Genomic DNA, 142500 nt, shown 5'->3' on the forward strand with positions numbered 1-142500 from the left:
TACTTTTCAATTGACCAAGTGGAGGGGATCTACCTCATTCATATATATAATTTACATTTATGAAATAGAGGATTTTGTTAACAAGTTAAAGGTGTTTAACGATGATACAAGCATGTTTAACACATATAGATTCCTTTCTTTCATGAAGACAAGAATATAAGTTGGCGTATTACCTGATTCTGATGACTTGTATGGATTGCAACCAGACAGTAGTGATGATAACGTCCGCATTTTTGAATGAAGGAGAAAAAAAAGTCCTCCTTTCTGTAAGTGGTTGGTATTTGGCATCTTATTTGTCCAGCTTCCATACTCCTTATTACACACTTTACAATAAAATACATTGGCGGCAACTCCGTAGCTTGCTATCTTGAGCACTCCAGCTTTCTGGGACTCTTATTTTGTTAGCGCAGGCAGGATGAAGCAGCGCTTTTATTGCAAAGACAGGAACTGTGCAGTCGGTCTTTAGAATTTTGATGGCAGTCTGTTGAAATAAAGTGTTTCTTGCCTTACTGTCGGTCATTTTTTCTCAATAATAAGCTCGCGGTTGCCAGCGTCATCTCAAAAGACCCTCGGGTGCCGTGAATGTCAATAAAGTGACGTCTTGGTTTTGAGGTCTATTTTTTTTTATGCCTGGCTGGCGATCGACTGACACCCTCCGCGGTCGTCCAGTAGCTCTCGATCGACATAATGGGCACCCCTGGTGTCGACTGTACAACATGTGACCATATTTTTTCCTTTTTGCCCTTTTTAGATATTCCACTGAGCTGCCACCCTTTGCCCCAAAGTTGGAACTGTCTTGTATAGACTTATACAGTAAAGCTGTCTACATCTGCTTCAGGTATTTGCTTTGGACTTGGATATTCACTCCACACATATTTCTTTTCCACATGTAACATTGTGAATAAATACCTACTCAGTGACCTAGTGGTTAGAGTGTCCGCCCTGAGATCGGTAGGTTGTGAGTTCAAACCCCGGCCGAGTCATACCAAAGACTATAAAAATGGCACCCATTACCTCCCTGCTTGGCACTCATCATCAAGGGTTGGAAATTGGGGGTTAAATCACCAAAAATGATTCCCGGGCGCGGCCACTGCTGCTGCCCACTGCTCCCCTCACCTCCCAGGGGGTGAACAAGGGATGGGTCAGATGCAGAGGACAAATTTCACCACACCTAGTGTGTGTGTGTCAATCATTGGTACTTTAACTTTAACTTTAAACTGTCCTTTGTCAGGTATCGCTTGTGTCAATATGCAGAATTTCGCCACACCTAGCGTGTGTGTGTGTGTGTGTGTGTGTGTGACAATCATCGGTACTTTAACTTTAACTACACCATCCTGCTTGCGCCACTGACCTACTTTTCCAACAGTGCATATAAAGCTAATTTCACACTGTATAATGCATGTAACTCCTTCATTCAAACAATAGTGACACATCGATGGCTATAACTATCACTAATATGGACGTCTTTCAGTAGGGTTTTGTATTCAATCTCGTGATAGCTGCAGGAACAAAAACGCAGCATGACATAAGGACAGAAATTGTTTTCCTACTAAAACGCGCAAAAATGTGAGAAAGAACTCACCAAAGCTTCAGTGCAGATTAAAAAAAAAAACAATAAAATGATGTTCCTTTAACTAAAAGCATGGCTGAAATGTCCCGAGCTCTTCCAAGCAAGCACATCGGTCAAGCGAAATGGCCTCCGGCCTTCAGCTCGTCGTTTTCCGTCCTGTGGTCCAGTTGGTTCTGCAGCCGGATGACCTGCTCCAGTTCTCGGATTTGCCGGTCTGTTTTGTGACTGACGAGCGTGCGGTAAAAGTGAACGGCGAAGACGATAAAAACCAATCCGAAAGGCACCATGATGCAAGTGGACGCGATGGCCGCGGCTTCGCCGGAACTAATGGTGCCGTTGTTCTCCGTGTTGCTCTTAAGGGGCAAGAACTTGACCCAGCAGAGCAGCATCACCTCGGTGAGGAACAGGAGGGTGCCGATGACGGTGGAAAAGGCCCAGGCCAGCTCGATGTGGCGATGCATGCGCTCATGTGGCGACTCGTTCACCGAGTTGAGGTTGTGAACGTTGCTGACGGCCTCGAGATTAGGGAGGATGCAGGTGCTGACCATGAGTGCAAACAGGTGCACTGCCACTAGCACTGTGGTGCAGGCACTGAACGCTATCAGCAGCCCTGGAGGGTAAGTAAAATCCCTTTCCAGTTGTACCTCCACCATGGCAACCTGGGGGGGAAGATGCACCACATGAGACAATTTCAATCACAGCGTAGTCTTCAATCACTTGTGTCTTCAGTAAGTGAAAAGTGTGCTCTATAGGATGGAGGAGACTGACATCGCCATCAAAAAAATTACATTTATTAGCCCTAGGGATGATGTTGGAAACCGGTTCTCCCGATTGTTCGATAAGAAAAGAACCGATTCCATAGACTCAAATCCCTTTTTGAGAACCGGTTCCCGTTATCGAGGCCACTATAGTAAAGAAAAAGAGTTGGTTCTTTATTCGAATCCCTGGGAACGAATCCCGTCCCATAGGAAATGCTCTGTGGGACGGCAATGTTATGCCCATTTGATTGTAGACTCTTACTGACACCTTGTGGCGATATGAAAATACTACGCGTCATTAGTTTGGGCACTTCCGGATTGGCGACGTCAGTTCCGTACATGACACAATTGAGAAGTAGACAAGTTGTGTTAGCTCTTACAAGCCTTGGAAAAGATAAGTCTGTAAGTAAACTGTTTAACTTGTTTATGTACCTCAATATTAAGGTGGAAAGTGGTTAAATTCGATACTAAGATGTTTATTGAAACACGATTTTTGTGCACTGTTTCAATGGATGTTTTGAGGACTTAAAATGGCTTCCAGTCGTGTATTTCCACCATCGAAATTGTTTCAAGTATTTGTTTGATGATAGTACTGTACATTTGTGTGAAGCTAATATTTACATATTGTGTATTACATTTCAGTATGTTAATTGAATCACATAGCTTATACATTTGTCATTGTGTGTATTTCAATTTTAAAAACATAATAACAGTCCAGTGCAAGACAAAAGTAAAGATAGGAAAAGACAAAGCAGGATCAACAACAATAAAGAGCCTAAATGGATTAATCTGCTTTGGAACTTTATTAGACGTCTTGGATTGTTTGTTAGCTGTCTGCCAAGCTGTATAACCTCAACACGTATAGTGAGGGCAGAACAGGCGATATGCAATTATTGCCAGGCTTCGCTCTCATGTAAGGGGGGAAGAATTGTTGATTGATGACTGTGGTGTTCTTAGTGTCATAGCGTGTGTAGTTAGTATGTTCCAATAGCAGCAGAAGTGCACTTTTTGGAGAGCTGTATTATTTTCAGTTTTGTGCCAAAGGGACTGATTTTATTTAACACTATATTATTTATACACCTATAGTGATCACAGAGACAGGTTGTTTTTGTATTACTGTATATATTTGTTTTTCTGAAAAATCCCACTTAATATACTTTGGGTAACAACAGTCAATATTTATTTTTTTTATTTTTTTAGGGGGGTAACAGTCAATATTTATTTTTATTTTATTTTTTTTCTTATAAAATAAAAGTGAGCTTTTGTTAAACCAAATATTGTGTTTTTTCCCATATACAACAACCTATCTGGATTTGATAAGAGAATCGATAAGGAATTGGTTCGATAAGAGGATTCGATAATGGGCTCGAACTCGATCATTTCTTATCAAACATCATCCCTAATTAGCCCTAAAGTCCTCGCTTTCTCTGCACAGAAAACTATTGATGTGGAAAATGGCAGAATATTTTACTTGACGGAGGAAAAAAAGGTCAGGAATAGCGCAACATTGTCACAAGCTACAATCAAGACTGACAACTTCATTTTTTTCAGAGGGGTCACAACTAAAAATGTTCCGATCAGGGTTTTAAGCTGCCGATTCTGATACTGATCATCCATGAGTGAGATCGGCCGATTAAAATACTGATACAATCACATGTATTAACTGTAAAATGTTTCTATTTATTTATGGTGAGTGCTATTGACAGTGTAGCAATATCAACACAATGTTACTTCATTATTTTATTTTATTACATACAATTAGTGTTGTCTCGATACCAATATTGTGGTACCGGTACAGGTACCAAAATTATTCCGATACTTTTCGGTACTTTTCTAAATAAAGGGCACCACAAAAAATTGCATTATTGTCTTTATTTTAATAAAAATTCTTACGGTACATTAGGGTTGTACGGTATACCGGTATTAGTATAGTACCGTGATACTATCCATCCCATCCATCCATTTTCTACCGCTTATTCCCTTTGGGGTCGCTGGAGCCTATCTCAGCTACAATTGGGCGGAAGGCGGGGTACACCCTGGACAAGTCGCCACCTCATCGCAGGGCTACCGTGATACTAATGAATCATATTCGATACTATACCGCCTCTGAAAGGAACTGGTCCACCCCCCCCTGCGCCCCCGTCGTTGTCATGTCGTGTCATTGCTGGTTTACAAGCAGAGGAGCATGTTCGGCAGCGCACAATCACGGAATACTTACAAGCAGACCCAGTGTGTAGACAGAAAAGGGAGAACGGACGCATTTTTGCTTAAAAACTAACGATAAAGGTGAAGTTTAGGGCTGCAACAACTAATCGATTAAAATCGATTAAAAAATAGTTGGCGATTAATTTAGTCATCGATTCGTTGGATCTATGCTATGCGCATGCGCAGAAGCTACTTTTTTTTTTTAATTGTATTTCTTTATAAACCTTTATTTATAAACTGCAACATTTACACACAGCTGAGAAACAATAATCAAAATAAGTATGGTTTTTTTTCCAATAAAATACTGGAAAGGATAGAAATGTAGTTTGTCTCTTTTATCCGATTATTAATCGAATAAATAATCAACAGATTAATCGAGTATCAAATTAGTTGTTAGTTGCAGCCCTTGTGAAGTTATAACACTGAAACACCCTCGGTAAGAGGTGCTTTAAAACATGGCTAGCTAGCTAGCGGCTAAAGTCCATCAGTAGTGTTTTAGCTACTTCTAAATCACTAATCCTCGCCTCCATGGCGACAAATAAAGTAAGATTCTTACAAGTATCATCCCTGCAGGACGAGGAATAGCTAAACATGTTTCACTACAAACCGTACCTCACCGGCGTCAAAATGTAAACAAACGCCATGAGTGGATCTACACCTAACATCCACTGTAATGATATCAAGCACAGGAGCGTATCTAGTCGATAATACAATGATTACGTAGATATTTTTGGTATCACAACATCATCTTTCGTTTTTTTTTATTCATATTATGTTTATAAACTCAGGAAATATGTCCCTGGACACATGAGGACTTTGAATATGACCAATATATGATCCTGTAACGACTTGGTATCGGATTGATACCCAAATTTGTGGTATCATCCAAAACTAATGAAAGTATCAAACAACAGAAGAATAAGTGATTATTATATTTCAACAGAAGTGTCGATATAACATGTTAAAAGAGAAAGTAAGCAGATATTAACAGAAAATGAACAAGTAGATCATAATGTTGACAAAATAATAGAATGGAAAATGACACAATGTTACTGCATATGTCAGCAGCTAAATTAGGAGCCTTTGTTTGCTTACTTGCTACTAAAAGACAAGTTGTCTTGTATGTTCACTATTTTATTTAAGTACAAACTTGCAATAAGAAACATATGTTTAATGTACCCGAAGATTTTTTGTTACAATAAAGCCTATAATGCAATTTTTTTGTGGTCCCCTTTATTTAGAAAAGTATCAAAATAATTTTGGTACCGGTACCAAAATATTGGTATCGGGACAACACTAGTACACAATAGATAAACAAAGGCTTCCCAAATGCTGTAATAAATTAAGCATGATGAGTTGACTTGAAACTGTTTAATGTTGCACTTTTTATCTGTGGAAGAAAAGTGTTGTCATTTTATTTAAAGGGGAACATTATCACCAGACCTATGTAAGCGTCAATATATACCTTGATGTTGCAGAAAAAAGACCATATATTTTTTTTAACCGATTTCCGAACTTTAAATGGGTGAATTTTGGCGAATTAAACGCCTTTCTAATATTCGCTCTCGGAGCGATGACGTCACAATGTGGCGTCACATCGGGAAGCAATCCGCCATTTTCTCAAACACCGAGTCAAATCAGCTCTGTTATTTTCCGTTTTTTCGACTGTTTTCCGTACCTTGGAGACATCATGCCTCGTCGGTGTGTTGTCGGAGGGTGTAACAACACGAACAGGGACGGATTCAAGTTGCACCAGTGGCCCAAAGATGCGAAAGTGGCAAGAAATTGGACGTTTGTTCCGCACACTTTACCGACGAAAGCTATGCTACGACAGAGATGGCAAGAATGTGTGGATATCCTGCGACACTCAAAGCAGATGCATTTCCAACGATAAAGTCAAAGAAATCTGCCGCCAGACCCCCATTGAATCTGCCGGAGTGTGTGAGCAATTCAGGGACAAAGGACCTCGGTAGCACGGCAAGCAATGGCGGCAGTTTGTTCCCGCAGACGAGCGAGCTAAACCCCCTGGATGTCTTGGCTCACACCGTCCCTTATGCCACCGAAGATGGTCAAGAGAAGAATATCGACCCTAGCTTCCCTGGCCTGCTGACATCTACTCCAAAACTGGACAGATCAGCTTTCAGGAAAAGAAAGCGGATGAGGGTATGTCTACAGAATATATTAATTGATGAAAATTGGGCTGTCTACACTCTCAAAGTGCATGTTGTTGCCAAATGTATTTCATATGCTGTAAACCTAGTTCATAGTTGTTAGTTTCCTTTAATGCCAAATAAACACATACCAATCGTTGGTTAGAAGGCGATCGCCGAATTCGTCCTCGCTTTCTCCCGTGTCGCTGGCTGTCGTGTCGTTTTCGTCGGTTTCGCTTGCATACGGTTCAAACTGATATGGCTCAATAGCTTCAGTTTCTTCTTCAATTTCATTTTCGCTACCTGCCTCCACACTACAACCATCCGTTTCAATACATGCGTAATCTGTTGAATCGCTTAAGCCGCTGAAATCCGAGTCTGAATCCGAGCTAATGTCGCTATAGTTTGCTGTTCTTTCCGCCATGTTTGTTTGTGTTGGCTTCACTGTGTGACGTCACAGGAAAATGGACGGGTGGTTAAAATCAGGCACTTTGAAGCTTTTTTTTAGGGATATTGCGTGATGGGTAAAATTTTGAAAAAAACTTAGAAAAATATAATAAGCCATTGGGAACTGATTTTTAATGGTTTTAACAATTGTGAAATTGTGATAATATTCCCCTTTAATCTGAGCAACAACTTTAGGCACTTTAATGTTTATTAACGTGGGCATAATTATTATAGTGTTCCCAATGTTAAAAGGATAAAGCCATTGTTTACAAATTTGGTAAATAGATAACCAAAAAAATTTATATTTTGTTGTTTTCTTACTGTACCGTAACCGAACCGTGACCTCTAAACCGAGGTACGTACCGAACCGAAATTTTTGTGTACCGTTACACCCCTATTGTTTGCATACTATGGTATATTATTAATTTATTATTTATTTGTTCACTGTTCTGTTACGGAGGACATTGGATAACATTGCAATGGTATGAAAAGAGGTAGGACTAAATAAGCTCTGCTTCTTCCTACTCCTTTTCGGTCGTGCTGTAATGAAACAACTGGAAATACAGTATGTGATGCATTACATTGTATGGTGTGCATGTTCGAAACTGAACTTCCTTGCTAATAACACTTCCTTGCTTACTCGCTTGTCCTTTTAAGAGTATGACAACATATTGTTATGTTCGCACGTACTTCTGCTTTCTAATGTTACTTGTCAAAGCAAGGCGACTAATCAATTGCCTTACACTTGGACAATTTCCAACGTTATTATATTCGACAATATCTTCAGGTGAAGGGAAAACACGTGGAAGATATTCAGGCCTTCTCAAAAAGGCAAGACCTTGAAATGAGTTATTATTGTTACGTGCGTCACGGAGCCACTTTTTAAAAAGTCGTGCGCGTAGCAAAATAAATCGACTTACCATCGCGAACCCTGACAAAAGGGCTGAAGTGCGGCTGGTGGCTTTGAGTTTGGCTCGGCTTAAGTACAACTTCCTCCATGACAGCGCCTGCAGCGAGTGCTCGTTCAAACTCATGCCGATAGTTGCGGAAGTTTGGTGCCGGAAGACTTTTCTCTTCTTCTTTTGTGTCGATAGAAGCGATTAAGGACTGAAAGAGAGCTCTGAAGGAAGAAGAAAAAAAAGAAGACCGATCAAACTTTCCTGCAACAGCTGACTGTCAGAAACATGAGATACCCTGGGCGGGCGAAGCCATACATACGTCGACTAGGGTGATACCACGGGTGGCATCCGTATCAGTGACGTGCTGTCAGGGGAGGCGAGTAGGGCATTGCCTCGCCTTGCCACCAGGTGGCTTAACCATGAGATGTTCAAAAACGAAGTAATAAGATAAAATAAGTTTAAATAGTTCTCTTTTGTTCTATGCTTTCTATGTGATTTTGGTGTTGTGCCTGTATATTTCCATAATAATTTTCATGGTTAAAATCGTACTTCTGCCTCACAGTAGGGGGCGATATATTGTCAACTTGCAGTTCAATGCTACTGCAGTACTCTGACTCGCCACACTGGGAGAAGTGGGGGCGCTCAAGTTCGCAGACACATGTCTCTCCAGCACAGGGGTCGGCAACCCGCGGCTCTAGAGCCGCATGCGGCTCTTTAGCGCCGCCCTAGTGGCTCCCTGGAGCTTTTTCAAAGATGTATGAAAAATGGAAAAAGATGAGGGGAAAAAAATATATTTTTTGTTTTAATATGGTTTCTGTAGGAGGACAAACATGACACAAACCTCCCTAATTGTTAGAAATCCCACTGTTTATATTAAACATGCTTCACTGATTCGAGTATTTGGCGAGCGCTGTTTTGTCCTCCTAATTTTAGCGGTCCTTGAACTCACCCTAGTTTGTTTACATGTGTAACTTTCTCGGACGTGTTTTATGCCACTTCTTTTTCTGTCTAATTTTGGCCACCAAACTTTTAACGTTGTGCATGAATGCACAAAGGTGAGTTTTGTTGATGTTATTGACTTGTGTGGAGTGCTAATCAGACATATTTGGTCACTGCATGACTGCAAGCTAATCGATGCTAACATGCTATTTAGGCTAGCTATATGTACATATTGCATCATTATGCCTCGTTTGTAGCTATATTTGAGCTCATTTAGATTCCTTTAAGTCCTCTTAATTCAATTTATATCTCATGACACATGATCTGTATATAATATGGCTTTTAATTTTTTGCGGCTCCAGACAGATTTGTTTTTGTATTTTTGGTCCAATATGGCTCTTTCAACATTTTGGGTTGCCGACCCGTGCTCCAGCAGAAGCCAGAATTTTTTTATTTTTTTTTAACTGAGTTTGAGTTTATTTCAAACATGCAAACATACAACATGATACATCATAATTGCCAGTTTCTCTTCTCAACATGTTCGAAAACAAGTAGGAAGAAGCAGAGCTTTTTTAAAGGCCTACTGAAATGCGATTTTCTTATTTAAACGGGGATAGCAGGTCCATTCTATGTGTCATACTTGATCATTTCGCGATATTGCCATATTTTTGCTGAAAGGATTTAGTAGAGAACATCGACGATAAAGTTCGCAACTTTTGGTCGCTGATAAAAAAGCCTTGCCTCTACCGGAAGTAAGCAGACGAGTAGCGTGACGTCACAGGTTGTGGAGCTCCTCACATCTGCACATAGTTTACAATCATGGCCACCAGCAGCGAGAGCGATTCGGACCGAGAAAGCGACGATTTCCCCATTAATTTGAGCGAGGATGAAAGATTCGTGGATGAGGAAAGTGAGAGTGAAGGACTAGAGGGCAGTGGGAGCGATTCAGATAGGGAAGATGCTGTGAGAGGCGGGTGGGACCTGATATTCAGCTGGGAATGACTAAAACAGTAAATAAACACTAGACATATATATACTCTATTAGCCACAACACAACCAGGCTTATATTTAATATGCCACAAATTAATCCCGCATAACAAACACCTCCCCCCTCCCGTCCATATAACCCGCCAATACAACTCAAACACCTGCACAACACACTCAATCCCACAGCCCAAAGTACCGTTCAGCTCCCCAAAGTTCATACAGCACATATATTTCCCCAAAGTCCCCAAAGTTACGTACGTGAGACTTTTTGAGACTTTTATTAGTAGGTTGCACAGTGGAGTACATATTCCGTACAATTGACCACTAAATGGTAACACCCGAATAAGTTTTTCAACTTGTTTAAGTCGGGGTCCACTTAAATTGATTCATGATACAGATATATACTATCATATATACTATCATCATAATACAGTCATCACACAAGATAATCATCAGGGTGTATACATTGAATTATTTACGTGACATGCACATAGCGGCACGCACGTCCGGGCAAGCGATCAAATGTTTGGAAGCGTACTCACGGTACCGTGTCTGCGTATCCAACTCAAAGTCCTCCTGGTAAGAGTCTCTGTTGTCCCAGTTCTCCACAGGCCAATGTTAAAGATTGACTGTCATCTTTCGGAAATGTAAACAATGAAACACCGGCCGTGTTTGTGTTGCTAAAGTCGGCCGCAATACACCGCTTCCCTCCTAAAGCTTTCTTCTTTGCGGTCTCCATTGTTCATTGAACAAATTGCAAAAGATTCACCAACACAGATGTCCAGAATACTGTGGAATTTTGCGATGAAAACAGACGACTTAATAGCTGGCCACCATGCTGTCCCAAAATGTCCTCCACAATCCGCGACGTCACACGCTGACGTCATCATACCGAGACGTTTTCAGCAGGATATGTCGCGCGAAATTTAAAATAGCACTTTAGTAAACTAACCCGGCCGTATTGGCATGTGTTGCAATGTTAAGATTTCATCATTGATATATAAACTATCAGACTGCGTGGTCGGTAGTAGTGGGTTTCAGTAGGCCTTTAATCCTACCCCTTTTCTTTTACATAGCAGTTGCTAAAACTTTTGTTCACTTCCTGTTCTCAATTTATTCACAATATACTGCATGAGTAATCACAATAAAAAAAAAAAAATAATAATAATAATTGGTGAAGTAAGTTATATTTTATATGATGAGATGAGTAAGATTATTTTGAAAATGAATGAATGTGTATTTATAACAAACATGGCATTTTTTTTAAGCCAGCGTTTGTGGGTGTGTTTTTTTGTCAGATGCAAAAATATTGTTTTATTGCTTGGAATTAAATAAATGTGTCTGCCAATATGGAGGATTATATACCGCAGTGTTTTTCAACCTTTTTTGAGACAAGGCACATTTTTTGCGTTGAAAAAATCCGGAGGGACACCACCAGCAGAAATCATTAAAAAACGAAACTCAGTTGACAGTAAAAAGTCGTTGTCGCAATTGTTGGATATGACTTTAAACCATAACCAAGCATGCATCACTATAGCTCTTGTCTCAAAGTAGGTGTACTGTCACGACCTGTCACATCACGCCGTGACTTATTTGGAGTTGTTTGCTGTTTTCCTGTGTGTAGTGTTTTAGTTCTTGTCTTGCGCTCCTATTCTGGTGGCTTTTTTTGGGGGGGGGGGGGGTATTTTCCTGTAGCAGTTTCATGTCTTCCTTTTGAGCGCTATTCCCCGCACCGGCTTTGTTTTATGAACATTTAAGTTGTTGCTATCTTTTTTTTGTGTGGACATTGTTGATGTCTTCTTTAGCGATATTTCCCGCATCTACTTTGTTTTAGCAATCAAAAGTATTTCAGTTGTTTTTATCCTTCTTTGTGGGGACATTTTTGATTGTCATGTCATGTTCAAGATGAACATTGTGGACGCCGTCTTTGCTCCACAGTAAGTCTTTGCTGTCGTCCAGCATTCTGTTTTTCTTTACTTTGTAGCCAGTTCAGTTTTAGTTTTGTTCTGCATAGCCTTCCCTAAGCTTCAATGCCTTTTCTTAGGGGCACTCGCCTTTTGTTTATTTTTGGTTTAAGCATTAGACACCTTTTTACCTGCACCCTGCCTCCCGCTGTTTCCGACATCTACAAAGCAATTAGCTACCGGCTGCCACCTACTGATATGGAAGAGTATTACACGGTTACTCTGCCGAGCTCTAGACAGCACCAACACTCAACAACAACACATCATTTGCAGACTATAATTACTGGTTTGCAAAAAATATTTTTAACCCAAATAGGTGAAATTACATAATCTCCCACGGCACACTGCATCTCTGTATATCACGGCACACTAGTGTGCCGCGGCACAGTGGTTGAAAAATAAATCAAATGCAGTATATTATACTGTATCCAAGATTAAATACTTCTCTAAACTAGACTTTAAGACAAAATGAATGTGATCATACGAAGTACGTTTTCATGGAGGATAGCTATTGCTGCTTCAGATGCAAATACAGAAAGGTAAGATACACTCACAATATTTGATTTATTTTGTTAAAAGCAAATGGGACCAAAAAGTATTTAATCACAACTTTATCAAATACTTTTTGTCCCCCATTTATCATATCATAATATCATTATGATAACGTTTTTATGAAAGCAAATAACTCCCTTCTTTTTCCTTTTACTCTAATGTGCAACCAAATCAACAATGATTATAGCTCCACATATGAATTTAAGTAAAAAAAAAAAAAAAAAGGGAAAAAAAACTCCAAAAGTATCTATGCCTTACCTGGTGTTTAGTTCACTGATCCGTATCAATATTTTTCAGTTCAATGTGTTTTTTTATGTCGGACACAACAAACCAAAAACACTCTTCATCTACACAATTTAAATAAGAAAACATATCAAAATATATAAACCCGATGACAATGCAAACTTGTATTTTTGGAGATCTGCATCAATTTAATGACGTGTCATCAAAGGATAACATTTTTTTTGTTTTTTTGTTAATGTTGTAACGACCTGCTGGTGTAGACGTTGTGTTACAAATTCCCATTGTTCTGAACGTACCACGCCTGTAAGGTGATTGGCGAAGAGGGAGGAAGTGTTCGTTGTTGCGGAAATAAGGAACGAGTAAAGACGTGCGTGTGGAAGGAACGAGATAAATTGAGCTGTGTCAGCATAGGTTGCTCAATAAAAGTTGAAAAAGAGCGACATACTTTGTGTGCACTTCTTCTGGACGCGACAATATGCATCACAACAAAAATAATATGTAAACAATGCAAGACGTTGATAGTCTAACTGATATTGACTGGTATGCACAAGCTATGGAGATGACGTCAGAATAAAACAACTGCATTTAGATTAGATTATAATGAGTCTTATCTTGGAATATGGGATCCATTATATTGCTTTGTTTTAAATAATCAAGTACATGTCATTTATATAGTGGGTACATTTTATTTATATAGCACTTTTCACAGGGAGACCTCACAAAGTGATTTTAAATAAAGTATTAAAATATTATTATTATATTAAAATATTTTAATAAATATTAAAATATTTAATTAATTGTATTAATTAATATATTTAAAAAAAAATTTAAACTATTAAAAAAACAAAATAATAAACACATGTTTAAAACACAAATAGTACAAAACAAGCATGGTGCAACAACAGAAACATTGAAAAATAAAATAATAGATATGATGGTAAAAATCCATCCATCCATTCATTTGTCTACCGCTTGTCCATTGGTACAAGGGTACACCCTGGACAAGTGGTCACCTCATCGCAGGACCAACACAGATAGACAGACAACATTCACACACTAGGGACAATTCAGTGTTGCCATATAAAATTATTTAAAAAACAGAACATTACAGGAATGCACACGTAAACAAATGTGTTTTGACTGCCTTTTATGAATGTAAACGAAGGGGCAGCTCCCAGCTAATAAGGGAGTGCATTCCACCATTTAGGGGCAACTTTTAGCTATTAAATTAACCTAAAGCATGAATTTTTCTTCCTTAGGGTAAAAAAATAGATATGATGTGTTGTGAAGTTTATGAGATGCAATGCAAGTGTTATTGTTTTTTTTTATTAAAGGCTATGATGGTGAGACAAATGATGAGTGATAATAAAAGTGATTTGCTTTTGTTATTGACGTTATTATTATTATTATTATAATATATATATATATATATATATATATATATATATATATATATATATATATATATATATATATATATATTATTGATTTTTGTTTGACCATTTTTATTTTTTATTTAAAAACTTTTTTTTTTTTTTTTTTTTTTTTTTTAGTGTTGTGTTTGTCTTTTTGGTTGCTCTGTGGATTGATGTTCGGAATGTTGCAAGGCCGGGGAATTGGTTTTAAATTGGGACAGTTTTATACAGAACTGTTTTGTTGAACTGGCTAATATTCTGTGGGATTTTTGTAAATGAAAATAAAAAAATAAATATTCATATCATAGTTTAGGTATATTTATATATTACTCTCTATCCATTACATCTACTTTTAATATTTATAAAACAAATATCTCAAATAATATAAGATATTAATGATAATAATGTAGTAACTCAGATTATGTATTCTGTAAATACATATATAAATACTGTATACAAATTAATACACTTCTGGATTTGATGTCAAACCACATTTTGTTACCTGGTGCTCTTTTATGCATGTGTAATATAATAATAAATTTAATCCTAATCCTAAATTTATTCCTTGATATTTTTGATTTATTTATTTATTTGTCTATGTGACAGGCACAGTTTCCATTCAGTAATATTATACAAATATTATACAGTGAATGCATCAAATATGAAAGAGCAGTGATATATATATATATATATATATTTATTTATTTTATTTTATTTATTTATTTTTTCATATATATTTGTATTTATTTTAACATTATTATTTTTAACTACAGTATTTGTTCACCTCCAATTTTGGTCAAAATAATGATAAACACATAAATAAAATAATATTTAATGTGATTTGAGTATTTGCATTAGCAATACTTGGTATCGAATTGGTACACAATTTTGCAATATTGCCCACCTCTACTACCCACAATTCCCTGCCGTGTGCTGTTCATAGTCGCCCCCTTGCGTCCGCACCATGGAACTTCTGGCAAAAGTTGTGCCCTTTCAATGTTGTGTAATGTTATTATGTGAAATTGCCTAAACTAATTAGACCTGCATAATGTAACAAGATGCCATATAATAATGTCTGTCAATAATAATAATAGCAACTGCAGTTTGGATTGACATTGCCAGAGACATTTTCTTTTAACATTTGGTTAATTATTGTGGCAAAGCATGAATTGCCCTTCTTGTTAAAAGCTGGTTCAACTATTTTGCCCTGTAGATAAATAAAGCAACCAAAAATATTGGAACTAGTTTTTAGAAAGTATGATGCGGTGCAGTTATATACAACTATGTTAAACTACAATCACAATAGTCAACATAACAAAGAGAGCACAGTGTACACATTCCTTGTATGTTAAACATATACTTGACCAATGAAGCTGATTCTGATATTGTTAAATAATTAAATAAATCCAAAGTGGATGCTAGTATATTTGTAAAAATGTATTGTTTTTGCAACCTTTGTGTTAGATCTATTTAGATTGTGTAAATATACCAAAAACACTTATTGCAGGATTTCACAATTATAGCTGTACCCTTTCTCATAATAGTTCCTTATGTTGTGATGATGACACGTATTCACATTTGGTAACACTAGGTTTTGATGTCGTCTAAAATCTGTAATCAATCCCTACCATTACAAACTGTTGAGTTGAGTTGAGTTGAGTTTGAGTTTATTTCGAACATGCAAGCATACAACATGATACATCACAATTTCCAGTTTCTCTTTTCAACCATAGCAGGTACGATTGTAGTTTTCGCCCAACCCTTCACTTTAAGCGTGAGTAAAGAATGCGTGAAGAATGCACCACCGTCCTGATAGGTCCGTAAGAGAAAGAGATGATACAGTATTATCTGCTCACAGATGCTACCTGGTGGTTGTTTGAGAACACTGCAGCGAGTCCTGGATCGTCCCACTCCAATTGCTTCAGTCACACGCAGGATTCTCACAAGAATGAGGCATGAGTACAACCCTACTTTTTGTATATTGAATGCTATATATATATACACACACACACACACACACAATTCAAATGAGTACAGTGTTGTGATACTTTGTGTTATGACCTTTGATCTCAGATATCATGAGTATCTTCGATAGGATTTCATCAGTTTTGCTCTGATTGGACAGTTTTTGTCCTGTCGATCATCCATCCATCCATCCATCCATCTTCTTCCGTATATTTGAGGTCATTCTTTTATTATTTACGTATTCATTTTTAATGATCATTTCAAACCTGGTATGGTTAACATTATGAGCAAAAAGAACATAGCCTGTGTTTCTTTATCTTCAGAGTCTTCCTATCGAGGGTATTTTCTTAAGCTTATTATTGTGACATGTTTATTCTTTTTTTCTTAAAGGGTAACTGCACTTTTTTTGGAATTTTGCCTATAATTCACAATCCGTATGAGAGACAAGAACACATATGTCTTTCTTCTTAATGACTGCTAACTCATAAATAAACGTAAATAAAAGTCAGTTCACAATGGAGTCAATGGGAGGTCCTCTATTCCAGTGGTCCCCAACCTTTTTGTAACTGCCAACCGCAGTTACAAAAAACAAATATTAATAACAGAAAGAAACAACCCTTTTGTGTGAATGAGGGGAGGGAGGTTTTTTGGGTTGGTGCACTAATTGTAAGTGTATCTTGTGTTTTTTATGTTTATTTAATTTAAAAAAATAAAAACTTTTTTTTTTTCTTTTCTTGTGCGGCCCGATACCAATCGATCCACGGACCGGTACCGGGCCATGGCCCAGTGGTTGGGGACCACTGCGTCTATTCCACCCAGAAATCCCTCTTACAAATCAACCGCAAAACAATACTCCATTTACATTTTGTGATCTGAATATTAACCAAGTATTGGTGATATTGTTAATTTAAGCGCTACCACACACACATACACGCACACTAACACACACACACACGCACACACACAATATACTCCTATTTTATCATAACAATGTAAAAGGTTATCATATTCCACTCTCCTTTCTTTCCCGCTCCTCTTTATCTCCTTTCTTTTGTTACTCAAGTATTCATCACATTTTTGTATTGTTGCATTTGAAGCGATTGCAATGTTGATAATAGAGGTCATTTTTGTTTGTCATTATCAATATTGTTATCTCTGTTAGTATTTTTAACATTCCATTTGAAGTGCAATAATGTTCATTGTCATTACTGCGTTATTACTCTCTACTTAACAAATTTGTTTTTTTTAATAATTTTTGGTATCATATTTGCATATATCATATTTGCTGGTGTTGTTCTGTTGTTGTTGTTGTCTGTCTTATTTCCCTTCTTGTCCACGCAATTTCCCCCTAGATACAGTTTACAAACTAGAAATTCCTGATGTCTCTGCAAAAATCATTTTGTCCAAGTTCTGTCAAGCAGCCCAACCAGTAAGCCACACCTTCAAACTCTTCAGCACAAACTAAACAACACGGACCTCTGGCTGGTGAACTGTTGTTGGCGACGAGTACAGTAGTATGTTTTATTTATGTTTTAATTGGATAGTCTTGTCGACAGAGAATCTGTCACCTGTATAGACAAGGTGTCACATCCCCGCGCTGAAGTGATGCAGGATGTGTCACAACTGCTTGTCACTATAGGATGACAACCGGCTGACAGCAACACTTTTTCTCACACTGACGCTCCCGTGGTTCTCCTTCTTCCGTGTTGGCGAGCATGAAAGAGGCTTTAATTGAGATGAAAACGAAGCTAATTATATGTGTTACCGTACATCAGGCACTACGGGGAATGAGGAAGACGCCCTGACAAAAGTGATGATATCATTGAAGTACATCAGAAAAGAACTCTGTCGTTCACAAAGAACCAGCAAAAATACAAAGGTATCATACAATCCCAAGTATAGAGCAATTTGGAACAAGAATGACATGACAGAAGAAATGTCAAAATAAAATCAATCTATCTGTGGCAGCATCGATTAAAGCTACACTATATTGCCAAAAGTACAAACCCTGTTTCCATATGAGTTGGGAAATTGTGTTAGATGTAAATATAAACGGAATATAAGGATTTTCAAATCCTTTTCAACCCATATTCAATTGAATGCACTACAAAGACAAGATATTTGATGTTCAAACTCATAAACTTTATTTTTTTTTGGCAAATAATAATTAACTTAGAATTTCATGGCTGCAACACGTGCCAAAGTAGTTGGGAAAGGGCATGTTCACCACTGTGTTACACGGCCTTTCATTTTAACAACACTCAGTAAACGTTCTGGAACTGAGGAGACACATTTTTTAAGCTTCTCAGGTGGAATTCTTTCCCATTGTTGCTTGATGTACAGCTTAAGTTGTTCAACAGTCCGGGGGTCTCCGTTGTGGTATTTTAGGCGTCATAATGCGCCACACATTTTCAATGGGAGACAGGTCTGGACTACAGGCAGGCCAGTCTAGTACCCGCATTCTTTTACTATGAAGCCATGTTGATGTAACACGTGGCTTGGCATTGTCTTGCTGAAATAAGCAGGGGCGTCCATGGTAGCGTTGCTTGGATGGCAACATATGTTGCTCCAAAACCTGTATGTACCTTTCAGCATTAATGGCGCCTTCACAGATGTGTAAGTTACCCATGTCTTGGGCACTAATACACCCCCATACCATCACAGATGCTGGCTTTTCAACTTTGCGCCTATAACAATCCGGATGGTTCTTTTCCTCTTTGGTCCGGAGGACACGACGTCTACAGTTTCCAAAAACAATTTGAAATGTGGACTCGTCAGACCACAGAACACTTTTCCACTTTGTATCAGTCCATCTTAGATGAGCTCAAGCCCAGCGAAGCCGACGGCGTTTCTGGGTTTTGTTGATAAACGGTTTTCGCCTTGCATAGGAGAGTTTTAACTTGCACTTACAGATGTAGCGACCAACTGTAGTTACTGACAGTGGGTTTCTGAAGTGTTCCTGAGCCCATGTGGTGATATCATTTACACACTGATGTCCCTTGTTGATGCAGTACAGCCTGAGGGATCGAAGGTCACGGGCTTAGCTGCTTACGTGCAGTGATTTCTCCAGATTCTCTAAACCCTTTGATGATATTACGGACCGTAGATGGTGAAATCCCTAAATTCCTTGCAATAGCTGGTTGAGAAAGGTTTTTCTTAAAGTGTTCAACAATTTGCTCACGCATTTGTTGACAAAGTGGTGACCCTCGCCCCATCCTTGTTTGTGAATGACTGAGCATTTCATGGAATCTACTTTTATACCCAATCATGGCACCCACCTGTTCCCAATTTGCCTGTTCACCTGTGGGATGTTCCAAATAAGTGTTTGATGAGCATTCCTCAACTTTATCAGTATTTATTGCCACCTTTCCCAACTTCTTTGTCACGTGTTGTTGACATCAAATTCAAAGTTAATGATTATTTGCAAAAAAAAAAAATGTTTATCAGTTTGAACATCAAATATGTTGTCTTTGTAGCATATTCAACTGAATATGGGTTGGAAATGATTTGCAAATCATTGTATTGCGTTTATATTTACATCTAACACAATTTCCCAACTCATATGGAAACGGGGTTTGTATTTGGCCACCCATCCAAATGATCAGAATCAGGTGTCCTAAATCACTTGGCCCGGCCACAGGTGTATAAAATCAAGCACTTAGGCATGGAGACTGTTTCTACAAACATTTGTGGAAGAATGGGCCGCTCTCAGGAGCTCAGTGATTTCCAGCGTGGAACTGTCATAGGATGCCACCTGTGCAACAAATCCAGTCGTGAAATTTCCTTGCTCCTAAAGATTCCAAAGTCAACTGTCAGCTTTATTATAAGAAAATTGAATAGTTTGGGAACAACAGCAACTCAGCCACGAAGTGGTAGGCCACGTAAACTGACAGAGGGCACAGCGGAGAAATTATGGTGTGGGGTTGTTTTTCAGGAGTTGGGCTTGGCCCCTTAGAATGCTCCAGGATACCAAAACATTTTGGACAATTCCATGCTTCCTGTTACGATCGGGGCGCATGATGATGCGGGCTTTGTTCTCCCAAGATGCAAATGGGCGAATCCGGACAGGACTTGCAGGTAACGACATGATTTAATTATAAAACAATACAAAACAGGTACAAAACAGAAAACAACCCGACTGGATAAGATGCCGAGCGCACTCGAAGCTAAGGCTACAACTTAGCACAGGCTATGGCACTTAGCAGGAGCTAGGAGACAAGCAAAAACTGATGTGACGCAAATAAAGAAGCCAGAACAACTCACTGGCAAAGGCAGGCTTAAATACTGTCAGTGATGACAAACAGGTGCGCGTCCGGAATACAAGCGGCAGGTGAAAATAATAAGTAGCCATGGTAACAAACTCAGGTGCATAAACAGTCACTGAAGGAGTCCAAAACTAACAGAAAACACAAGTGCCTTGAAAACGTAAACAGAATATGATCCGGGCAGCGGATCATAACACTTCCAACCTTGTGGGAACAGTTTGGAACGGGCTCCTTCCTCTTCCAACGTGACTGTGCACCAGTGCACAAAGCAAGGTCCATAAAGACATGGATGACAGAGTCTGGTGTGGATGAACTTGACTGGCCTGCACAGAGTCCTGACCTGAACCCGATAAAGCCCAAATGGGATGAATTAGAACGAAGACTGAGAGCCAGGCCTTCTCGACCAACATCAGTGTGTGACCTCACCAATGCGCTTTTGGAAGAATGGTTGAAAATTCCTATAAACACACTCCGCAACCTTGTGGACAGCCTTCCCAGAAGAGTTGAAGCTGTAATAGCTGCAAAAGGTGGACCGACATTATATTGAACGCTATGAGTTAGGAATGGGATGGCACTTGAAGTTCATATGTGAGTCAAGGCAGGTGGCCAAATACTTTTGGCAATATAGTGTATGTACAAATTTCACTTTTGTATCTTATTGCCCATAACTGTGGAGCATTCAAGAACTCCTCAATTTAAATAAAACAGAAACAGAGGTGATGAGATGGCGACTTGTCCAGGGTGTACCCCGCCTTCCGCCCGATTGTAGCTGAGATAGGCTGCAGCGCCCCCCGCGACCCCAAAGGGAATAAGCGGTAGAAAATGGATGGATGGATGGAAACAGAGGTGTTATAGGTTTTAAAATCAGTCGGAGGCTTAAGTCCCAGGATATGCACTAATAATAATACAATCATAACTATGTATTATTATGATTCGTATTATCTACTGATGATAATCCTACATGAATCAGCTAATCTCCACTTTACACTCTGAAATAAAGGACAATTTGGCAGATTTATAGTCATATCTAAATGAATAATGACAGGTTGTATAATTATTGGAAGTCATTTTATCGTCACTTTGTATTGAATTTGAGATGTTTTTGTGTAAACAAAACGGTATTCTTTATGGGTGTTATTTTAAAGGCCTACTGAAACCCACTACTACCGACCACGCAGTCTGATAGTTTATATATCAATGATGAAATCTTAACATTGCAACACATGCCAATACAGCCGGGTTAGCTTACTAAAGTGCTATTTTAAATTTCGCGCAAAATATCCTACTGAAAACGTCTCGGTATGATGACGCCAGCGCGTGATGTCACGGATTGTAGAGGACATTTTGGGACAGCATGGTGGCCAGCTATTAAGTCGTCTGTTTTCATCGCAAAATTCCACAGTATTCTGGACATCTGTGTTAGTGAATCTTTTGCAATTTGTTCAATGAACAATGGAGACAGCAAAGAAGAAAGCTGTAGGTGGGAAGCGGTGTATTGCGGCCGACTGCAGCAACACAAACACAGCCGGTGTTTCATTGTTTACATTCCTGAAAGATGACAGTCAAGCTTTACCATTGGCCTGTGGAGAACTGGGACAACAGAGACTCTTCCCAGGAGGACTTTGAGTTGGATACGCAGACACGCTACCGTGAGTACACATGCAGCTGCGGCTTCCAAACATTTGATCGCTTGCCCGTACGTGCGTGCCGCTATGTGCATGTCACGTACGTAACTTTGGGGACTTTGGGGAAATATATGTGCTGTATGAACTTTGGGGAGGTGAACGGTACTTTGGGCTGTGGGATTGAGTGTGTTGTGCAGGTGTTTGAGTTGTATTGGCGGGTTATATGGACGGGAGGGGGGAGGTGTTTGTTATGCGGGATTAATTTGTGGCATATTAAATATAAGCCTGGTTGTGTTGTGGCTAATAGAGTATATATATGTCTAGTGTTTATTTACTGTTTTAGTCATTCCCAGCTGAATATCAGGCCCCACCCGCCTCTCACAGCATCTTCCCTATCTGAATCGCTCCCACTGCCCTCGAGTCCTTCACTCTCACTTTCCTCATCCACGAATCTTTCATCCTCGCTCAAATTAATGGGGAAATCGTCGCTTTCTCAGTCCGAATCGCTCTCGCTGCTGGTGGCCATGATTGTAAACAATGTGCGGATGTGAGGAGCTCCACAACCTGTGACGTCACGCGCATATCGTCTGCTACGTCCGGTACAGGCAAGGCTTTTTTATCAGCGACCAAAAGTTGCGAACTTTATCGTCGATGTTCTCTACTAAATCCTTTCAGCAAAAATATGGCAATATCGTGAAATGATCAAGTATTACACATAGAATGGATCTGCTATCGCCGTTTAAATAAGAAAATCGCATTTCAGTAGGCCTTTAAATATGTTAATCCCATCTTTAAAAAGTCAAACACCTAAGTAATATTATTACACATGATTTAAAAAGCGGGTTTTAAACCAAATTCTTGCAATAATTATTTTTTTAGTGAACGTGTGTGTATGGGGGCAGCGACGTTTTGGGTTTAGGGCAGGGGTTCCCAAACTTTTTGACTCGGGGGCCGCATTGGGTTAAAAAAATTTGGCCGGGGGCCGATGGGAAAATGCATTTTTAATGATTTGCCTGAGCGGCTAGGAGCCACCGAGAGTAACGAGTGGTAGAAAATGGATTATAAAGGACAGATTTAAAAAAATACAAATAATTAAAAAGAAAAATAATAATAATTATTATTTTATTTTATTTTATTTTTTAAACTTGGGACTTCTCGCGGGCCGTAGTTTGGGGAGCCTTTGGTTTAGGGCAGTGGTTCTTAACCTGGGTTCAATCGAACCCTAGGGGTTCGATGAGTCGGGCTCAGGGGTTCGAAGGAGGTCAAAACACACCCGACTCATCGTGTAAATAAAAACTTCTCCCTATCGGCGTATTACGGATACGGCAACAGCAGAAGTCACACTGATTTGCAGGTGTGTAGTTTGTTGTGAGTTTATGCACTGTGTTGGTTTTGTTCTTTGAACAAGGTGATGTTCATGCACAGTTCATTTTGTGCACCAGTAATAACACATGGTAACACTTTAGTATGGGGAACATATTCACCATTAATTAGTTGCTTATTAACATGCAAATTAGTAACATATTGGCTCTTAACTAGTCATTATTAAGTACTTATTAATGCTTTATTCGGCATGGCCTTATTATAACCCTAACCCTGGCCCTAACCCTCTAACCAGACCGGGGAAACTTAAGGCCCGGGGAGCTTTTCAATCGGGCCCGCCGGACATTCCCAAATAATTTTTTAGATCTTTAAGATGGAAAGTGTAGCTGCCATTATGATGTGCAGTAATGTTTTCTAATGACCGTAAGTTTTGAACTATACAAAGTATTTCAATGGTTGGAATCTGCGCTTTTGCATGATTTACCAGTTGCTATGGTAATCTAATTAGTTATTATGGTCATCTAATTAGTTACTATGGTAATCTACGTCACAGCAGCTCAGATGAGGCACCAAGCAGTGTGGGCGGGAAGCGTTTCCACAGACGCGGAAGGAGATTTTCACAACAAAGTTCTAAAGCTTAGTGATATATAGAGTAGAATAGAATAGAAAGTACTTTATTGATCCCTGGGGGAAATTCAGCAAATAACAGATGTATCAGATTGTAGGTGGGTTTATTTTGTTCATATTTCACTGTTTTGTTGCGTTTCACTTGATTGTAAAATATGTCCATCAAAAGGGAGTGTGACGTTCATATTTTGTCAATATTCAGTGTTTTATCGTTCATAGAAAAATGTAGAATGCCATTACGTTTTTTAAGGCGGTCTGTCATAACGTTTTTAGCATTCAATCAAGACATTATTGTGAGGTTTTGTATTAGTGTTCCTAAAAATAGATATACCGGCCCCCAGACACATTTTTTTCTCTAAATGTGGCCCCCGAGAGTGCTCTAACCCCAACCCTAACCCTAACCAAATAACTCTAAATTAAGTCGTTGTTACTTAGAATATGTTCCCCATACTAAAGTGTTACCAAAAACATATAGCTTTGTCTTGAATTTGAAAAAAAACATTTTATTTTTCACTAAAGAAGGGTTCGGTGAATGCGCATATGAAACTGGTGGGGTTCGGTTCCTCCAACAAGGTTAAGAACCACTGGTTTAGGGTGTGATGAGGGGGCCCTTCAGGAGTCTTGTGTATGGGGCCCCTAAATTAGCAACTAAACTATAATCTGGCTCATTTTCAGTGTGTAAAGCAGATTTTTCATTAAAATGTGCACTGTCCTACAAATAAAAGTAGAAATTAAAGCTGCAAGCAGCGATGGACGGGACCGACTTTGAGGGCTCATAAAATCCAAACCGGAGCAGTAATTAAAACTCTCATCAACTTTTAATCAGAAGGGTTCAATCTCTCTCCTGTGTTAATTTGAAGCCGACACGACAAACGCGCTCAGAGGAGATAATGTTTGAAAAATGGTGACTGTTTTTACTCAACTTTTGTTTTGAAGGTCGAATTGCAAACTTCCTGTTGATTTTTGCCGGGGGTTGTCAGTGCATGAAATACAGGTCTAAGTGAGACCTACATAGAGGTTTTTGTTTCATGTCGCTACGACATTCCTACTGGGAGTTACAGGCAGTTGTGTTTGTGTTTTCTTTCTAGGGGGCGCTAGAACGCAATTTTGAGTTTTGGGGTTTGGTTTTTTAACCAATTTTCGCCAGTCCTGATGTGTGTGTCCATATTGGTGAGTTTTGAAGCATGTTGAGGGGGTCAAATTACAGCTCAAAGAGGCGGCGGTATAATAATAAAACGCTAAAAATTCAATGGGGTCCTCTGCAGGGGCGCCGAAAAGGGGGTGTAAAGGAGACGGATTCTAGGGGCCCATGATGGAGGGGGGCCCATAATTGTATGTAAAATAGCATAAAAAAATGTTGCCGCTGTGTTGGGGGCCCTGTAAAGATTATTTTCATGGGGCCCAAAATCCCTAGCGGCGCCCCTGGTCCTCTGTCCCAAAGGAACTCGGTCCCTAAAAATGTCTACGTAAAAGATAGTGGTGTTGGTATTGGTGATACTGGCCCTGTAATTACTTGGTATTGAGTCATACCAAAATGTTTGGTATTTTGGTGGAATTTGTGTTTAGTTGAATTCTTTATCCAAAATTACTCTCTTCTAAGTGATGCATACGCACGTTTAACTGATACGCCAAGGGGCGTGATAGCATAAGTCACAACGTGTGGATTGGAATGTACTATATTTTGTTACGTCCCTGTCTTTATTTCCTGGTTCGGTAATGCAACGTTCATTCACCTCGGTTACGCCGTTGTGTCCATTTAGTCTGGTGCACGTCGAAACCAACGTATCGTGTAATACGCGCATAACAGGTGTAACGTGTTCTTAGGGAAATGTTATGCGGTACGTTTGTTTTTTTTAAAGCGGTTGTTTTGATAACCGCTTTTTCCGACGCTACGCCTGTGACTTGAACGCAATCCAGTGCACTCTGCCAGCTGGCTGCATGTCGGCGTGATGGGAAGGAGGAGGAGGGAGGGGAGGGGAGGGGGGAGTGAGCTGTGTTCTCCCCAGTCTTGTTCAGCCATGTTAGATTTTTCTGCTCTCCACTAACGATGAGCGAGGAGCCATGGCCTTGTCATTGAGCGGAGACGATGAGGAATATGATTCAGAGTCCGAACAGGTCAGAGAACAGCTTACACAACTACTATTATTTTATAATGTATTTTACAATAATTCAAGCTTAACGCTATTTTATGTTTTTTTTATTTTTTTTTAAACGCGGCGTTGTTTTCGCGCAATTAACGATCTATGATCACTTGCGTTTACCGAATCGCTGTGAGAAATGCGTGGCACTACGGGCTTTTTTTTTTTTTTTTTTTTGCGGCTTGGTAATAGTGCACAGTAACGTAATGGCAACCGTTTAGTTGAAAGGGATCCGTTCAAAGCACGGCGTCCTCTGTGGTCACCGTCTATCTGCTGAGCACTGACCCATTTAGCCCTGTCCACCTCCTGAAAACAACACAAGTTTGGTGACATAAAAAGAGTCACATGTCACATGCTGCTACTACTTTGTCTTGTTGCCTCCATGTGCTGCCGCTACCCCCGTGTTTCGTATTGGAAAATGATGCATTTCATCACACTTCCTTAAGTTGCACTGTCTTTTAAGAAGGCATCAAGCCAAGTGTTCTCAAAAGCACTGAAAGCAAGGGGCCGTAGAAAGGGGGGGGATGGGGAGAGGGAACAATGAAGTGTGTCTCCTTCTGTTGCATGTACAACATTGGTCCTAACACAACCAAGTTGACCCCTTGTTTACAATAACACAAGTATTACCTCCCATGATGCACTGGAAGGAACATGGCTACTGTATCAAACTCCATGTGTGTCAATAGAGCAGTGTTTTTCAACCATGGTCTGGTGTGCCGTGGGAGATTAAGTAATTTCACCTAATTGGGTTAAAAATATTGTTTTGTATAATCCGCAAGTAGCATGCCGTTGAGTGTCTGTACTGTCCGGAGCTCGGCAGAGTAACCGTGTAATATTCTTCCATATCAGCAGGTGGCAGCAGGTAGTTACCGCATTTTTCGGTGTATAAGTCGCTCCGGAGTATAAGTCGCACCGGCCGAAAATGCATAATAAAGAAGGGGAAAAAAGCTATATAAGTCGCACTGGAGTATAAGTCGCATTTTTTGGGGAAATGTATTTGATAAAACCCAACACCAAGAATAGACATTTGAAAGGCAATTTAAAATAAATAAAGAATAGTGAACAACAGGCTGAATAAGTGTACGTTATATGAGGCATAAATAACCAACTGAGAACGTGCCTGGTATGTTAACGTAACATATTATGGTAAGAGTCATTCAAATAACTATAACATATAGAACATGCTATACGTTTACCAAACAATCTGTCATTCCTAATCACTAAATCCAATGAAATCTTATACGTCTAGTCCAGTGGTTCTTAACCTGGGTTCGATCGAACCCTAGGGGTTCGGTGAGTCGGCCTCAGGGGTTCGGCGGAGGTCAAAACACACCCTATCGGCGTATTACGGATACGGCAACAGCTGACTGATTTGCAAGTGTGTAGTTTGTTGTGAGTTTATGCACTGTGTTGGCTTTGTTGTTTGAACAAGGTGATGTTCATGCACGGTTCATTTTATGCACCAGTTAAAAAAACATGGTAACACTTTAGTATGGGGAACATATTCACCATTAATTAGTTGCTTATTAACATGTAAATTAGTAACATATTGGCTCTTAACTAGTCATTATTAAGTACTTATTAAAGCCTTATTCGGCATGGTCTTATTATAACCCTGACCCTAACCCTAACCAAATAACTCTAAATTAAGTCTTTATTACTAAGAATATGTTCCCCAATTGTCCAAATAACTCTAAATTAAGTCTTTGTTACTTAGAATATGTTCCCCGTACTAAAGTGTTACCAAAAACATATAACTTTGTCTTGAATTTGAAAAAACAAACATTTTATTTTTCACTAAAGAAGGGTTCGGTGAATGTGCATATGAAACTGGTGGGGTTCCATACCTCCAACAAGGTTAAGAACCACTGGTCTAGTCTCTTACGTGAATGAGCTAAATAATATTATTTGATATTTTACGGTAATGTGTTAATAATTTCACACATAAGTATAAGTTGCAACCCCCGGCCAAACTATGAAAAAAACTGCGACTTATAGTGCGAAAAATACGGTATTTGCTTTGTAGATGTCGGGAACGACGACGGTGGTTTGTCGCGATCGCAATATGCAGGCGACAGCTGGGGGGCAGCGTACAGGTAAAAAGGTATCTAAGGCCCCGTTTACACTAAGCTAAGGTTAAGGCTAAGGTTATCCAGGGCAAATCACACCTAACGTATTTTTCGGAGTATAAGTCACTCCGGAGTATAAGTCGCACAGGCTGAAAATGCATAATAAAGAAGGGAAAAAACACATATAAGTCGCACTGGAGTATAAGTCGCATTTTTTGGGGACATTTATTTGATAAAACCCAACACCAAGAATAGACATTTGAAAGGCAATTTAAAATAAATAAAGAATAGTGAACAACAGGCTGAATAAGTGTACGTTATATGAGGCATAAATAACCAACTGAGAACGTGCCTGGTATGTTAACGTAACATATTATGGTAAGAGTCATTCAAATAACTAACATACAGAACATGCTATACGTTTACCAAACAATCTCATTCCTAATCGCTAAATCCGTCTACGTCTAGTCCAGTGGTTCTTAACCTGGGTTCGATCGAACCCTAGGGGTTCGGTGAGTCGGCCTCAGGGGTTCGGCGGAGGTCAAGACACACCCGACTCATCGTGTAAATACAAACTTCTCCCTATCGGCGTATTACGGATACGGCAACAGCTGACTGATTTGCAAGCGTGTAGTTTGTTGTGAGTTTATGCACTGTGTTGGTTTTGTTGTTTGAACAAGGTGATGTTCATGCACGGTTCATTTTATGAACCAGTTAAGAAAACATGGTAACACTTTAGTATGTGGAACATATTCACCATTAATTAGTTGCTTATTAAATTAGTAACATATTGGCTCTCAACTAGTCATTATTAAGTACTTATTAATGCCTTATTCGGCATGGCCTTATTATAACCCTAACCCTCTAACCCTGACCCTAACCAAATAACTCTAAATTAAGTCTTTGTTACTTAGAATATGTTCCCCGTACTAAAGTGTTACCAAAAACATATAACTTTGTCTTGAATTTGAAAAAAACTAACATTTTATTTTTCACTAAAGAAGGGTTCGGTGAATGTGCATATGAAACTGGTGGGGTTCCACACCTCCAACAAGGTTAAGAACCACTAGTCTAGTCTCTTACGTGAATGAGCTAAATAATATTATTTGATATTTTACGGTAATCTGTTAATCATTTCACACATAAGTCGCTCCTGAGTATAAGTCGCAACCCCCGGCCAAACTATGAAAAAAACTGCGACTTATAGTCCGAAAAATACGGTAATTGCTTTGTAGATTTCGGGAACGACGACAGTGGTTTGTCGCGATCGCAATATGCAAGCGACAGCTGGAGGCAGTGTACAGGTAAAAAGGTATCTAAGGCCCCGTTTACACTAAGCTAAGGTTAAGGCTAAGGTTATCCAGGGTAAATCACACCTACCGTATTTTCCGGAGTATAAGTTGCACCGGCCAAAAATGCATAATAAAGAAGGGAAAAAACATATATAAGTCACACTGGAGTATAAGTCGCATTTTTGGGGGAAATGTATTTGATAAAACCCAACACCAAGAATAGACATTTGAAAGGCAATTTAAAATAAATAAAGAATAGTGAACAACAGGCTGAATAAGTGTACATTATATCAAATCAAATCAAATCAACTTTATTTATAGAGCACATTTAAAATTTACCACAGGGGTAGCCAAAGTGCTGTACAATGAACAGGTTAAAAGATAAAACGAGTACCGAGCAAACACAACACAATACAAACAGAACACGATAAAAAATAAATAATTAAAATAGAATTAATAAAAACATAAAAACATAAAAACAGGATCACAGCAGGGTATATGAGGCATAAATAACCAACTGAGAACGTGCCTGGTATGTTAACGTAACATATTATGGTAAGAGTCATTCAAATAACTATAACATATAGAACATGCTATACGTGTACCAAACAATCTCATTCCTAATCGCTAAATTCGAGGAAATCTTATACGTTTAGTCCAGTGGTTCTTAACCTGGGTTCGATCAAACCCTAGGGGTTCGGTGAGTCGGCCTCAGGGTTTCGGCGGAGGTCAAAACACACCCGACTCATCGTGTAAATACAAACTTCTCCCTATCGGCGTATTACGGATACGGCAACAGCTGACTGATTTGCAAGTGTGTAGTTTGTTGTGAGTTTATGCACTGTGTTGGTTTTGTTGTTTGAACAAGGTGATGTTCATGCACGGTTCATTTTATGCACCAGTTAAAAAAACATGGTAACACTTTAGTATGAGGAACATATTCACCATTAATTAGTTGTTTATTAACATGCAAATTAGTAACATATTGGCTCTTAACTAGTCATTATTAAGTACTTATTAAAGCCTTATTCGGCATGGCCTTATTATAACCCTAACCCTGACCCTAACCCTAACCAAATAACTCTAAATTAAGTCTTTATTACTTAGAATATGTTCCCCAAGTGTCCAAATAACTCTAAATTAAGTCTTTGTTACTTAGAATATGTTCCCCGTACTAAAGTGTTACCAAAAACATATAACTTTGTCTTGAATTTGAAAAAAACAAACATTTTATTTTTCACTAAAAAGGGTTCAGTGAATGCGCATATGAAACTGGTGGGGTTCCATACCTCCAACAAGGTTAAGAACCACTGGTCTAGTCTCTTACGTGAATGAGCTAAATAATATTATTTGATATTTTACGGTAATGTGTTAATAATTTCACACATAAGTCGCTCCTGAGTATAAGTCGCAACCCCCGGCCAAACTATGAAAAAAACTGCGACTTGTAGTCCGAAAAATACGGTAATTGCTTTGTAGATTTCGGGAACGACGACAGTGGTTTGTCGCGATCGCAATATGCAGGCCACAGCTGGAGGGCAGCGTACAGGTAAAAAGGTATCTAAGGCCCCGTTTACACTAAGCTAAGGTTAAGGCTAAGGTTATCCAGGGCAAATCACACCTAACGTATTTTTCGGAGTATAAGTCGCTCCGGAGTATAAGTCGCACCGGACGAAAATGCATAATAAAGAAGGAAAAAAACATATATAAGTCGCATTTTTGGGGGAAATGTATTTGATAAAACTCAACACCAAGAATAGACATTTATAATAAATAAATAAATGGGTTGTACTTGTATAGCGCTTTTCTACCTTCAAGGTACTCAAAGCGCTTTGACACTACTTCCACATTTACCCATTCACACACACATTCACACACTGATGGAGGGAGCTGCCATGCAAGGCGCTAACCAGCACCCATCAGGAGCAAGGGTGAAGTGTCTTGCTCAGGACACAACGGACATGACGAGGTTGGTACTAGGTGGGGATTGAACCAGGGACCCTCGGGTCGCGCACGGCCATTCTTCCACTGCGCCACGCCGTCCAATTTAAAATAAATAAAGAATAGTGAACAACAGGCTGAATAAGTGTACGTTATATGAGGCATAAATAACCAACTGAGAACGTGCCTGGTATGTTAACGTAACATATTATGGTAAGAGTCATTCAAATAACTATAACATATAAACCAGTGGTTCTTAACCTTGTTGGAGGTACGGAACCCCACCAGTTTCATATACGCATTCACCGAACCCTTCTTTAGTGAAAAATAAAATGTTTTTTTTTTTCAAATTCAAGACAAAGCTATATGTTTTTGGTAACACTTTAGTATGGGGAACATATTCTAAGTAACAAAGACTTAATTTAGAGTTTTTTGGACACTAGGGGAACATATTCTAAGTAACAAAGACTTAATTTAGAGTTATTTGGTTAGGTTTGGTTTACCATGAATTGATTAACATGGACCCCGACTTAAACAAGTTGAAAACCTTATTCAGGTGTTACCATTAAGTGGTCAATTGTACGGAATATGTACTGTACTGTGCAATCTACTAATAAAAGTTTCAATCAATCAGGGTTAGGGTTAGAGGGTTAGGGCCAGGGTTAGAGGGTTAGGGTCATTATGAGGCCATGCCGAATAAGGCATTATTAAGCACTTAATAATGACTAGTTAAGAGCCAATATGTTACTAATTTGCATGTTAATAAGCAACTAATTAATGGTGAATATGTTCCCCATACTAAAGTGTTACCGTGTTTTTTTACTGGTGCACAAAATGAACCGTGCATGAACATCACCTTGTTCAAAGAACAAAACCAACACAGTGCATAAACTCACAACAAATTACACACCTGCAAATCAGTCTGACTTCTGCTGTTGCCGTACCCTTAATACGCCGATAGGGAGAAGTTTTTATTTACACGATGAGTCGGGTGTGTCTTGACCTCCGCCGAACCCCTGAGCCCGACTCACCGAACCCCTAGGGTTCGATCGAACCCAGGTTAAGAACCACTGATATAGAACATGCTATACGTTTACCAAACAATCTGTCACTCCTAATCGCTAAATCCGATGAAATCTTATACATCTAGTCTCTTACGTGAATGAGCTAAATAATATTATTTGATATTTTAACGTCATAGTCACCTCCGGTGTTGCTTTGTGTGCAAATTCTTAGATTAAATTTATCTCAACTAGGGCTGGGCGATATGGCCTGTTATTAATATCTCTATATTTTTAGGCCATGTCACGATACACGATATATATCTCGATATTTTGCCTTAGCCTTGAATGAACACTTGATGCATATAATCATAGCAGTATGATGATTCTATGTGTCTACATTAAAACATTCTTGTTCAAACTGCATTAATATATGCTCATTTTAAACTTTCATGCAGAGAGGGAAACCACAATTAAGTCAATTTACCAAAACTGTATTTATTAAACAGTTATTAAGCAGTGGCACAAACATTCATGTCATTTCAAAACAGAAAGTGCAAGATTGTCAGAGACATTTTAAAACAAGCTATGAGTGCACTTTTGTGCATGATGTCACTAAGATGACATATTAAAACAACACTAAATTAAAGTGCACTTTTTGTACAGAATGCAACTACAATAAAAATGAGCTGCATAATAGCAAATCAAATGGTTTATGTCCTTCGCTATGTGGTAGGTTCTTGCGGACGTTATCTCCTTCTGTTGTTGACTATTTTTTTCATACGGTGTTGATCTGGAAATGGTTGCTTCGGCATTTTGTGGGCATGGCACCGAACAAAGATGTTGACATGCGGAGTTTCACGCACTCTTCATTCTCTAGTGGGTGACTTTTCAAATGATGCTACAAATTAGCAGTAGGTGCTACTTTTTGTAGCAACGCTTTTGCCGCATACTTGTTCGACATCTTCCCGCTTGAAGCCAAACCACCGTCAGACGATGGACCCTGTGCTGTTTTTCTTAGGGATTCATTCTTCCTTCATTTGTTACCAGATTCGCACCTTCTTTCTCTCGTATTACCACTCGCAGCATGGGTAACATTAGCATCACAGCTAATGTTACCAATGCTGCTACCTGTCTGCTCCGCGAGGGCGTAAGGCGCGACAGTATGTGACGTATGTAAGAAGGTGCGCTTGTTTTAAGTCTCCGTGAGAAGGAGAGACAAGAAAGAGTGAAAAAAGCCTGTAGTGTAATGCCCACAGCTAAAAGCAACTGCGTGAGAACATTTACTCGAATATCACGATATAGTCATTTTCTATATCGCACAGAGACAAACCCGCGATATATCGCCCAGCCCTAGTTAAGGCTAAGGTTATCCAGGGTAAATCACACCTAATCTTATCCTTGTCCACACAAAACAATGCCACCGTCCGCCGGCACAACGCGACCTCGTACGCATGCGCGGAAAATGCACACGTCATAGTCACCTCCAGTGTTGCTTTGTGTGCAAGTTCTTAGATTAAATTTATCTGAACAATATCCAGTGTTGTGGTATTTCAGTTACCTGGACTCTAGTGTGCTGTGGGGCCCTATTTTAGTGAATCACACCTGAGCCATCATAAATTAATCAAATTAGACACGTAAACAATGTGATAAAGAGCATTTTACATCAATCAAACTAGGGATCTAAATATCTGGTCTGGACACTCCTCACTCTTTTGCCTTCCCCTTCATTGTCCTTTTGTTTTTGGTGACTTTATATACTCTGGACCTAGACGTTGAGTCCGCGACATACATGGCAAACAGTAACTGTAGTCTGCTTTGCCAGTCCAAATGCATTCGCTGTTTTCTGTAGTTTTCCCCTCGATGGCCAGGTAATGCAAAGCACACGCTACCTTTTTTATCACATGCACGGGAGCGCGCATTCTTGTTGACTCTCCTTCGACAAATGGACAAAGTTTTTTGCTAAGTACAATCACAGCTGTTATTTTGCCGTCTAAGAAGTGTTGTATCCGAAATAGCTGCAATCGCTCTCTCTTAAGGTATTCATGTGTGATTTGCACAAGCGTCTGTACATGTAGAAGAATGAGAAACACGGGCATGTCTGGATGACTCGCCTCCATCTTTCCAGTGGTTCGCTCCGAGTTACGAAACCTGCTTTATTATGAAGCTGGCTGTGGCACGTTCTTTCTGGCGTCACTTCCTCTCTGAACTCAGTTTGTAAACAATCAATGAGTCCATACAAAGCTAAGTGCCGGAGATTCAAGAAATACACGGTGCACTTAGCCGTTTAAAAATTTGTCCGAGCAGGGGGACCTTAAATGTTGGTTTAGTGTGGCTAAAACAGGGCTTAGGCTAAATATTTATTCGTTTAAGGGGTTAAACGACTTAGTATAGACATGGCCTACTGCTTAAACCAAAAATAAACAAAAGGTGAGTGCCCCTAAGAAAAGGCACTGAAGCTTAGGGAAGGCTATGCAGAACGAAACTAAAACTGAACTGGCTGCAAAGTAAACAAAAACAGAATGCTGGACGACAGCAAAGACTTACACCGTGTGGAGCAGAGACGGCGTCCACAAAGTACATCCGTACATGACAATCACCAATGTCCACACAAAGAAGGATTAAAAACAACTTAAATAGTCTTGATTGCTAAAAACAAAGCAGGTGTGGGGAATCGCGGTCAAGGGATACATGAAACTGCTACAGGAAAATACCAACAAAACAGGAAAAGCCACCAAAATAGGAGCGCAAGACCAGAACTAAAACACGACACACAGGAAAACACCAAAAAACTGAAAATAAGTCACAGAGTGATGTGACAGTAGACCTACTTTGAGTCAAGAGCTATATTGATGCATGGTTGGTTATGGTTTAAAGTCATACCCAACAATTGTGACAACGACTTTTTACTGTCAATATCTGCTGCTGAGTTTCATTTTTTTAATGTTTTCTGCTGGTGGTGTGCCTCCGGATTTTTTCAATGGAAAAAAATGTGTCTTGGCTGAAAAAAGGTTGAAAACACTGCAATAGAGCATCCATGTTTTTACATTCGTCTTCCCATTCAATGTTTTTTGCAAAATGCATGTAAAACAGAAATTCCATTAGCCACATCCCATACAAAGCATGGTTGTGTTTACATCCGTGCTCCTGTAGGTTTTTAAAATATACATCCATGGAATACAAATGCATCTGCCTACTTGTAAAAGTGGGAGGGAAATGCTAACATGCGTAATCGTGCTTCATCAAAAATGAATCCGCAACAACCTGATTAAAATGAGTCATCATTTGACAGCATTAATTATGGCTAGAATGTGCAAAAGGCTTTTGTTGACCCAAATCACAAAAATAAGACATGCATTGAGCACTTTAAAGCAAGTTGTTACCTCATCACATATATAAATCATTTTCGACACGGGTGTCAAACTAATTTTCGCCACATCGCAGTTAGATAGGCCATTTGTAACTGGGAAACTATACAAATGTATCATCGCCACATGATATAATTACACAATTGTCCCTATGATTTGAATATTATTATGCTGTATGTTAACAAACTAACTAACAAATGGCTTTACAATCATAAGTCAAGGTTACAAGCAGATATTTTGAAGTACAGCTTTTGTAGATTTAATTAAGAAGAGTTCCAATTAAAAAAATGCTTGGAATAGCTTTTTTGCATCAAATAATATTGAGTTAAGAAGAGCTGCAATTGCATGTGATACAATTGTTTTTTTTCATAATAGTAACATATAGCAAAAATGACAAAATGCCTTATTGACACACATTTCCAGGTATTTGCGGGCCACATAAAATGAGATGTAGCTCCCGGTCATCAAGTTTGACACCTGTGCTTTTAACTATAACACTTTATTACAAAAAAATAGTGTGGATGCTTAAAACTCATAGTAATAAGCGGGAGTTTTAAGTTCATCGTTTTTTTTTTTAAATGTAAATGTAATTAAGAAGAGTTCCAATTAAAAAATGCTTGGAGTAGCTTTTTTGCATCAAATAATATTGAGTTAAGAAGAGCTGCAATTGCATGTGATACAATTTTTTCTCTTTCATAATTGTAGCATTTAGCAAAAATGACAAAATGCCTTATTGACACACATTTCCAGGTACGGTATTTGCGTGGCCACATAAAATGAGATGTAGCCCTCAGTCATCAAGTTTGACACCTGTGCTTTTAACTATAACACTTTATTACAGCTAATTAGTGTGGATGCTTAAAACTCATAGTAATAAGCTGGAGTTTTAAGTTTATCGTTTTTAAGAGTAATTATTTTTGGATAATCAATGTTCATACCCACAAACAGTGCGTCATTTGACCTTCTCCGTTGGGTACTGTACCGTTGTCCTATTGCATTAAGTTCCATGAGCCTTTTGACCACCTTTCTTTTAAATCTATGCTGAAAATAAAATATATAGACCATTCATGTGCTCATAGGCATCCTTTCAACGATGTACGGTATATATACAATTGGCCAATGATAGAGCTTTTAATTCTATGGTTATATTGTGATAATGCATGATGACACACCCTAACTGTGTCCCGTAAATTTGACAGCAACAAGCAAACTAATTTGTCCTCAATCCACTGATGCGTCCTTGCTAGTGAGCTAGCGGCTAACGTCCCTCCACAGTGCAAAGCCACTTCTAAGTCAGCAATCCTTGCCTCCATGGCAGCAAATAAACTATGTTTATTACAAGTATCATCCCTGGAGGACGAGGAATAGCTGAACATGCTACACTACACACAATGGGAGGATAAGTTAACCGCTAACCGCAAGCCAGAGCTCTCGAATGAAAAGAAGGGTAGGCGGATCGATACAAATATCGACAGTAACGATACCAAGTATGATATCATTATATGGTTGAGACTAAGTACAGTGGTTGGATTGATATTTTTTATTATCAAAAACATTTGTTGTCGTTTTTGTTATTGTTTACAAATTCAACAAATAAGCCGCGAGACACATGAGGGCTTTAAGAACAAAAAAAACGAAAGGATTTAAATTTAGAGACAGTAGTAGGAAATAATTTGAATATTTAATTGATATTGTTACACCACCATCTTTTGTTTTTGTTAGATATAATTGTGATCGAACATTTAATCATGCAATGATGTTGAGCATTTGAAGTTTTAGTATTGATATGGCCAACACCACGCCTGTACCTACTAGGTATTGGATAGATACCCAATTTGTAGTATCCCCAAAAACTAATGTAAAGTATCCAAACAACAGAAGCATAAGTGCTTGTTGCATTTTAACAGGAGTGTAGATAGAAACATGTTGCTGCAGACAGTAACCAGATATTAATGGTAAATTACCAAATACAGTAGATTAGGGCTGCAACTAACAACTAATTTGATAATCGATTAATATGTTGATTATTACTTCGATTAATCGATTAATAATCGGATAAAAGAGACAAACTACATTTATATCCTTTCCAGTATTCTATTGGGAAAAAACACCATACTGGCACCATACTTATTTTGATTATTGTTTCTCAGCTGTTTGTAAATGTTGCAGTTTATAAATAAAGGTTTATAAAAAAAATAATTAAAAAAAACAAAAGTAGCCTCTGCGCATGCGCATAGCATTGATCCAAAGAATCGATGACTAAATTAATCGCCAACTATTTTTTTAATCGATTTAATCGATTACCGGTAGTTGTTGCAGCCCTACAGTAGATTAATAATACTTTTGACAAAATAATACAGCTGGGAACTCCATATATTGTAAATTAGGAGCCCTTCTAAGGAGGCTGCAATATATATCACAATATGGATTTTTGGGCCATCATTAATGTAAAGACAACTGATACCTGCTTTAAGGATCACATAGCATTTCCGTATGTTTGAAACTACAATCGATTGCCAGAAATTGAAACCTTGCAGCTTCATCTCTTCAAACAATGGTAATGATAATGATAATGGGTTGTACTTGTATAGCGCTTTTCTACCTTCAAGGTACTCAAAGCGCTTTGACACTACTTCCACATTTACCCATTCACACACACGTTCACACACTGATGGAGGGAGCTGCCATGCAAGGCGCTAACCAGCACCCATCAGGAGCAAGGGTGAAGTGTCTTGCTCAGGACACAACGGACATGACGATGTTGGTACTAGGTGGGGATTGAACCAGGGACCCTCGGGTCGCGCACGGCCATTCTTCCACTGCGCCACGCCGTCCCTGTGTCAGGCAAATAGAGAGTTTGCTATTGGCAATGCATGAAAACTTGTGCACCCCAGAGATTATTTTGACATATCAAAGCTACAAAGTATTTTAATTTTGGCACAGTGCACGCTGCACCCATGTGAAAAGAAATAATATAAAAAGTAGCTGTGGTATTGGATGACATTGTATCGGACAGGTGTACACAAACTATCCATCTTAACTTCTCCAGAGGGCTAATAAGGAGTGTTTGTGTTCAACATGAAGGGACATGTTGTTCACTTCAGATAATCAAAGCAGCATAAATGATCTAAGTTTACTTTTTTTTGGCTGAGTCAACTGAAGCTGGACCGGCTTTTGTTTTCTTCTTAGGTAGTGCCACCTTAAACACAATGCTGGTTTCTCGTTAGCCTGGAATGTCTTGATTGGTGGGTCTGTTGACAAGACACCGTTTTGGCTCAACTCAGTTAACAGTCGGGAATTTGGATTGCACTCAAGAGACATGGCTAACTTGCTCAAGCAGTTTATCTCATTTTTATGCAGGAGACTGTCAACAAACCCAGATGAGTGGCAGTCAAATAGTGAGCAATAAGTGTACAGCTCCACTAGTGGACATTGGAGTGTTACTTTCAAAGGCAAAATTAAAGTATTGCTAGAAACATAATTTTATATGGGACTTTATTGTATTATTATTATTGTTCCAAAAAGCATAAAACACCACCAGAATTAGAGATATTACTTCACGGTGGCAGAGGGGTTAGTGCGTCTGCCTCACAATACGAAGGTCCTGAGTAGTCTTGGGTTCAATCCCGGGCTCGGGATCTTTCTGTGTGGAGTTTGCATGTTCTCCCCGTGACTGCGTGGGTTCCCTCCGGGTACTCCGGCTTCCTCCCACTTCCAAAGACATGCACCTGGGGATAAGTTGATTGGCAACACTAAAATTGGCCCTAGTGTGTGAATGTTGTCCGTCTATCTGTGTTGGCCCTGCGATGAGGTGGCGACTTGTCCAGGGTGTACCCCGCCTTCCGCCCGATTGTAGCTGAGATAGGCTCCAGCACCCCCCGCGACCCCAAAGGGAATAAGCGGTAGAAAATGGATGGATGGATGGACAAGTCAAAGTAATGAAGCTTAATGTTACGCTCATGACTTGGTGTAACTAAACATTACCCTATAAGATGAAGGCAATTGCATTTTATTGATATTTGAAATGTATTCAATGTTTATAAATGAATATTTAAATATCCATCCATCCATCCATCCATCTTCTTCCGCTTATCCGAGGTCGGGTCGCGGGGGCAGCAGCCTAAGCAGGGAAGCCCAGACTTCCCTCTCCCCAGCCACTTCGTCCAGCTCCTCCCGGGGGATCCCGAGGCGTTCCCAGGCCAGCCGGGAGACATAGTCTTCCCAGCGTGTCCTGGGTCTTCCCCGTGGCCTCCTACCGGTCGGACGTGCCCTAAACACCTCCTGAGGGAGGCGATCGGGTGGCATCCTGACCAGATGCCCGAACCACCTCATCTGGCTCCTCTCGATGTGGAGGAGCAGCGGCTTTACTTTGAGCTCCCCCCGGATGACAGAGCTTCTCACCCTATCTCTAAGGGAGAGCCCTGCCACCCGGCGGAGGAAACTCATTTCGGCCGCTTGTACCCGTGATCTTGTCCTTTCGGTCATAACCCAAAGCTCATGACCATAGGTGAGGATGGAAACGTAGATCGACCGGTAAATTGAGAGCTTTGCCTTCCGGCTCAGCTCCTTCTTCACCACAACGGATCGATACAGCGTCCGCATTACTGAAGACGCCGCACCGATCCGCCTGTCGATCTCACGATCCACTCTTCCCTCACTCGTGAACTATTTAAATATACTAAATGTAAAAAAGGGAATAAATATTCAAAATAAGATCATTAAATGAAATCTAGTTTGGTTACGCCATCATGAGCGCAACACAAGGTTGTAAAAGTTTCAACTACCGTATTTTTCGGAGTATGGGTTGTACTTGTATAGCGCTTTTCTACCTTCAAGGTACTCAAAGCGCTTTGACACTACTTCCACATTTACCCATTCACACACTGATGGAGTATAAGTCGCACCGGAGTATAAGTCGCACCTGCCAAAAATGCATAATAAAAAAATAAAAAAACATATATAAGTCGCACTGGAGCCGGCCAAACTATGAAAAAAACTGCGACTTATAGTCCGAAAAATACGGTACAATTCAATTCTAAATAAGATGTCAAAAGCAAACTGAAATCAAATACACACAGCTTAAAGATTGATCAATACCTATTTAAATTTAGTAATACATAAATATGATGATTTATCAAAATATAAAATAAATATACCTGAACAGAACGCTCATGATGGTTACACCAAAAAGTAACTCTATGAATCGCGTTTTTCCAAGTTTTTTGGGCATTTTTATGCTATTCCCAAGCATCTGGCGCAGTGGAAGAATGGCCGTGCGCGACCCGAGGGTCCCTGGTTCAATCCCCACCTAGTACCAACCTCGTCATGTCCGTTGTGTCCTGAGCAAGACACTTCACCCTTGCTCCTGATGGGTGCTGGTTAGCGCCTTGCATGGCAGCTCCCTCCATCAGTGTGTGAATGTGTGTGTGAATGGGTAAATGTGGAAGTAGTGTCAAAGCGCTTTGAGTACCTTGAAGGTAGAAAAGCGCTATACAAGTACAACCCATTTATCATTTATCATCTCCTTTTTTATTAGCGTTGATTTTAAATAGTCAAACTAATGCATATTTATATATGCATGCCCTAGTAAACAAAAAAAAAGTCATATTTATTTTGATTGTTACATTTTGAAGTACATTTGTGCACAATGTACCCATTACCAGAGCTGTACACATAAAGAAGGCATATTTGTAGTACAACAATAGGTGGATGCTCACTGTAAAATATAAACCTCTGCAATATCATTTTTCATGCATCCCCTGCAGTCATTTAAAAATCATATCCACCAGCAGCTAGGCGAGCGTGTTGCCTAGGTAACGTCCCCAGTTGGAATAAGAAGCTCTGTAATACCCTGTGATTTGTCTTTTTTTTTCTCACTGATTTAGCATCCTTCCACAGCAACCATAAAAGGTATTAGGAGATGAGAGCAATTCACATGAAAATTATATTTGAGCGAAGTGTGTCACATGTTGTAGTCGTCATTCTCCTTTCTGTTAATTTAGTTTGTTTTGATGAGTCACTTAGTCTGAGTGTAATTCATCATTCTGCTTTAGAGGATCACATTGGTCTCCTGCGCACAGAGATTGGAAATACACAATAATGGCAACAACGAGTTAATTTTACATTCGATTGTAATATTCCTCAGATGTATTTATAACCCTGCCTTGTGTTACACTCTTGCAGCAGCGTGCAGCCAATCGTCCGAAGCCCAAGATGGCGACACCGTCGGCTGTTAAGCTGCCGTCCAGTCGCAGCTCATCAGGAGCCAGACGAAGGAGAACGCGTTGCCGAAAGTGCGAGGCGTGCATGCGCACCGAGTGCGGGGAGTGTCACTTCTGCAAGGACATGAAGAAGTTTGGGGGTCCTGGCCGCATGAAGCAGTCCTGCATTATGAGACAGTGCATAGCGGTGAGTCAGCAATTATTGATTTGAATGGTAGAGGTGACACTGTAAGCAGACTCCCCCATTAAGTCACCAATAAATGTGTGTAAGTAATACATACGAAACATAAGAGTTGTGTTTTACAAAAAAGCATTTTAAAATAAATGTTTTTTCCCCCTCTTTGCACTCTCCCCCCCCATGCAGCCTGTTCTGCCTCACACAGCGGTGTGTGTAGTGTGTAAGGAGGCTGGGAAGGAGGATACACTGGAGGAAGAGGAGGACAAGTTCAACTTCATGCTCATGGAATGTTCCATATGCAATGAAATTGTCCATCCCAACTGCCTCAAGGTACAAAGTAGCAGCCTGCGAACGGCGGCTTTTCCCCCTCACTCGGATCACTCATCTGGTGACTCATTAGTTTGAGTTAGTCGTATGCCAGGAATGCGAGGTCACTATAACATCACGGGAGTTACTCAGCAGTTTTGAATGAAGGTGTTTGAGCAAGAACGAGGGATGTTCCGGTCAGGGGTTTATACTGCCGATTCCAATACCGATTGTCCGTAAGTGAGCTCAGCCGATACAGATATAATAACTTAAAATGGTTAGTACTTTGGACAGTTTTACAATATCAACACAATATTTAAACCTAAAATGTTTCCATTAATTGTTGTTAAGTACTTTGGACAGTTTTACAATATTAACACAATATTTAAACTAGTGCTTTATTCTATTTTGTTACCGTATTTTTCGGAGTATAAGTCGCTCTGGAGTATAAGTCGCACCGGCCGAAAATGCATAACAAAGAAGGAAAAAAACATATATAAGTCGCACTGGAGAATAAGTCGCATTTTTGGGGGAAATTTATTTGATAAAACCCAACACCAAGAATAGACATATGAAAGGCAATTTAAAATAAATAAAGAATAGTGAACAACAGGCTGAATAAGTGTACGTTATATGAGGCATAAATAACCAACTGAGAACGTGCCTGGTATGTTAACGTAACATATTATGGTAAGAGTCATTCAAATAACTATAACATATAGAACATGCTATACGTTTACCAAACAATCTGTCACTCCTGATCGCTAAATCCCATGAAATCTTATACGTCTAGTCTCTTACTTGAATGAGCTAAATAATATTATTTGATATTTTACGGTAATGTGTTAATAATTTCACACATAAGTCGCTCCTGAGTATAAGTCGCACCCCCGGCCAAACTATGAAAAAAACTGCGATTTATAGTCAGAAAAATACGGTGAATACAATTGTTTGAGCAAAACAAAGTCAGTATTACTCAGTCGTCCAAAAACAACTATCTACTACTCGACTTGATCACTTCAATGTCGATAATATACTGATACTACTACTACCAATTTGTGGATCGATCCGCCCTCCCTTTACGTGTCGTGCACATGCAGTGTTGGGACTAACGCGTTACTGTAACGCCGTTAGTTTCGGCGGTAACTAGTAATCTAACGCGTTATTTTTTATAATCAGTAATTCAGTTACCGTTACTACATGATGCGTTACTGCGTTATTTAACGTTATTTTTTATGTAGTATCAGCTAGAAACAGAAGATCTGAGTGTGTTTTATTGGAGCGCTGCGGTGTCGTCCTTCTGATTCTTCTTGTGTCACAAGCCGGAGGCGCGCTGTGTGTGTGTCTGGGTGTGGATGTGGGGAGGGGGGGGTGTCTGTGTTTACCAACAACGGAACCGCAGTCCAGTCGAGTGTCTTAAAATGGAGATATTCTCAATTCTTTTCTTTTGTCGAACACAAAGAAAATTACATTTTAGTTAAATGTAAGTTGTGTCTTGGATCAAAGATTCCGTCTACTGCCCAAAACAACAATTCAAATCTGCCTGGTTAGGCTTTGTGTATGTCTCGTGTGCCTTCCTTAGGTGTCGCCAGGTTTACAGCTATGTCGTTATTATGCTGTTTATTACTTATGTATGTTATGTTGCAGCTATTTAAAATAGTTTTATCAATTTGTTCTGGCCTGAAATAAATTGGCCCTTTGAAACATATATTTGTCTTTGTGTGTTGTATGTAGACCACATTGCTTAGCAGAGTTCAGTGATGCAAATGCATGTCAAGTTGATCAACAGATTGTATTATTCTCCAGTGCAATAACAGTACTGAAATGAAGGCTAAAAGGGCATTAAATGGGAGCTTTTAAAAAAAAAAAAGAAGAAGAAAAAAAAGTAACTTAATAGTTACTTTTCACAGTAACGCATTACTTTTTGGTGTAAGTAACTGAGTTAGTAACTGAGTTACTTTTGAAATAAAGTAACTGTAACTAGTTACTGGTTTTCAGGAACTAACCCAACACTGTGCACATGTGACAATTCTGACACACCAACAGTTATCTAATTCGCTCTTTAGACTCTTGTTAATCCACTTGAAAATGTCCTGTCAATAGCTGCTTACTTTCTGCTGCCTTCTACACTTCTTAAACTTTACTAATCACTTATTTCTTGTTGTTGTTTAAAGCTAGCTTAGCGGTTAGCTTGGTTATTAACATACCTGCTCTCGGTTTGTAACCTGTTTAGCCTCACCCTCCAGTGATAATGGTAATTAAGAAACCAAGAAATGCAGTTTGTTTGCCGTAATGGAGGTGATTACTGAGGGGAGCAGCTCTACACTGTTTATGGAGACACATAACTAGCTGCTTGTCAGCCAGGAGACTATAAATAAATATGTCAGCCAGAAAGGATCTGTGTTTGTGATCGGTATTAATCGGCAATGGTGATTATGTACTTTTTAACGAGAACGGCTGATACTGCTCAGAGGCCGATGGATTGGCACATCCCGAGCAAAACACCACTCTTTAACCTGATGTTTTCATAACCTGAGCATGACATCACCCAGTGCTTCATCACATCATATGGATAACTCTAACAAGACAAAACCAAAATTTTGTGTGTGTGTGTGTGTGTGTGTGTGTGTGTGTGTGTGTGTGTGTGTGTGTGTGTGTGTGTGTGTGTGTGTGTGTGTGTGTGTGTGTGTGTGTGTGTGTGTGTGTGTGTGTGTGTGTGTGTGTGTGTGTGTGTGCAAAATGTCACAGCATCACAGTTTCTTAGTAAACCACCACACCCTAATGTTAATTTGTGTATAAACAGAACAGGTTATCCTTAATATAGCGCAGGCATGGTCAAACCAGTTCAACAAACTGCGTCGGTCTTTTTACCGCGTGCTCCCACTTTGGTATCGCTGACAGTGTCATGTCTAACATAACAGTCTTAACCTCACCCACTTATTTTGCACGTCATTGTTGGGCAAAAGTCACTTTTTCTTTTTCTTTGTGGTACTTGCATCAATGCAAACTGTGCACAGAATGCTGTTTAAGCTTTTTATTTTTATTATTCTCAGGTGAGCGATGCCTCTGGCGTAGTCAACGACGAGCTCCCAAACTGCTGGGAGTGTCCGAAGTGCAACCATGCTGGAAAGAGCGGAAAAGTGAGTAGAAATATTTGGGAGGTGTTGGATAAGGAAACTTTGAGATTAAATTTGAGATTATTCTTCGGTATTTTTACTCAAATAGTTAGGTGAGCTATTAAAAAAGCAGTACTACTTTCTGTATTTAAAGGGAAACTGCACTTTTGGGGGAATTTTCCTTGTTATTCACAATCTCTGTATGAGACAAGAACATTATCTTTTCTGTGCAGTCTAAATCGTTAAAAAAAACTGCTAGCAAGAAGCGGCTAAGAATGCAGGTTCAAAAAAGAATTCGAAAACCTTCAACATTTTATATACATGCTGTAAGTATGTATGTGATGTAGTAACAGGTTCATGATAACATGTACTTTTAACAGTATTTTAGGCATTACCAAAACTTATTTTTTCGACGCATTGATTTTACAGAGCGCATAGCAACATTCTCTATATCCATCAACAACAGCAACTACTACTAATCATATCAGATTCTGTGAGAGCCAACAATGTTTACTCTGGGACAAATTATGATCCAGAACCTTACCTTTTTGGGTCTCACTACAAGGAGGATGATCGACAAGTTTTATATCCTGGGTGCTCGGCAGATCCAGCTACACTGAAACTTTAAGCTTTATGTAGCAGTTTGCTAAGTTGTAAATAAGAAATACAAACATAATAAAACAGTATTTACAATGTCCACTCTCACTGGGATGCCGACTGATTGGATATTTGTATCTTTTAGCAATAACCCCTTGTAGGCCGGGGCGATATGGCCCAAAATAAAAGCTCCAATTTCCCCTACTTTTCAAAGAAACCATCAAATACAAATGGCAGAGATAATTCAAAACATATTTTTCTTTTACTTGATCAGAAACTTGTACCTTAGATTTTTTGTAGGAATTACACTGCACACTGCAAAAAGTCAGTGTTCAAAAACAAGAAAAAAAAAATACAAAAATTAGGGGTATTTTATTTGAACTAAGCAAAATTATCTGCCAATAGAACAAGAAAATTCGGCTTGTCAAGACTTTCCAAAAGAAGTAAAATTAGCTAACCTCAATGAACCCAAAAATACCTTAAAATAAGTATATTCTCACTAATAACACATGCACTTTTCTTGGTAGAAGACAAATGAGACCTTTTTGCTCAATATGTTGAAAAATATTCTAAATTAAGTAAATGCTAGTGTCATTATCTTGACATAATGATATGCGCTCGGCATCATGATTTTCTTTTTTCATGCTTGAAGTAAGAAATTATTACTTTAGAAAAGTAGTTTTATACTTGTGAGTGTTAATGGCACAGCTTTGCATCAGTTGATATTCTAGTTTCAAGCAAGTTTTACTCAATATAGGTCATCAAATCTCAGCAACAAGCTGTACTATCTTACTGAGATAATTTAGGACCAAAACCCTTAAAACAAGTAAAACACTCAAACATAAAATCTGCTTCGTGAGAAGAATTCTCTTATCAAACAGAAAATAAGCAAATATCACCCTTATTTGAGATATTCAATCTTACGTAGATTTCAGTTTTTGCAGTACATACACTGCATTTTACTTTTAGCAGACGTCTAATTTGTATTACCGTATGTTTTTCGTTGTAGATCAGATATACATTTGTACTTTTTATGGGATATTTTTTAAATAACTAAATTAAGAGCTTCCTTTTGGAAGCAATACTTCTGTTCACAAAATTGTTGCCTTGTACATTGTATGCAAATAAATAATAATCTCTAACATTGAGATCAATAAAGTGCAAACTTAAAACTTCTGTCTTGAATAAAGTGCTTATGTAACTAAAAATGTAGTATTCTACATTGTATGCAAATGAATAATCAAGTAAAACTTTGGGAGGACTATAGTTTGTTTCAGTAAGTTGATAAAGGCAGGCTTTATCATTCACACAACTTGGCGGCGTGAAGAGCGACTACTTTAGCGATCACTCTGCGCATTATTCTTCTTTTTTATCATACGTGGTACCATCATACATACCGTATTTTTCGGACTATAAGTCGCTCCGGAGTATACGTCGCACCGGCCGAAAATGCACAATAAAGAAGGAAAAAAACATATATACGTCGCACTGGAGTATAAGTCGCATTTTTGGGGGAAATGTATTTGATAAAATCCAACACCAAGAATAGACATTTGAAAGGCAATTTAAAATAAATAAAGAATAGTGAACAACAGGCTGAATAAGTGTACGTTATATGAGGCATAAATAACCAACTGAGAACGTGCCTGGTATGTTAACGTAACATATTATGGTACTAGTCATTCAAATAACTATAACATATAGAACATGCTATACGTTTACCAAACAATCTGTCACTTCCGATCCGCTAAATGTCGCCTCTGGTATGCGCCCCGCTAGCGTCCTTTCTTTCTGCTGCTCGATTGCTGTTCTCTGCTGCATATTTCACTACGTCCAGCTTGTAATCTGCAGTATATGATTTCCTTTTCGGTGCCATTTTAGTTCAGTCCTTCTCAGTTTTTATAAGTTACCGCCAATGTTGATGTGATCCATTTTAATAGCTCCGGCAGTAGCATATAGCAGTTAGCATTCCAAAACCCACAATGCACTTCTGCCATGACCCGCCCCCCCGCCGAATTCTTATTGGTTGGCGTGTGAGTGACGATTGCTGACGTGTGTGTGCGGATTGCGGACATTTTCTTTGTCGCTCACGCGAATGAGCTAGATGATATTATTTGATACTTCACGGTAATGTGTTAATAATTTCACACATAAGTTGCTCCGGAGTATACGTCGCACCCACGGCCAAACTATGAAAAAAACATCGACTTATAGTCCGAAATATACGGTACCTGGTGTAAATAATTCCACCAATGTTAGCTGTTTTTTAGCCTCTAGTTTGTTTGTTGCGGTCTTGTTTACCTAGTAAACCGTTGCATTTCTCGCACTTGGCTGAAGGCTTCGGTTTCAGATGCTGGAATAAGTTTGTCTTTTCTCAACAAACTTTGCAGCGTAAAGTCATTTGTTCCACGTCTGTTGCAACAAAGCCAAACTACTGACAACACTTTTCTTTGGAATAAACGTCTCGCTCTTGTTAGCATTAGCATAAGATATGTTTTGCTAGGTGTGTCACTAAGGAAGTACCGTATTTTTCGGACTATAAGTCGCAGTTTTTTCATAGTGCGACTTATACTCAGGAGCGACTTATGTGTGAAATTATTATCACATTACCGTAAAATATCAAATAATATTATTTAGCTCATTCACGTAAGAGACTAGACGTAAAAGATTACATGGGATTTAGCGATTAGGAGTGACAGATTGTTTGGTAAACGTATAGCATGTTCTATATGTTATAGTTATTTGAATGACTCTTACCATAATATGTTACGTTAACATACCAGGCACGTTCTCAGTTGGTTATTTATGCCTCATATAACGTACACTTATTCAGCCTGTTGTTCACTATTCTTTATTTATTTTAAATTGCCTTTCAAATGTCTATTCTTGGTGTTGGGTTTTATCAAATAAATTTCCCCCAAAAATGTGACTTATACTCCAGTGCGACTTATATATGTTTTTTTTTCTTCTTTATTATGCATTTTCGGCCGGTGCGACTTATACTCCGAAAAATACGGTAAGGGAACGGCGCAAGCTACGGAAGATCCTGAGGGGCACAAACCATGCCGGAACAAGAAGAGAAAAAAATAGGTTTTTAAAAATGTTTTAATCACCTGCAACAAAAAACTGGAATATATCGATTCAATCGATATACCCCTGGCCTTTCCCCTTGTTTAGCTGTTGAATTCATTATATCCTCACTCCTCAGAATAACAACAATTAGTAGAAAATGTATTGACGGAGTTTGTCGCGTCTTCCTAGCAATTTCTTTGGGTTCAAGTTAGGGATGTCCCGATCCGATATTTGGATTGGATCGGCCGCCGATATTTGCAAAAAAATGCCTATCGGCAAGGCATGGGAAAATGCCGATCCAGATCCAGTTTTAAAAAAAACTCCGGTCCGTGTTTTCCAACGCACCGATTTAAATAATACATTCCACTTTTCTGCTGCGCCCTAATTTCCTTTCCGCATTTTCCAGCACACCTTCAACACATCCACAGGTCTGTGGATTCTCACGCAGTTGCTTTTAGCTACTGGCATTACACGACAGGCTCTTCTCACTCTTTCCTGTGTCTCCCTCTCACAGACAGACAAGCGCACCTTCTTACACACGTCACATACTGTCACGTCATACGTCACATACGTATACGCCCTCGCGGAGCAGAGAGGTAGCAGCATGGCTAACGTTAGCTGTGATGCTAGCGCAGCCGTGCGAGCAACCTTCCCTCAAAGGTGCGCACCTGTGCAATTGCGCACTGCTCACACGTCCTCTGCGCACGGCAAATCTATGCCACGCACAAAATCAAATTAAAAAATAAGCGCATAACAATTTTCGACACACGGACACGACAGAGAAAACAGTTTTCGTCATCATTGTTCAAATATTGTAACGTCTGTCGAGACGCTTATCTCCATTCGGTGCCACACGTCCACACCATCAAAATGCCGAGGCAAACATTTCCAGATCAACACCGTATGAAAAAAACTGTGATTTTTTTAGTTGTGATTTCCTTCTCTGCATGAAAGTTTAAAAGTAGCATATATTAATGCAGTATGAAGAAGAATGTTTTAATGTACCGTATTTTCCGCACCATAAGCCGCCCTGGGTTATAAGCCGCGCCTTCAATGAACGGCATATTTCAAAACTTTGTCCACCTATAAGCCGCCCCGTGTTATAAGCCGCATCTAACTGCGCTAAAGGAATGTCAAAAAAACAGTCAGATAGGTCAGTCAAACTTTAATAATATATTAAAAACCAGCGTGATGTGGGCGCGCATGGAGTCGTATATCAACATGGACGGAGCTGCGTGAAAAAAGCCACCCGGCCTCTTCGCGTAAACTTACCTTAACCACTGGCTCATCTTTTCTTCATCCATCCATCCCTTCGAGTTAGCTTTTATGATGACGCCGGCTGGAAAGGTCTCTTTTGGCAAGGTCTTCCTTTTGAATATCACCATGGGTGGAAGTTTCTGGCCATTAGCATGGCAAGCTAGAACCACAGTGAAGGATGACTTCTCATTCCCTGTGGTGCGAATATTCACCGTACGTGCTCCCGTTGTATCCACAGTGCGGTTCACAGGAATATCAAAAGTCAGTGGAACCTCGTCCATGTTGATAATGTTCTCTGGCCGGATCTTTTTTTCAGCTATCTTGTTTTTACAATATGCACGGAAAGTAGCCAGCTTTTCTTGAAAGTCTTTAGGCAGTTGCTGTGAAATAGTAGTCCGTGTGCGGATGGAGAGATTGCGTCTTTTCATGAACCGGAAACCTGTCGCTTAGTAGGAGCCATTTTGTGGTCTTTACAGATGTAAACACACAAAGGAAATGAAACGTAATATCCGCGCGCTTCTTCTTCTTCTTCTACGCGGGCGGGTGGTTGCTTACAGTAGAAGAAGAAGCGCTTCCTGTTCTATGGGGGCGGGTGCTTACCTTGGCGGTTGCTTGCGTAGAAGAAGAAGCACTTCCTCTTCTACGGGGAAAAAAGATGGCGGCTGTTTACCGTAGTTGCGAGACCGAAACTTTATGAAAATGAATCTTAATATTAATCCATATATAAAGCGCACCGGGTTATAAGCCGCACTGTCAGCTTTTGAGTAAATTTGTGGTTTTTAGGTGCGGCTAATAGTGCGGAAAATACGGTAAACACATAGAATCATCATACTGCTGTGATTATATGCATCAAGTGTTCATTCAGGGCTAAGGCAAAATATCGAGATATATATCGTGTATCGCAATATGGCCTTAAAATATCGCAATATTAAAAAAAGGCCATATCGCCCAGCCCTAGTTCAATGATGCCATTTTTGTTTGTCATGTATAATATTGTCTATTTTGTGTTTATCCTTGAATAAACAGGTCAGCTTCTTGTTACCAACCATTGTGTATTATTCAAACTCCCCTAATTCAGCTGGCTAGTTGTTATCAAGATTACTAAAACCCTTTTCAACATGATTCTGACAACTAAGTAGGCTAAATAACTTTAAACTTTAATACATGCTCAGATAGGCCAGTATCGGTCAGTATCGGTATCGGATCGGAAGTGCAAAAACAATATCGGTATCGGATCGGAAGTGCAAAAACCTGGATCGGGACATCCCTAGTTCAAGTTGAATGTCAAAGTTGACCCCCTTCTCGGTTTATGGCCACAACCTTCTACTATACGTGTGTGGCATGATTTATAGTCTAGCATTAACTTTTACCAACTCAGAGACGATTCAGCAACAATAGCTCAATAGCTGCAGTAATGAGCTTCCCTTTGTGAGCAAGTTGCTGTGTTAATGTCGTAATTAAATACTTGTTTAACATGCAGGTGATGGCATGTTAAAGGAGCATTGTTGGCAGTCCGAGTCCATGGTTCTCGCCCGGAAAAGGGTGGAGTGCCATCTCCGGGTTGGGGAGGAGATCTTGCCCCAAGTGGAGGAGTTCAAGTACCTCGGAGTCTTGTTCACGAGTGAGGGAAGAGTGAATCGTGAGATCGACAGGCGGATCGGTGCGGCGTCTTCAGTAATGCGGACGCTGTATCGATCCGTTGTGGTGAAGAAGGAGCTGAGCCGGAAGGCAAAGCTCTCAGTTTACCGGTCGATCTACGTTCCCATCCTCACCTATGGTCATGAGCTTTGGGTTATGACCGAAAGGACAAGATCTCGGGTACAAGCGGCCGAAATGAGTTTCCTCCGCCGGGTGGCGGGGCTCTCCCTTAGAGATAGGGTGAGAAGCTCTGCCATCCGGGGGGAGCTCAAAGTAAAGCCGCTGCTCCTTCACATCGAGAGGAGCCAGGTGAGGTGGTTCGGGCATCTGGTCAGGATGCCACCCGAGCGCCTCCCTAGGGAGGTGTTTAGAGCACGTCCGACCGGTAGGAGGCCACGAGGAAGACCCAGGACACGTTGGGAAGACTATGTCTCCCGGCTGGCCTGGGAACGCCTCGGGATCCCCCGGGAGGAGCTGGACGAAGTGGCTGGGGAGAGGGAAGTCTGGGCTTCTTTGCTTAGGCTGCTGCCCCCGCGACCCGACCTCGGATAAGCGGAAGAAGATGGATGGATGGATGTTGGCAGTTTTTGGATGTTTTTTTAGAGGGCTTTATGGACAGAATAAATTCCAGTAGCTATATTGTAAGCCACCTTATATAAAGAGATTTTACAATTTAGAATGCACAAAGACAGAGTGAAAAAAATGTGTGTTCTTGTCTCACATAAGGATTGTGAATGACAGGAAAATTCCAGAAAAAGTGCAGTTCCTCTTTAAGACCAGTTGGCATTTTTAACCTGTCTTTTGGCGGCGGCACAATAGGCTTAAGGTATAAAGTTGTCTCGCACTTTTCACCCCTTTTGGTATTAAAGCAAAAAAGGGGTCCAGGGTTCAAGTATGCCTCCAACCTCCCTGGCTCTCTGCTGAGGGAACAGAAGCCTGTGAAGGAGGATGGGGACATGGTTGCTGCATTCAAAAGGAGACCCGACAGAGAAGAGACGCCCAGGCAGCGGCCTGAGGATGCTCTCCTTCGGCAGCCGCCCCTGCTGTCCCCGAGCAGCCTGCCCCGACCCCGGCTTGAGGACAAGCTGAGGAAGAAGAGGAAGCTCTTTGAGGATGAAGAGGAAGAGGACTTCCGAGCAAGAAAGAAGGTTGGTGTCAGAATGTAATCCAAACTTCACTTACAAGGAATGTTAGGTGTTGCTACATTGTAATGTTTCACAAAGTACTGTGTCAATGTAATAATTCACTAGCATCACACTGATTCATTTCTCTTCTCTATCTGTAGGAAAGGTCAGACGACCCATGTTTTTCTAAACTCTTGCACCAGATTAAAACTGAAGAGGAAGATGTCTATGAGGATGATGAGGACGATGGAAGAGAACTTAATTTCCGGGGTTTTGTGGAGAGAAATGGGCGCCTGGGTGGTGCCGAGGACTTGGTAGATGACAGAGACTACAAGAACGAGCTTTTAAATTCTTCTCTCAAAACGCCCGTTATGGACAGCGACCAGTCGCACTGTAGTTCTCCACAAGCCGGTCCGAGCAGTGAGGGCGGAAGCGAGACGCAGGAGAAAGGTCCTCGGCCCAAAGCTCGCCGTAAACGCCGCTTACCCAACCGGGAGCTAAGTAGAGAGCTGAGCAAAGCACTGAACCAGGAAATTCTGAAGACCGAGGACTGCCTGGCCAATGAAAACCGCCAGCCACTCAAGGTGGAGCCGGAGTCTGAAAACGAAGAACCCAAGAGGTTGTTCCGTAACAGCACTGACCTGGGAGAGCAGAGGCCCCATCTCAAGACCAAAGAGATGAACGGGACTCCCTGGGAATTGCGCCACTTCTACCCGAGTCAGATCACTCCGTTGGGCTTTAACAGGAGCACGCCGACAACACGACCTGTGCCTCCACGCTCACCACCCAAGTGTGTCCAAATGGAGCGGCATGTTATTCGGCCTCCACCAATAAGTCCACCTCCTGACAGACTGCCGCTAAAAGATGGGAAAATGCACGTTCTTCAGCGCGAGGTCTGGATGAAGATATTCAACCATCTCACACATCAGGAGCTCTGCTCCTGCATGAGAGTGTGCAAGACCTGGAACAGATGGTAAGTGCAACACCCTCAGCTAAGATAGCAATTAAGCATGTTTATGTATTTTATCAACCAGAAAATACGATTTAATTGGCGTAAAATACCACCAATAAAATAACCAAAGTATATAATACCAATAAAAAAAACAGAACAGATGTAACAAACAAATACCTTTGGCACGATTAGATGTTAAACTTTGTTTAAAAAAAAAAAATTGCTGTGCGGCCTTAATAAGATTATTGGCTTTCATGGCCATTAGTCACGACTCCCGCCGCAAAACTATACTATATTTCAGAGATGTAACGATATGAAAATTCCCTATCACTGTTATCATTATTATCAAGGTATTGTTTAATGTGCTTAAAAATACTTATACTGAAAATCCTTAAACCTATTTTTTTAAATAACTAAAACCAATTGTGGTGTCCTACCTTGTTCAGCGGTCTTTGAACGCACCGTAAAAACATCTTCTCATATTCCCCTGAGTATAGAGCAATTAGTCTGTGCAAAGAGAGCACAGCCTGTAGGTTCAGTGTGCACGATTGAATAGCTTAGTTGCTCAGAAATTAATGTGTTTGCATACGTTTAGATTGGGGTATGTTTCTTAATGAGAACTGATGTTAATGGCTCTTGTTTTCATGTTAGCATTAAAGCCATGGAGCTGACGCCAGTAAGTCTTGAGTTTTTCAAAGTACAGTTATCAATTACGTTTTTTGATCATTGTAATTTAAAACAGTAAGCAGTTTACTGTGGTTATCATTCATACCGTCTATCGTTACATCCCTACTACATAATGATATTGAACCACGGAGTGAAAACGTGCTTTTCCAAACACTGCTTTTGCGATGCAGTATGTCAAGGTTTTTTGTTTTTTTTGCATGCATGCCTGCAGTTGGTCGTCATCCTAAGAAGAGGGAGGGTTATAGTGCTTAAACACGAGCCACCTCTGGGCATCCCCAAAACTGTGACAGAGGATGAATAGTGCTTCTGTCAAACATAAAAGGGTATTTATCAAGTGTTACTTTCACACATGGCGACATCTAAAATAGTTTTCACCAAGCTGCACAATTCACTGTTTTGCAATTGGTGTTTCTATAGTTGTACTTCTGTAGTTGGTAATGGAATTAAGGGATAATATAAAGTAGAATGGGGCACATTGGTTAATTGGTTAAGTTGTACCTAGACAGACCAAATTATTTGGTTGACCTCCATGTGACAATATAGAAATATTAGTACCAAACAAATGTTGTCCCCTTCTTGTATTATATTTCAAGCCACAAGAAGAACACACAACGCTGAATGACCTCCATTGTTGTGCATTGTTTCCCGTCTAGTTCACTTCTACAGTGAATTCACTGGTGTTGCAATACTATGTAGTGATAGAACTGTATTTACAGTAGCTGATACTATATGCTGCCTACATGCTCTATGGTGGAAACACCAGCTAGTTTAAAGTTGACATTTCCAAACAATATCCCATTGAGCTGAAGTGAACTGTGCTGCTTGGTGGAAACTTGATTTTTAGCGTGATTACCCCCTTGGTCCAGTACACGAATACACACATGCATGTTTGCACTGGTGTTGTCAAAAGTATCAATACTCAAAAAAGTTTAAATGCTAAATTGTTTTATACCGATACATTACTTATTTGCAAATGTATCAATACTATATTTTTTGCGATACCTCAGATAACCTGAAATGTATCACTGTTGGTTTCTTTTTGCTCTTTTCTTTAAAATATATTTTGGAGCTATATGTTGTAATAGAGGCTATTCTTGCATTTTACCGTATTTTTTGGAGTATAAGTCATTCCGGAGTATAAGTCGCACCGGCCGAAAATGCATAATAAAGAAGGAAAAAAACATATAAGTCACATTTTTTGGGAAATTTATTTAATAAAAGCCAACACCAAGAATAGACATTTGAAAGGCAATTTAAAATAAATAAAGAATAGTGAACAACAGGCTGAATAAGTGTACGTTATATGAGGCATAAATAACCAACTGAGAACGTGCCTGGTATGTTAACGTAACATATTATGGTAAGAGTCATTCAAATAACTATAACATATAAAACATGCTATACGTTCACCAAACAATCTGTCACTCCTAATCGCTAAATCCCATGAAATCTTATACATCTTGTCTCTTACGTGAATGAGCTAAATAATATTATTTGATATTTTACGGTAATGTGTTAATAATTTCACACATAAGTCGCTCCTGAGTATAAGTCACACCCCCGGCCAAACTATGAAAAAAAATGCGACTTATAGTCCGAAAAATACGGTACTTCTTATTGAAAATATTTTTATTACACTTTCAGTATTTTTTTTATTTATCCCTGTGGTATTGAATATGGTATAGAGCAGGGGTGTCCAAACTTTTTAAGTTGAGGGCTGCATTGGGCTAAAAAAAATTGTAAGCACCAATCATTCTCCAGTGTAGCAACGTTGTAGCCATCTTACCTCGGACAGCTAGCCTCAATCATTACATTGATGTCAATGGTACATGTACTAATTAAATTATTATAACTTGCTCGATTTTCGACCAATTTACAAACGGTTTGCCTTGTTACAAATCTTATTACATGTAGATACGACATAGGATGCTGTACCTGTTGAAATTACCTCTTTCGCTTTAAAAAAAAAAAGACTTAATTGTGCAACATAGTTGTGTAGTGTCAGTGTTAGTCAGTTCTCTGATTATTTTAAACTGTTTCAGAATACATTATTAAAAGCTATTTTTAACATTTTAAAAACAAAATTCAGAGATTATTTTATTAATGTTATGGCTGAATCAAAAGAAATTCCATAAATTAGAAAACAAATGTTCAAGAAGAAGTGAAAATATAAAATAATGTTATGGTTGGATGTTATTGCTGGTGGACCAGTTCTGGCTGAAAGATGTGATTATGGTGTTTGTTGTCTTATTATTTATTTGGGTCACATTTTGTATTACCCTGTATTGTGTTTATGTGGTATGAAATAACCTTCATCAGCGCGCGACATTTTTTTTATCCACTTCTACCTCCGTAAATCTTGATACATATTGACGATGACCCGCCCTGCTATACTTCTGATTGGCTCTGAGCATTTGTCAGCATTTTTCGCCTGACCAATCAGAAAGAAGGGGCCGTCTAAGCATACCCACCCCCAAAGTGCCAAAAAGAAACATGAGAGCGTGAGGAGAGATGCCAGGAGTACACAGAGAGCGCGCAGAAAGGCGTCGCGCGCGCAGAAAGGCACCGCGCGCGGACAGAAAGGCACCGCGCGCGCGCAAAAAGGCACCACGCGCGCGCAAAAGGGTGTCGCGCGCGCACAAAGTGGAGAATCAGCGCGCGATAACAGTTTTTATGCGCTCGGATTTTTGCCACTAATGTGACGCCATACGTGAGGCTCAACAATTCTGATTGGCGAACATGGCAGTCAATCAAACGTCGGTGACGGTGGAGGAAAATAAAACCTCAGCCTCTTGTGGTAATTTACCGCACTAATTAAAATCTCGATGTCGATTGGATTAAGATTAATCGTGCAGCCCTATTTTGAAGTATGTTTTGGATCATTGTCCATTTGTACCGGCCAATCAACTTTGCTGCATTTGACTGAATCTGAGCAGAAAGTATGTCACTATCCACTTCAGAATTTATCCGACTGCTTCTGTCTTTTGTCACATCATCAATAAACACAAGTGACCCAGTGCCATTGGAAGACATGAATGCCCATGCCATCACACTGCCTCATAGACTTAAGACTTAGACAAACTTTAATGATCCACAAGGGAAATTGTTCAACACAGTAGCTCAGTTACAATGATGGAAAGTGTAAGGATGGAAAGGACAATGCAGGTATAAATAGACTAAATATAGCGATATAAAATATAACATATACAAATATATATATAATATGTGTACAGTGTATTATATATACAGATATATTATGTCTATAACATATATACAATATATAACAATTACCATGTACAAACAATATTACAGTATATGTGATAGCTGCAGCATAAAATAGAGAGTAGATCCAGCAGAAAATAGACATTAAAAACAAAGAGAAGTAGCTGACATAGAAGGTGTCAGGTAATAGGCAGATATCATCTATTGCTGTATGGTGAGTGATTATACAGCTGGATGGAGTGCTGAATGAAGGAGTTCTTGAATCGCACAGTGCGGGAAGTAAGCTGAAGGAGCCTGTTGGAGTATGAGCTCCGCTGTCCCTCAATTGTCAGGTGGAGTGGGTGGGCAGGCTTGTCCATGATGGCGAGCAGTTTGTCCAGTGTCCTCCTGTCCCTCACTGACACAAACGCCTCCAACTGCGTGCCAATAGTTTGGCACCATGTTTTGGTGCGCTATGGATCATGAGCTGTTCCAACCCTTCTCCAAACGTTCTTCTTCCCATCATTTTGGTACAGGTAGATCTTAGTCTCATATGTCCAAAGAATGCTGTTCCAAAACTAGACTGGCTTGTTCAGGTGTTTTTGGCAAAGTCAATTCTAGCTTTTCTGTTTTTAGGCGATTAATGGTTTGCACCTTGTGGTGAATCCTTTGTATTTACTCTCATGAATTCTTCTCTTCATGGTAGTCTTAGATACTGATACACCTACTTCCTAGAGTGTGTTCTTCACTTGAATAGATGTTGTGAAAGGGTTTTTATTCACCATGGAACGGGTTCTGCAATCATCCACCACTGTTGTCTATGTGGACGTCAATGCTTTTTTTCAGATCCAAGCTCACCAGTGCACACACTTTTCTCAGAATGTACCAAACTATTAATTTGGCCACTAACGTTTCTGCTATCTCTCTGATGGAGTTCTTCTTTTTTTCAGCCTCAGTATGGTCCGTTTCATCTCCATTGAGAGCTCCTTTGACCGCAATGTTGTGTTTTCACAGTAATAGATTCCAAATGCAAACGCCACACCTGGAATCATCTCCAGACCTTTTAACTGCTTAATTGATGACAGGTTAGCAAGGAAAGAGCCCATGCAGGGGGGCGGGTTAAGGGGGGAGGAGTATATTTATAGCTAGAATTCACTGAAAGTCAAGTATTTATTTTATATATATATATATATATATATATATATATATATTTATATATATATATATATATATTTATTTATTTATTTATTTTATTATATATATATATATCCTTCACGTATTTGTTGAAAACATCCGCAAATGAGAACGGGATGTTGCTTGCAGCTATCAGCATAGCCATCTTTGTCTCGGCATATGTTACACCCTCGGGTCTCCATTTAGCAAGGTGGCCCATAATACTGGGCTATGACCGGTGCTGCGTTGCCGCCGCCTTGTGCTTCTCTAACCGTTTATGAGTGACTATATCCATTCGGCCACCGTGTTCAATGGAGAAGTCTGATCTACAAAATTTGCAGGAAGCCTACCCCTTCCTCTTCGAGCTGTCCTGGATGAACTGAAATTCTTGTTTCCAATCATTTTGGAACTTACAAGTGTACTTCTTCTTACTCGTCGTCGCCATGACTGTCTCTTCTTCGTTCTTCTGCTTCGTCTCCTTCTTGTTGTGTGTGCAGTTGTGTACTCTCCAAAAGCCGTAGATGTTATAATGTGACTGGGCCGGCACGCTGTTTATATAGAGGAAAAGCGGACATGACGACAGGCTGTCCTCACTCAGGTCCACATGGAGCTGGAGCAGGCGTGCCTTAAAGGCCAATATTGTTGTCCGGCTGGAAATCGGGAGAAATTCGGGAGAATGGTTGTCCCGGGAGATTTTTGGGAGAGGCACTGGAATTCGGGAGTCTCCCAGAAAATTTGTGAGGGTTGGCAAGTATGCCTCTGAGTCAATTGTCCAATTACTTTTGGTCCCTTGAAAAAGAGACTGCTACGTAATAAAGAGCTGTAATTCCTAAGCCCTTGCTCCAATTTGGATGTCAATACTCTTATACTAAAGACTATAAAAATGAAAGCCATTACCTCCCTGCTTGGCACTCAGCATCAAGGGTTGGAATTGGGGGTTAAATCACCAAAAATTATTCCCGGGCGCGGTCACCGCTGCTGCCCACTGTTCCCCTCACCTCCCAGGGGGTGATCAAGGGGATGGGCCAAATGCAGAGGACACACTTCACCACACCTAGTGTGTGTGTGACAATCATTGGTACTTTAACTCTTTTTAAATTACAGCTGAGTCTGCACTTTAAACCCATATTGATTATATAATTGTATCCTAAATATGTTGGCATAAACAGCTGAAATAACCAAAGTTGTGTCACTGTCCAAATATTTCTGTGCCTAACTGTATATCATGATATACATTTTCCTATGGTTTTGTTTTGTTACATAATTTGTGGGAATTACTGAGCTCTTTGTTTCGCTGTCGACGTCCAGGTGCTGTGATAAAAGACTCTGGACAAAGATTGATCTCAACCGCTGTACCTCCATCACGCCGCTCATGCTGAGTGGGATCATCCGTCGACAGCCGCTGTCATTGGACCTCAGCTGGACCAACATTTCCAAGAAGCAATTAAGCTGGCTTATCAACAGGTTGCCAGGTACCTATTACCGAGATGACTGTTCTGTTGATGTTACGCTGCTTCAGTGTGTCAAAGTGCTGCTGTATCTGTCAGGACTGCGAGTGTTAACGTTATCGGGGTGTTCGTGGGCTGCCGTGTCGGCGCTCTGCACCTCCAGCTGCCCGCTACTACGAACACTGGACATCCAGTGGGTGGAAGGACTCAAGGATGCCCAGATGAGGGACCTCCTATCACCTCCCACGGATAACAGGCCAGGTAACTAAAGTGACTTCTAATATCAATGTCTACACTGCAAAAAGTCAGTGTTCAAAAACAAAAACAAAAAAAATACAAAAATGAGGGGTATTTTATTTGAACTAAGCAAAATTATCTGCCAATAGAACCAAAAAATTGTGTCTTATCAAGACTTTCCAAAACAAGTAAATTAGCTAACTTTGATTAACCCAAAAATACCTTAAAATAAGAATATTCTCACTAATAACAAGTGCACTTTTCTTGGCAGAAAAAAAACGAGACCTTTTTGCTCAATATGTTGAAAAATATTCTTAAATGAAGTAAATGCTAGTGCCATTATCTTGACATAATGATATGCGCTCGGCATTACATTTCTTGAAACCAGCAAACTTATACTAAAAACTAATTTATTGTTCTTAATGGAAAGGCAACCGCTTGTTACTCTGGGGGTCTCCTAGCTGCTCAGGCAAATCATATGGTCTAAAAATGCATTTTTCCATCGATAACATGACATCATCGCGCCAAGTGCGTGCTCTTTCAGTCAATTAGTGCGCATATATACAGCCCGGCCCCCGGCCAAAAATGTTTTAATTGTAATTTTGAAAAATTCATCTAAATGTACATGAACTATTTCTGTTCAAAATTGTTAGAAATGTCACATGTTAAATGTTTAAATATTAACTGTCAGTTTGCTGTACTGTGCCAACTGTACTACTATATAAGTATGTATTTTCTATTGTTTCATTGAAAATAAAACAGCAAAATCCATTTGGCCGTCATCCGTTTTAATTATGAGGCACAATTGTGTCAAAGTCTTTCATACTTGAAATAAGAAATTATTACTTTAACAAAGTAGTTTTACACTCGTAAACGGCTTTTTCAACAGTTGATATTCTAGTTTCAAGCATGTTTTACTCAATATAGGTAATCAAATCTCAGCAACAGACTGTAATATCTTACTGAGATAATTTAGGACCAAAACCCTTAAAACAAGTAAAACACTGTAACATAAAATCTGCTTAGTGAGAAGAATTATCTTATCAGACAGAAAATAAGCAAATATCACCCTTATTTGAGATATTTCATCTTACTTAGATTTCAGTTTTTGCAGTGTAGTTTTATCATTATAATCCAGATAAAGTGTTTCCGTATAAGAAGGCAAAGTAAATGTCCCCAAATTTACGTTTATCTTCTATGACCGACTGGAATGGAGTGGTCTCAAATGATTTCTGTGTCGCGATAAGCTTGCATCATTTTAACTGAAAATTTTAGACTTAGACAAACTTTAATGATGCACAAGGGAAATTGTTCCACACAGTAGCTCAGTTACAAAGGATGGAAAAGATGGAAAGGACAATGCAGGTATAAAATAGACTAAAAGCAATATAAAATATAACATATATACGTAGGGGTGTAACGGTACGTGTATTTGTATTGAACCGTTTCGGTACGGGGGTTTCGGTTCAGTTCGGAGGTGTACCGAACGAGTTTCCACACGGACATATTAAGTAGCGTAACGCACGTTGTGTAAACAATGCACACCGAGGCACAACACACGGCATGCTAGCAGCGACCGGGCTAGGACAACATGTAAAAGCCAGAGCTGGAAGACCCTCCTGCCTCGTTAAGATCTCCCGTTTGGTAACACTTTGGCAACAATGGAAGACGGAGGTTTGCCGACATTGTTCAGCAGCTGCTTCTGACAACACGTCAAACATGCTAACCCATTTGAAGCGTCACCACCGCATTCAAGCAGCCTCTCCTTGGTGAGTCAGGCAGGGCTAAAACAATAACAAATGTTTTTATCGCAGCAGATTTAAGACCATATTGCATTAAAAACTAGATTTTGACCCACTTCTATGGTGGAAGAACAATAAGCCCATATATCCTCTTATTGCCAAGTTAGCCAGGCTGGGGGGGGGGGAAGAAAAGTTAATATGAGGCTGAGTTGACTTGAAACTGTTTAATGTTGCACTTTTTATATGTAGAAGAAAAGTTTTGTCATTTTATTTCATCTGAGCAACAACTTGAGGCAGTTTAATGTTGACGTGGACCCTGATTTAAACAAGTTGAAAAACTTATTCGGGTGTTACCATTTAGTGGTCAATTGTACGGAATATGTACTGTACTGTGCAATCTATCAATAAAAGTCTCAATCAATCAATCAAAAAAAGCACTTTATATGTAGAAAGGTTTTGTTAAGCAACCATTCTGAGCCTTATCTTATTTAGTTTTTATTTTATATATGTTGACCACATTAACCCTGGGAATGGGCCCTGTGTGTATATGTATGTTATGCCATTGTTTACAAATTTGGTAAATTAATAACCAAAAAATTTATATTTTGTTGTTTTCTTACTGTACCGAAAATGAACCGAACCGTGACCTCTAAACCGAGGTACGTACCGAACCGAAATTTGTGTACCGTTACACCCCTATATATGTAATATTTACATAAGTTATGTACAGTATAAGATATATGTACTGATATATTATCTTATATGTTTATATAATATATACAATATATAACAATTACCATGTACAATATTACAGTATATGTAACAGCTGCAGCATAAAATGGAGAGTAAATCCAGCAGAAAATAGACATTATAAACAAAGAGAAGTAGCAAACATAGAAGGTGTCAGGTAATAGACATCATCTATTGCTGTATGGCGAGTGATTATACAGCTGGATGGAGTGCGGAATGAAGGAGTTCTTGAATCGAACACAGTGGCAACGAAGCCGAAGGAGCCTGTTGGAGTATGAACTCTGGTGGAGTGGGTGGGCAGGATTGTCCATGATGGCCAGCAGTTTGTCCAGTGTCCTCCTGTTTCTCACTGACACAAACGCCTCCAACTGCGTGCCAATAGTTTGGCCGGCTTTCCGGATCAGTTTGTCAATCCGGTTTAAGTCCCTTTTGCTGGTGCTGCTCCCCCAACAAACCACTGCAAAGTACAGGGCACTGGCCACAACAGACTGCTAAAATATCTCCAACAGCTTGCTGCACACATTAAAAGACCTAAGCTTCCTCAGGAAAAAGAGTCTTCTCACGCCCTTCTTGTATACAGCTTTGCAGTTGTCAATAATATTGAAAATAATATTGTGTATGCTACTCTCTTGACGGACAGGTCAGATGGATAACCGCTACAAGTTGAGGAATGTGGAGGATTTGCGTCTGGCGGGCTTGGACATCACCGACACGTCTCTACGTCTCATCAGCCGCCAGATGCCTTTGCTGTCACGGCTCGACCTGAGCTACTGTAACCACGTCAACGACCAGTCCGTCAACCTGCTGACGGCGGCCGGGACCACCACTCGAGACTCGCTCACAGAAATCAACCTGTCAGGTAATGAGTTTGTGTAATACAAATATATTTAGATTATAGATAATATTAAATGTCACATGCTCCCTCTTAAATATCCCTGATCCTTGTTTTAAGTGGCGTTATTGCAAAGCCACTTATAAAGCTGTACAGCAGGGTCTAGGGTCGCACGATATGTACGATATAAAATGATACCAATTCGGCCGACGATAGAGCTTTTAATACTATCATCATATTGAACAAACGTCTAGCGTCATCGCTAGTGGCTAATGTCCCTCCACAGTGCAGCTTCTAAATCACTAATCTTCGCATACATGGCAGCAAGTAGTCTGTGTTTTACAAGAATAAATATGACTGGAGGACTAGAGAACAAGGAATAGCTAAACATGCTACACTACACACAGAGGAGGATACAGAAACATGGCCAACTGCTAAGTTAAGCTCTTGAATGTAGGGTTGCAAAAATTAATCGATTATAAAAATAGTTGCCGATTAATTTAGTCATCAATTCGTTGGATCTATGCTATGCGCATGCGCAAATGCTTTTTTTAAATTTATTTTTTTGTATTTTTATTTTTTTTAAATAAACCTTTATTTATAAACTGCAACATTTACAAACAGCTGAGAAACAATAATCAAAATAAGTATGGTGCCAGTATGCTGTTTTTTTCCAATAAAATACTGGATAGGATAGAAATGTAGTTTGTCTCTTCTATCCGATTATTAATCGATTAATCGAAGTAATAATCAACAGATTAATCGATCATCAAATTAATCGTTAGTTACAGCCCTACTTGAATGTAAACATGGGTGGGCAGATCGATACAAATATTGACCGAAATGATTTCAGGTGTGAATGAATGATGGGTTCTCACTTCTCTGTGAGCGCTTTGAGTATCTAATAATAGAGAAGCGCTATATAAAATCTAATCCATTATTATTATCATTATTAAGTATCGGATTAGTTAATGGTCAATACTACAGTGATCTGATCAATATTGTATTATACCACAATCATTTTCTGTTTTTTTGCAAATGTAGGAAATAAGAGCCAATAATAGTTTTTACTTTTATTTCTTTATTTTGTACTGTTTACTTTATTATTAGAGATGTCCGATAATGGCTTTTTTGCCGATATTCCGATATTGTCCAATTCTTAATTACCGATTCCGATACCAACCGACACCGATATATACCGTACAGTCGTGGAATTAACACATTATTATGCCTAATTTTGTTGTGATGCCCCGCTGGATGCATTAAACAATGTAACAAGGTTTTCCAAAATAAATCAACTCAAGTTATGGAAAAAAATGCCAACATGGCACTGCCATATTTATTATTGAAGTCACAAAGTGCATTATTTTTTTTAACATGCCTCAAAACAGCAGCTTGGAATTTGGGACATGCTCTCCCTGAGAGAGCATGAAGAGGTTGAGGTGGGCTGCAAGGGGTTCTGGGTATTTGTTCTGTTGTGTTTATGTTGTGTTACGGTGCGGATGTTCTCCCGAAATGTGTTTGTCATTCTTGTTTGGTGTGGGTTCACAGTGTGGCGCATATTTGTAACAGTGGTAAAGTTGTTTATACGGCCACCCTCAGTGTGACCTGTATAGCTGTTGATCAAGTATGCCTTGCATTCACTTGTGTGTTAAAAGCCGTAGATATTATGTGATTGGGCCGGCATGCAAAGGCAGTGCCTTTAAGGTTTATTGGCGCTCTGTACTTCTCCCTACGTCCGTGTACACAGCGGCGTTTTAAAAAGTCATCCATTTCACTTTTTGAAACCGATACCGATAATTTTGAAACCGATACCAATAATTTCCGATATTACATTTTAAAGCATTTATCTCTATTTATTATACATTTTGTATGAAAAAAGAAAATTATTTCAATATTGAATTGATTTTGTTATGCCGTTATCCTATGTTTTTGTCTGATTATAACTGTGATCAAGAATGCAATCATTCAATGATCTTGAAAAATGAAGATAAGCATTGGTATGACAATACTGTCCCTGTAACTACCGGTACTTGGTATTTGGTTGATACCGAAATTTGTAGTATAACACAAAACAGTATGAAAACAACAGAAGAATAAGTGCTTTTTACATTTTAACAGAAGTGTAGATAGAAACATGTTACAACAGAAAATAAACCACATATAAGAGTAAAGTAAGAAGTACATTTATGATAGTTTAGAGAAAATAATACAACTGGAAATTATGCAATTTTACCGCATACGTCAGCAGCTAAATTAGGAGCCTTTGTAACCCGTTTTAAAGGCCTACTGAAACCCACTAGTACCGACCACGCAGTCTGATAGTTTATACATCAATGATGAAATCTTAACATTGCAACACATGCCAATACGGCCGGGTTAACTTATAAAGTGCAATTTTAAATTTCCTGTGAAACTTCCGGTTGAAAACGTCTAGGTATGACGACGTATGCGCGTGACGTCGATGGTTGAAACGGAAGTATTGGGACGCCATTGTATCCAATACAAAAAGCTTAGTTTTCATCGCTAAATTCCACAGTATTCTGGACATCTGTGTTGGTGAATCTTTTGCAATTTGTTTAATGAACAATGGAGACTGCAAAGAAGATACCTGTAGATGCGATCGGTGTATTAGCGTCTGGCTACAGCAACACAACCAGGAGGACTTTGACTTGGATAGCAGACGCGCTATCCGACGCTAGCCACCGACCGCATCGATGATCGGGTGAAGTCCTTCGTCGCTCCGTCGATCGCTGGAACGCAGGTGAACTTCGGTGTTGATGAGCAGATGAGAGCTGGCATAGGTGGAGAGCTAATGTTTTTATCATAGCTCTGTCGAGGTCCGTAGCTAAGTTAGATTCAATGGCGTCGTTAGCAACAGCATTGTTAAGCTTCGCCAGGCTGGAAAGCATTAACCGTGTAGTTACAGGTCCATGGTTTAATAGTATTGTTGATTTTCTGTCTATCCTTCCAGTCAGGGGTTTATTTCTTTTGTTTCTATCTGCAGTTGAGCCCGATGCTATCACGTTAGCTCCTTAGCTAAAGTGCTTCACCGATGTATTGTCGTGGAGATAAAAGTCACTGTGAATGTCCATTTCGCGTTCTCGACTCTCATTTTCAAGAGGATATAGTATCCAAGGTGGTTTAAAATACAAATCCGTGATCCACAATAGAAAAAGGAGAGAGTGTGGAATCCAATGAGCCCTTGAACCTAAGTTACGGTCAGAGCGAAAAAAGATACGTCCACTCTCACTTTCCTCATCCACAAATCTTTCATTCTGGCTCAAATTAATGGGGTAATCGTCGCTTTCTCGGTCCCAATCGCTCTCGCTGCTGGTGTAAACAATGGGGAAATGTGAGGAGACTTTCAACTTGTGACGTCACGCTACTTCCTGTACAGGCAAGGCTTTTTTTTAATCAGCGACCAAAAGTTGCAAACTTTATCGTCGTTGTTCTATACTAAATCCTTTCAGCAAAAATATGGCAATATCGCGAAATGATCAAGTGTGGCACATAGAATGGATCTGCTATCCCAGTTTAAATAAAAAAAAATCATTTCAGTAGGCCTTTAAGTGGTTCTAATTATTATCATTTACATACCAAATAATATATTGTGATATATAATGGTATCACAAGAGGCTGCAAAATAGATCATAATATATTTTAGCTCTATCGCCCATCTTTAGCAGAGTCCCCACTTTGCTGTGGCAAATGGTGTGTCCGTTATAGCAGTGCTCTGCTGACTCATCACCTGCAGAAATCACGTCCTTTGCCATTCAAGCTCAGCATACAAATGTACGCCTGGAACTTTATGTAACGCTCCTCCCTGGCACTGCGTCTGCCAGCCAACGAGCTAGCTTTATTGTGCAATGCAAAGTGTCAGAGTGGTGTAAATCACGCATCACGCAGTAGAAACATGTTCTGTGAAGTGATCAATCAAGTTCTTATCTGACAGGTCTGACTGTGGGAACTTGGCAGTGAAGGGAAAACCTTGTAATAGTGAAAGTGTCTATGGATGTTCTCATTCATCCAGGTCATTGTATTCTCAGGGCATTCAATCAATTGTAACTGGACTGTTTGGTTTCATTATAAATATACCAAATAATACATTGCGAGAATCGATTTTGAATCGAATCATCATGCCCAAAGATTCACACCCCTAATATTTACTGTTTTTATTTAGCACTTTATATCCACCATATTGTGTGGAAACAAATATTGCCTGCTATAGTTGATTGATTATTAGGCCAGTCTGTTGTGTGTTGACTCAAACTCCAGACAAAAAACATAATCAGTGTTTTGTGGCACATGACTGCCAGGAGAGGGCAGCACATGTCACCTAAAAGTGAAGTAGTGAAGTGAATTATATTTATATAGCGCTTTCCTCTCGTGACTCAAAGCACTTTACATAGTGGAACCCAATATCTAAGTTACATTTAAACCAGTGTGGGTGGGTCAAGTGTTACTTCCTGTAAGGCCAAGTATTTACAAACAATATTCAAATAAATGCATGTTCTATGAATCATTTTTCTAAAAAGCAGCAAATGTTGTTTCTTTGCTGTGGGGCCCCTCCCCTTTCTTAAAGCACAACAAATAACTAAAAGAATAAAAAAAGTGTGTTTTATAAATGTATTTGTTTTGCTTTGTACTCATTTTTGACTTTCACCTTATTCCTCTTACAGCTCCCATTACAATGACATGCAAATGCAGCATGGTCTTTCTGGTTGTCATGACAACTGTCGCAGAAAGACCACAGGTGTCAAACTCAATGCTTGTGGGCCACTTCATTTTATGTGGCCCACAAGAGCCTGGAAATAATATGCGTCAATAAAGTGTTTTTTCTTATTAAATGTATTCATTTCCATTTTGACATTAAAAAGATATTGTTTAAACTTTTATATTGCTGCTCACTGCTCCCCTCACCTCCCAGGGGGTGGTACACGGGTCTAATGCAGAGGGTAATTTCACCACACCGAGTGTGTGTGTGTGTGTGACTATCAGTGGTACTTTAACTTTAATAATACTACAAAATACTATATTCTCATACATTCCAAGACATTTTTGTTAAAAATACATATTTAAGTATCTGATTTAGTTATGATTTCTAAGCAATGTATACATCAAATGGTACACTGTAAAAATGACAATAGATTTTACAATAAAATTCCGGGGCCTGAACTGCCAGGTTTTTTTTACAGTGTAAACAACTTTCGTACCGTTTTTCCAAACGTGTTCTATCGGGTTCAGGTCAGGACTCTGTGCAGTCCAGTCAAGTTCATCCACACCAGACTCTGTCATCCATGTCTTTATGGACCTTGCTTTGTGCACTGGTGCACAGTCATGTTGGAAGAGGAAGGGGGCCTGCTCCAAACTGTTCCCACAAGGTTGGGAGCATGGAATTGTCCAAAATGTTTTGGTATCCTGGAGCATTCAAAGTTCCTTTCACTGGAACTAAGGGTGAAAAACAACCCCACACCATAATTCCTACCACTTCATGGCTGAGTTGCTGTTGTTCCCAAACTCTTCCATTTTCTTATAATAAAGCCGACAGTTGACTTTGGAATATTTAGCAGCGAGGAAATTTCACGACTGGATTTGTTGCACATGTGGCATCACTGACCCATTCTTTCACAGATGTTTGTAGAAACAGTCTCCATGCCTAAGTGCTTGATTTTATACACCTGTGACCGGGCCAAGTGATTAGGACACCTGATTCTCATCATTTGGATGTGTGGCCAAATACTTTTGGCAATATAGTGTACGTAGTGATGGGTTGATGAGGCGTCATGAAGCGTTTCGACACATTGCAAAACTGTATTGATACTGTGTCACTAAATACTGACATCTGCTGGACATTAAAAATCCCTACAGGCAACCTATGGACCGACTCAACTGACACTGATTTTATGACCCAGTATATATAATAATATAAACCAAGTCATTGTATTTCATTTAGGATTATTTCATATCTTCATTTAAATAAAAATATAGTTTTATCTTTTTTAGATACAGTCAATAAATAATGTGAACATATATCATAACATGGAAATTTAAGAGAACGTGTTGTGAATGAGGATGCTTGTGGACTGGGAATTGTTTTATTTTTTTTTACACATTTTTATTGTAAAAAAAAAAACAGTTTTTCCAACGTATTAAATTTTAGACAATTTCTCTTCTTGGTTATTATTTCTCCGGCTGTAGAAAAGACCCGCTCACAGGGCACAGAGGAGGCGTCAGTGCGACACAGTTTGCGTATCAGTCACGTGACCGAAACAGCTCATGATCGGTCGGTCACGTGACTTTCTAAAAGCGGTACGCGCACCGACACAGGGTTTTGCTCTACGAGCTCGACGCATGCGCCGATGCATCGGTGTTGCCGGACCCACCACAAAGTGTACGTAAACAAATATAAGTGCATTGGCAATTATGTAATATTATGCGACCAATCCTTCTACATTTGTATTAACTAGAGATGTCTGATAATATCGGGCTGCTGATATTATCGGCCGATAAATGCTTCAAAATGTAAAATAGGAAATTATCGGTATCGGTTTCAAAAAGTAACATTTATGAATTTTTAAAATGTTGCTGTGTACACCTTGAAGGCACTGCCTTTGCGTGCCGGCCCAATCACATAATATCTACGGCTTTTCACACACACAAGTGAATGCAAGGCATACTTGGTCAACAGATGGTGGCCGTATAAACAACTTTAACACTGTTACAAATATGCGTCACACTGTGAACCCACACCAAACAAGAATGACAAACACATTTCGGGAGAATATCCGCACCATAACACAACATAAACACAACAGAACAAATACCTAGAAACCCTTCCGGGACGCTACAATATACACCCCCCACTACCCCTACATGCTCCCCCGCTCACCTCAACCTCCTCATGCTCTCTCAGGGAGAGCATGTCCCAAATTCCAAGCTGCTGTTTTGAGGCATGTTAAAAAAAATAATGCACTTTGTGACTTCAATAATAAATATGGCAGTGCCATGTTGGCATTTTTTTTTCCATAACTTGAGTTGATTTATTTTGGAAAACCTTGTTACATTGTTTAATGCATCCAGCGGGGCATCACAACAAATTTAGGCATAATCTGTTAATTCCACGACTGTATATATCGGTAGCGGTTGATATTGGAATCGGTAATTAAGAGTTGGACAATATCAGAATATCTGTTATCGGCAAAAAAGCCATTATCGGACATCTCTAGTATTAACATATGACTGATATCACTGTTGTAAGCGGCCCTCTGAGGGCAATCATATGTGGCCCTCGATTAAAATGAGTTTGACACGCCTAAGATGGATCAGTATCTTACGTTTTTTTTTCACTTATGCATGTTTGATAATTGCCATTCTTTATTTTCTTTCCTTCTTCTATAGTCTGCAACCGGGTCACAGATCATTCCCTGACCTTTTTCAATTTTTTACTTATGTATGTTTGATAATTGCCATTCTTTTTCTTTCCTCCTTCTAGTCTGTAACCGGGTCACAGATCATTCCCTGACCTTTTTCAAGCGTTGCGGGAGCATCTGCCAGATCGACCTTCGCTTCTGCAAGCAGGTGACCAAGACGGCGTGCGAGCGGTTCATCGCCGAGATGTCCGTCAGCGTCCCGTTCAGACTGAAGGAGGACAAACTGCTGCAAAAAGCCAGCTAGTCCACAATGACCAAATGGATTGGAAGACAATTTGCACTTACTGGGGACATTTTTTTTTTTTTTTGGCATACCGGAGACGGCCTGCGATGGATCTGGAAATGGACGTGACTAGCATGCGTCGGTGTGGACTTTTTTATTTCTCTAAAAACGTGCTTGGTTGTTTTCATGACGTTCCTTCAATATTTGAAAGCAGTATTTTTATACAAACATGTTTACTGTGTGTGCCAACCTCCCAGCTTTCAAAATCTTGTTTTGACACGAGGACACTTAACGTCTTTCTAACAAAAAGAACATGTACAGTACATATAAAACATGGATTTAAGTTATGATAAAAGTTCCTGCATATGCAGGATGTATTTCACTAATGGAGTCCACCGACTCCTTCACTTGTCATCAGTTTTTGTGTTGTGGTTGATGGGATTCCCTGACATTTTACACATGTATTTATTTTTTCCTACAGTTTGTATTTATTCAAGCGTTCGAGTAACCCGTCTTTTGAGATAGCAGGATCAAATATTTTATCCAAAAAGAAGCAAAAAGTAGTTGGAAGCCGACGAAACAAATTGAGCACTGATTTTTACACGACATTATCTGTTTAAAAATAAGCAACGATGTGTAAATATTTCACTTTTGAAATTACTCCATGCAGTCGGTGTTGTGTTATTGGTGTTGTCTTGTGTTGTGATGAACCTGCTATCACCTCAGGAGAATCATGGTTATATTTGTAAATTCAGAAAAACTGATATGCATTAAAATACTTGCATTTGTACCATCACCTTGTTTTTCTGCTGTCAAAAAGAAACTGCACTCGACACCAACTTGAATTAAGTCTTTTAATTATTAAAATAAAACAGTCCCAAATACAAAGACAAAAAAATGGTTGCAATCCAAAGGAAAAGTGCGACCTGCTCTGATGCGGTTAAAAGGGTTAATAATGTCTAATAGCAGCATTTGTGGAGGTAATAAAGTTCAGAGCTGGATAACACGGAATTCTGAGAGGTTGAAAAGGGTGGAAGGAAAAAACAAGCAGATTATATCCACTCAAGAAAAACAGTAATTCCAATCCAAGGGACATGTCAGTCATTTTACTATACACAAGTGAAATCAAATGGAAAAAAAATATATAGCTATTTACATCTCATATGCATTACAATATACATTAGCAAGTTATATCACTTAACATTTATCGTTACAGAAAATTAAAAAAATAATACACTTCATTCCACTTCTTACAGTAGACAAAACACATTCAGATTATATCCAGTTGCACTAGAAAAGAGCAAAGATGGTGAAGTTGAGTTTAGCACCGAGTTTTGTCTCCGGCGTGGCGACAACGGAGAAGATGAATATTGCTGTAATGATGTTGAGAAAAGAAGTGCAAACACACGCTGCCTTTTATTGGTCATTCATGGAGTTAGTTAGTGGGCTGCAGGACACAACGTGAGCATTCAATAATTAGTAAACATGCTGTTTTAGCCTCCCGCGGTGCTCTTGAAGTCGAGTGAGCGAAACGTCCTGCTAAAAAGTGGAAGAATGTGATGGGGTGAGAAGCTCCGCCCATTGTTTGGCACCGTTTGCGTACCGTCGGTTGTTACTAAGATACAGTATTTTTCGGACTATAAGTCGCTGTTTTTTTCATAGTTTGGCCGGGGGTGCGATTTATACTCAGGAGCGACTTATGTGTGAAATTATTAACACATTACCGTAAAATATCAAATAATATTATTTAGCTCATTCACGAAGAGACTAGACATAAAAGATTTAATGGGATTTAGTGATTAGGAGTGACAGATTGTTTGGTAAACGTATAGCATGTTCTATATGTTATAGTTATTTGAATGACTCTTACCATAATATGTTACGTTAACATACCAGGCACGTTCTCAGTTGGTTATTTATGCCTCATATAACGTACACTTATTCAGCCTGTTGTTCACTATTCTTTATTTTAAAGGCCTACTGAAACCCACTACTACCGACCACGCAGTCTGATAGTTTATATATCAATGATGAAATCTTAACATTGCAACACATGCCAATACGGCCGGGTTAGCTTACTAAAGTGCTATTTTAAATTTCGCGCGAAATATCCTGCTGAAAACGTCTCGGTATGATGACGCGGGCACGTGACGTCACGGATTGTAGAGGACATTTTGGGACAGCATGGTGGCCAGCTATTAAGTCGTCTGTTTTCATCGCAAAATTCCACAGTATTCTGGACATCTGTGTTGGTGAATCTTTTGCAATTTGTTCAATGAACAATGGAGACAGCAAAGAAGAAAGCTGTAGGTGGGAAGCGGTGTATTGCGGTCGACTGCAGCAACACAAACACAGCCGGTGTTTCATTGTTTACATTCCCGAAAGATGACAGTCAAGCTTTACCATTGGCCTGTGGAGAACTGGGACAACAGAGACTCTTACCAGGAGGACTTTGAGTTGGATGCGCAGACACGGTACCGTGAGTACGCATGCAGCTGCGGCTTCCAAACATTTGATCGCTTGCCTGTACGTGCGTGCCGCTATGTGCATGTCACGTACGTAACTTTGGGGAAAAATATGTGCTGTACGAACTTTGGGGAGGTGAACGGTACTTTGGGCTGTGGGATTGAGTGTGTTGTGCAGGTGTTTGAGTTGTATTGGCGGGTTATATGGACGGGAGGGGGGAGGTGTTTGTTATGCGGGATTAATTTGTGGCATATTAAATATAAGCCTGGTTGTGTTGTGGCTAATAGAGTATATATATGTCTTGTGTTTATTTACTGTTTTAGTCATTCCCAGCTGAATATCAGGTCCCACCCGCCTCTCACAGCATCTTCCCTATCTGAATCGCTCCCACTGCCCTCTAGTCCTTCACTCTCACTTTCCTCATCCACAAATCTTTCATCCTCGCTCAAATTAATGGGGAAATCGTCACTTTCTCGGTCCGAATCGCTCTCGCTGCTGGTGGCCATGATTGTAAACAATGTGCAGATGTGAGGAGCTCCACAACCTGTGACGTCACGCTACTCGTCTGCTACTTCCGGTACAGGCAAGGCTTTTTTATCAGCGACCAAAAGTTGCAAACTTTATCGTCGATGTTCTCTACTAAATCCTTTCAGCAAAAATATGGCAATATCGCGAAATGATCAAGTATGACACATAGAATGGACCTGCTATCCCCGTTTAAATAAGAAAATTGCATTTCATTAGGCCTTTAAATTGCCTTTCAAATGTCTATTCTTGGTGTAGGGTTTTATCAAATAAATTTCCACAAAAAATGCGACTTATACTACAGTGCGACTTATACTGTATATGTTTTTTTCCTTCTTTATTATGCATTTTCGGCCGGTGCGACTTATACTCCGAAAAATACGATAGTGATATTGTTATTAGTAGCGCGAATGCCGACAAACTATTTTTAGCGGCAACGTGATCACTACCGCGTGTCCTTATGTTTACATCATCGAGTGGTGTGCCGTTTCCTCGCTTCCCTGCTCCTTTGAAGTTTATTGTAGATCATAAATCATGCTTCTCACCTGGAAAGTAGATGGCTGAGAATGTAATCCGACAAGTTGGCACACTTTGACAGCCATTTAGGAGCCAGAACTTGCGAGAACGACACGAAAAGTCGCTTTGTCCCCGCCACCTCCCCACGCAGTTTCGAGACGATTGAGTAATTTTCATCTGAACAGGAATATATGAACATGCCCGCAGTCATCATCCTAATGACCGCAGACATTGTACAGTAAGTCTGTAAGTGAAGTTTTACTGTTTGTTGGCTCTCATAAATTCTTTATTATGCATTTACGGCCGGTGCGACTTATACTCCGGAGCGACTTATAGTCTGAAAAATACGATAATGTGAATGACTGGAGGGAAGAATGTTTACTGGAAAGAATAGAAGATATTTCTCCAATGAGGAGCATTAATGAAGATGGAAGCAAGGTACCGTCTGAGTGCGTTAGGACTTGAAGACATGCACGGCCCGCACCACGTACTGCCTGCAGATGGGGCACTCGCTCATCCTCTTGCCGCACTTTGTGCACGTCACCATGTGGCCGCACTCCAGCAGAACGCAGTCGATCGCGGCGTCCATGCAGATCCTGCACAGGTTCTCGTCGCGGAACATCAGCGGGTTCTTCTCGCCGTCTGCAAAAAACCAAAAGGAAAAAATGCTTGTGAGGGGTTTTTGTGGTCACAAATGGCGACGGTCATTTTGGTGGACCGCGATGAGAAATGAATGGCTGATTTGTAAGAATACGGCAGTACCTCAACTTAACCTCTTAAGGCCCAAGCTGTTTGTTTACATGATTTTTTATTTCTCTTTGCTATTTGGGCTTATTGGACCCTTATTAGAATAAAAACTAAAAATCATCTTTTGATATGATGTACTTAGTCCATAAGTACACAAACGTGTACTTCATGTGTCGTGACATGCTAATTCTTATTTTTACACTTTTGTTTTTCCAAATTTAATTGTATGTTATACTCTTCTGACACCACCAGATAGCAGTATAAGTGTCCATATAAGCGGCATAAGACAGAAAAATGAGACAGAAAAAGAAGTGGCATAAAACACAAGTTATACATGTACACAAACTACGGTGAGTTCAAGGACCGCCAAAGTTAGTAGGACAAAACGGCGCTCGCCAAATACTCGAATCAGTGAAGCATGTTTAATATAAACAGTGTGCTTTATAACAATTAGGGAGGTTTGTGTCATGTTTGTCCTCCTACAGAAACCAAATTAAAACAAAAAATATATTTTTTCCCCTCATCTTTTTCCATTTTTCACACATTTTTGAAAAAGCTCCAGAGAGCCACTAGGGCGGCGCTAAAGAGCCGCATGCGGCTAGAGTGCCGCGGGTTGCCGATCCCCGGTCTAGTATAAATACATGTTTCTACATTATGAGAGCCCTCTAGACCAGTTCTTATCAAACTGTGGTATGTCTATTACTAGTGGTACACCACAGAAACAATTGATTAAAGTACAGTGTTTTATTTTCATATATTCAAACACAGTTACTGTTTAAACTGTGTGTAATGTTACAGTGGCCAAAATATCAATATAAAATATAATTTTTTTTATATCTTAATGAATATTTAGCCCTATTACACTACTGTATTTTAATGTTAGTCATGATGGTGGTACTTGGAGAGCCACGTTTTTTCTGAGGTGGTACTTGGTGAAAACAGTTTGAGAACCACTGACCTGGACAATAAATAACGACCTTTAGTCCCCTGTACACACCTTTAAACAAATATAGTAAAGCTGCCCGAGGTTGAGTCAATCAGTGGCCACAATACTGTACAGAGCACTCTGCTTGCTATGGTCTCCTCTAGTGGGTAATGCTACTGCAGTGTTAAAGGTAAAGTCCCAATGATAGTCACACACACACTAGGTGTGGTGAAATGATCCTCTGCATTTGACCCGTCTCTATGTTCCCCCCATGGGAGGTGAGGGGAGCAGTGAGCAGCAGCGGTGGCCACGCTCGGGAATCATTTAGTGATTTGACTCCCAATTCCAACCCTTGATGCTGAGTGCCAAGCAGGGATGCAATGGGTCCCATTTTTATAGTCTTTGGTATGAATTGGCCGGGGTTTGAACTCACGACCTTCCAGTCTCAGTGCGGACACTCTAACCACAAGGTTGATATTTTTTGTTCTTTTAGCCATTTTTATGCTTGTAAATGCTGAATTTAGGCCCAAAATGTTGTACAATATGCTTGAGAATTATAATTTTTTTTACAATTTGAAGCGCTCCAGACACCCCCGGGACCCCGGGAGGGACAAGCAGTAGAAAATGGATGGATGAAAGCCCAATGTGGCGAGGGACGCCCTGGAGAGTGGCCCCATGTTGGCTCTGTTTAAGGCCGGTCATACTGAGGTTCCCAGGACAACATTAAAGCAGTGACTTAATAGACAATAAACGCACAACACAGTTCATCATTACGAGCTTAAATTGTGGATGTGAACATTCTATGGTGGACAATTACCGTAAATCACATGCAGGAACACTGTGATAATACGCATGACAGGGTTTAATAACGATGGTGTTGATGAGGGGGACAGTAGATGGTGTTTTTAGGATGACACGGACCACAATTAGTAAACTTACCTCCAATGGCCCCATTGCAGATAGGAGGGGGGAAGGCCACCACTTTGGTGTGGGAGGAGAGATTTGAGCAACATTTAGAAAAAGACGTTGCTCCGTTTGTGCTTTAGCTTTAGATTTGCTTTTTGGAAAAAGTAGGATGAAGGCAAACTCACACGGGCGCTTACCTTTGGTTACAGTACTGCTCACATTTTCCACTGCAAGAAAATGAAAAAAATACAAATGTAATGTTTTACCAAAATGTAAATATCCACTTTGATACAGATCAAAAGGTGCACTTACAGGTAAAAGCCAGTAAATTAGAATATTTTGAAAAACTTGATTTATTTCAGTAATTGCATTCAAAAGGTGTAACTTGTACATTATATGTATTCATTGCACACAGACTGATGCATTCACATGTTTATTTCATTTAATTTTGATGATTTGAAGTGGCAACAAATGAAAATCCAAAATTCCGTGTGTCACAAAATTAGAATATTACTTAAGGCTAATACAAAAAAGGGATTTTTAGAAAAGTATGAAAATGAAAAATATGAGCATGTACAATACTCAATACTTGGTTGGAGCTCCTTTTGCCTCAATTACTGCGTTAATTGTGTGCAGGCACCAAGTCCTGTTGGAACTTGAAATCTCCATCTCCATAGAGCAGGTCAGCAGCAGGAAGCATGAAGTGCTCTAAAACTTGCTGGTAGACGGCTGCGTTGACCCTGGAGCTCAGGAAACAGAGTGGACCGACACCAGCAGATGACATGGCACCCCAAACCATCACCCAACCATGCAAATTTTGCATTTCCTTTGGAAATCGAGGTCCCAGAGTCTGGAGGAAGACAGGAGAGGCACAGGATCCACGTTGCCTGAAGTCTAGTGTAAAGTTTCCACCATCAGTGATGGTTTGGGGTGCCATGTCATCTGCTGGTGTCGGTCCACTCTGTTTCCTGAGATCCAGGGTCAACGCAGCCGTCTACCAGCAAGTTTTAGAGCACTTCATGCTTCCTGCTCTATGGAGATGGAGATTTCAAGTTCCAACAGGACTTGGCGCCTGCACACAGCGCAAAATCTACCCGTGCCTGGTTTACGGACCATGGTATTTCTGTTCTAAATTGGCCCGCCAACTCCCCTGACCTTAGCCCCATAGAAAATCTGTGGGGTATTGTGAAAAGGAAGATGCAGAATTCCAGACCCAAAAACGCAGAAGAGTTGAAGGCCACTATCAGAGCAACCTGGGCTCTCATAACACCTGAGCAGTGCCAGAAACTCATCGACTCCATGCCACGCCGCATTAACGCAGTAATTGAGGCAAAAGGAGCTCCAACCAAGTATTGAGTATTGTACATGCTCATATTTTTCATTTTCATACTTTTCAGTTGGCCAACATTTCTAAAAATCCCTTTTTTGTATTAGCCTTAAGTAATATTCTAATTTTGTGACACACGGAATTTTGGATTTTCATTTGTTGCCACTTCAAATCATCAAAATTAAATGAAATAAACATTTTAATGCATCAGTCTGTGTGCAATGAATAAATATAATGTACAAGTTACACCTTTTGAATGCAATTACTGAAATAAATCAAGTTTTTCAAAATATTCTAATTTACTGGCTTTTACCTGTATATGCAAAATATAACTACCCTATATTTCGGACTATAAGACGCATTTGAAATCCTTCAATTTTTTTAAAAAATCGACAGTGCGCCTTACAACCCGGTGCGCCTAATGTATGTATTAATTCTAGTTGTGCTTACCGACTTTGAAACTATTTTTTGGTACATGGTGAAATGATAAGGGATACCAGTACATGGCAGTCATACGTGTGCACTGCAGGTTGACGACGCCTGTTCAATAAACGACGGTAGCAAGTACCTTTAAGCAAGAAGGACCAAAACGTATTGTAGATCTTTTATTGAGAATATAGAACATTACGCACGGTGCTCAAAAATCTGTCAAAATGTTTTATTACGACTTTGGTAAGCTACACACCGCTTCATGGAACACGGCGCAATACGTCTACCGTAGCCAGATGTACTATGCTTCAACATACGAGTATTATTATGTGTGTGTGTATAAGGACCCCAAAATGGCACCTATTAGAAGACATATCATCTGGCGTTTTGTTTGGCGTCATGCAAAAAACAACTTTTCTTACCTATTGGTTATTTGTTGATGTCTATTTGGGATCTGCATAAGTCCCGAAAATGTGTGCGTGTCTGCCATTGTAGCCTGTGGCGTAGTCAATAAGCCCATTCCCTTTCTCTATCCTCATGTTGTGGGGCATTCATCCTCCGCTGTTGCCATTTCTTATACAAAGTAGCGTATAGTTCAAACTAGAGATGTCCGATAACGGCTTTTTTGCCGATATCCGATATTCCGATATTGTCCAACTCTTAATTACCAATTCCGATATCAACCGATACAGATATATACAGTCGTGGAATTAACACATTATTATGCCTAATTTTGTTGTGATGCCCCGCTGGATGCATTAAACAATGTAACAAGGTTTTCCAAAATAAATCAACTCAAGTTATGGAAAAAAATGCCAACATGGCACTGCCATATTTATTATTGAAGTCACAAAGTGCATTATTTTTTTTAACATGCCTCAAAACAGCAGCTTGGAATTTGGGACATGCTCTCCCTGAGAGAGCATGAAGAGGTTGAGGTGGGCGGGGTTGTATATTGTAGCGTCCCGGAAGAGTTAGTGCTGCAAGGGGTTCTGGGTATTCGTTCTGTGGTGTTTATGTTGTGTTACGGTGCGGATGTTCTCCCAAAATGTGTTTGTCATTCTTGTTTGGTGTGGGTTCACAGTGTGGCGCATATTTGTAACAGTGTTAAAGTTGTTTGTACGGCCACCCTCAGTGTGACCTGTATGGCTGTTGACCAAGTATGCCTTGCATTCACTTGTGTGTGTGAAAAGCCGTAGATGTTATGTGACTGAGCTGGCATGCAAAGGAAGTGCCTTTAAGGTTTATTGGCGCTCTGTACTTCTCCCTACGTCCGTGTACACAGCTGTGTTTTAAAGACATAAATTTTACTTTTTGAAACCGATAATTTTGAAACCGATACCGATCATTTCCGATATTACATTTTAAAGCATTTATCGGCCAATAATATCGGCAGTCCGATATTATCTGACATCCCTAGTTCAAAATTATTTGTCAGTAGCCTCGCTATGGAAGCGTTAAGAACTACAACAAAAGATGACGGAGTGAAGACGCTGTCAAAGTGGAGCCACGTAAATAAGACCCGCCAACAAACCGGCGCATCGCGACGAGACGGTCATAAAGGAACATAATCTTTGTAACATTTTGATTAAATAACCACCAATACATGTAATGTAGACCACAAGGAAATGTTTTAAATGAAGAAAAAAACAGTGTGACCACTTTAATGTGCCTATTAATCCGATGCTCCTTATGTATGAAAATAGACCCGTTCATCGACAGTGCGCCTTATAGTCTAGTGCACCATGTGTTCCACAAATACAGTAATAGTATAGTGTCTTAAGATCATACAATAAGGCAGGGCTAGTCTACTGGCGGCCCGCGTCCCAAATCCGGCCCGGGAATGACATCATACCAGCCGCCGAGTTCAGTTCCATCCAGTTGCATTGACATTTTAACCTTGCTAGCAAAAATGGAACACTGGGGTCCAAACTTGTGATTTACATAATTGAGGCATACCTAAAGGCACCCCTCCAATAAGGCACCCCTCAAAGTTTTTCCTAATGTGATTTATGTAACTAAGGTGTTGCTGCTAGCTTGTTTACTTCAGATGCAGTCAGTAGTCATTTGTTCTTCAGTGATACTAATGGTGTTCCTCAAGGTTCTATTTTAGGTCCTCTCTTTTTCATCATTTGGGCTATTCAACTGGTGGTTCGCGAGTGCAGTTGAAAAAACTTAGGAGAGACTTACATTTTTGCAGAAGATTCTTAAAGTAGCAAAGCCCTCCTGTAGCTCTGATAAAATTAAAAATCAAATGTCTACTGCAGAGGACGCTGGTTCTATTAAGTATACAAAATAAGACTATTAGCAATTAGAGAAGTCTGGGCCCCTCGGTCGGTCCTTATCTTTCTGAAAATGTGGCTCCCAAAACAATGTTGTTGAATATCCTCCCAATAATGCAAGTGTCATGTGTTGCAAAAAATTAAGGTGCAGAAATTGTCAACCAAATCAAATTATAGTGTATTCTATAGTTAAAAATAGAAAGAGGGGTTGTTCTGAGTAACCAAAAAAATACCCACGCGATTTCCTGTTCTCCTCAGTCTCTCTGTAAAGTCTGCTGACTCGCTCCACCAGCTCCCACTTCTCGCAGCACCCTGAATAGTTGACAAAGTTCCGAGCCAGGATCTCCTTCAGCTGCCTGACAGAGAGGCCTTCAATGTCCCTCAGGCTGGAGATGTCCGTGAGAGATGCTCTGAGCCGACGGCGCGCCTGAGGACTCGTCTGTAGCGTTAAAAAAAAGGAGGCGGCTTGTGAGCCGCGGACAAATATCCTCTTTTGCGCGAAAGCAATTGTGTCAAAAAACTACTCATGCATTTGCATTAACATTACCTCAGGTGTGTTATCACTAGGATCCAAGTTTAGGAGTGACACCGATGTTGCATCACCAATGTCCTGCATCAGAACAAAGAGCACATATTCAGTATGTGCAAGAAAACACACTGATGATGCCAGTGATGTCTTTAGTACAACAATGGCTGTCTGCTTTCATTCATAGAAAGGCTTACTGGTCCCAAATCAGGCTAAGTTTGCATATATACACTGAACCACATAACATACAGAATACAGAAAACATACACATGACGGAGTCAATTAATAAATGACTATTTGACATCCCTTTTACGTTTACTAAAAACAGGAAGTGGTACCTTCATAGTTATAATAGTGTTTCTCACCTTCTATATCAAAGTGCTGACACATGCAACCTCCTTTATTCCCATTGTGGCTTATTTTGCAGTCAATTAAAAAAAGCACAGAGACTGAGTCATCAACGCGTGGGTTTCTTTGTTTGGGTACTATACTCCGCAGATTCTGATTGATATGCAGATGGAAAACAAACTACAATGGAACCTTGATTTACAAACCGCAGACTGAATAAAAATATGCTCTGTTGTACGGACCTTTTCTCAGTGTACAATTGTTTCATCCATCCATTGTGAGAGGGCTTATCAATCTCCGGTGCTCATTCAGTCGGCACAGCAGTGCAGTCGTTAGCTACTTAGCTCCTTTGTGTACTTTTTAACTGCTGTTTAGCCTTTTTACAGCTTTTGTCTAGATTTGCTATCTCAATAGGAGTCTAAAGAAAGCAATAGACAAGCGATGTGGTTTGAAACATTCAAAAGGTATTCACAGCGCTGTCGAGACTGTCTCCTCAACCATTCTGCAGCTGCATGTCACAAACATTACCAACAAGGTAAAATGGATTTAATTGGTTATTCCTAATCATTGTTGCGACCTGGATGTTAAAGTTAAGGAGTTTTTTTTATTTCAAACTGTGAGTGCACCACAGGGCTAGTGACTGTGTGTGTGCATGTCGTCAAGGTGGCTGCAAAAGTGCAAACAAGGAGGACAGTCTCGCTACTTGTTGTTGTTTTGGCTTTGTTCTTCCTCATCATTGATGTAAAAGTTAAGGATTTTTGTGATTTCAAACTGTGAGTGCACCACAGGGCTAGTGACAGTGACACACACTGAGTGTGTGTGTGTGTGTGTGTTGACAGGACGGCTGCAAAAGTGCAAACAAGGAGGAAAATCGAGCTAGTTGTTGTTGTTTTGGCAATACTATTAAATAGAAAGCTGATCCATAACCTCCTTGTTATGTTTGTTTGATATACAGTACTGCATAGCGCTTTATATTGAGTTCTAAAATATGGACTTTGTCAAAACTGGAAACTATTATTCACATTTACAGTTCCTTGTGGATAATTTTTTTATTGTGTTTTAATTTTTAGACTTTTTCTATCTACGAACCGTGTTCAGGAAAGCATTTAAGTTTGTAAATAGAGGTTTCCCTTTGGTTTGTTAAGCACAATGTCAGGCTATATGAGAATCCTAGTGTACGAAAAGCGTGGCAAGATTTTGGCAGAATGGTATGAGAAGTTTGGCGTAGGAATACCGAGGTATCGCTTTATGTGTTACTGATCAGGTGGTTATTATTGCTGCTTCAATTCCCAGATTGATTTCCAGTCATACAGCAGCAACTTCCACTATGGTCAGTTAAAGAAATCATTGTTTTATGATTGTTATCTCTTTTTTTATTGGTCCAGTCCTCCTCAAATCGTGGGGCTTTCCCTGCTGACCTAAGGAACAAGCTTTTTTTTGCAGTACTAGAATATGCACGTTGTGCTTGGCTTCACTGTGGGAGATGAGGAAAGACTGGTGTGTTGTTTTCTTTAAGGTTCATAAGGATACAATGTTATGCAGAGGTGTACTTTTAACAATGTTATTGACATATGGTACTATTTATAGTTGCAGTTGAGAGTGGGGGTGCTCAAAATATTTCCTACTTTTAGGGGAGATGTAACAGAAAATAATTGGTAAGCACTTTATGAGCCTAACCTTGGCAAAGACATGCGTTCAAATGAACGCTAGTTTCCATGTCAGTTATTGATTTTGCTGGTGAAAAATGTTTCCGCCTTCAGTGCTTTGTGAAGTTACAATAAAAAAGAATGAATGTGCTGACCTCGTTGGTATCAGAACTATCACTCCTGCTGAGAGGCTCCTCTTGAGAGGCAGCGAGTGCGGACAGCTCCGAGGCAGACTGTGTGGTCGAAGGGGGCGGCGTGTACAGGGATCGCGAGTGCAGGCTACTTGTGTCGGGCTCGTCCTCTCCTTCGCTGCCTTGGTGACAGAGCACCAGGTCCACCAGGTCTTCTTTTTCCCTGCAAGTGTCTGTTGGGACGTTGTGGAGCAGCAAGTACTGCCGCAGGTCCCTGACCTTCAGTCGCATGAGCCGCGGCCGCTGGAAGGATGTTGCCTTCAGCAAATGACACGTGGCACAGATGCGCACATTCTCCAGAAGCACGGAGCACAGAGAGCAGTAGCTCTTCTTGCAGTCGCTACAAATGTGCTGAAAAGAAAAAGAGACCAGTGTTGGAAATTGGACATACAGTTGCGGTTAGAAATGTACATGCACATCATCATGTTGGAAGAGTGGTTAACATGTCTGCCTTGCAGTCAGGAGATCTGGGTTCAAATGTACAGAGCACTTAACCAGGTGAGGGCTGTTGTAAAAAAATACAAATATGACCAAAAAACCCTATTTAATCACTAAAAGAATGTCAGTTGAAAGAGATATCATTATAAAGTATTTGTATCTATATTTGTGCTTTACTGTATAGTTATTATGATATATGTTTTTGTTTTTAACATGTATGAAATAAACGATTACTACTACTACTCGGGCTGCACGGTTTTGGAAAAAAATGATTACCGGTAGCAATAATTTTTCTCTCGAAAATAGTGGCTGTGATTTTTACGTAAAAATTTATAAAACTGTGAAAATCACGAGTGAAACACAACATATAACTTCTAGACTGTCAATCAACATTCTTGTCCAAGGTGTCACACATTAAAACAATGTGCATAAATTTACTTTAAAAAAAACATTTGGCTTTCTGCAGACAGACTCTGAGATTTTGTCTACATCAAGCTCTTAAACTGAATCGATAAAAACTACAGCGTTTATAATGTAATAATAATAATGTCATAATAATTCAAGTAACCCTTTAAAAGGATAGTCATTTGTCATTATTGTATAATTCTTTACCATTGTAGTGTATATGGAAAGTAAATACTATTGCTATTCTAAATAAATCAACAAAAAAATTAAATAGACTCATTTCTGTAAGCAAAAAATTAACCTAATTAAATATTGAACATCTTCAAGTACCAGTAGAGTGAAAAAACAAGTTGCCTCTATATTGAAACTATTATCATATAAATATATATATATGGATATATATATATAGATGATATATGACACAAACGACTTACAAAGTTTGCGGATAAATAAATATGATCAAAATAGTATTATCTCACAGAGATTTCCCGAGCCATTTTGAGAGATAATGAAAAAGACATCCACGTGATCGCGTAATGTCGCGTTACGGAACCGGAGAGCCCTTCCCCATCAACAACATTGCTAATCAAGCAGACTTTGTGAGAGCCAATAACAATTATTTCGGAAAAAAATTATAATCCAGGACCTTATATTTTTGAGCCTGAGCACAAAGAGGATGAGCAATAAGATTTAGAAGCCGAGTGATGGATGCACTTTCATTGTGGCACTATAGCATCCGCAGCATTGTGAGGTGCTAAACATAAAAACTACCGGTAACCATAACAAACCAAAATAAAACAAACACTTACTGTAATATTTCCACTCTCGATGGGATGCCGACTGACGCGACGCTCACACAATTTCGTTTAGATGAAGATTCAATCACAATCCTCACGAAGGGTTAAAAAAAAGTTCCTGCAGGAAGCGTCTTTAGTCTACTTTGCCTTCTTGGGGACATGAAAGTCGCCCAGCCTGTCGGTCCATGGCCATATTTGTCTACTGCCAGGTGAGAGATGTATGAATTATAATGTAGAATTTACTTTTAGCAAGTTTAAGACGAAGCAGAAGCAGCTGTCGGCTCAGTGTGTCAACAATAGCAGCGTAAGCTAGCATTAGCTCACCGCTATCAATGCGCGGCTAAAATAGTCCGTCTGCGTTGCCGCTTCTAATAACAATGCTGCTCTTATTTGGTTCATTTTCAGGTCATGACATGTAAATGGAGTATAGTTAGCGCTTTCTAGATGTTAGAAATGAGCGCAACAGCAAACCCTCGATCTGTTCTATTAAGATCTTGAATGAATAAAAAAAAACAAGCGTATGTGTTCTTGTCTTACATAAGGATTGTGAATGATAAACAGCACATCTCTTTCCAATCTCTCCATCTACCGAGACAAAGATTGTGAATGACTAACAAGAGGGCTCACAGCGTTAAATAATACTGTTAAATAAATACGCACATGTGCTGAGAGCAATGCACTGTTTTTGAAGCAAGAGACGAACAAATGCGAGGCTCAACAATTCTGATTGGCAAACACGTCTGTCACTCAAATGCCTGTGACGGTGGAGAAAAAAAAACCTCAGCGTCTTGCGGCTATTCATTCCACTAATTAACACTTCAATGTCAATTAATTGTGCAGCCCTGACTACTACTACTTCCTATTCAGGTTCACGGGGAGATGGAGCATATCCCAGCTGACAAACATAAGGCACACCCATTCACACTTCCACCGAACGCATGCTGGCTGCATGGAAGTCAGCCAAGGTAACCACTTCACTCTCAGTGATTGCTGGAGGGCAGAACATGATTACCGTAAATATGTCTTTCCACAATGTGTAACTGAATATGCTTCGCCTTCCAAAAAGTATTACAGGCATGGAGTCAGGACCTACCTTCCTCCTGAAGACCGAGAAGGCCAGACCACAGGACTTGCACACAAGGCTGGGACTCCCTGAGCTGGTGGGCGGGTATGTGGAGTATCCTGCACTGGGTGCAAACCTAAAGGGTCCGGCGCCGGCCCCGAACCCTGGCTGCTGACCTCTGACGGCTCCAGTACCCATAACTTCATTCAGCAGACCGCAGCATGAAGCCCACACAGACGAAGCCCCTGCCTGATGTTTATAAAAGGAACAGATACAGTTCAGCTTTTCATGTACAGTTTATGTAATATGTTCAGTATGTGGATGAAAAAGAGAAAAAAACTACAGACGTTCATGACCGAGACAAAGCTTTCAGGCAGTCTCGGTCCCCCTGTTTGGTCTGGTCCTTTTTGTCCTGGACTGCGTTTACACTTGCGGATACAAACCATACTAGCAGCGCCAACGAACTAGAGTCCGTTTTAACCGAACCAAAAATTATAAGCCTCAACACCCTATTACAACATGCGCAAGTGTGACAGTATCAAATTCATTACTAACATCCATCCATCCATTTTTAAACTAAAAAAATATGCAACAAAAAGAGGCAAGCAATATATTGATAATGAATAAAGCAAAATACACTACGGTATATTGACAAAAATATTTGGCCACCTGCCTTGACTCACATATGAACTTGAAGTGCCATCCCATTCCTAACCCATAGGGTTCATTCAACATGATGTCGGTCCACCTTTTGCAGATATTACAGCTTAAACTCTTCTGGGAAGGCTGTTCACAAGGTTGCAGAGTGTGTTTATAGGAATTTTCCACCATTCTTCTGGTGAGGTCACACATTGATGTTGCTCGCTAAGGCCTGGCTCTCAGTCTCCTAAAGTAAAAGTTTCAACTACAATTCTAAATAAGATGTCAAAAGCAAACTGAAATCAAATACACACAGCTTAAAGATTGATCAATACCTATTTAAATTTAGTAATACATAAATATGATGATTTATCAAAATATAAAAGAAATATACCTGAACAGAACGCTCATGATGGTTACACCAAAAAGTAACGCTATGAATCGTGTTTTTCCATGTTTTTGGGGCATTTTTATGCTATTTCCAAGCATCTCCTTTTTATTATCGTTGATTTTAAATGGTCAAACTAATGCATATTATATATGCATGCCCTAGTAAACAAAAAAAAAGTCATATTTATTTTGATTGTTACATTTTGAAGTACATTTGTGCAGGTGGGTGCGAATGTACCCATTACCAGAGCTGTACACTCTAAGGTTATATTTCTCCTCTTTTGTTTGATTGATTGATTGAAACTTTTATTAGTAGATTGCACAGTGAAGTACATATTCCGTACAATTAACCACTAAAGGGTAACACCCCAATACGTTTTTCAACTTGTTTAATCGTTAATCAATTCATGGTAAAAATATATACTATCAGCATAATACAGTGGCAGCACGGTGGAAGAGGGGTTAGTGTGTCTGCCTCACAATGCGGAGGTCCTGAGTAGTCATGGGTTCAATCCCGGGCTCGGGATCTTTCTGTGTGGAGTTTGAATGTTCTCCCCGTGACTGCGTGGGTTCCCTCCGGGTACTCCGGCTTCCTCCCACCTCCAAAAACATGCACCTGGGGATAGGTTGATTGGCAACACTAAATTGGCCCTAGTGTGAATGTGAGTGGGAATGTTGTCTGTCTATCTGTGTTGGCCCTGCGATGAGATGGCGACTTGTCCAGGGTGTACCCCGCCTTCCGCCCGATTGTAGCTGAGATAGGCTCCAGCACCCCCCGCGACCCCGAAGGGAATAAGCGGTAGAAAATGGATGGATGGATGGAGCATAATACAGTCATCACATTTTGAGAAGAATTGTTGTACATTCTTGGGTTGCAGGTTAGTTTGCTTTACACATCATTTTAGCTGTTTGCAAATGCACCAAATCGTTGAAAACACGTGTTAGTAATTGCTATAAAGTGGAAAAAGAGAGGGATTAAATAAGCTCTGCTTCTTACTACTCCTTTTCGAATATGTTGTGAATAGAAATGCAAATGTATAAAACATGTGACGTATCATATTGTTGGGAAATGAACTTTAACCACCCAACATTAACGTCTCATAATAGCGAATTATAGATTAGACGACCTAAAGAGTTAAATAAACGCAATAATATACTAACATGAGTAACACTGCCACCGATACCAGAGACTCGGGTTACTTCGCTAATGCTAGCTAGCTAGCCCCGAGCAATCATCTTAAGCAGAAAGCGAAGCTATAAATGACACATAGTTTACATGAAAGTGCACCTTCATTTCGGCTCCGGCGTGTCTACTGGGTATGGAGAAGTTGACAATGTATTCATTGCAAGATGGAACGTCCTTTAAAAAGATGAAGTGTGTGGACACGTCTTTTTGTGATTATAGCATTAGACAGAGCGCTGAGACTTCTTCCTTGTTTTGGTTAAATAGGCAAAAAGACACAACGGAATAGTTTTTACTGCCATCTAGTGGATGTCTGGTAGGAGTGCAGCCATAACATTAGATAGATAGATAGATAGATAGATAGATAGATAGATAGATAGATAGATAGATAGATAGATAGATAGATAGATAGATAGATAGATAGATAGATAGATAGATAGATAGATAGATAGATAGATAGTACTTTATTGATTCCTTCAGGAGAGTTCACTCAGGAAAATTAAAATTCCAGCAGCAGTGTACAGAATTGAGATCGAATTTAAAAAGTGAAAAGTAAATAATGGGGGTATAAATGGAAACAAAATAGAAAAAATATTACAATAAGAACAAAAATAAAAAGCAACAATAAGAATAAAAACATAACAGTAAAATAAGAATATAACGAGAGAAACTAGAAATTAGTATTCAAATTAATTATTTTAACCTGACAGGATAAACTTTTATTTTCGTGACCAACATCATGTTTTGTTTAAGTTTATTTTTTTCTTAAAATTGCATTGTTTGACCTTTGGATTCTGACAAGAACATTTGGATGTTGGTCTTTTTTTAGTTTTCACACAAAAATACACAAAATACTGTGCACCCTTGTCATTAATCTGATACCCTGATGACAAGTCACGTAGGTATATAGAGGATAAAATGGAACACAATTAAATGATTTAACAAATCTATATAAATAAATAAAAAAGACTTTAATATGTAATTATCCATCCATCCATCCATCCATTTTCTACCACTTATTCCCTTTGGGGTCGAGGGGGCGCTGGAGCCTATCTCAGCTACAATCGGGCGGAATGCGGGGTACACCCTGGACAAGTCGCCACCTCATCGCAGAATATGTAATTAATACATTGCAGTGACGTGCAGTCACTAGAGGCAGGTGAGGCCCCGCCTCACCTGCCATCATGGAAAGAAAAAAAATGTAAAAAGAAAAAAAATGTATTAAATTGTTATATGTATGCAGTGATTATACTATAAAGTTATTTTCCATCTAACTTCACCAGTTTTAGATTATTTGTATTCAAAATCGCTGAATTTTCACATTTGCCATTCAAATCCTGAGAAGAGACGGTGCGGTGAACAGCAACCAGTTGAGGCACGTCACTCAGTGCCTCAACATGGACGGACTCGGCTAACTGCTGGCCTGCTGTGCAGTGAGACTGTATTGCTATATGAATTATATTATACATTTCCATAGTTTAGTTAGCTGAGGTATATAATGTACAGTGTATTTTGTCAACAACTGTATGTGTTTAACGTATTTCTTGTGCTGAGCGATCATAAAACGGCTGCAAAAGACGCACTGGCTGAGGCTCCAGTAACCCCGCCTCCTGCACCCCCGCTGTAGAATTGTTATATCAACTAAAGCCCACACTTAAACTTTCCACGTGCAAGATTGAATCTATTTAAAAAAGTTATTTCATAAGAATCCAAAAAGTGCAAAAACAGTAATGTTCGTGTTGGAGGAGTTGTGAATGACTGCAGGGCCACAACATTAGGTAAACCTGCAGACTGCAGGGGTATCTAATTCACAACTCCTCCAACATGAACATTATTGTTTTTGCACTTTTTGGCTTCTTATTAAATAACTTTTGTAACCTATTTTTATGGGCTTCCCTATTTGTGATGTTAAGTTCCTGTTATGCGCTGTTATACAGTATATGCCTTGAGCTCTTATTTTGAAGGCGCTAAGAGCGGAAGTCATGACATGGAGTGGAGCGGAGGTTTTTGAAAGATCGTAAATAAAGTGGTCCTCGTGTAAACTGGAGCCTCCGTGTTTGTTATTTTGTAGTTTCATACAGTATAGGCGACATTTATAAACCCTCGGTTACACTTTTTTTAAATAGATTCAATCTTGCACGTGGAAAGTTTAAGTGAGGGCTTTAGTTGTGGACTTCATTTATAAGTAAAGGTAAGACCATAATAACGTTTTTTTTTATTAAATGTGCTTTTTTGTGTGCTACAGTTTGTATGTGTAAAGTTAAAGTTAAGTTAAAGTACCAATGATTGTCACACACACACTAGGTGTAATGAAATGTGTCCTCTGCATTTGACCCATCCCCTTGTTCACCCCCTGGGAGGTGAGGGGAGCAGTGGGCAGCAGCGGCGCCGCGCCCGGGAATCATTTTTGGTGATTTAACCCCCAATTCCAACCCTTGATGCTGAGTGCCAAGCAGGGAAGAATGCTGGTATGAGCTTTTAAACATAACCCGTTAACTGCTGCCAATCAAATGGTAAATAAGATACTCTTTAGGGTTCATATGTTTGTAAATCTGACTGTGATGAAGTCAGTGCCTCACCAGCCATCAACCTCACCGCACGTCACTGATACATTGTAATTTGAATTAAATACATAAATGTGTATAAAATGCATATTAAATGTAAAAGTACATTTAATAAATCGATAATTATTTAATAATTGATTTAGTTATTAATTTCAATACATCATTATTTAATTAAACATCTTGTGATCTAGTTATTTATTTATGTGTACAGCTCCACTAATGTACATTGGAGTGTTACTTTCAAAGGCAAAATGAAAGTATTGCTAGAAACATAATTTTATATGGACCTTTATTGTATTATATGTATAGTACATGTTCCAAAAAGAAAAAAAGCATAAAACACAGTATATTTAAATATACTAAATGTCAAAAAGGGAATAAATATTCAAAATAAGATCATTAAATGAAATCTAGTTTGGTTACGCCATCATGAGCGCAACACAAGATTGTAAAAGTTTCAACTACAATTCTAAATAAGATGTCAAAAGCAAACTGAAATCAAATACACACAGTTTAAAGATTGATCAATACCTATTTAAATTTAGTAATACATAAATATGATGATTTATCAAAATATAAAAGAAATATACCTGAACAGAACGCTCATGATGGTTGCACCAAAAAGTACCGCGATGAGTCGCGTTTTTATATATAATATGTATAAATATGTATAATATATAATATGCATGCCCTAGTAAACAAAAAAAAAGTCATATTTATTTTGATTGTTACATTTTGAAGTACATTTGTGCAGGTGGGTGCGAATGTACCCATTACCAGAGCTTTACACTTCTGGATGTATTTATTTCATGAACCGTTGTGTCCGTGCTTAATGAATTCATTTTATCTGTCATACTCACTCCAGGTGCATGTCTTGGGAGATGGGAAGAAGCCGGAGTACCCACGCAGTCATAGGGAGAACATGCAAACTCCACACAGAAAGACCCAGAGCCTGGCAATGGAACCCAGGACCTTCCCCAGCAAAGTCAGTCCTAAATAAATAATTAAATAAATAATAACCAATAATTGATATACCAATAATTGACTAAATGACTAATTAAATGCTGAAATAAGTAATTAGATTATAAAACACATTAGATGTACTCTTAGGTTAAGTAAATTAATGCCACATTTAACAACACATATATGTATTAAACTTCTATTGTAATGAATTAATGACACATTTAAGTCATTATTTAAAGTTTATTTTATTAATGTACAGGTCATTTTGTCACATTTGACTTGCCATAGTATACTAAATTGCTGCTTTAAAACATTTTTTAAATTATGTTATATATATATATATATATATATATATATATATATATATATATATATACACACACACATATATATACATATATATATATATATATACACACACATATATATATATATATATATATATATATATATATATATATATATATATATATACACACACATATATATATATATATATATATATATATATATATATATATATATATATATATATATATATATATATATATATATATATATATATATACTGATATAAGAAGATGTGAATCAATTTCATCCATCCATCCATTTTCTACACTCAATTAAAATTAATAATATAATGTAGTTATTTATGTATTGTGTATATATACAGTACAGGCCAAAAGTTTGGACACACCTTCTCATTGAATGGTTTTCTTTATTTTCATGTAGATTGTCACTGAAGGGATCAAAACTATGAATGAACACATGTGGAGTTATGTACTTAACAAAAAAAGGTGAATAACTGAAAACATGTGTTATATTCTAGTTTGTTCAAAATAGCCACCAATAATACATATATGTGTTGTTAAATGTGGCTCTGATTACTGTTTTGCACACTCTTGGCATTCTCTTGATGAGCTTCAAGAGGCAGTCACCTGAAAGGGTTTTCACTTCAAGGTGTCATAGTTTTGATGCCTTCAGTGACAAACTACAATGGAGCGGGGATACTTCACCTTGTCCCCAGTGCCGCTCACACTGGTGAATGATGGGTGTTGGTCGGAGGGGCTGTAGGCGTGAACTGGCAGTTACACATCCATCAGTCTACCCCAGGGCAGCTGTGGCTACAAATGTAGCTTACCACCATCAGGTGTGAATGAATGATGGGTTCTCACTTCTCTGTGAAGCGCTTTGAGTGCCTAGAAAAGCGCAATATAAATCTAATCCATTATTATTATTATTATTATGTAAATAGTCATGAAAATAAAGAAAACACATTGCAGTCCGCTCCCTGTATGATCAGTGCCAGAGCTTGGTCCGCATTGCCAGTAGTAAGTCGGACATGTTTCCAGTGAGGGTTGGACTCCGCCAAGGCTGCCCTTTGTCACCGATTCTGTTCATAACTTTTATGGACAGAATTTCTAGGCGCAGTCAAGGCGTTGAGGGGATCTGGTTTGGTGGCTGCAGGATTAGGTCTCTGCTTTTTGCAGATGATGTGGTCCTGATGGCTTCATCTGGCCAGGATCTTCAGCTCTCACTGGATCGGTTCGCAGCTGAGTGTGAAGCGACTGGGATGAGAATCAGCACCTCCAAGTCCGAGTCCATGGTTCTCGCCCGGAAAAGGGTGGAGTGCCATCTCCGGGTTGGGGAGGAGATCTTGCCCCAAGTGGAGGAGTTCAAGTACCTCGGAGTCTTGTTCACGAGTGAGGGAAGAGTGGATCGTGAGATTGACAGGCGGATTGGTGCGGCGTCTTCAGTAATGCGGACGCTGTATCGGTCCGTTGTGGTGAAGAAGGAGCTGAGCCGGAAGGCAAAGCTCTCAATTTACCGGTCGATCTACGTTCCCATCCTCACCTATGGTCATGAGCTCTGGGTTAAGACCGAAAGGACAAGATCACGAGTACAAGCGGCCGAAATTAGTTTCCTCCGCCGGGTAGCAGGGCTCTCCCTTAGAGATAGGGTGAGAAGCTCTGCCATCCGGGGGGAGCTCAAAGTAAAGCCGCTGCTCCTCCACATCGAGAGGAGCCAGATGAGGTGGTTCGGGCATCTGGTCAGGATGCCACCCGAACGCCTCCCTAGGGAGGTGTTTAGGGCACGTCCGACCGGTAGGAGGCCGCGGGGAAGACCCAGGACACGTTGGGAAGACTATGTCTCCCGGCTGGCCTGGGAACGCCTCGGGGTCCCCCGGGAGGAGCTGGATGAAGTGGCTGGGGAGAGGGAAGTCTGGGCTTCCCTGCTTAGGCTGCTGCCCCCGCGACCCGACCTCGGATAAGCGGAAGAAGATGGATGGATGGATGGCATTGAAATGAGAAGGTGTGTCCAAACTTTCGGCCTGTATTGTATGTATATATATATATATATATATATATATATATATATATATATATATATATATATATATATATATATATATATACTGTATATATATATATATATATATATATATATATATATATATATATATATATATATATATATATATATATATATACATATATATATGTGTGTGTATATATATATATATATATATATATATATATATATATATATATATATATATATATATATATATATATATATATATATGATTTATGACACAAAAAACTTCCAAAGTTTGCGGATAATATGCGCAATATAAATCTAATTCCATTGTTGTTATTATTATGTAAATAGTCATGAAAATAAAGAAAACACATTGAAATGAGAAGGTGTGTCCAAACTTTCGGCCTGTATTGTGTGTATATATATATATATATATATATATATATATATATATATATATATATATATATATATATATATATATATATATATATATATATATATATATAATTTATGACACAAAAAACTTCCAAAGTTTGCGGATAATATGCGCAATATAAATCTAATCCATTATTATTATTATTATGTAAATAGTCATGAAAATAAAGAAAACGCATTGAAACGAGGTGTTTTATATATATATATATATATATATATATATATATATATATATATATATATATATATATATATATATATATATATATATATTAGGGTTGCACAAAAAATCGATGTGTTTGATCAATGTTTATTATATAATAATAAATGTAGACTTTCTTGAATCCAAATCCTGACTTTACTAAATTGCTTTTGTTTAAAAAAATTAATAAAACAAGTTGGCCTATATCTATCCATCTATCTATCTATCTCGTTAAAACAAAATCTATCTATTTATAAAATGGACAGGCGTGCCACCGTCCCCTCCTGATGACGTCACTTGTGTTTATGTCTTCAAGTTTGAGCGCGCGCTTATCGCCCAGGTGACATCAACGGAAGTGTTGTGTGCGAAGTGTCGTTCAAGGATGGAAGCTGACGCCTCGGCTACCAGTTGGATGGTTATGTATGAGGACGAGTCTGTGGATATTCGCTACAAAAACGGGGCACGATTACAACTTTCGCCATGCGGTAGCCAGTTTATGCTAGTAAAAGGCTCAGACTCTTCTGGACATCCTCTTCAAAACCCCGCGAGAGTTCGACAAAAAACCAGGTTCACCACCAGCGCCTACAAAGTAAAAGCTCCTAATAGAAATGATAACTGTAAAAAATGACATCGGTCCTTAAAGTGTTGTCATCCATAGGAGCAGATAATAGCTGCACTGGCGTTCAGGAATAAGTATGCCAGTCGACCATATCTTCCAGAGGAGCTCATTCCTGCCGGTCAAAAACAGGTACAATGACTGTGCCCAATGAATCATTTTTATTTTTAAATTTTATTTGTTTAACCCTTGTGTGGTGTTCGGGTCTGTGGGACCAGTTTTAATTTTTTATTAAAAGAAAAATTATAAAATTAATTAATTTTTCAAACTGGGACTCACTGACTTTGGCTCATTTTCTGTGAAGAACATATATCAGAATACATATTTAATGAGCACACACCATACACCCCCCCTACACATTTCTATTACATATAAGATGTCCGGGTCCACTGAACCCAGGGTTAATAGAAGTGTGGAAATTGATGTTTTGTGTACCACACACACACACACACACACACACACACACACACACAGCAGGCCTAGACAGGAGGAGGACAGAGTGTAGGTACACAGAACATCAGAGGGTCAAATGTGCGAGAAAATGAGAGCAGACAGTGTTGACAAACAATGTTGCAACCTTGTGTGGGAGCCGCAAGTGCAGAAACACAAAAGAAGAATCCCTGTGGGATGCAGAAACTGGCAGAGAAATTTTCCGTGCAACGTTCATATTGTTGTTACTCAGCCAGCGTTTGTGGTTCTGATGGACCCGTTGCATTTTGTGGCTTTGAATGCCTCACAATCAAACACTTTTTCAGTATTTTAACCTAAAAGTGTTTGATTGTGAGGCATTAAAAGCCACAAAATGCAACGGGTCCATCAGACCCACAAACGCTGGCTGAGTAACAACAATATGAACATTAGACAAGGGTTAATTGAATAACAAACATTCCTTTATAATTCAAACAAAAGTCAAGACACTTTCAACATCAAGGAAAGAAAACACAAGCAAATATCGAGAGTAATAATACTAAACAAATGAAAAAAAAATAAATAAAAAGACAGGGCTACGTAAATCACTTTAAATGTTTTTAACAAAGATATTAACTTAAAGGGCTTTTTTACTCTTAATCATTCTCCAAGATTTGATTGATAAGTGTAACCCATTAAGCCAATTAGAAAATGTAGGCCATACTTTCATAAATCGACATTTATGTAGAATTTTTTTTGCCTGGAGCATAATAATGTTTACAAACATTTCTATGTTACAGTCATTTATAAAAATACCAAATTTGAAACAATTTGGGGGGGGGGATTGGTCTAAGCTTGGGCCCCTGGAGAGGGGGTCCAAGGGAAAAAACAACTCATAGCCATAGCACACATCCCTCTTACATGTGTGTAAGAGGGAAACATCAAAGAACACAAAGGACATTAAAGACATTAAAAGAGCAGAGCTGATGCAACGAGCCACCTTTACATACAGCTATGAATAAAAAGTAAAAGAAACATATACACTGTGGTGGCCTTTGCGGTGTTCCACGCCATCGTCTGCTGGGGTGGAGGGAGCATGGCCAGAGACAGGAGCAGACCCAACAAAGCAATCAAGAGAGCCGACTCCACTCTCGACCGCCCACTAACTCGGCCAGTGTCTAGTCCGCATGGATGAGCGAGGATGCGTCTAAGGAGACTGAGGTGTCCAGCAACGTTCCTTCTAAGGTGCGCGCCTGTGCAATTGCGCACTGCTCAAGCGTCCTCTGTGCACGGCAAATCTATGCCACGCACAAAATCAAATAAAAAAAATAAGCACATAACAATTTTCGACACGACACAGACACGTCAGAGAAAACAGTTTTCGTCATCATTGTTCAAATATTGTAACGTCTGTCGAGACTCTTTGAGGACATGAATTCCATCGATCATTTTACTGAGCAAAACTCTTTATTGTCGGCCATAAACACATCACCAAAACATTAGTAAAAAAAATATATCTGGCAAAACTGGTCATTTTCTGCAGTACAAGCCAGACCAAAAGCAACTCTGTTATATCACCAGCAGCCGTTCGCTCTTTCTCACTTGCGCCAACACATGCACATATGGCACTTAGCCAGTGATGCGTTTACAGCCACACAAAAAGTCGGACAACTCCAACACCACACATAAAGTGTCATTCTAGGTCGTTACACTATGATTTACCAATTAAATGTGTGCTTATTCTTTTGTCATTTATTAGGAATCTTAATTTATAAATATTAATCATGAAATGCTGTTAGCATATTAAATAAATACTAATAAAAATATAATTTTTACAAACAGGAAGTTGCAGGAATGTACACATGATCCCCTGTTTACATCTCATTGTGCAACATGTGAATGTTTTAATGGGAACTAAATGCAATGTCTGAAAGGGGTACAAATTATTTCCAAAGCAGGACCTCCACCCAGACAAACAATACAAGTACACAGTTTATGAAAAACAATATTTTTTGTTATTGTCATTGCAAGTGGGCCAAAACACTTATATTGGAAAATAATCTCATGGAAATGACTGCTGTCATTTGATTATAATAATAAGAGAATGTTGTCTGTCTATCTGTGTTGGCCCTGCGATGAGGTGGGGACTTGTCCAGGGTGTACCCTGCCTTCCGCCCGAATGCAGCTGAGATAGGCTCCAGCGACCCCGAAAGGGACAAGCGGTAGAAAATGGATGGATGGATGGAGATTGAACTTGTTATTTAGTCAGGTTTGGGACAGGTGTGCTGCTGGTGTAGCCACAGTGTGCACGCCTGATGTTACTCACATGGGTTCCACTGAATGCTCAGGGAGTTTTTGCGTTTGCTCACACACATGAAAAATTAGAGGTAACATTGGTGTCCAGTCTCTCCAAACGGACTCTGTTGTGGCAGAGACCCATCAGCTGGTCTCCATGGCTAAAACGCTCCCGGGAGGCAGACGCAGAGTCGACAAAAAAGCACAGCAGAAGTCACGAAAGTGCCACCCCTTGTCACACAGTCCCAAAGGGTCCCGGACCAAAAGGCAAAAAAATAATATATATATATATATATATATATATATATATATATATATATATATATAATAACACATGAAAACAAGAGGGAAACACAAAAGGATGACACAAGAGCACAGAGCTCCTGCCAACAGCAGCCACTACAGATGATTGACATCCTCTACAGCTCCACATATATAACAGCCGTCACCCTCCATGTTAAATTTAAGTTTCATAAAATCCTTTGAAGGGTATGTTCCATTCATTTTTTTAAAATTGTATTTCTTTAATTTTGGGAAGAATTGAGTATGTAATATATCTTGTCCTTATTGTGTCCAATGAATCATGTCAGCCTTACTATTTACCGTATTTTTCAGAGTATAAGTCGCACCGGCCGAAAATGCATAATAAAGAAGGAAAAAAACAAATATAAGTCGCATTTTTTGGGGAAATGTATTTGATAAAACCCAACCCCAAGAATTGACATTTGAAAGGTAATTTAAAATAAATAAAGAATAGTGAACAACAGGCTGAATAAGTGTACGTTATATGAGGCATAAATAACCAACTGAGAACGTGCCTGGTATGTTAACGCAACATATTATGGTAAGAGTCATTCAAATAACTATAACTTATAGAACATGCTATACGTTTACCAAACAATCTGTCACTCCTATTCGCTAAATCCGATGAAATCTTATACGTCTAGTCTCGTACGTGAATGAGCTAAATAATATTATTTGATATTTTACGATAATGTGTTAATAATTTCACACATAAGTCGCTCCTGAGTATAAGTCGCACCCCTGGCCAAACTATGAAAAAAAAAATACAACTTATAGTCCGGAAAATACGGTATGCTTTTTGATTGCTGATTCCAATCCAGTATTTTTTTTTTTTACCTTCACAGCCATTGCTGAGTATGAACCTGGATGTGCAGTGGCCCAGCTGGTCCTCCTGTGAGGCTGAGTTTGGGCCTGGTGGCGAGCCCACCATCAGGTCAGAGGACAAACGAGCTGTGTTGATGCTGTTACCATCAGGGGAAGAGTTCTTCGTGAAGTTTGCATCCAGGTTCAGCTTACCTCTCTATCAGCAAGCACAGCGCCTTCATGATTTCAAAGATCTGAGCAGCAACTCTAAATGCAACCCTGATAGTCGACGGAGCAGCTTGGCCCATTTAAATATGGACTGCCCCAGAGATGACACCCCAGAGGTTCATTGTGAGAAAGGAAACCAAAAGGACAAGTCATTTCAGGCGAGGTCATGTTCTCCTCGAATGATTACTACTGAGTCCAAGGTGAGGTGGTTACTTATTCCAAATAAGTTACCTTTTTATTGTTTGTGACTGCAGCATCTACATTTTTATCCAGAATGAGCAGTAAGGACATTTCCTTTACATCTTAGTCCGATACCATAGATCAGGGGTGTCAAACTCAAATACAGAGTGGGCCAAAATTTAAAAGTGAACAAAGCCGCGGGCCAAGGTTGAACAAATTAACCTTTTAATAGGGACCCAAACAAGTTTTGCATTAAATATTGAACAAGCAAGGCTTATATGACTTCTGAGGTAAATATCAACATTAACTTTTTCCACAGGCTAATAAATTTGAAAATAAAATAACAATGAATAAAACAACCATTCAGGACTTTAAACTGCTCTGTTTGCAACACACTGATCTAATCTGATGTGCCCAAGCCAGATACCTGCCATCTTTGCTTAGATGCTAGTTCATTAATGTCGGGGGCTCAGGCTTTGAGCTGAGGCAACCTTCATTATCGAACAAAGGTGTTCATCAGTCATTATATCTCGTCCACCCGGACCACAGTCTTGGAGGCAAGCCTTAAATGCACTGCCTTTAACGTACTCTACGAGCTATCGTCACGTCCGCTTTTCATCCATTCTAACATCGTTCAGACCCAGTCACAAGACATGTGCGGCTTCTGTACGCACACACGAGTGAATGCAACGCATACTTCATCATCAGCGATACAGGTTACACTGAGGGTGCCAGCGTAAAAAACTTTAACACTGTTAGAAATATACGCCACACTGTGAATCCACACCAATCAAGAATGACAAACACATTTCGGGAGAACATCCGCACCGTAACACAACATAAACACAACAGAACAAATACCCAGAATCATTTGCAGCACTAACACCCCCCCCACACACACACACACACACACACACACACACACACACACACACACACACACCTTGTAGCGTCCCGGAAGAGTTAGTGCTGCAAAGGGTTCTGGGTATTTGTTCTGTTGTGTTTATGTTGTGTTACGGTGCGGATGTTCTCCTGAAATGTGTTTGTCATTCTTGTTTGGTGTGGATTCACAGTGTGGCGTATATTTCTAACAGTGTTAACGTTTTTTATTCGGCTACCCTCAGTGTAACCTGTATCGCTGTTGATGAAGTATGCGTTGCATTCAATTGTGTGTGCGTGCAGAAGCCGCACATGTTATTTGACTGGGCCAGCACTCGTTGGACTGGCTGAAAAGCTGACCTGACGACTTTCGGGAGGGGCTCTGAAGTTTGGAAGACTCCCGGGAGGGTTGGCAAGTATTACAATTAGCGATGAATGCGGTGTTACTGCGGCACCGCCGCAATATATAATTGGTGGGCCAGCTTTAGTGTTAATTTGATATCGCCTCAAGGGCCAAGTAAAATTACACGGCAGGCCAGAGTTTGACACCCATGCCAGAGATAGAGGATTTAATACAAATGCATTATATTTTTGAAAATCTGTCATTGTTGAAAACAACCTTTTTAGTTAAATACAGTCGTGGTCAAAAATGTACATACACTTGTAAAGAACATAATGTCATGGCTGTCTTGACTTTCCAATAATTTCTACAACTTTAATTTTTTTGTGATAGAGTGATTGGAGCACATACTTGTTGGTCACAAAAAACATTCATGAAGTTTGGTTCTTTTATGAATTCAGTGTTTCCCACAGGGCAGGCATCTATTTGTGGTGGTGTGTTCGGGGGGCGGGGGGGGGGGCGGCGGCAACGGCGATGACCAAGAAGAACGCGGAATTGGAATATAATTACAACACTTTATGTACATATTTATATACAGATTTGAACAATTAGTTATTCACTGAAATATATTTATTAATTGTGGTTCTTACAAAAAATATATCTTATAAAATATAAAAGCTAAAATGTCTCTTAAAGCTCTGCCCCTTTAATTAGTGCATACTAAATAATTTAACTTTAGCCTACTACTACAACCATATTATTTACCAGCAACATAAAGTGAAACAGAGGCAGAGGTGTATGTTTTGTCATGGTCCTCTCTATAAGGCACATAAGAATATAAATTAGGACCCTTTTCATGAGAAAAGTGCATTTCTGATCTGACCCTGCTTTATTTTTCAGTGTTTGCTGAGTCTCACTTGTTCCCTCCGCCCTAATTTTTCTACTTGCCCGACTTCTCAAATCTACTTGCCCCAATATTTTTACTTGTCCTGCCTAGGTTTTTTTCTGGCTGTGTAGTGCTCATGGCTTATATCTTACTAAAATCCTTCCCGTTGACTATTTACAACACTACACAGTATTTATTATTATTATTATTATCTATAATTACATTTAAATGGAATTGCATACATGTAAAATTAAATGCTATTTCACATTATTTGACCAGTAGCAGTTACACTCATCTGAACAGGTCAGCCACCTGTTTAAAGCCCGATCACAGTTGAAATCTTGAAATGAAGGGCCTTTAATGGCCAAAACATTAACCTGGACAACATTTTAACAGCTGGTTGGCTCAGATTTTATTCTTTTCATTGCATTCACATGCTGCAGTGGACAGTGGACATTTTAGCTTCAGTATTAATGCAGTATCTGAAGCACCGTCCCCACGTGTGTTTATTGACAACAGGGTTATAACCTGGACACGTTAGCTCGTCGGTATGAAAACAGGTGACTGTTATTACTTGCGTCTGCCCCGGCCCCCGAGTCAAACAGCGGCGGTGTTAATGAAGCAGCGTCAGGCTGCTCACCGTCAGTGAAACGCTCGGTGAAATCGCGGATTAACGTTAATTATATGACGAGCCGCGAGCGATGCAGCTATAACCTATCTACCTATAACCTATATTACCCTCGTATTTTGATCCCGTCTGTCTGTCCGTCCGTCCGTCCGTCTTCGTCTTCTTCTTCTTCTTCTGGCCCACCAGGTGAATTAAGTGCTATTGGCGGAGTTACAATGCATAGTAGGCTACCGCCACCTACTGCACCGGAGTTGTAACTACAAGGTACATTCACAGACAGAGTCCCATTGCTTTTATGAGCGGTCGAGCGAGTCAAAAGCCGAAAAATCCATTTGTGGCGGACGTAATTCTTTCGTGGCGGGCCGTCACAAATAAATGAATGTGTGGGAAACACTGGAATTTATTATGGGTCTACTGAAAATGTGACCAAATCTGCTGGGTCAAAAGTATACATACAACAATGTTGATATTTGGTTACATGTCCCTTGGCAAGTTTCACTGCAATAAGGTGCTTTTGGTAGACATCCACAAGCTTCTGGCAAGTTTATAGTTGAATTTTTGACCACTCCTCTTGACAAAATTGGTGCAGTTCAACTAAATTTGTTGGTTTTTTAACATGGACTTGTTTATTCAGCATTGTCCACACGATTAAGTCAGGACTTTGGGAAGGCCATTCTAAAACCTTAATTCTAGCCTGATTTAGCCATTCCTTTACCACTTTTGACGTGTGTTTGGGGTCATTGTCCTGTTGGAACACCCAACTGCGCCCAAGACCCAACCTCCGGGCTGATGATTTTAGGTTGTCCTGAAGAATTTGGAGGTAATCCTCTTTTTTCATTGTCCCATTTACTCTCTGTAAAGCACCAGTTCCATTGGCAGCAAAACAGGCCCAGAGCATAATACTACCACCACCATGCTGGACGGTAGGAATGGTGTTCCTGGGATGAAAGGCCTCACCTTTTCTCCTCCAAACATATTGCTGGGTATTGTGGCCAAACAGCTCAATTTTTGTTTCATCTGACATCGCGTGGACAAAGATAAGACCTTATGGAGGAAAGTTCTGTGGTCAGATGAAACAAAAATTGAGCTGTAGGGATGAAAAACAATTAATATAAGAAAGTAATAAAATAAAATAATAATTAATGTTACACTTTTTCATTCAAAATTTTTTGTACAATATGTACACAAAGTTGTTTATTGATGTGCGTGTCATGATTTGACATTAGTTAGACCAGGTTTCACCAAGATCTATGTCAAATGTTCACATTTGGCACAAGTAAGTGGAATTAAACATGTAAAATTCTAGCGTATTTAGACTCTTCTCCATCTGTAAATACTCATCAGAATGGCTTGGTGTCCAAAGATCCTTTTAATTTTTCAGTATGTGGCTCTTGGTGGAAAACGTATTCTACAGTACATATCCATCTTGAGCTATTTAGGTCCAAGATTCATAACTGTTTACTTGCTGATTTCAAAGTGGACACATGTTTTTGTGCTGTGTGAGATATTGAAGTACAACTCTGATACTGTGTTTTACATGGCTTGTCTTTTCAGCCAGAGGAGAAGTACCAATGTGTCACAGTGGTCCAGCATCACTCCTGCCATGCAGTTGCACCCGCTTGGCACTATCCTCTCTCCTTGGCCCGCCGTCACCAGACAGCCCGTCTCTCCAACCCTGCTGTTGGTGCAGCAGAGGGAAGCAGACATGCAAATCACGCTGATGACATTCCGAACAAATCCAACTTGGATAGTGACACAAAGTCTCTCCTTCCTCCAACTCTGCCTCTTACCTGTCCATCCCCTCACTGGCACAGGTTTACTGTTGGGGTGTCTTGAGATTTGAATATTAATTTATCTCGTCTTTTATTAACTTGTGCATCTCTTTTTAAGCTGGCGGTTTCAAGACCCAGTGGCCGAAAAAGAAGAAGCCGATCAGCACTATCCTGCAGAGCTGGTGAATGTTATGTGGCTTCAAGGCGTGACCTACAGGTGCTCAGGACTTTTAAAGTTACTAAAGCAAATGAAATGCTTTGCATGTGCTTTAAAATAAGCAGACTCCTCTATTATTTTATTATTTGTTAAGTCTCAAAGGGGAACTGCACTTTTTTTTTTTTTTGCTTATCGATGAGAATCAGCACCTCCAAGTCCGAGTCCATGGTTCTCGCCCGGAAAAGGGTGGAGTGCCATCTCCGGGTTGGGGAGGAGATCTTGCCCCAAGTGGAGGAGTTCAAGTACCTCGGAGTCTTGTTCACGAGTGAGGGAAGAGTGGATCGTGAGATCGACAGGCGGATCGGTGCGGCGTCTTCAGTAATGCGGACGCTGTATCGATCCGTTGTGGTGAAGAAGGAGCTGAGCCGGAAGGCAAAGCTCTCAATTTACTGGTCGATCTACGTTCCCATCCTCACCTATGGTCATGAGCTTTGGGTTATGACCGAAAGGACAAGATCACGGGTAGAAGCGGCCGAAATGAGTTTCCTCCGCCGGGTGGCGGGGCTCTCCCTTAGAGATAGGGTGAGAAGCTCTGTCATCCGGGGGGAGCTCAAAGTAAAGCCGCTGCTCCTCCACATCGAGAGGAGCCAGATGAGGTGGTTCGGGCATCTGGTCAGGATGCCACCCGAGCGCCTCCCTAGGGAGGTGTTTAGGGCATGTCCGACCGGTAGGAGGCCACGAGGAAGACCCAGGACACGTTGGGAAGACTATGTCGTCCCGGCTGGCCTGGGAACGCCTCGGGATCCCCCGGGAGGAGCTGGACGAAGTGGCTGGGGAGAGGGAAGTCTGGGCTTCCCTGCTTAGGCTGCTGCCCCCGCGACCCGACCTCGGATAAGCGGAAGAAGATGGATGGATGGATGCTTATCGTTCACAATCATTATGAAAGACATGATGACGGATGTTTTTGTCAATATTCATTCTAAATATTAAATAAATGGGATCAAAAGTCCGCTTACAATGGAGCCTATGGTAGCTGCTCTATTATACCTATAATATCCCTTGAAAAAACTTCCAAACACCTCCATTAAGGTTTTATATACCGTATTTTTCGGACTATAAGTCGCAGTTTTTTTCATAGTTTGGCCGGGGTTGCGACTTATACTCAGGAGCGGCTTATGTGTGAAATTATTAACACATTACCGTAAAATATCAAATAATATTATTTAGCTCATTCACGTAAGAGACTAGACGTATAAGATTTCATGGGATTTAGCGATTAGGAGTGACAGATTGTTTGGTAAACGTACAGCATGTTCTATATGTTATAGTTATTTGAATGACTCTTACCATAATATGTTACGTTAACATACCAGGCACGTTCTCAGTTGGTTATTTATGCCTCATATAACGTACACTTGTTCAGCCTGTTGGTCACTATTCTTTATTTATTTTAAATTGCCTTTCCAATGTCTATTCTTGGTGTTGGGTTTTATCAAATAAATTTCCCAAAAAAATGCGACTTATACTCCAGTGCGACTTATATGTTTTTTCCTTCTTTGTTATGCATTTTCGACTGGTGCGACTTATACTCCGGAGCGACTAATACTCCGAAAAATACGGTACATACTGTAAATATGTATGTAATGTAGTAACAGGAACATTTGATATTTACGTATTTTGCTCATTTTTAGTAATGCGGCACATTAATTTAAAAAACGCATCACGACGTTCGCTTTTTTCCCCCTAACGTGACTGATTATTACTCACTGCAGACTTCATGAGAGCCAACAAACATAATAAAACATCATTTACTCTGCAATGTCTGTTGTCATTAGTATGCTGACTGCTGGGATGTTCATATATTCCCATTTAGATGAAGAATGACTCATAATCCTCGCAAAGAAAATTTGGGTGGAATCAAGTGTCTTTCTCGCAATTTCTGGGTGTAAATTAGTTCTCAAAGTGTACTAACTTGTCGGAATATGTCCTCGTACTTCTACCATCCAGGTGAGAGGCATGATTTATGATCTACAATAAAGTTTGACGAGCAAGGAAACAAGGAAGCAGCTGGTCAGTCGATCATGTCAACATTGGCACGCAAGCTCACGATCACAGCGCTGCAATAAATAGTTTCACTAATATTTGGTTATTAATATTCAAGTCACAAAATGTAAATGGATTATTGTTGGCGCTTTTTAAATGTTGTTTTGTTGGGTTTTATAGGTGGAATAAAGGACCTCCCAGAATTTTATTTACGAGCAAGAATGCATTAACAAAAATACATCTATCGTTATGTCTTTCATAACGATTGTGAACGATAGGCAAAATGCCCAAAAAAGTGCTGTTCCCCCTTAATATGTTTCTTCTTGACCAAATTATACATAACTGTGTTTCCTTGAAAGTGTTTTAAACGTGTGAGTTTAATTGAACTCATGCTATATTTTGTTTATTGTCATGTAAACATGTACAGCAGTCCCTCATGTATCGCTGTTAATTGGTTCCTGTTTCCGTGAAGTAGGAATTATTAAAGGGGTCATATCATGATTTTTTTTCTGCATTTAAAACACATACTTGTGGTCTACATAACATGTAATGGTTGTTCTTTAATCAAAATGTTGCATAGATTATGATTTACAGACCGTTATTTCAAGCCACTTTCTGGGTGCCGTTTTGTGGGCGGTTTTATTTACATGCCTCCACTTCGACTGCGTCTTCTCCCCGCCCTCTTTTTTCAACGTTTCCATAGCGAGTCTACAGACAGATATAAGTGAAAACTAGAGATGTCCGATAATATCGGCCTGCCGATATTATCGGCCGATAAATGCGCTAAAATGTCATATCGGAAATTATCGGTATCGTTTTTTTTATTATCGGTATCGTTTTTATTTTATTTTATTTTTTAATTAAATCAACATAAAAAACACAATATACACTTACAATTAGTGCACCAACCCCCAAAACCTCCCTCCCCCATTCACACTCATTCACACTTTTTTTTCCACACAAAAGGGTTGTTTCTTTCTGTTATTAATATTCTGGTTCCTACATTTTATATCAATATATATCAATACAGTCTGCAAGGGATACAGTCCGTAAGCACTCATGATTGTGCGTGCTGCTGGTCCACTAATAGTACTAACCATTAACAGTTAATTTGACTAATTTTCATTAATTACTAGTTTCTATGTAACTGTTTTTATATTGTTTTACTTTCTTTTTTATTCAAGAAAATGTTTTTAATTTATTTATCTTATTTTATTGTATTAATTTTTTTTTAAAGTACCTTATCTTCACCATACTTGGTTGTCCAAATTAGGAATAATAATGTGTTAATTCCACGACTGTATATATCGGTTGATATCGGTATCGGTAATTAAACAGTTGAACAATATCGGATATCGGCAAAAAGCCATTATCGGACATCCCTAGTGAAAACTATACACTACTTGTATTAGAAATGGCAACAGCAGAGGATGCATGTGCATGTACGAGCCAGTCTGCCCCACAACAAGAGGATGGCGTAAAAGAAAGAGCTTATTGACTACAGCGCGGACTATGATGGCGGATGCACGCAAGGCACTGTTGGCACATTCATATGATATATGGATAATTTGCTGACGGTTTTCCCGATTTTTGACTTCACCAATTGTGCAAATGTGTGACTTTTTTTTAGTATTTGGAGGTAGAACCTGGCGGAGGTCTGCGCTCTCCGGGTGCTTTTCTAGCTATTTGCTGTATTGCTATTGATATGGAAAAACAAACGCATCTCTATTTTATCTTACATTTTCTCTGATGCCCTCAAACACACACCCGTGTCAGTTACTGCATGCTAATTTGCTTAAATGTCTCTTGTGTAGGATACTGGGCAAAGATATCTCCATCATAGAGGTCTCGCCTGGTGATGGATCTATCATTCGGTCTGATGGAGTCTTCAGCATGTACTTCACTCATTACAAGCCAGAGTGGCATTCGACGCAGGCAAATGTCAGCCTAACATGAGTCTATCATACATTTCCGCTGTTTATTGATATGGCGTATCTGCATGGTTTTTAAACCCCATTTTATTTCCTCCTCAAAGGTCAAAGAGGTGACATATCACCTTAACAGCCTCCCACCTGACAGACCCAGACAGTTGTATTCAATTTGCTCCGTTGTGGGTCGTGCAAGCAGGTAAGCTTCCGCATGAATTAATGGTGCTGCATTGATTCCACACACCTCTTCTGCTTTCACAAGGATTCTCGCAAGCTACAACGAGGCTAAAACATCACTGAGGCTACGTGTCACACCCAGCTGCTTGCTGCAGGTTGAGACATTGATGCTCGTTAGATGTTACACACACCTTTGTAAATTCATGTTGCTTTGTTCATAGTTGAGTGACATCTCCAAACCAACAATGCTTGAAACAAATTATTCACCTGTGAGCCATCATAAGACTGATACAGATACGCAAGAAAGTCGGTGAGTAGATTTTCTTACAGTATCACTAAGTCAAATCATGCCTTCAATTTTATTGTTAATTGTGTTGCTTCTTTACACTCACCTCAGGCAAGAACTTGAAAAGATAAAACGAGTCAACTGTATCCTTCAGCAATTAAATAATGCTGGAAGAAGCCACCAGCATACTGTATTTTTTGTTTAATGTGTGTGTAATCCCAACTTCATAAAATAGAAAATATATACTTTAACACTGTGGGCTCAGTTAGGATTGAAAACAGCAACTTGCTCGGAAGAAAGGAGAAAAGACTCGCACAAAATGTTTCGCCTGAAATCACCTGTGAACCAATGAGTGAGGTCGACGTCGCAAAAGCTCTTCAGATGATATCCAAAGCCATACAGGATATTGATGCTGTCACAACTGTAACAAAACAAAATTGAAAGTGCATGACGTTTGAGTCTTGGGACTTTAAAGATATATATTTTTTTGTTCAAATGACTTAAATAAATACATTATGATGCATTTGTTGACATTGGCCTGCTTTGGCCCCATTTTATGATGTTTTACATACAGTATATCATCTGATGAAGGTTACATAATTACCAAACTTTGTATTTATTATTTCATGATTTTGTTTTTCTGTTAATAAAAATCTGCAAAAAGATCTCTTTTAATTTTATTGATTTATCTGATCGCCTTTCCGCACACTGATTTTACACAACGTCAAATGACGAAACAATTGATCATCATACAGTATTTCTATAACCTGATCATCATATTTATACAACCATACTTCTTAGTAGTGGCTTGATAATTGAACACACTTTAAAATGTTCTCATCGGATTATATTTACTATTATGGTTTAGTGGTTGATATTATTTTGATCTATTAAGCGTGTGACACAAATAAATCAGTAATGACCAAATAATGGAATCTACTTTACCGGTAATCTATTTAGAATTCCATCCATCCATCCATCTTCTTCCGCTTATCCGAGGTCAGGTCGCGGGGGCAGCAGCCTAAGCAGGGAAGCCCAGACTTCCCTCTCCCCAGCCACTTCGTCCAGCTCCTCCCGGGGGGATCCCGAGGCGTTCCCAGGCCAGCCGGGAGAGATAGTCATCCCAACGTGTCCTGAGTCTTCCCCGTGGCCTCCTACCTATTTAGAATTGTATTCAGTAAAACTATCTGATGAGTCGAATTATTTACTTGGGGAAATAACTACACTGCAACAAAGCTGTCAAAATATAATATAATAAAACTAGAATTTAGCAAAAATAGTAAAAACTAGTGAAATTAACTAGCTGCATTGACAGATCATTTTACTTGCATGATAGACCTACTCAGTGGCATATTGGTTAGAGTGTCTGCCTTGAGATCGGTAGGTTGTGAGTTCAAACCCCGGCCGAGTCATACCAAAGACTATAAAAACGGGACCCGTTACCTCCCTGCTTGGCACTCAGCATCAAGGGTTGGAATTGGGGGTTAAATCACCAAAAATGATTCCCGGGCGCGGCCACCGCTGCTGCTTACTGCTCTCCTCACCTCCCAGTGGGTGATCAAGGGTGATGGGTCAAATGCAGAGAATAATTACACACACACTTGTGTGACAATCGTTGGTACTTTACTTTACTTTAAATAAAATAGCCTAAATTAAGATGTGTACATCTAGAAATTAGCATGACTTTTAAGATAGAAATACGTATTTTATTCTGAAAACAAGTAAATTGTATTTATGAAGCGCTTTTCACATATAGAAATTACAAAGCGCTGTACAAAACATAGGTGAATTAAAACAACTATTAAATTAAAACAAAAGGGGCAACATCATAAAAAGGAATTAAAAAAAAAAGGTAAAAAGTCCAAGCATTATTCAACTTGCAATTCTTAAATTAACCTCTAAAGGCCTTAGTGGCCACATGCGTGGACAGCACCTTTTAGCTCTTATTTCCAAAATTGTCTACACTACTGAATTGGGGTCTTATGCCGACATATGGACACTTATACTGCCATCTAGTGGTGTCAGAAGAGTATAACATACAATGGAATTTGGAAAAAAAAAGTTTAAAAATAAAAATTTGCATGTCACTACACGTGAAGTACACGTTTGTGCACTTATGGACTAAGTAAATCATATTAAAAGATGATTTTTAGTTTTTATTTTAATTAGGGTCCAATAAGCCCAAATAGCAAAGAGAAATAAAAAAAACATGTAAACAAACAGCTTGGGCCTTAAGAGGTTAAGCATCCTGGAGACATTGCCGAATCTTTAAACATGATTTTCTATGTGGGGTTTGGGGGGAACCAAATGATCCTATTTGAATATTTATTTTCTCAATTTTAACTAGGGATGTCCGATAATGGCTTTTTGCCGATATCCGATATTGTCCAACTCTTAATTACCGATACCGATATCAACTGATAACGATATAAACCGATACCGATATATACAGTCGTGGAATTAACACATTATTATGCCTAATTTAGACTTTGATTGATTGATTGAGATTTTTATTAGTAGGTTGCACAGTAAAGTACATATTCCGTACATACAACCGGGTATGGTGACGATAAGGTCCTTTTTAAAAATAATAATTAAATAAAATAAGATAAATAAATTTAAAAAAAAATTTTGAATAAAAAAGAAAGTAAAACAATATAAAAACAGTTACGTAGAAACTAGTAATTAATGAAAATGAGTCAAATTAACTGTTAAAGGTTAGAACTATCAGTGGACCAGCAGCACGCACAATCATGTGTGCTTACGGACTGTATCCCTTGCAGACTGTATTGATATATATTGATATATAATGTAGGAACCAGAATATTAATAACAGAAAGAAACAACCCTTTTGTGTGAATGAGTGTAAATGGGGGAGGGAGGTTTTTTGGGTTGCTGTACTAATTGTAAATGTACCTTGTGTTTTTTAATGTTGATTTAATAAAAAAATAAATAAATAAATAAAACACACAAAAAAACGATACCGATAATAAAAAAAACCGATACCGACAATTTCCGATATTACATTCTAAAGCATTTGTCGGCCGATAGTATCGGACATCTCTATTTTTAACATTTTAACATATACATGTTAATGCTACAAGTAAGATTAGTCAAAGACTAAAAATAAGGAAATAGCTCTTAAAATTAGGGAAATTTCTAGAAAAAATTTGAAATATCTGCAAGTGGCAAATAATTTGCAGTTTATATAACGACTTGATGTGCTACTCTCAGGTGGAGGGTACGATCAACCGTGATGAAGACGTTCTATCTTCACAAACTGACACTGGGTCGGATTTCACATTTGCCGTCTTGATAGTGTTTCAATAGAGATCGAGCCGGATTAATCTGATCCCAAATCTGCGAGACGGTATGTCGTGACAACAACCCTCGTTGTGTTTGTTTTCTCGCGAGAAGCCACGAAGTTTCCGGTGTTGTGGATGTTCCTGGAAACATGGCGGCCAGCTTCCGCGGCCGTCCTATCCGGAGTCTTCGGATGCGAGGTAAGCGTGAAAAAGCCGACTCGGCGCTGTGGTTCTCATTGCCATTTTGCAAATATAGCGTTTCTCAGTCACATAATGACCTCGCCGTCTTCACCCTCAATGCCCGCCGTGTGTGTTTTTGACAGGTCGGAATGACAGCGGGGAAGAGAACGTACCGCTGGATCTGACCAGAGGTAAGGCTTGTTCACATCATACTGAAAGCGATTATTGTTCAATATGGATGGAGACATTTCCCCCCACAAATCAAGCCGTGCAAAGCTAAAGACAATACTTTACGTTTATACGTCGCCCCCGTTATGCCATTTAGTTTGTTTCCTGTCCTGTTTATAGTAATAACATTGCAAGCCGCATCTTAATAACAGGCGTTCGCAAGCTAACTAACTAGCTGAGTTAGCCGTAGCTAGCTGCCATAGCTAACCACCCATGACGACATTGTTGTTTTGATTGGCGAGTCTGCGGGATAGGTTGTAAATAGGTCAAACAGACATGATTGTTGCCGGTCTACCTTGTGGAAATTGGCTTTTAATGTTGACAGTTGAGCAACATTCTAGCAGCACATGGTGTGCAGAAGAGATCTGGTGCTATGGTGGAACGCACAGGCTCTTTAGATTGTTTACATTTTACATATAATCTGAAGTGTTTTTTCCATTAAGTATGTGTATTATTATGCATTCACTTGTGATTCATACTGAATGCATATAGCACAAATCGATTTTTAGCTAAGACTTATCTTGTTGATAAATGATAGTATGGCTGCTTGTGTTGATGGCCAGCTATTGTGAACTGGGTTGCAGAATGAACTACAGCCGTGTTTTTCAACCACTGTGCTGAGCATACTTGCCAACCCTCCCGATTTCCCCGGGGGACTCCCGAATTTCAGTGCCCCTCCCGAAAATCTCCCGGGGCAACCATTCTCCCGAATTTTCTCCGGATTTCCACCCGTGCCTTTAGTGACCTCTACAACCTGTCGTCACGTACGCTTTTCCTCCATACAAACAGCGTGCCGGCCCTGTCACATAATATATGCAGCTTTTACACACACACAAGGGAATGCAAGGCATGGCGTAGTGGGTAGAGCAACCGTGCCAGAAACCTGAGGGTTGCCTCTTACCATCCAAAAATCGCTGCCGTTGTGTCCTCATTCACCAGTGTGAGCGGCACTGGGGACAAGGGTGAAGTATCCCCGCCCCATTGTAGTTTGTCACTGAAGGCATCAAAACTATGACACCTGTGAAGTGGAAACCCTTTCAGGTGACTGCCTCTTGAAGCTCATCGAGAGAATGCCAAGAGTGTGCAAAACAGTAATCAGAGCAAAGGGTGGCTATTTTGAAAAAACTAGAATATGACACATGTTTTCAGTTATTTCACCTTTTTTTGTTAAGTACATAACTCCACATGTGTTCATTCATAGTTTTGATCCCTTCAGTGACAATCTACAATGTAAATAGTCATGAAAATAAAGAAAACCATTCAATGAGAAGGTGTGTCCAATCTTTTGGCCTGTACTGTGTATATACACAATACATGCGGCATGGCGTAGTGGGTAGAGCAACCGTGCCAGAAACCTGAGGGTTGCAGGTTCGCTCCCCGCTTTTTACCATCCAAAAATCGCTGCCGTTGTGTCCTTGGGCGGGAAACTTCACCCTTTGCCCCCGGTGCCACTCACACCGGTGAATTGAATGATGAATGATAGGTGGTGGTCGGAGGGGCCGTTGGCGCAAATTGCAGCCATGCTTCCGTCAGTCTACCCCAGGGCAGCTGTGGCTATGAAAGTAGCTTACCACCACCAGGTGTGAATGATTGATGGGTTCTACATGTAAAGCGACTTTGGGTACTTAGAAAAGCGCTATATAAATCCCAGTTATTATTATTATTAAGGCATACTTGATCACCAGCCATACAGGTCACACTGAGTGTGGCCGTATAAACAACTTTAACACTGTTACAAATATATGAGCCCACACCGAACAAGAATGACAAACACATTTCGGGAGAACATCCGCACCGTAACACAACATAAACACAACAGAACAAATACCCAGAACCCCTTGCAGCACTAACTCTTTCGGGACGCCACAATATATACACCCCCGCTACCACCAAACCCAGCCCCGCCCAATCCCGTTCACCTCAACCCCCACCCCCAAAAAAAATCTTGGCACACCTATCTTTGGGCAGTTTTGCCCATTCCTCTTTGCAGCACCTCTCAAGCTCCATCAGATTGGATGGGAAACATTGGTTTTCATCCAGGATGTCTCTCTACATTGCTGTATTCATCTTAGTCTAGTCAGGGAGGAGACTTAGAACAGCATTCCTCTGTGGAGAGAGGAGAACCTTCTAGAACGACAACCATCTCTGCAGCAAACCACCAATCAGGCCAGTATGGTATAGTGGCCAGACGGACGCCATTCCTTAGTAAAAAGTTTGCCAAAATGCACCTGAAATAGTCTCAGACCATGAGAAACAAAGTTATCTGGTTTAATGAGACAAAGCTTGAACTATTTGGCGTGAATGCCAGGCGTCATGTTTGGAGGAAACCTGGCTGCGCTCATTACCAGGCCAATGCCATCCCTACCGTGAAGCATGGTGGTGGCAGCAGCAGGAACTGGTAGACAAGTCAGAATAGAGGGAAAGATAAATGCAGCTATGTACAGAGACATCCTGGATGAAAAGCAACACTTCCCATCGATTCTGATTGAGCTTAAAAGGTGCTGCAAAGAGGAATGGGCAAAACTGCCCAAAGATAGGTGTGCCAAGGTTGTGGCATCGTATTCAAAGAGACTTGAGGCTGTAATAACTGCCAAAGGTGCATCAACAAAGTATTGCGCAAAGGGCCTGAATACTTATGAACATGTGGTTTTTGAGGGTTTTCTTAATACATTTGCAAACATTTCTACATTTCTGTTTTTTCTGTCAAGATGAGGTGCTGAGTATACATTAATGAGAAACAAAATTACCTTTTTTGAATTTAGCTAATGGCTGCAATGAAACAAAGAGTGAAAAAATAATATTTATATGGGTTCTATCTGGATATTTCCGACTTCTATCATCCAAAATTATTTATATATTAGGCTATGGAAGATATGCTCTATGTGTGAATGTGAATATCATTTATGTGATTGACTAGTGTAGAGTCCCTGGTGTACCCTAAGTTAGCTGGAAATGACCCTGTACGTGGTATATATAGTAAGAGGGATGGCCGCCACTTCTTGGCTCAAACTTGAGCTACAGTAAACCTGTATTGCCATTTTAATGAAAACAAGAAAACATTTATCCCTGTCTAGACTTTGTGTACACTGTACACATAGTAGAAGTTTGACCAGATAGACCTACTTCTTCCCTGCAACATATCACGTACATTTGACCGACTGATAATATGACATTATGACATAATACTGGTATTATTTACACTGTATTTATGTTTATTTGTCTTACAGAACCATCAGAAAACTTCAGAGAAATCCTTCAAAATGTGGCCAAACCACACGGAGTCAGTAACATGCGTAAACTTGGCCACCTGAACAACTTTGTCAAGGTAATGCTGTCATATCTTTACCTGACTTATTATTGCAAATGCAACAACACTGAGAAGTGTTTTGTTATTGTTTAAAGAATGCCTGGATCTCAATGATTAGAGGCTGGGAATTTATGTAAATATTTTTTGGATGTATTCTTTAATCCAAAGAGGTTCATTAGGTCTTCCAAAAATTATGCAATTTGTTATTCTTATAGCCAGGCCAGTGTGTTTACTTTAGTACTTGACGGTTTCGGCTACAACTGTTGCCTTCCTCAGAGGTTATCATGTGACGTCACGTGAAAACCTTTAAGGAAGGCAACAGTTGTAGCCAAAACCATCAGGTACGGAAGTAAACACACAGGTCTGGCTATAAGAATAACAAATTGCATGGATGCATTCTTCTTCCTCTGCAGTACACAACTGTGAACATCAAGACTTAGCGGTGTTATTGTATCAAAAACCTATTTACTCGGTGGTGCACGACAGTTATCAGTCTGATATTAGGAATTATGACGTCACACCAATTATCAGTTAACATTAAAATTAGCTCCAACAATCGATAAAATAAAACATGCTGCAATGAGGTGAAATTACCCATACTGTGCTGTAGGTGGGTCAGGGTGAACAAATCAAGCACTCCTACCTTGTAGGAGGTTCCAAACTGCCCCGAAGCTCACCGAACCTCACAAACAAACATGGCCTTGACTCCTTCTGTGGATGATATCTCGCACATCGACACATCAACGCCACTAGTATCCATGCCTTGAAAGCCAATAAAGACGACGAAAGAAGTTGCCCAAAGCTCGCCTTGGCGTTTTCTGCGCCAGCAGCACGAGTTACCTGCTCAGGTGGGCATTACAGGGGAGACAGCGCAGCTGCTGTCATTCCAGTTCCACAGCCAACGCGCCTTGTGTATGCCTAAGTAGGCTAAACTGTCAATCTTGGACACCAATATGTGACAGAAAAGTACCCGGACCCACTGGATTGCTTACTTTAACAAAAAAAAAACGCCAAATCATTGACACACTTGACTGCTGCCATACCAGAGGTGCAGAAGAACCCTTCATCCCTAAAGACACTGGACCCCGTCGCCCAGCTGACCACCCACAACCACGGTTTGTACTTCTGAGCCGCTGCAATGTTTGGTAGCAGAATATGATGTGATCGCCACACTTCTGCCTACACTAATAAATGGAAATCAGGTCATAAGCTTCACTAATATATAGGTGTGATGTTAGCTCCACTGTAGTAGTGATAGTTAGATTTGGTTCGAACCGTTGTTTAACTTTTTCTTACTCCAAGGCGTGCACAAACTACAGTCACATCTACATTTAAAAAATAATAGATATAAAGAATTTATCGGTATCAGTCCTTATTAGCAGGAAGTTACCTATCGGCTTGGGAAAAAAGTATTGCGCATCCCTACTATTTATGTCTCCAAATATAATTGGTCATAGTTGAGTATCACAATGGATTGTAGTGTAGACTTGTTGTTAAATATACTAAATTGTGTTTGTTAGAAAAGTAACATTAATGGAAATGGCTTGTGAAATGACTGCACAGGTTTCAACTGTGACCAATCAAAAGACTGAATTATTGCCCCACTTAAAGTACCAGTAGAGTGGAAAAACAAGTTGCCTCTATATTGAAGTTATGATCGTATATATATGATGTATGACACCAAAATACTTCCAAAGTTTGCAAGTAAATAAATATGTATAAGTAAATAAATAATCTCACGGAGATTCCCGAGTCATTTTGAGAGATAATGAGCTAGCCAGTCATGTGATCGCGTGACGTAGAGGTAGGAACCGCAGATCCTTTCCCCACCCACAACAATGCAAATCTTGCAGACTTTGTGAGAGCAAACAACGATAACTTTGTGAAAAATATGATCCAGAAACTTATATTGTTGATCTTGAATATAAGGAGGATGAGCTACAAGTTTTAGAAACTCTGATAAACAAATCCAGCTGTAGTGAAACACTAAGCATCAAGTAGCAGTATTGCTAAGTGCTAAACAAGAAATACAAACTATGTACATAATAAAACGATAGCTTACTATACAACGTCTGCTCTTTTTTCGATGACGACTGTTAGGATGTCCATATCTTCCCGTTTGGATGAAGAATTAATCATGATGCACACAAAGGATTTACATGAAGTCTCCCTGCAGACACTGTCTTCGGGGGGGGGGTGTTTGTCTCCATAAATTGAATGTCACAGATGAACAACTTCTAGATTTATGGCTAAATCCTCCTAATATCCAGATGAGAGGCATGGTTTATAATCTAGAATAACTTTGACGAGCCGAGACGCGATGATACGGGAGCAGCAGGACATCGCGGCCAGCTCACAGTAAGGCAGCAGAGGGCTACTTAGCTGTGGGTTATCAATCCGCCGCTAAAAATAGTTTGTCTGCGTTAGCGCTTATAATAACAACATTGCGAATATTTGGTCAATATTGAGGTCACTATGTGTATATAGAGTATTGTTGGCGGGTTTTAGATGGTTATTTAGAGGGTTTTGTTTATTTACGATTTAGAATGAATAAAAAAAAGAAACATACTGTATGTACAGAAAGATCCAGAGCCCCGGATTGAACTCAGGACTACTCCGGACCTTCGTATTGTGAGACACATGCACTAACCCCTGTTCCACCGTGCTGCCCTTAATGGATACAATGAAACACAATTAAGCATATAAAGTTAACTTCTTTTTCCACTCTACTGGTACTTTAAAACACAGAAGTGGTGGGCAACAGATTTTTGAGAAAACGTTTTCGAGGAGCCTTAGATGATTTTCCTTAGTGTCTAATAAAAATATCCCGAAGAAACTCCATTCTTCTCCTTCTTTTATGAAAACCAGATTAACAATAACAGAAAAGCCAAGTTCAAAAGGACAACGTGGAATGAATGCCTTCTGTGTTGAATTGTTAGAATTGGCCAATTCACCGTTCCGAGCAAATATTTTCTTTGAAACATTTGCTGACATCCAATGGGTGAGCCGCCTCTTTAAAAGCTCATTTGGGTGTCAGTTGAGGACATATTGTGTGACTGGGTTTACCAGTCGCCGTGCAGCCTGTGGCATCAGGAAGAGTTGAAGGTTGAGTGAGCGTCTGATTTTTGTCTGTAATTCATAGACCTTATTAATTATTGTTTACAACAAGACAATAAGTACATCCTTCGTGGCTCTGTTTCTTCTGTTTCCTTAAATGGGTTCTAGGACAGTGAGGGTGACCTAATCTCCCCGGAGAGTGTCACATGCCCCTTTCGCGGTCTCTTCTCCCCTCCTTCTGCCTGTTTGGGCTCTGACATCAGAGCTGGTTCAAAACAACCCCCTTCTCGTCACCTCTATGATTCCTCATCCCATCCTCTCACGCTACAAATTTACTCCCATTTTTATGCTTTAGGAGATTCAAAGAAATGTTTCACTGGACAAATGACTTGACTATTCCACTTACAAGTCAAATGTGTAGATAGATAAATATAAATCATAAAACTAGATGTCTCATGGTCCATTGGTTTCTTTCTGTATCAATGCAGTCAGTTCATATGCATTATTGACTTTCTAAGGACATACACATTGTTTGATATTCTGACCTTTTTGTGAATTATCTTGGCCATCTATGCGCTTATTTTACTTAAAGCGGCACATCCCTAATTCTAGCCTTCATTGATAAACAGTGATGCAAAGAAATTGATGCTGTTTGATGTTTGGGAAGCTGTTTGGGTCAGCTATTCTACCCATCAATAGGCTTATGCTGAATACTGTGTAGCAGAGGTGGGAATCTTGAAGCTCCTTTTGTTTCGATTCTGATTCTTGGGTTGGCGATTCGATTCAAAACAATTCTCGTAATATATTATTTGGTATATAAATAATAATTAAAAAAAAAATCACCACAGGTTATAGGTTACAAAAGCTCCTTTTGGCTGCTGATGTACAACTTATACACACAGTGTTGGCCTAAAAACATATTTTTATAAATGTACTTTAAATGTTTTTACACTGAATGTTCAATGATCAATCAATCAATCAAAATGTATTTATAAAGCCCTTAATCACAAGTTCCTCAAAGGGCTTCACAAACCACAACAACATCCTCTGATCTGAACCAACATCCGGGCAAGAAAAAATGTAAATTGATGAGAAACCTTGGGGGGGACCACAGATGTGACCAAGTGTCAATGGATGCCAAGTGAGTACGGTTCATAATGTGAGCGTCCAGTCCGTAGGGAGGTCAGCAGGGGGATCCTCTTGCAGCGCAGAGACGTCAATAACTGATGCATAGAGAAATGGTTCACCCTGGGTTCCGACTTGGAACAGCTAGCGCTTCCTCTGTGGAAACTGATCCGTCGATCAATATAATAAAAGAAAACAGAGCAACCCCAACTACAACCCAAACCCATCTTTACAATGCATTGAATTTAAATTTACAACACAATTGAGAAGACATAATATAATAATACAATATTTAAGAAAAAAAAACTAAAAATAAAGAAACTGTATCAATAATTTTAATATCACTAGAAGTTGTTTAATCTTTTTTCATCCAAAAATTGACTCTCAGATAAAAAATAACAAATCTTAAAAAAAATCAGCTCGATTTTCAAAAATGAAGAATCGATTTAGAATCAGAATAAATAAAAGTCACGATTTGGATGTGAATACATTTTTTGGAGCTCCCTTACTGTGTAGGTGTAAAATGTTATGTAAATGCCAACATGATAGTGTTACTTGTACTTTTGAACAGATCTATGTTAATAAGCATTACAATATCACATATCCTCTCTGTGTTTTAGCTCCTCTGCAGTGTTGGTCATAATGAGGAAATCTTTGGGTTTACATACGAGGAAATCATTGTTTGGTAAGTGCTTCTTAATCTGACCTTGTTAATAATTACTTAGGATAAATGACAAACCGTAATGTGAATTTTTTGTTTTGAGAAGAATTGTCTGAACTTAATTAATATTTTTGAATCTTCCCAATGCATCTTAATCCACAGTCTGCGTTTAGCTTTACTAAATGAGGCTAAGGAAGTGCGCGCTGCAGGTTTGCGGGCACTGCGCTACCTCATTCGAGACACCATTGTACTGCAGAAGGTCCTCAGATTACAAGTGGATTATTTGATAGCCAGGTGAGACTACTGTATTGGATTTAATAATGTATTTATTAATTGATTGTTTTTTAAAATGATGGTTCATGGATGTTTTCTCCTACTGCCTGCATGTGCTAAAAAGACTGTGTCGTGTCTTTGTTTAGGTGCATTGACATCCAGCAGAGCAACGAAGGGGAAAGGACTCAGGCTCTGAGACTTGTCCGAAAGGTAGATTGAGCCTCTGGTCTTCCACAAGCATCCTGTATACATTTGTAGGGTTACTGTCATTTTCCTGGAGGAATGTGGCTCCTGCACTTACTATGCAGCCCTGTGCCAGCATATTCCCATCACAAAGATCATTGGGTTTGCAACAGCTTCAGTGCGTGGATAGTCTGCGTGTTCTTCAGTCAAGGCTATTTAAGGCTCTTTCTGTACTTTACTGTAAACTTTGTCACACATACACACTTTCAGGCAAACACACAGAGGCCGGCTCTGTACTTACAAAATTGCTGTCGGGCTCAGAAGACACCATGTGACATATCACAAAAACACTTTTCTGCTACATATTTGAAATGTTACATAAACCATTAAAGCGCACATTTTGTTCCCCCAAAACAGTTTTACACCTGAAAGCTTTACGAAGAAGTGATATGAAAACATTTGTCCCACCTTCCCTTACTTTCATTTTCCCCTCTGTAGATCATCACTGTCAATGCAATGCTTTTCCCCACCTCTGTTGCAAACTCTCTTATTGCTGTGGGGACTGATGGACTACAAGAGAGAGACCGAATGGTCCGTGCAGCTATCGCCATCATTTGCGAGCTAGGTATGGACTTGAAACAGGCAATATTTTCAAAAGGGCCCACTGGAAGATAAAAATGGATGGATGATTATTTTCTAATGTATTTTGAATGTTGTGCCGAAAAAAAAAGTGTCTATATGACTCCACTATCTATGCCAATTTATGGTTTCCACAGCCCTGAAAAACCCAGAGGTAGTTGCCAAAAGGGGAGGCCTCAGCACTATTTTAAAAAGTGTGATTGACTGTCAGCTGAGCCGCATCAATGAGGCTCTGATCACCACCATACTACATCTTCTCAACCACCCACGTACCCGCCAGTATGTGCGCATTGATGTAGAGTTAGAGGTAAACCCACACACGCACAAAACAAACACACCTTTCATAGGAAGTAAATGAGCCAGTGTGGTGGGTGTCAGGATTAGCAGCTAGAGGTTAGCTTTTCCTTCTCCTGTAGTGCTGAAAGTATGACAGTTTTTCCCCAAAGCCTCACTGTCTGTAAACAAGCCGTCTTGAACAAAAACATCCCACCACAGTCACACAAGCCACATTGATGTCACATGACATCAGGCGCAGGGTGCCATAGGATTTATATGAACTTTAGAGAGGGATTCCACATAATTTCTTAGAACAAGTAATTAGTTAGGAGTGTTATTGAGAATGCAATATATTTTACTGCATGTTTGTGTATGTTCTGTCTTCTAGCAAATCCTCGCGCCTTTCACAGATTTTCACTATCGTCACAACGCAGACATGACTGAAGTGCAACTCAAGTGAGTGAATCCGATTGTAGGGTGAAGGGGAAACAAAATCATCTTATTGTGACATTTCTGTCTGTTTACTGTTGCCATGTTCTGATCGTAGTCACCACTGTGATGTGTCAAAGGTTTTGTGTCATGTCCTGACACAACCCTCATTGTAAGGGCTAATTGAGTCCACAATGACACAGCTGTGGATGGAAATTGAGCATTCATCATGCAACTGTCTTGGAGTTCTTCTGAAATACATTTTTAATACCTTCTCCTGATCCCTTGTTTTGTTTAGCTTTGCTGCTGTTCAAGATTGCTGCTGTGTACTGTAACATTTTGTAAATATTCTTTGAGAAATTTTCTGGGACCTTCGTAATGATGTTTTATGGGTGGGATTGGTGTTTTTTTAATGAGTGAATGTGTGTTTTCATTTTTGCAGAGAAGACAAAGAAGCACGTTTCTTATCGAGTAAAATGGCCATAGTGGCAGCTTTCCGCTCTTGGTCAGGTAAGGCCTCAGATGCAATTCAGATTTATACAGGCTATAATTGCGCATGGATGTATATACTTGTTTTAAAGTTGTTGTTCTTAAGTTGTTTTTTTTCCAAATAGGGATTATAAATTTATGCAAGGCTGGAAATTCTGGAATCCAATCTTTAATTGGTTTACTTTGCATACCAAATATGGAAGTTAGGGTAAGTGTTTCATTATTACAAATATTACAATATGTCCAGAAGTAAAAATAAAATACAATCTGATTTTAACCTTTCTTGACATTTTCTTCTAAATTGTGTAAACATTGTGCATGTGGCTGTGGATGGAGTCCCAAAAATATAACTCGGTGCATTGTGAATTTTTATGTTGGAAGGCAGCCACGTCACTGACTGATCCAGGAAGATTTACAGATCCTGTTTGCACAGGAACATTGATATACAATTTCCTGTCTGTACAGACTGTGAAAAATGAACTCAACTTGCTTAATTGTCACCTTCATAACTTGGGATCAATAAATTATACAGTGGGAACATTGTTGTTTTAGAGGCTTATTTTCCATCATTTTAAGTTCTCTCTTCTATATTTTATTTGCAGAAAGCCTTGTTGGAGGTGTTATATGAGATATTCAGGCTTCCTATGCCCATTGTAACTCAAGACTTCACTGAGGCTCTTCTAAGTGTTGGTAATTGAGTATATTAAGCTGTGATAGCTTTAGACATATTGTTTACCTTTTAGTTAAGTTAAGTTAAGTAAAACACATTCAATTCTCAACACATTTTAAAAAATTATTCTCTGTCAGACCGTGCCAGGTTCCAAGATACATGGAGACTCTCTGATGGGTTTGTTGCTGCTGAGGCCAAAGTTGTGTTGCCCCATCGGGCTCGCTCACGGTGAGAGATGATATGACAGCAGTTTTTTCCCCCACCCTGTTGTCTTAATCTTTACGTTAATCATAAAATGTTTGTCATTTCCATCGAACAGACCTGATTTGATGGACAACTACTTAGCGTTTGTGCTGTCTGCCTTCATCACCAGTGGGCTGCTAGAGGTAAGCCATTGTCTTGGGAATAAAATGCATTTGTTAAACTAATTGTCTTCCACCAGTGTTCTTTCTCAATCTTGATAACATTATGGGTCTGACATATAACAGTTTTTCTTATAAGTCCAATGCCATGCAAAACACATGTAACAGTTTCCTTTGCTTGGCTTACAGGTCTTTCTCAATTTATGACGCTCCTAAAATAAATGAATTAAAACCTCAACTTTGGTCCATAAACAAAAGATTGGTTTTGGAAAAAATAGTTGCAGCACACGTGCAACTCTACGGATGAATACACTATGGGCTTGATCTACTTCAGGTTTGCGTGTATTAAAACAGGTGTAAACTTGATAGCACACGCAGAGCTGATGTACTAAGTTTGTACACAGAGGATTGCGTCTCTCATAGGGGAACTACACTTTTCTTGGAATTTTGCCAATCGTTCTCAATCATTATTAAAGACCTGACGACCAATGGATTTTTTTAATGCATTCCAAATATTATATACGGTAAACATAAACAAAAGCCAATGGGAGGTTCTCTATTCTGCCCATAAAATCCAATAAATGACCATTCAAAAAGTGCCAACAATACTCCATTTACATTCTGTGACTTGAATATTAAACAAGTATTACCTTATTTTTCGGACTATAAGTCGCAGTTTTTTTTCATAGTTTGACTTATACTCAGGAGCGACTTATGTGTGAAATTATTAACACATTACCGTAAAATATCAAATAATATTATTTAGCTAATTCACGTAAGAGACTAAACGTATAAGATTTCATCGGATTTAGCGATTAGGAGTGACAGATTGTTTGGTAAACGTATAGCATGTTCTATATGTTATAGTTATTTACTGTAAATGACTCTTACCATAATATGTTACGTTAACATACCAGGCACTATTCTTTATTTATTTTAAATTGCCTTTCAAATGTCTATTCTTGGTGTTGGGTTTTATCAAATAAATTTCCCCCAAAAATGCGACGTATACTCCAGTGCGACTTATATATGTTTTTTTCCTTCTTTATTATGCATTGTCGGCCGTTGCGACTTATACTCCGAAAAATACGGCAGTGATATTGTTATTATTAGCGCGAATGCAGACAAACTATTTTTAGCGGCGACGTGATCACTACCGCGTGTCCTTATGTTTACATCATCGAGTGGTGTGCTGTTTCCTCGCTTCCCTGCTCCTTTGAAGTTTGTTGTAGATCATAAATCATGCTTCTCACCTGGAAAGTAGATGGCTGAGAATGTAATCCGACAAGTTGGCACACTTTGACAGCCATTTAGGAGCCAGAACTTACGAGAACTACACGAAAAGTCGCTTGGTCCCCGCCACCTCCCCACGCAGTTTCGAGACGATTGAGTAATTTTCATCTGAACAGGAATATATGAACATGCCCGCAGTCATCATCCTAATGACCGCAGACATTGTACAGTAAGACTGTAAGTGAAGTTTTACTATGTTTGTTGGCTCTCATAAATTCTGCAATGAGTAATAATCAGTGATGAAGAAAAAAAAAAAAGCAAACATTGTGATGTTTTTAAAATAATGCACCGCTTATGCTTAAAATGATCAAAATACGTAAATATTAAATGTTATTATAAATGTGCCCATTACTACGTTGGATATATACTTACAACATGTATATTAAACCCTAATAGAGGTGTTTGGATGTTTTTTTAAGGGCTTTATAGACAGAATTGAGCAGTTCCCATTCGCGCCATTGTAAGCGGACTTTTGATCGCATTTATGTACTATTTAGAATGCATGAAAAAAAATAACATCAATCGTCATGTCTTTCATAATGATTGTGAACAATGGGCAAAATTCCCAAAAAAATGAGCGCACTTCCTTCAGAGTGTCTGTCTTCATGAATATGCAGAATGTGTGCGGATTATCAGAATGGCCATAATACTAGGAGGAGGAGATGCAGATATCAATTAGCATACACAATGCGATTTATCAAGACGGAAACTGTTCTGCAGTTGCTGTTTTGTGTTTTTACTTAGCACGCCTGAAATGTGCCTGCAAACTGGCATAGTTACGCAGAAATGACCGTGAGAAAGGGATGGACAGAGAATCTTCTGTCCTATGTGTGAGTGTCCACATATTTGAACTGTCAGAAATAAAAAAATATTAGATATATTGTCTATTCAGAAATGTTATTTTATAGCTGCTGGATGACTTAAAGGAATTGTTTGCAACATTTACACAGATGCCTGGAGGACGCTAACTTTCTAATGTATTTTAGGCGTTATATCCTGCGCTCTTACAGCTTCTAGGACGTAATGATGGAACTTCGTACGTACGTAACACGTGCACGCGCATTAGCTTTGTGTGTATTGGCCTTGTGGTTAGAGTGTCCGCCCTGAGATCGGTAGGTCGTGAGTTCAAACCCCGGCCGAGTCATACCAAAGATTATAAAAATGGGACCCATTACCTCCCTGCTTGTGGCACTCAGCATCAAGGGTTGGAATTGGGGGTTAAATCACCAAATGATTACCGAGCACGGCCATCGCTGCTGTTCACTGCTCCCCTTTGGGGATGGGTCCAATGCAGAGGATAATTCCACCGCACCTAGTGTGTGTGTGACAATCATTGGCACTTTAACTTTTAACTTTATTGTAGCATCAACTCAGACATTGTAAGGATGACTGGGAGGTAGTCGATCAACAATCTGTAAGCTGCAACCATGGCAAAACATCAGCAAACTGGAACTTTTGCCTCTGCGTGCATCTAAGTACACACAACCGTCACGTTCACGGCTGTTGGAAATCACAAAACACTAGAACACCACACATAACTGGCAGTTTGCTACAGTAAACCACAGGGATAAAGATGTTTTTTTTTAAATTACTGTTTAATTAAATTCTTTATTATTTTTTTTCATTACTAGATCAGTCCGTCATGTGTTTGTGTGTACAGTGTCAGTGACTTACCGGTGCTTTAGTGTATACTTACACCAAAAACTGACTTACATCACGGTCTAGAAACGGACCTCGTTTGTAATCCAAAGACCACATGTATTGATGAAATATGATTATTTTGGTGAACAAGTTTAATATTTCATATCTTATTAACAATTGCAGTACGCTTGATGGTGATAAGTGGTGCTTTTCTACGACCATGTGTTTCTAATTTTTGTGGTCCATCTCATCCCTGCATTTTTATTGATTTCCTACGTGGAGAAATTTTGTTTGGCTCAAATGCAACATTGTTTATGATGTTTTCCTAGTGTGTGTAATAAAAAAGCCTTTGAATATTAAGATTAAACCATATGCTCTCATTTCATTTCAGGGTCTTGTAGAAGTGGTGACAAGCAATGATGATCAGCTTGCAGTCAGAGCCACCATCATCTTAGGCGAACTTCTACATATGGTAATGTGGAACAGGGACAGTGTCTGACTAAGTTTTATTAAAGTTTGTAATAGCTGTTTGTCATATCACTTGAAACTTTTTTTTAAAATAAACATGACTGTATTGTAAATATCAAGGCTTTTCCTTCCACCTGTGTCTCTCATGTTTAGGCAAACACCATTCTTCCACACACGCACAGTCACCACCTGCACTGCCTACCCACCCTTATCAACATGGCTGCCTCATTTGACATCCCACAGGAAAAACGGCTGTGAGTACATTCGCTCCTCTTGTAAGGGGGAACTGAACTCAATTAACTTGGATTCATATTAAACATTTGTTTCAGTCGGGCAAGTGCAGCAGTGAACAATTTGAAGCGTTTTCATGAGAGAAAGAAGAAAGGAATGAAACCACACAGCCTCTATCTGGACCACGTCATCCGCAAGTCTGTGTCCTCACATAGCCGCAGAGAGTCACACTCACGGGTCCAAAGGGACATCTACGTAATAAAGGTAATCTGCTCAATGATGTTCATGTTTACCACGATGAAACTTTGATGGGATTCAACAGAAGTAGTCATTTATTGGGTATAAATGTCACAATACATCAACGTATCAATGATAAGACACTAAAACCTTTGCATACCATCTACTAAGCTTTTTTAGTTTATTTTTTTTTAGCTAAATATAGTTTTTCAGGTCTCAGAATTATGACAAACGACAATTGAAGTCTTTTGAAGTCAATAATTTCAGTTTTTGTTGTTGTTTAGGACACAGAGGAAGCATTGATGATGAACTTGAGAGACAGTCACATTCTCAACCACAAGCAGAACCTAGAGTGGAACTGGTTGCTTATTGGCACGATCCTTAAGGTCAGGCAGCTATCATGTTGCACCACAGACTTAAAGGGGAACATTATCACAATTTCAGAAGGGTTAAAACCATTAAAAATCAGTTCCCAGTGGCTTATTTTATTTTTCGAAGTTTTTTTCAAAATTTTACCCATCACGCAATATCCCTAAAAAAAGCTTCAAAGTGCCTGATTTTAACCATCGTTATATACACCCGTCCATTTTCCTGTGACGTCACACAGTGATGCCAACACAAACAAACATGGCGCATAGAACAGCAAGCTATAGCGACATTAGCTCGGATTCAGACTCGGATTTTAGCGGCTTAAGCGATTCAACAGATTACGCATGTATTGAAACGGATGGTTGTAGTGTGGAGGCAGGTAGCGAAAACGAAATTGAAGAAGAAACTGAAGCTATTGAGCCATATCGGTTTGAACCGTATGCAAGCGAAACCGACGAAAACGACACGACAGCCAGCGATACGGGAGAAAGCGAGGACGAATTCGGCGATCGCCTTCTAACCAACGATTGGTATGTTTGTTTGGCATTAAAGGAAACTAACAACTATGAACTAGGTTTACAGCATATGAAATAAATTTGGCAACAACATGCACTTTGAGAGTGCAGACAGCCCAATTTTCATCAATTAATATATTCTGTAGACATACCCTCATCCGCTCTCTGTTCCTGAAAGCTGATCTGTCCAGTTTTGGAGTTAATGTCAGCAGGCCAGGGAAGCTAGGGTCGATATTCTTCTCTTGATCATCTTCGGTGGCATAAGGGACGGTGTGAGCCAAGACATCCAGGGGGTTTAGCTCGCTCGTCTGCGGGAACAAACTGCCGCCATTGCTTGCCGTGCTACCGAGGTCCTTTGTCCCTGAATTGCTCACACACTCCGGCAGATTCAATGGGGGTCTGGCGGCCGATTTCTTTGACTTTATCGTTGGAAATGCATCTACTTTGAGTGTCGCAGGATATCCACACACACATTCTTGCCATCTCTGTCGTAGCATAGCTTTCGTCGGTAAAGTGTGCTGAACAAATATCCAATTTCTTGCCACTTTCGCATCTTTGGGCCACTGGTGCAACTTCAATCTGTCCCTGTTCGTGTTGTTACACCCTCCGACAACACAGAGGCATGATGTCTCCAAGGTACGGAAAACAGTCGAAAAAACGGAAAATAACAGAGCTGATTTGACTCAGTGTTTGTAATGTGTTTGAGAAAATGGCGGATTGCTTCCCGATGTGACATCACGTTGTGACGTCATCGCTCCGAGAGCGAATAATAGAAAGGCGTTTAATTCGCCAAAATTCACCCATTTAGAGTTCGGAAATCGGTTAAAAAATTATATGGGGTTTTTTTCTGCAACATCAAGGTATATATTGACGCTTACATAGGTCTGGTGATAATGTTCCCCTTTAACATCTAACAAACACACACACTGTTCCCATCTTTGGATCTTTTATAATATTTAAGTTAACTTCTTTTCCTCCTAGTGGCCACACGTAAATCTCAGGAATAACAAAGACGAACAGATGCACAAGTGAGACCATTTTACAGCATTTAAACGATCATGACCTTGCTATATGCCTCTATCTGGTTCTGACTACTGCACTTGTTGACAAATGTGATGCAGGTTTGTGCGGCGGCTGCTGTACTTTTACAAGCCCAGCAGTAAATTGTACGCAGGTCTGTCATTGGATCACCTTAAAGCAAGACAACTCACTGTGGTTGGCTGCCAATTCGTTGAGTTCCTCATGGACTCTGACGAGGTTAGATGAAAGCAGCAAAAAGTACAATTATTATTATTCATGTTCAATTCCTTGTGTGCTTTCTTAACTTGCCTATGCTCTTTTATTATTTACTAGGATGGGCAAGGTTACCTGGAGGATCTGGTGAGGGACATGGTATCTTGGCTGTCTTCGTCTGCAGGCCTAAAGCCTGACCGCTGCCTGCAGAGCAATGGCCTGCTCACCACTCTTAGCCAACATTACTTTCTCTTCCTGGGAACACTCTCTGCACACCCTCAGGGAGTCAAACTTTTAGAGAAATGTGGCCTATTTCAGTGGTGAGTGTACAGGAACAACTAAGGCTGTCTTCAGCTCAAGATTTTCATAGTTGAATCTGAATTGTTAGATTTGGCACATTTAACGCCAAGTTGAATTTATGGCGTTGTTGTTTTTTTGTTGTTTTTAAAGAGAGAATAATAGTGCTGTGATTTTAGTAGTACTGTATACTAACTGGTCACCAGGTGTCAGTAACGTCACATAGGTGTAGCTCTAACACCTCTATGGTGACTCTTCCAAAGTTAATTAAAGAAACGTAAAAAAGTAATACAACACAGACATTCATTTAAGCAGTGGTTCCCAAACGTTTTTTTGCCCCAAAAGTTCCCCCTCCTTCAAAAAAACATGCAAAATATACACTGGGGGCGTTTTCAAAAAATACTGTGTGACAATCTGACAATAACATTGATTACAGTCAAATGTAGGTATTTTTAGAGTTCATTTGATTGATATTTGCCAAAACATAAACAGGATGGCAGCATTCTTGTGTGAAGGTTAAAGGGGAACTTAAATTTTGCCGATCATTCACAATCCTTTTGTAAGACAAGCACAGATATGGTTTTCTTTTTTAATGCAATCTAATCACTAAATAAATGCAAGCAAAAGGCTGCTTTTAATGGAGCGTATAGGAGTCACTCTATTCTGCCTATAAATTGCTTAAAAACATCCAAGCACTTGTATCAACGTTTTACATACACACTGTAAGTATTGTATTAACATGCACATGCACATTCACAATGACATGTAATATTTATGTATTTTGCTCATTTCAACCATACGCCGGCTAATTAATTTTACAAATGCATTACAACGTTCGCTTTTTTTACTACGCACTGCATACTTCATGAGAGCCAACGGACATAATAAAACATCCATTACTGTACAGTGTCTGCTCTCACTGGGATACCGACTGTTAGGATGTTGATATATTCCCATTTAGATGAAGAATTACTCAAAATCCTCGCACAGAAAAAAGGGGGGGTGGAACAAAGCGTCTTTTCGTTTTTGTTTTTTCAGCCATTTCCGGGTTTAAGTTGGCTGTCAAAGTGTACCAACTTCTCAGTCATGTCCACATCCCTCTACTATCTAGGTGAGAGGCATGATTTATTATCTAGAATACATTTTCACAAGCTCCAAAGCAAGAAAGCAGCTCACCAGTTCATGATATCAATACAACAGCATAAGGAAGATGCCTCTCTCTGTTCAATGCGCCGCTAAATGTAGGTCCTTCACGTTAGCGCTTATAATAACAATATATTTCATTTTTAGTTAATATTTAGGTCATGGAATGTAAATTGAGTATTGTTGGCATTTTTTGGTTGGTTATTTTTTGGGTTTCATGGCCTGAATAAATGCAATGATGTCATTAGAATGCATTAAAACCGACATGTATTCTTGTTTCATAAAGATTGTGAATTATCGGTAAAATTATAAAAAATAAAATAAAAAAATGCAGTTCCCCTTTAAACTTATACAAAAAACAATTAGGACTCACTTTCTCGTCACTAACATTTTTGAGCCAAAGATGATGGTTATAAAAATGATACATATTTAAAAACAACGTTTTGTGGTATTGTTAGTTTTTGGTTAATAACATTTTAGCTTTTTCTTTTTATGCGTTTCTTCATGTTTGTTTTTTTCTTTGCTTCTCAAACTGTTTGGGCATTGCACACCCCCAGCGGAGCTCACGGCCTACTTTGAGAACCACTGCATTAAAGTGAACAAAAGAAAGATCTAATTTCCGACTTTTTCCAACTTAAAAAAGGCGTGGGACGGCGTGGCACAGTGGGAGAATGGCCGTGGGAGGGTCCCTGGTTCAATCCCCACCTAGTACTAACCTCGTCATGTTCGTTGTGTCCTGAGCAAGACACTTCACCCTTGCTCCTGATGGGTGCTGGTTAGCGCCTTGCATGGCAGCTCCCTCCATGAATGTGTGTGTGAATGGGTAAATGTGGAAGTAGTGTCAAAGCGCTTTGAGTACCTTGAAGGTAGAAAAGCGCTATACAAGTACAACCCATTTATCATTTATCATTTAAACCACACTGATAAACAAACATGGTAGAGATCGGATAGTTTAGTGAGGTCCTTGGCTTTGGCAAACTGCCGAGAGGAAATCAAACTTGACTAAATAGAGGAAATAAAAGTTGTAATGAAGGTTTCTTATGTGAACCTGCGGAAAGATCATTACTTTTGTCAGCGGAGAGCTATGTCTGTTTAAGTTTAATTTATTCAGACATTTAACTATTTGACAGATAGAGAAGACTTTAAAATAAATGTTTTATATATATTTGTAAAAAGATTCTTGTGTGCAGACAAATAGATTTTATAGTGTAAGAGACGTGGGAGGTCAAAACTGTAAGCATGTTAATGTGATCTCCCACTCTCCAAAACTATTTGTCTGCACACAAGAATATTTTACAAATTTATAAGTGGTCAATCCAATCGTCGAATCTTCGACTATTTGAAGACAGCGCGAGGAACAACCTCAAAGAGGTTTTCTGAGCTTTTCCACCTGCCCAAGTTTGCACAGGTCTCTTTCACATTTGATCTGCTTTCTGTCTTTGTAGCCTGCTGAATCTGTGCCCACTGAAGAACCAGGATGCTGTGCTGAAACTTGCTGTAGCCACACTGGACTACAGCAGAGATGGTCTGGCAAGAGTGATCCTCTCTAAGATTCTCACCGCTGCTACTGATGTAAGGCAACAACAGAAACACACAACCTCAGAAGACCATTGGACGCTTTCTATTTTGTTCCTGATCAACACATTTACCTACCTACATGTGAAAGGACACAACATTGTATACATTGGCAAAAAAATGTTTTGTAATCTCAATTACTCCTTTTCTTCTGACCCATTATTTTTTGTTGAGCAGACCTGCAGATTGTATGCCACCAAGCATTTGCGTGTACTGCTGCGAGCAGGTGTGGAGTTCTTTAGCAGCTGGGGCATGGAGCTCCTGGTCACACAGCTGCATGACCATAGCAAGGCTGTGTCCATGGAGGCCCTTGACATTCTGGATGAGGCCTGTGAGGACAAGGTAACCACGGCGACTCACACTCCACAAGTATATTTTCAAATGGTAAACAATTTTGCACAGATATATGTAATAAATAAAAAAAATATGTAATGATTTACAGCAGTGAATGGTCGGCTGTGTTTGAATAGTTAACACAACCTTGCTTCGTTTTCCAGAAGATACGCAATAATTCTGAACCTCTTATCATTTTACTGGAAAGTTATGCATTTTCTTTTATATTTCTTGCAGTGCTGCATAGTCATTTAACCCTTGTGGATCCGTAGGTCTCAAAACGGGCATCACATGTGTTCCTTATGTACCATGACACATACCAAGTGATATGATTGTTTAGTTTAAGGGTGGGCGGTCTGAAATTTCACCAGGGAGTTTTTCACAAGTTTCTTTATTTTATTTTTTTCATAAAATTGATTCCAACATTGTTAGAATAGGATATTAACATAAATTATACACAGTTTTCCTTAAGAACTCGGCTCCATTGACTCCCATTAAAACTGCCGTTTTTAACAGACTCTAATCCTGGTATTGTACTATGCTTGAATGAATCTCATTCTTACCGTTTAAAAAACAAGAAAATATTGTTTTTAACCACCAGATAGCGCCAGAAAACCATGAGTATATTTCTCAGAGCTTTGACAAGCATTAATGAGTTAAACTGTCATTTAATGCAATGCAACTAATCTTGGGCAGTTAAATATAACATGCCACATATATATTAAAGACTTTTGTGAACTAAATAAACTTAACCAAGTTCTGCCTGCTTTCTGACACATTCTGTCTTGCTCAATAGGCGCTATTGTTTTTGTCTACTTTTTCTACTGTGTCAAAATTAATGTTGTCATGAATTATTGACTTAAGGCTATAATTACCCAACCTCAAATATTCCACTCTGCAACTTATTTTTTTTTAGAAATATCACATATTTTGCCATAAAAAAAACTTTATATCAGTAGATATTTCTGAAGTTGTTAAAAGATTTCAAGCGATGGGAGTAAAAAGAAAATAATTTATTGCTGACTTTTGACACCTATAAACAAATCCTTTTTAGATTTTAAGAGTGTATAAAAAAAGGGCTAATATACAAAGTATATGTGAGTCATGTGGCACACTTTTGCTTAATTCAGTCAGGATTATGTGCCCCAAACTGCTCTCAACTAAACATTGAACTGTCTGACTCGATATTTGTTGTGTTTGACAGGCCAACCTCCATGCACTAATCCATTTGAAACCTGCTTTGTCCCACTTGGGAGACAAAGGCCTCCTGCTACTCCTCAGGTTAGTGATTCTTTTATATCTAAATGTTCTTAAAATCATTACATGTGTTTTACTCCCAGCCAACATGCTACATTTGATCTCTACTGCAGGTTCCTGTCCATACCTAAAGGTTTCTCTTATCTCAATGAGCGGGGTTATGTCAGTAAACAGCTTGATAAATGGCAGAAGGTACAACACATCTTGTTGATTTATTGTGCTGCTATGCCATTTAAAAAGAACAGGACCTTTATTACTTGTTAAAATACATCGCAAGAAATGACTGCATGCCTTTCGAATTGCAGGAATATAACTTAAAATATGTGGACCTAATAGAGGAGCAGCTCAATGAAGCACTAACAACCTATCGCAAACCTGTTGATGGAGATAACTATGTCAGACGCAGCAACCAAAGGTGAAAGGCCGTCCGGATTCACAGTCCTTTCCCTTTAAATGTACTTCTCTCTAATTTTACCGATTTGTCACCAGGTTACAAAGACCAAATGTCTATCTGCCTGTGCACTTGTACGGTCAGCTCGTACATGATAAGACAGGCTGTCATCTATTAGAGGCTCAGGTAACTGCACTGGAATATAATGTTAAGCTGCAACACATTATTTTTATTATCTGGTTTGGATGCAGCACTTGTTCATGCAGATTTATTATCAACTCTAAGTAACTCTTTACTTTTGTTTGTTTACAGAGTATAGTTCCTGACCTCAGCTACACTGTTCGCTCCCCGATGCTGGACACCTGGGAGGGCATTAAACAGCTGAAAGCTGCTCTTTGGGCTCTGGTCAGCAACACTACACACCAGTTCATGTATTTCAGGACGGGCTCATTTTACAAGTTAATTGATGCTAATACTGAAAGTCCTGGGTTCCAGCTGCAACAGTTTCAATGACATTTCCTTTGAAAGCATACTAAAAATTACATTTAATAACTATTTTTCTAGAATTTTTTATGGAAATGTAAACCTATAACTGAGACCTGTTATCCTAATTATCTTTGCCTAAAAGGAATGTATCTGATGGAATTTATTTGATTTTTGTAATTTTTATTCTTTACCATTCAGGGCAACATTGGCTCTTCAAATTGGGGCCTGAATCTCCTCCGTGAGGAGAATGTCATCCCTGACATCCTTGCATTAGCTCAGCAGTGTGAAGTGTTGTCAGTAAGAGGGTAAGGCCTTTTTTTGGATCATACAGCTCTCACTAAATCTGCAAACCCTCTCACATTTATTTTTCAGTTAAAATGTTTGTGTATATAATACCTCACATTTTAAAGGGGAACTCTCCTTTTTTTGGAATCGTTCACAATCATTATAAAAGACATGACGACGGATGTTTTTTTATTTAATGCATTCTAACCAGTAAATAAAAGTAATAAAAGTCACAACATCCAAAAAGCGACAGAGAAAGACACGAAAAGACGCTTTGTTCTACCCAACTTTTCTTTGCGAGGATTATGAGTAATTCTTCCTCTTAATGGGAATGTATGAACAGCCGAGCAGTCAGCATTCTAATGACAGCAGACATTGCAGAGTAAGTGATGTTTTATTTGTTTGTTGGCTCTCATGACATCTACAGTGAGTAGTAATCAGTGATGTAGTTGAAAAAAGAAGCGAACGTTGTGATGCGTTTTTGAAAATAATGCGCCGCGTATGCTTTAAAATGAGCAAAATACGTAAATATTAGACTTAGACTTAGACTTAGACTTCCCTTTTATTGTTATTCAAATTTTGAACTTTACAGCACAGATAAGAACAAAATTTCGTTGCCTTAGCTCATGGTAGTGCAGGATATAATATATAAATATAAAATGTTGTCAAGAATGTATCCGTCACTACATTACATATTTACTTACATCATGTAAGCTCTGCGATGACGTGGCGACTTGTCCAGGGTGTACCCCGCCTTCCCTTAGCTGGGATACGCTCCAGCCACCCCCACGACCCCAATAGGGGCAAGCAGTAGAAAATGGATGGATGGATGGATATAAAACCTTAATGGAGGTGTTTGGATGTGTTTTTAAGGGCTTTATAGACAGAATAGAGCGTCTCCCGTAGGCTGTGTTGTAAGCAGTCTTTTGATTGATTTTATGTAATATTTGGAATCCATTAAAAAAAATGCATCTGTCATCTTGTCTTTCACAATGATCGTGAACAATAAGAAAAATTCCACTAAAGTGCAGTTCCGATTTTAAAGCATCAAAGAGTGAAGAAAAAGCATGATTTGATATTGTAAAATAAATCACATGCAACAATTGTCTTGATTGGTTGACAGTCCAAAAATTACAATAGTTTATCCTTATATATTCCTGCAAAACTGTAACTTGTAATTAACCACCTGTTTGTATCCACAGTACATGTGTTTATGTGCTGGGAGTGATCTCCAAGACCAGGCAGGGCTGTGAGCTGTTAAAGCAGTATGGTTGGGATGCAGTCAGACACAGTCGCAAGACATTGTGGCCAGTCACTCCAGATGAGATGGAAACACAGCTAACCTCTGAACTGTCGTCTGTGCCAAGCACGCTCAGCCTCAACTCTGAATCAACCAGCTCCCGCCACAACAGTGAGAGCGAGTCTCAACCAAGTGCGTAGGATGGATGTATAACTATTTGCATTGTTGATTGTTAGAGAACATGATCCTTATCCTTTTATTTGCACTGTCAGACATGTACATACTGGACGATGACAAGTGTGATGTTCTGGACCAGTCAGACGAGGCGCCTTTCTATGTACACTCCAAGCCTGTCAAGGACCGCAGCCCCTTCACTATACTGGCCTCCACACGCTTCGTTCGTGCACGTTTTTTCAACTCCTTGTCTCTTCCTAGCAAGAAGCTACGTTCCACTAGTGACCCTAAGACCCCCACTGGCTCCCGCACCCCAACTGAACTTAAGACCGGAAGTATGCGGCGTAACCGGACAGTGACAGAGCCCTCTGTTTACAGCCCATGTCAGAGCGACGTCTTCTCCACTGTGTTTAATGGCAGAGGAATCCCAAAAAGTCCTACTGTCAGCCTGGAGACGTCATTTGTTGGGACCAGGGGGGGATCTGAAGAGCATCTTGTGGATGGAAGGCTGGCCAGGGGAGGAGGTTCAGGTCTGGGACTCAGTGGTCTGGGAGGACACATAGAGCATCCAAGTCGAGAGCGAGAGCAGAGCAGTCGAGAGCGTCTAACAGGGGGAGATGGTGGTTCCTCGTCGAGCGGAGGTAATGTGGGAGGTGGTGGTGGAGGCACGCAGTTCAAAAGCCGCAGTCAGAGCTTTAACACGGACACCACGACCAGCGGCATCAGCTCCATGAGCTCCAGCCCATCTAGGGAAACTGTTGGAAACCCCGAACATTCCGAACCTGAGCCGGACTCTTCTGACTGTGTTAGCCTCAACACAGTTGTGTCAGCCAAGACTGTCAAGACCCTGTCACCCCTAACCCCCCAATCTCAGACCAACCACATGTCTGCATTAAAGTCCTCCACTGTGTCTTTGGTACCGCCCGGCTCCTCGCACACACTCCCCCGGCGAGCTCAGTCTCTTAAGTCCCCCTCAGTGACCACCATCAAGAGTCTGGCTGACTGCAGCTTTATGTATACCAGCCAAAGAGATGCTTTGGGCTACGCCACACTGAAGCGGCTGCAACAGCAGAGGATACACCCGTCTTTGTCCCACAGTGAAGCACTGGCTTCACCTGCAAAAGACGTGCTCTTCACAGACACCATCACCATGAAGACTGGCAGCTTGGACTCCAGGCTAACACCTCGCAGGTAAGGCGTTGCTGTGGGGACTATGTAACAGAAAATAAGAAATATTACATGTACAATGGTATATCTATAAACATTGTCGTTCTCTTTATTTGTTTTATAATAATGGAAAAATTTGGGAGCAAAACGCACATTTTGAGGCTATACAAAAGGCACTCTTATGTACAAAAGTTAGGGATGTAACGATATTGTAGATGCCACAGTATTCAAAATCTTATCAATAATGCCATGACGTGTGACAGTATCAAATGGAAACTTTGAGAGAGTAGTTATTTTGGCACTTTTCTTCGCAGTGGGGGATCCGCAACATGGGGTCGTGGAGCACCGTAAAACAGAGAGAAAGAGGAAGCAGTAGTAGATGAAAGGAATTGTTGTTTTTTTACAAAATCCTAATTACTTTTTGAGTTATGTTGCTAACAAACAAACCTTGGCGAAAACATAACCTTTGTGGCGGAGGTAATCAAGTGCGCTACATTCGTCTCGAGTGTTCCAAGCCAAAACTGAATCGGTCAAGATGCGCCGTGCCGATGGAAAGCACCTGCCGCACACTAAAGCTATACTGTACTTGATAAGCTACCATTACCCAGAAAAAATGAAACCCGCGATTTGTGAGGTAGTTATATTATTAAAAGTTAAATTGTGAGTTATCTTTTCTAAGAAACTGCATTTTCCAAACGGATAGATAAAAATGTTCACTGTATAGGACACTGCTTCTCAGAAAGCAAGACACAGTGGATTTTCCCGCACAATACTTGTTTGTTGTAATAAATATGATTGGAACATTTGAGCATTATTGTATTCAATAGCAGTCAGTGTGTTTATCCTAAACATTCCTGCCACTTCATTGTACACACTGTGGCATTTTTAAGTATTTTTTTATTTTATTTTATTTTTGACATGTACCACAATATTATCATACTGTGGCCTTAACACTGTAATACAATTGTACCGTGAGATTTTGATAACGTTACATCCCTATCAAACATATTAAATTCCACCTGTTAACCATAGCTTGGGCGAGACAAGAGATACTTAACAAAATTGTTTTGGTGGGCACATTTCCAGAAACTTAAGGGCAGCGGTGTCGGATTTCCCCCTACACTAGAAGTCTTATTTTGTACAGGTGAAAGTAAAAAAAATTGAATATCGTGCAAAGATTTGTTTATTCCAGCAATTTAATATACAAGGTGAAATTAATGTATGACATAGGCTCATAACATGCAGATCAAGATATGTCAAGCCTTTTCTTTTATATATAATTTTGATGATTATGGCTTACAGCTTATGAAAACCTTGAATAGAAAATTTTAGAACATTTGGGGTTTTCAAAAACTGTAAGCCATGATCATAAAATGTATAAAAAATAAGGGCTTTACCTTTTCTCACCTTGCTTGTAATGAGTTGCTATATCACATATTAGTTTTACATTTGAATTTAAATTGCTGACATGAATTAATCAAAAGTCTATGACAGCACTCTATTGTTTTTGAGAATTTGCTGCAAAAATGTGAGTCACTTTATTAGAGAGGACCTAAAACGGAACATTGAGGAACACAACTAGTGTAACTAAATAAGTTGAACAAATGATTACTGATTGCATCTGAAGTAAACAAGCTACAGCAACACCTTAGTTACATAAATCACATTATGAAAATAATTTGTAACTGCCGAAAATGTGAGGACTTAAAGGGGAGCCTTGAGGAATGCCTCCGTTATGTAAATCATAAGTTTGGACCCCAGTGTTTTATGTTTGCTCGCCAGGTTAATGTCAATGTCAATCAAGGATCTGCCAATGTGTTTACAGTGGTCCTAGTTCCAGGATCACTCTAATGTTTTAGGAATTTACCGGTACTGCAAAACTGTTTTTCTTCAAAGTTTTGAACTGTTTTGGCCGGTATGGTGTCATTCCCGAACCGAATTTGGCTCACAGGTTGAAGATGAATAGCACTGGGCTTGACATTTAGTTCTTCCTGTACTGTATTTATTAATCTTACTGAGACATTTAGACATTTACATACTAGGTGCTTCCAGCTTGGGGACAGTTTGGCAAAAATATTTTCTTTCTTCCAAATGACAAAACAGCAAAGTCCATGAATTTGGTGCAGAAATATTAGGGGGTCCTGACCTCAACCCCATGAAGTAGAACAAATATTACAACTCAGCAGGTCCTCTCTTGCATTCTAAAATCGTTGACCACTGACATCACACATGTTCTTGTAGGTATATGGACATTAACGCACTCCAAAACCATACAGAAAGTCTTTCAGGGTAGAGTGAAAAAACTAAAACAAACAGTGGAGTGAATCATATTTATACAGCATTTTTTCTCTGGTGACTCAAAGCGCTTTATTTTGAGAAACCCATTATCTACATTTAAGCTACATTTACACCAGTGTAGGTGGCACTGGGAGCAAGGTGGGTGAAGTGTCTTGCCCAAGGACACAACGGCAGTGACCAGGATGAAGAAAGCTAGATTCGAACCAGGAACCCTCAAGTTTCTGGTTGGCCGCTCTACCATCTGAACCACGCTCCCCCACACAGCTCAGTTTTCTTCTATTTTCAACAATTTCTAGCAATGGAGTGATGGCCAGTTGTATAATACTGTTGTCTAAAAAGCATCACTTTTTAAGGGTCAGGGTGTGAATTTCTGTGTTCATCACCAGTCACAGGTTTCTTTTTGTTTCGTGGACGTTATGTGTGTCTATCAGGCTATCAGATAGGAGATGTACCTGCCCAGATTCCAGCATCTTAAGTCCTTACCACAGACTGTCCAGAACACTTGTGCCGCGGTGGGTGGACCTAGTCAGTGACTTCCTTTTAGTAAATGTGTAGAATCTAGTGCAAGTCTGGTATAAACAGTAA

The 142500-nt window shown here is 39.6% G+C and overlaps 5 protein-coding genes across 15 annotated transcripts in view; 3 read left to right on the plus strand and 2 right to left on the minus strand.

Moving 5' to 3' along the window:
• LOC133623129 (calcium release-activated calcium channel protein 1-like) overlaps window positions 1-8364 on the minus strand; it is a 9397-nt gene extending 1033 nt beyond the window's left edge. Inside the window, exons 1-3 of one of the 2 annotated variants that reach the window (XM_061986151.1) lie at window positions 8349-8364; window positions 8051-8250; window positions 1-2229 (exon numbers count right to left, since the gene is read on the minus strand). The exon at window positions 1-2229 is cut by the window's left edge and continues 1033 nt beyond it. In XM_061986151.1, the coding sequence (XP_061842135.1) occupies window positions 1684-2229; window positions 8051-8164 (660 nt within the window). In that variant the 5' untranslated portion in view covers window positions 8165-8250; window positions 8349-8364 and the 3' untranslated portion in view covers window positions 1-1683. Of the gene's footprint in view, window positions 2230-8050; window positions 8318-8348 lie in introns of those variants that run through there. The other variant, XM_061986150.1, reaches the window with a different exon arrangement.
• A 17524-nt stretch (window positions 8365-25888) lies between these two features.
• Window positions 25889-72977, plus strand: kdm2ba (lysine (K)-specific demethylase 2Ba). Of its 5 annotated transcripts, none has more exons than XM_061986152.1 (10): window positions 25889-26049; window positions 41927-42151; window positions 42329-42472; window positions 45502-45588; window positions 52989-53276; window positions 53414-54225; window positions 60574-60737; window positions 60813-60974; window positions 64083-64301; window positions 71770-72977. In XM_061986152.1, exons 1-10 carry the CDS (start codon window positions 25996-25998, stop codon window positions 71949-71951), a joined length of 2337 nt encoding a protein of 778 aa, XP_061842136.1. In that variant the 5' UTR covers window positions 25889-25995; the 3' UTR covers window positions 71952-72977. The 5 variants fall into 5 exon arrangements, with proteins under 5 accessions (XP_061842136.1, XP_061842139.1, XP_061842140.1 ...); XM_061986155.1 differs by having other exon boundaries at window positions 52998-53276; XM_061986154.1 differs by having other exon boundaries at window positions 25947-26049; window positions 41930-42151.
• Window positions 72978-74679: 1702 nt separating this feature from the next.
• rnf34a (ring finger protein 34a) lies at window positions 74680-89925 on the minus strand. Of its 4 annotated transcripts, none has more exons than XM_061986158.2 (8): window positions 89785-89925; window positions 87498-87716; window positions 84729-85115; window positions 82601-82663; window positions 82291-82492; window positions 78201-78242; window positions 78049-78090; window positions 74680-76079 (listed from the first exon to the last, which is right to left on the minus strand). In XM_061986158.2, exons 1-8 carry the CDS (start codon window positions 89788-89790, stop codon window positions 75892-75894), a joined length of 1149 nt encoding a protein of 382 aa, XP_061842142.1. In that variant the 5' UTR covers window positions 89791-89925; the 3' UTR covers window positions 74680-75891. The 4 variants fall into 4 exon arrangements, with proteins under 4 accessions (XP_061842142.1, XP_061842143.1, XP_061842144.1 ...); XM_061986159.2 differs by having other exon boundaries at window positions 74681-76079; window positions 78213-78242; XM_061986160.2 differs by lacking the exon at window positions 78049-78090 and having other exon boundaries at window positions 74681-76079; window positions 78213-78242.
• Window positions 89926-96468: 6543 nt separating this feature from the next.
• lg12h5orf34 (linkage group 12 C5orf34 homolog) lies at window positions 96469-110726 on the plus strand. Its single transcript, XM_061985779.1, has 11 exons — window positions 96469-96757; window positions 96827-96916; window positions 100636-101022; window positions 105290-105549; window positions 105626-105724; window positions 109522-109648; window positions 109743-109834; window positions 109898-109967; window positions 110034-110122; window positions 110210-110241; window positions 110364-110726. Exons 1-11 carry the CDS (start codon window positions 96551-96553, stop codon window positions 110537-110539), a joined length of 1629 nt encoding a protein of 542 aa, XP_061841763.1. The 5' UTR covers window positions 96469-96550; the 3' UTR covers window positions 110540-110726.
• A 2759-nt stretch (window positions 110727-113485) lies between these two features.
• Window positions 113486-142500, plus strand: part of LOC133623132 (rapamycin-insensitive companion of mTOR-like) — a 46575-nt gene continuing 17560 nt past the window's right edge. For 2 of the 3 annotated variants that reach the window (XM_061986162.2, XM_061986163.2), the window contains exons 1-31: window positions 113486-113601; window positions 113727-113774; window positions 117039-117136; window positions 121921-121985; window positions 122124-122255; window positions 122381-122444; window positions 122916-123042; window positions 123194-123363; window positions 123721-123788; window positions 124204-124271; window positions 124376-124458; window positions 124853-124940; window positions 125058-125148; window positions 125240-125306; window positions 128608-128688; window positions 128838-128938; window positions 129014-129179; window positions 129437-129538; window positions 131018-131064; window positions 131158-131293; window positions 131390-131589; window positions 134155-134281; window positions 134462-134626; window positions 135822-135898; window positions 135988-136066; window positions 136180-136289; window positions 136364-136451; window positions 136578-136670; window positions 136950-137056; window positions 138239-138468; window positions 138549-139641. In XM_061986162.2, the coding sequence (XP_061842146.1) occupies window positions 113553-113601; window positions 113727-113774; window positions 117039-117136; window positions 121921-121985; window positions 122124-122255; window positions 122381-122444; window positions 122916-123042; window positions 123194-123363; window positions 123721-123788; window positions 124204-124271; window positions 124376-124458; window positions 124853-124940; window positions 125058-125148; window positions 125240-125306; window positions 128608-128688; window positions 128838-128938; window positions 129014-129179; window positions 129437-129538; window positions 131018-131064; window positions 131158-131293; window positions 131390-131589; window positions 134155-134281; window positions 134462-134626; window positions 135822-135898; window positions 135988-136066; window positions 136180-136289; window positions 136364-136451; window positions 136578-136670; window positions 136950-137056; window positions 138239-138468; window positions 138549-139641 (4220 nt within the window). In that variant the 5' untranslated portion in view covers window positions 113486-113552. Of the gene's footprint in view, window positions 113602-113726; window positions 113775-117038; window positions 117137-121920; window positions 121986-122123; window positions 122256-122380; window positions 122445-122915; window positions 123043-123193; window positions 123364-123720; window positions 123789-124203; window positions 124272-124375; window positions 124459-124852; window positions 124941-125057; window positions 125149-125239; window positions 125307-128607; window positions 128689-128837; window positions 128939-129013; window positions 129180-129436; window positions 129539-131017; window positions 131065-131157; window positions 131294-131389; window positions 131590-134154; window positions 134282-134461; window positions 134627-135821; window positions 135899-135987; window positions 136067-136179; window positions 136290-136363; window positions 136452-136577; window positions 136671-136949; window positions 137057-138238; window positions 138469-138548; window positions 139642-142346; window positions 142428-142500 lie in introns of all 3 variants that reach the window. The other variant, XM_061986164.2, reaches the window with a different exon arrangement.

Source organism: Nerophis lumbriciformis, linkage group LG12 (genome assembly GCF_033978685.3).
Source record: "Nerophis lumbriciformis linkage group LG12, RoL_Nlum_v2.1, whole genome shotgun sequence".
In the NCBI taxonomy this organism is placed as follows: domain Eukaryota; kingdom Metazoa; phylum Chordata; class Actinopteri; order Syngnathiformes; family Syngnathidae; genus Nerophis; species Nerophis lumbriciformis.

What these genes read in the sequence shown, in the direction of transcription:
- lg12h5orf34 (XM_061985779.1), top strand. Translation starts at nt 96,551, where the DNA reads ATGGAAGCTGACGCCTCGGCTACCAGTTGGATGGTTATGTATGAGGAC. An exon ending in CACCCAGCTGCTTGCTGCAG is followed by an intron (nt 109,968 to 110,033) that starts GTTGAGACATTG and finishes CTTTGTTCATAG; the next exon opens with TTGAGTGACATCTCCAAACC. An exon ending in ACAGATACGCAAGAAAGTCG is followed by an intron (nt 110,123 to 110,209) that starts GTGAGTAGATTT and finishes CACTCACCTCAG; the next exon opens with GCAAGAACTTGAAAAGATAA.
- rnf34a (XM_061986158.2), bottom strand. An exon ending in CTAGTGATAACACACCTGAG is followed by an intron (nt 82,493 to 82,600) that starts GTAATGTTAATG and finishes TTAACGCTACAG; the next exon opens with ACGAGTCCTCAGGCGCGCCG. An exon ending in CTGCAATGGGGCCATTGGAG is followed by an intron (nt 76,080 to 78,048) that starts GTAAGTTTACTA and finishes GGTTTTTTGCAG; the next exon opens with ACGGCGAGAAGAACCCGCTG.
- kdm2ba (XM_061986152.1), top strand. Translation starts at nt 25,996, where the DNA reads ATGGCCTTGTCATTGAGCGGAGACGATGAGGAATATGATTCAGAGTCC. An exon ending in ACTTCCGAGCAAGAAAGAAG is followed by an intron (nt 53,277 to 53,413) that starts GTTGGTGTCAGA and finishes CTCTATCTGTAG; the next exon opens with GAAAGGTCAGACGACCCATG. An exon ending in GCTTATCAACAGGTTGCCAG is followed by an intron (nt 60,738 to 60,812) that starts GTACCTATTACC and finishes TGTATCTGTCAG; the next exon opens with GACTGCGAGTGTTAACGTTA.